The sequence below is a fragment of the Ovis aries genome, chromosome 4 (genome assembly GCF_016772045.2).
Source record: "Ovis aries strain OAR_USU_Benz2616 breed Rambouillet chromosome 4, ARS-UI_Ramb_v3.0, whole genome shotgun sequence".
Lineage (NCBI taxonomy): Eukaryota > Metazoa > Chordata > Mammalia > Artiodactyla > Bovidae > Ovis > Ovis aries.
In genome coordinates this window covers 40352544-40496722 of record NC_056057.1, presented here as the reverse complement: position 1 = coordinate 40496722, position 144179 = coordinate 40352544, and the positions used below count along the sequence as shown (strand labels likewise).

The window sequence follows — 144179 nt, the reverse complement described above, 5'->3', positions numbered from 1 at the left end:
TATTAAAAACTACAGTAATAAGGACACTGTGGTACTGGCATGAAGTAAATTCTCCATTTGGATAAGCAAAGAAATGAGTACTCAAGCAAAACAAAACAAACAAAAACCAAACAACAAAAACACAACAGTTTGCCTAAATGCAAAGTGTTATAAAGTTATATGGAATATGATCAAGGAATTTCATCAGCTTGATTTTGCTGGAGCATAAATTGTGCTATGGAAGTTGCAATCAATGAAGTCAGGAACAAAAACAAGGTCCAGATGATGAAGACCTCTGTATATTCCTAAATTGGGATTTGTCCTATAAAGAAGCATAAGGGTGGATGACGCTTAAGGCAAAGGGCTATAGGATCAGATTTTTATTTAGAAAGATAACTCAGGGGACAGTATGGAGATAGAAAAAAGTAGGGATAAGGCTAGGGTATAAAGACAGTCCAGGTAACATACTTTTCAAATATCAGTTATTCCCATAAAAGTCTTCAAGATTTTTTTGCATTTAAATGTATGGCCTATATGTCTTTTACTTAATCCTTACTTTTATATCAACCTGCTTTAAAATTCAAACCTATTGATTCAGAAATAAAATTTACATATCCTAAAATAAAATAAATAATGGCTCCTTTTAAAAATTTATTCCTATGAGTCGGACACAACTGAAGCGACTTAGCAGCAGCAGCAATCTAAACTAATCTGTACTGCTAGTGGCATGTGTACAATTTGGAAAATAATACTCTGTCATTCAGGGGTAATACAAAGGAGAAGATAGAGTTAAGAGATACCAAGAGAAAAGATTTGTCAAGACCTAGTAACTGATTGGATGATGGTGGGAATACTATCTAATCTTATATTAAACAATTAATATATGAAGAACTGTACAAAAAAGATCTTCATGACCCAGATAGTCACAATGGTGTGATCCCTCACCTAGAGCCAGACATCCTACAAACAAAGCTAGTGGAGGTGATGGAATTCCAGTTGAGCTCTTTCAAATCCTGAAGGATGATGCTGTGAAAGTGCTGCACTCAATATGCCAGCAAATTTGGAAAACTCAGCAGTGGCCACAGAACTGGAAAAGGTCAGTTTTCATTCTAATTCCAAAGAAAGACAATGCCAAAGAATGCCCAAACTACTGCACAATTGCACTCAAAATTCTCCAAGCCAGGCTTCAGCAACACGTGAACCATGAACTTCCAGATGTTCAAGCTGGTTTTAGAAAAGGCAGAGGAACCAGAGATCAAATTGCCAACATCTGCTGGATCATGGAAAAGGAAAGAGAGTTCCAGAAAAACATCTATTTCTGCTTTATTGACTATGCCAAAGCCTTTGACTGTGTGGATCACAATAAACTGTGGAAAATTCTGAAAGAGATGGGAATACAGACCACCTGACCTGCCTCTTGAGAAACCTATATGCAGGTCAGGAAGCAACAGTTAGAACTGGACATGGAACAACAGACTGGTTCTAAATAGGAAGAGGAGTACGTCAAGGCTGGATATTGTCACCTTGCTTATTTAACTTATATGCAGAATACATCATGAGAAATGCTGGGCTGGAAGAAGCACACAAGCTGGAATCAAGATTGCCGGGAGAAATATCAATAACCTCAGATATGCAGATGACATCACCCTTATGGCCGAAAGTGAAGAGGAACTAAGGAGCCTCTTGATGAAAGTGAGAGAGGAGAGTGAAAAAGTTGGCTTAAAGCTCAACATTCAGAAAACGAAGATCATAGCATCTGGTCCCATCACTTCATGGCAAATAGATGGGGAAACAGTGGAAACAGTGGCTGAGTTTGTTTTGGGGGGCTCCAAAATCAAGGCAGATGGTGATTGCAACCATGAAATTAAAAGACGCTTACTCCATGGAGAAAAAGTTATGACCAACCTAGATAGCATATTCGAAAGTAGAGACATTACTTTGCCAACTAAGGTCTGTGTAGTCAAGGCTATGGTTTTTCCAGTGGTCCTGTATGGATGTGAGAGTTGGACTGTGAAGAAAGCTGAGTGCCAAAGAACTGGTGGTTTTGAACTGTGGTGTTAGAGAAGACTCTTGAGAGTCCCTTGGACTGCAAGGAGATCCAACCAGTCCATTGTAAAGGAGATCAGTCCTGGGTGTACATTGGAAGGACTGATGCTGAAGCTGAAACTCCAGTACTTTGGCCACCTCATGTGAAGAGTTGACTCATTGCAAAAGACTCTGATGCTGGGAGGGATTGTGGGCAGGAAGAGAAGGGGACGTCAGAGGATGAGATGGCTGGATGGCATCGCCGACTCGATGGACATGAGTTTGAGTGAACTCTGGGAGTAGGTGATGGACAGGGAGGCCTAGCGTGCTGCAGTTCATGAGGTCGCATAGAGTTGGACTTGACTGAGCGACTGAACTGAACACAACTGTAAGCAGTTTACCCTATAAGAATGCCATTATCATTTCCATTTTATGGAGGGAAGGTCTCAGTGAGAGCTTTGCTCTTTGACAAAGATCTGAAGAAATTAAGTCATGATATAACCAAAGTAAAAATATTCTAGTCAGAGGTGGAGAATAGGAGCTGAAAGTATTAGCTGGAATTTACCCATTTCAGTTTAGTTCAGTTCAGTTGCTCAGTCGTGTCTGACTCTTTGCGACCCCATGAATTACAGCTCGCCAGGCCTCCCTCCCCATCACCAACTCCTGGAGTTCACTCAGACTCACGTCCATCGAGTCAGTGATGCCATCCAGCCATCTCATCCTCTATCGTCCCCTTCTCCTCCTGCCCCCAATCCCTCCCAGCATCAGAGTATTTTCCAATGAGTCAACTCTTCACATGAGGTGGCCAAAGTACTGGAGTTTCAGCTTTAGCATCATTCCTTCCAAAGAAATCCCAGGACTGGAAGATAAAAGAATTGAACAGTGGCAAAGTGAAAATGAAAGTCCCTCAATCATGTCCGACTCTTTGCGATGCCATGGACTCTATAGTCCATGGAATTCTCCAGGCCAGAATACTGGAGTGGGCACACCTCTTTCCCTTCTCCAGGGTATCTTCCTAACCGAGGGATCGAACCCAGGTCTCCCACATTGAGGGTGGATTCTTTACCAGATGAGCCACAAGGGAAGCCCAAACAATGGCAACAACATGTTAAGTTCCTTATGACTCTATTTGCTGGTTATTATGGATTATAATATACTTGAGCTCTGAGCAGAGACCAGCAACTATCTCTTCCTTGAGGAAACACTAAGAATGGGCTTAACAGAAGCAGGCATGACATGAGAAAAGGGTAAACATATTGTCCCCAATGCTAGTCTCCTGTTACTAATAGAATAGTAGGGGGTCTTTGCACAAATAACTTCGGTTTCTGCCAGATTGTGTTCAAAGCATTGTTTTTTCAAATTAACTTCCCTGTATTATCATCATGTATGCATCTACTTGGCTTAATTCATCATTGAAATAAAGTCAATACTATGCTTAAATACAGTAGCTGTTTTCTAGTACATTACGGAATAATCAAAGGTAGGAAGTTTAAACACTACAATAATGCAATTAATCACTATTTTGTTGGAATTCTCTCACTTAAGAGTTATCTTAGTTTTAGTAAAGTATTGAGTTTCAGTTTATAAAAATCAATACCTCTTTGGAAAAGAATTTTATGACAGTATAAATATGTGTTCAACCAGTAAATTTGCTCATATGAGGAAAACAACCTTCAAATATAGGATATTATTGAAATGAGTTTCCTATATTTACACTGTTTCTAAAATCATAAGAAGAAGGTGATTATAAAAATGAATCAAAAGCCACTGAAATATCAGTAAAATCTGATGAAAGAGACACTACCCTCAAGTTCCAATGTTGGCTTCACTAGAACTAGATAATTAGAAATGAAGAAGGTACAGCTATCATGAAACGCTTCTGGTATCTTTAAAAGGAGGCCAGGGGAGTCTTTCCTTAGTTCTTCCTGTGGTCAGCAAAACATTATACATGATTGGGACTTAAGATTGTAGTACACTCTGGCAATATCTTTTGGCTGCTTTGAGTTATCTTATAAAAGAGATGTCTGTACTGTGTTCTGACCTTTTTCATTATCAATTCTGGAGTAAAATAGGCTGCAAAAGTGATGTTTTACACCATGATTAGTATCATCTATGGTTTTTCCAGTAGTCGTGTATGGGTGGGAGAGTTGGACTATAAAGAAAGCTGAGCACCGAAGAATTGATGGTTTTCAACTGTGGTGTTGGAGAAGACTCTTGAGAGTCTCTTGGACTGCAAGGAGATCCAACCAGTCCATTCTAAAGGAAATAAGTCCTGAATATTCATTGGAAGGAAGGACTGATGTTGAATCTGAAACTCCAATACTTTGGCCACCTGGTGCGAAGAACTAACTCATTTGAAAAGACCCTGATGCTGGGAAAGATTGAAGGTGGGAGGAGAAGGGGACGACAGAGGATGAGATGGTTGGATGACATCACCAACTTGATAGATATGAGTTTGAGTAAGCTCTAGGAGTTGGTGATGGACAGGGAGGCCTGGCGTTTTGTAGTCCATGAAGTCGCAGAGAGTTGGACACAACTGAGTGACTGAACTGACTATCATCTACATGGTACAGACATACAGCCCCACAAAAGATGCAGATTTACCTTTAATCAATAGTCTTCTTATAGATTTAGTGATTTCTTAGTCTGTTGTCAGAATTGGTATATAACCTTAAAATAATTATTTCATGGGATTTATTTAGCTCTCATTTCTTGAGCACTAACTATTTTAACCAATGAACTAGACTGTTGGGAAGACAAAGAGTAGCCTCAAACAGTGATCCTACTTTCCAAAAGTTTGTGTTCTGGTGAAAATAAAAGCATAGTCGTACTATCTTACGATATGCACTATGGTAGACATATAAAAATTGTTTCAGAGGTTCATAGTAGGAAATGATTTTTTTTCATTTCCTGAAGAAGTCTGGGAAAACATCCCTGAGGTGGTGACAATTCAGTGGCATGTGAAATATGAATTTAAGTTCACCATTTGTAGGAATGAGATGAGATAACATGTGAGAAAACATATGCAAAGTTATAAAACAGTATGTCATGTTTAGTGAGTGGAAGTTAGTTCTGCTTGATTATGGTATAAGGATGGGAAGTAAGTGAAAGTTGTAAAACAGTATGTCATGTTTAGTGAGTGAAAATGAGTTCTGCGTGATTATGGTATAGGGAAGGGAAGTGAAGTGAAGTGAAAGTCACTCACTCATATCTGACTCTGTGACCCCATGGCCTATACAGTCCATGGAGTTCTCCAGTCCAGAATACTAGAGTGGGCAGCCTTTCCCATCTCCAGGGCAACTTCCCAACCAAGGGATCAAATCCAGGTCTCCCGCATTGTAGGTGGAATCTTTACCAGCTGAGCCACAAGGAAAGCCCAAGAATACTGGAGTGGGTAGCCTATCCCTTCTCCAGTGGATCTTCCTGAAGCAGGGGACAAAAAGAGTTTGAATGGCTTTTTAATATTGTTGTTAATTTAAGCCTAGATCCTTTAGAGAATTTGAAGCCATTGAAAGTTTTTAAGTATGATTATTAAACTTTATTTTCAAAGATAAAATGTGGAGCAGTGTAAAACAAATGTTATTTATTATGAACATTTAAATAAGTGACATTAAATGGCTTAATGGACAGATTAAAGGCTATGTATTTATACAGACATGTTCATATACTATCACAGTCATTTATCACCTTTACTTTTTAAAATGTATAACCAGTTTTCCCTCCCTTTTGTAAAATGATGACTATATATTTAACTTGCATGATAGCTGGAATTCACAGAGTATCAGGTACATGGTAGATGTTCAATAAATATTTTATCACCAATGGCTTTTATTTGCAGGGTTGCTATGAAGATAAAAAATAATTTATACAGTTAAAGTTCCTAGTATAAATGCTGGCATATGTAAAGCACAATGTTTTATTTCCCTTTTCTTTCTTTTTAAACTGAAATAGAGATTTTTCATGGTGTTATTCATGAGAAAAAGCAAAAATAATAATTCATTTTGAAGGTACCATAAGGAAATCTTGGGGACTGAGTAGTGTGATTAAAAAGAAAAAATGACCATGACAAAGTTATGTGATATCCATTCAACAAAAAAGTAATAGTTTTTAAGTGAAATGCTAACAACAATGTACAAGCTAAAATATAGAATGATTTCAGGTATGAGAGAAAGAAATTGTTTATAAATGTGATCACGGGAAGATGTACTACCCTATAGTCTTGAGCACACAAAAGTATATATATATATGTGTGTGTGTGTGTGTGTGTGTGTGTGTGTGTGTAATATAAATAGATATAATTTAAAACATACATGCCAAAATGTTAATATAATTTCTATGATGCTGTGTCACTTTCAGTTTTACCTTATATTTTCAGATTGTTCTGCATCTTTTGCTTTTGTTGCAGGCATGTATGATTATTTTATGAATACAAAACTTGGTAATACAAATGTGCACACACACACACACAAACACAAATTTACACTAGATAATACCCTTATGGCAGAAAGCAAAGAAGAACTAAAGAGCCTCTTGATGAAAGTGAAAGAGGAGAGTGAAAAAGTTGGCTTAAAACTCAACATTCAGAAAACTAAGATCATGACATCCAGTCCCATCATTTCATGGCAAATAGATGGGGAAACAATAAGAGACTTTATTTGGGGGGCTCCAAAATCACTGCAGATGGTGACTGCAGCCATGAAATTAAAAGATGCTTGCTTCTTGGAAAAAAAGCTATGACCAACCTAGACAGCATACTAAAAAGCAGACATATTACTTTGCCAACAAAGGTTCATCTAGTCAGTTCAGTTCAGTTCAGTTGCTCAGTCGTGTCCGACTCTTGCGACCCCATGAATCGCAGACGCCAGGCCTCCATGTCCATCACCATCTCCTGGAGTTCACTCAGACGTCTATTGTGTCAGTGATGCCATCCAGCCATCTCATCCTTGGTCGTCCCCTTCTCATCCTGCCCCCAGCATCAGAGTCTTTTCCAATGAGTCAACTCTTCGCATGAGGTGGCCAAAGTACTGGAGCTTCAGCTTTAGCATCATTCCTTCCAAAGAAATCCCAGGGCTGATCTCCTTTAGAATGGACTGGCTGGATCTCCTTGCAATCCAAGGGACTCTCAAGAGTCTTCTCAACACCACAATTCAAAAGCATCAATTCTTCGGTGCTCAGCCTTCTTCACAGTCCAACTCTCACATCCATACATGAACACAGGAAAAACCATAGTCTTGACTAGACGGACCTTAGTCGGCAGAGTAATGTCTCTGCTTTTGAATATACTATCTAGGTTGGTCATAACTTTTCTTCCAAGGAGTGAGCATCTTATAATTTCATGGCTTCAGTCACCATCTGCAGTGATTTGGAGCCCAGAAAAATAAAGTCTGACACTGTTTCTACTGTTTCCCATCTATTTCCCATGAATTGATAGGACCAGATGCCATGATCTTCGTTTTCTGAATGTTGAGCTTTAAGCCAACTTTTTTGCTCTCCTCTTTCACTTTCATCAAGAGGCTTTTAGCTCCTCTTCACTTTCTGCTCCTCTTCACTTTAGCTCCTCTTCACTTTCATCTGCATATCTGAGGTTATTGATATTTCTCCTGGCAATCTTGATTCCAGCTTGTGTTTCTTCCAGTCCAGCATTTCTCATGATGTACTCTGCATATAAGTTAAATAAACAGGGTGACAATATACAGCTTTAATGTATTCCTTTTCCTATTTGGAACCAGTCTGTTGTTCCATGTCCAGTTCTTACTGTTGCTTCCTGACCTGCATACAGATTTCTCAAGAGGCAGGTTAGGTGGTCTGGTATGCCCATCTCTTTCAGAATATTCCACAGTTTATTGTGATCCACACAGTCAAAGGCTTTGGCATAGTCAATAAAGCAGAAATAGATGTTTTTCTGGAACTCTCTTGCTTTTTCCATGATCCAGTGGATGTTGGCAATTTGATCTCTGGTTCCTCTGCCTTTTCTAAAACCAGCTTGAACATCAGGGATGTGGTCCACTGACAGGATGTGGTCCACTGGAGAAGGGAATGGCAAGCCACTTCAGTATTCTTGCCTTGAGAACCCCATGAACAGTATGAAAAGGCAAAATGATAGGATACCAAAAGAGGAACTGCCCAGGTCATTAGGTGCCCGATATGCTACTGGAGATCAGTGGAGAAATAACTCCAGAAACAATGAAGGGATGGAGCCAAAGCAAAAACTATATCCAGTTGTGAATGTGACTGGTGATAGAAGGAAGATCTGATGCTGTAAAGAGCAATATTGCATAGGAACCTGGAATGTCAGGTCCATGAATCAAGGCAAATTGGAAGTAGTCAAATGAGAGATGGCAAGGGTGAATGTCGACATTCTAGGAATCAGCAAACTAAAATGGATGGAATGGGTGAATTTAACTCAGATGACCATTATATCTACTACTGCGGGCAGGAATCCCTCAGCAGAAATGGAGTAGCCATCATGGTCAACAAAAGAGTCCAAAATGCAGTACTTGGATGCAATCTCAAAAACGACAGAATGATCTCTGTTCATCTCCAAGGCAAACCATTCAATATCACAGTTATCCAAGTCTATGCCCCAACCAGTAATGCTGAAGAAATTGAAGATGAACGGTTTTATGAAGATCTACAAGACCTTTTAGAACTAACACCCTAAAAAGATGTCCTTTTCATTATAGGGGACTGAAATGCAAAAGTAGGAAGTCAAGAAACACCTGGAATAACAGGCAAATTTGGCCTTGGAATGCAGAATGAAGCAGGGCAAAGACTAATAGAGTTTTGCCAAGAAAATGCACTGGTCATAGCAAACACCCTCTTCCAACAACACAAGAGAAGACTCTACACATGGACATCACCAGATGGTCAACACCGAAATCAGATTGATTATATTCTTTGCAGCCAAAGATGGAGAAGCTTTATACAGTCAACAAAAACAAGACCAGGAGCTGACTGTGGCTCAGATCATGAACTCCTTATTACCAAATTCAGAATCAAATTGAAGAAAGTAGGGAAAACCGCTAGACCATTCAGCTATGGCCTAAATCAAATCCCTTATGATTATACAGCGGAAGTGAGAAATAGATTTAAGGGCCTAGATCTGATAGATAGAGTGCCTGATGAACTATGGAATGAGGTTCATGACATTTTACAGGAGACAGGGATCAAGACCATCCCCATGGAAAAGAAATGCAAAAAAGCAAAATGGCTGTCTGAGGAGGCTTTACAAATAACTGTGAAAAGAAGAGGGGCGAAAAGCAAAGGAGAAAAAGAAAGATATAAGCATCTGAATGCAGAGTTCCACAGAATAGCAAGAAGAGATAAGAAAGCGTTCTTCAGCAATCAATGCAAAGAAATAGAGGAAAACAACAGAATGGGAAACACTAGAGATCTCTTCAAGAAAATCAGAGATACCAAAGGAACATTTCATGGACCTAACAGAAGCAGAAGATATTAAGAAGAGATGGCAAGAATACACAGAAGAACTGTACAAAAAGATCTTCACAACCCAGATAATCATGATGCTGTGATCACTAATCTAGAGCCAGACATCTTGGAATGTGAAGTCAAGTGAGCCTTAGAAAGCATCACTACGAACAAAGCTAGTGGAGGTGATGGAATTCCAGTTGAGCTATTTCAAATCCTGAAAGATGATGCTGTGAAAGTGCTGCACTCAATATGCCAGCAAATGTGGAAAACTCAGCAGTAGCCACAGGACTGGAAAAGGTCAGCTTTCATTCCAATTCCAAAGAAAGGCAATGCCGAAGAATGCTCAAACTACCGCACAATTGCACTCATCTCACATGCTAGCAAAGTAATGCTCAAAATTCTCCAAGCCAGGCTTCAGCAATATGTGAACCATGAACTCCCTGATGTTCAAGCTGGTTTTAGAAAAGGCAAAGGAACCAGAGATCAAATTGCCAACATCCGCTGGATCATCTAGTCAAATTCCAGTAGTCATGTATGGATGTGAGAGTTTGACTATAAAGAAAGCTGAGCACAGAAGAATTGATGCTTTTGAACCATGGTGTTGTAGAAGACTCGAAAGCCCCTTGGACTGCAAGGAGATCCAGCCAATCCATCCTAAAGGAAATAAGTCCTGAATTTTCATTGGAAGGACTAATGTTGAAGCTCAAACTCTATTTCTTTGGCCACCTGGTGCGAAGAACAGACTCATTTGTAAAGACCCTGATGCTGGGAAAGATTGAAGGCAGGAGGAGAAGGGGACGACAGAGGATGAGATGGTTGGATGGTATCACCGACTTGATAGATATGAGTTTGAGTAAGCTCTGAGAGTTGGTGATGGACAGGGAAGCCTTGTGTACTATAGTCTATAGGGTCGCAGATTAGGACAGGACTGAACTGAACTGAAGATAATACACCAAAGATAGCATTAAAGAACAAAACACCATTTCCTTTTACAAAGGGATCCAGCTCACAAAAATGCAAAGGGGAAGTGGTGGCTTTATCTCAGTGATAAGGCTGACATTGAGAAATTCCAGGGGAAAGTAATTGAAGAGACATGGGGAGCCTTGTCTCCACTCCTTTATGGTTGGTTACTAATTACTAACACTGCTGCCTCACAAGGACAGCAGAGGAAATCTGTGAGGCTTACAATTAGGTAAGTAAAGATAAATCTCCCCCTTTTTCTACACTAAATTAGAGGCAGAAAGGGTCAGGGACTGAGGTGATAAATAGCATGAAATTAAACTTTAGCAAATGGCACCTACAGTGACACAAGATATGTCTTCGGAGACTCAGCTAGAGTTAAAGTTTTCATTATTTTCAAATGATAAATTGATGGTATAAGATTATGAAGTGGATTAATATGGAGTCATGAAGAGTCTCATTATGAGTTGCACTAAAGAATGTTGGCAATGTTAAAGGGGAAAATGCTATTTTTCATGTAGATGAGAACTATGATTTTCTCTTTAAAACACTTACTTTATGAACATTTTGCATTTGTATATACTATGTTTTTCTGCTTAGAAAGCCCAAGGCTGAGAGGGAACATCTGGAAAAACACAAACTAAAGTTACCTGCTAATTCAGTATATAATATTTAATTTCTTTTCACCCTCAATTGAATCTTGTATTCCTAAGATATAACACTCAGCATAACACTCAGCTTTCCAAATCCTATAACCCCTCTTTCTTCCTTTTTAAAATGTGGATGCATGCATATACTATAAAGTAGTAAACGATGTACAAAGCAGCAGGACTAATTTGAAATCCCTTCTTTTTCCCTCATCCTTTGCCTATAGTTGTCACTATTTTGGTTTCTTGCCATCCCACAGTTTTCTCTTTCATTTTTTACTTTTACTATACTATATATAGACTTCACAAGCACAAGCATTTTACATGTAACCTCAGCAATGTAGTGCATTTTAATAGCAGCAAAATAGATCTATGAGTTTGTATTATACATTTCATCATTCTGAAGCTGGCCATTTAGGGTCCCTCAGAGTTGAATATTGTAAAATTGCTATGCTGTAAAATTGCTATGCTAAACATATTTACCTGCTTTCTCTCTCTCTCTGTCTATATATATATGTATATATATATACACACATATATACACACATATATGTATGTATATATATGCATGTATGTATATTTTATATATATATACACACACACAATAATAATTTCCTTAGACTAGGTGAGTTAGCCTTCTTGGCCATACTATCAAGAATCAATAATAATATGTATAAAAATGACTTCCTGACACCACTTACCCTGGTGCAAACCAGAATGGCCTATGAGAAACAGGTCACCTCTAAGTCAACACCTCTTTATTTAGAGTATCTGCCTAGATGAATTTTAATTTTGTCTTCATACATGAAAATCATCATTTGTTTTCCCATTCCATAGAATCTTTTCTTTTTCTTTTTTTCCAGTTTTATGGAGGTATAATTGACAAAATTATCCTGGAATTTTTTTTTTTTTTTTTTTTTTAAGGATAGGGCGAGTGGATAAGTGGAGAACAGGGGGTCTCTTTTTAAAATTTAATTATTATTTATATTTTTGGCTGTGCTTGGTCTTTGTTGGTGTGCAGGGGCTTTCTCTAGTTTCGGTGAGTGGGGCTACTCTTTGTTGCGGTAGACGAGCTGCTCATTGTGGTGGCCTCTCTATTGTGGAGCACAGGCTTTAGGCACATGGGCTTCAGTGGTTGCAGCACACAGGCTCAGTAATTGAAGCTCATGGGCTTTAGTTGCTTCACAGCATGTGAAATCTTCCTGGACCAGGGGTCAAACCCGTGTCCCCTGAATTGGCAGGTGGATTCTTATCCACTGTACCATCAGGGAAGGTTCTGTCATTGAATCTTAATGTTTATTGTATGCTATTGTTGATCGACCTCCAAGTAGGGGGTCTTAGTGTATCCTAGTTATAATCCTCAGATGCGTAATCCTATCAGTCAAGATAGGCTAGGTTATGTCATGGCAATAAACAAAATGAATATCTTAAGTGGTTTTCAAAACAAAGTTTGTTTGCTTGTTTGTTTCATCCCCCATATGCTAGTGGAAAGAGCATGAGAAGGGACATCTTAGGAAATAAAGAGACTTGCAGGGGCATTCAAACTCTGGCTCAGGAGTCCCCAGTCTCTGGGATCTAATGCCTGATGATCTGAGGTCGAGCTGATGCAATGGCAATAGAAATAAAGTGCACAATAAATGTAAGCACTTGAATCATCCCCAAACCATCACTTGTCACCCCTTCCCCCCACCTCCCATTTGTGGAAAAAATTGTCTTCCAGGAAACCGTTCCCTGATGCCAAAAGGTTGGTCTAGCTCCTTTCGGAAATCAGAGTAGAAGAAAGTGTTCCTACTGTGCTGTGTGAAGAAATGAAAACACATGAAGCTAGAAAACAAACTACTAATTATACTTGAGTGACACTTACGTTTTCATATGCTGTCGATGGAAGTTTAAATTCACCCTACCTAATTTGAAGACAACTTGATTATATGTGAAGAGCTTCTAAAATAATTATCTCAATAGTCCAGCAATTATCTTTCTAGAGTTTTAAACAAATAGAAACTTTGACCTGTGTGTTTGATGGATATGTTGTTTCTGAAATAGCTGGAACTTTGGTAGGTTTCTTTTTTCTTTCTTTTTTTTTTTTTTTTTTTTGCAAAATTTAGAAAATTTACTTAAAACAGTGTGATTTAAATTATATGCATATTTGAGATTTATTTGGTGGGGAGGGCAGAATACCCTCAAAGTGGCATCTATTGTGATGCATTACATTTTTATTCATAAACATTCATTCACACTCCGTGGGGAAGGATTACACCATCTGTCTCATAGACACGGGTTCAGCCACATGACATGCTATCATCAATGAACTGAATCCAGAAGTGAAATGTGTTGCCTGTAGGCAGCAGCTTAAAGTCCTTTCTACAGTGATGACTGGAAGGAGTCCAGACTGAGGCTTTTCCATCAAGCTGACTAGGTGGAGCTTCGTATTACATTTAGAATAAGCTCAACCCCCTCACCATGGCCTACAAAGCTATAGGTGATCTGTCTCCTTTCTGCATCCAAACCTCATCTTTCACTATTCTCCAAATCCTCTTCTAGACACTCAGGCTTTCTTGCTGCTCTCATTCTACAAGAATTTGATGTCTCATGTCTTTTATTTTCTCTTCTCTCCCTGTGGAGTACATTGTTTTCCTCCCTATATCCTCTTTCTCTATTCAGATATGATCTTCATGAAGAAAGAGGTCTTCCCTGATTATAGATCTAATACCACAGAGTGTTGTTCTTATCTTCCTACTCTTTTATTTAAAAGTTCTGAAAACATTTTTATATTTTAAAAATCTGTTTACTTGTTTATGCCTGGATCATTCATTGCTATGTTCCCAGTGCTTAGAAAAGTGCCCAACACATGACATCTGTTCAATAACTATATGCAAGTTAAATTAATTAACAAATGTTGTAACTTAGAGCAGGGCCTAGTTTCACATTCTTAAATAAAAGGCTTATTGTACTGCTTCAAGAAATTTTCATGAGTATCAACAAGCAAAAAATAATTGCCTTGACATATGTACTTAAAAACCAGGAAGACAGACCATAGAAATACAGCAACAACACTAGTATATCTGTCAAAATAGATGTTTTAGCTATTTCATCCTGGTATTCTGAAATAATGAGAATAAAGTGCATGTCATGGTAGAGGAAGATGAAAAAAATCTGTGGTTAAAAAGCACAAATTGGATGTGAACATTCAATAACTACCAACCATACCTACTTTCTAATATTCCATTAACTTTCAAGTAAAATGAAGATATACAGATATTTTAAAGTATTAAGTTAGAAATCTATATTCATTTCTTACTCTAGCATCTGTCATATAAGAAATAATAAATACTAGCTGTTTAATTTTTAATAAATATACTTTATATTTTAGGTATATAGCACATCACTTCTTTCAAGTAGATTACCAAATCATAAATATTTTTCAAATCAAATGTCTATTTGATAATGAAAAAGTAGGCACTGCATTGGATATACATATTAATGAGGAATTTGGCATTGTGGAATAAAACTTTCTTCCTCATAAGTACATAGACTCCACATAAGAAATTCCTGTAGAGTATCAGGCTTTGGTAATATTTTTAATCCATATGTTTTATCATGAGAATATAGTTATGTTTATTTAAATGGAGCATGCATAAAAAGTATTATTCCACTTTCTCTTCTGCATAAAATCCAACTCTTTCATAATTATTCAATATACAATGGAATCACATGAGTTTGCCTGAATACTCATGACAAGATGATAAAAACAGTTTTGTCTTTCTAATTTAAATAAGATATTGTTTATCAGGCACAGAGGGAACATACATTAACATAATACAGGTCATATATGACAAACCCACATTTAACATAATACTCAACAGTGAAAAGCTGAAAGCATTTCCTCTTAGATTAGGAACAGGACAAGGATGCCCACTCTCACCACTTTTATTCTACATAGTTTTAGGAGTCCTGGAAATAGCAAAGAAGAAAAATAACTAAAAGGAATCCAAGTTGGAAAGGAAGAAATAAAACTGTCACTGTTTGCAGATGACATGAACTACACATATAAAATTGTAAAGACACCACCAGAAAACTACCACAGCTCATTAAAGAGTTTGATAAAACTGAAGGATACAAAATCAATATATATAAATCTGTTTCATTTCTATACACTAACACCAGAAGATCAGAAAAAGAAATTAAAGAAGCAGTCCCATTTACCATCACATTAAATATCATAAACTACCTAGGAATAAACCTAACTAAGGAGGCAAAAGACCTGTACTCTGAAAACTATGACTCTGATGAAAGAAACTGAAGACAGCACAAGCAGATGAAAAGGTGTATGTATGCATGGATTGGAAGAATCCATACTGTTAAAATGACCATACCACTCAAGACAATCTACAGATTGAATGCAACCTCTATCAAAATACCAACAATTGTACACTATAGATTCTTCCCCACAAAATTGATTACAATAAAAGTATACATAGTGAAAATTAAACTGTTTTAAAAAGTGAAATTACAGGACTGTGATCAGATGAAAACAGTAAAAGAATGAATATAAAAGGAGAATGTGAGGGGATGTGAATTTTCCTCAGCATATATTCCCATTCTCAGTCTAAATAACATGGAGTACTAATCTGAACCCCTTACAAATACCTGATTGTCCCTTTATATAGCCTGATCCTGTCATTTAAAGAAAATGTTATTATTACTAGATGAGTTACATAATTATGTCACTACTTCCTCTAAGTATGTGCATACCTGCTAAGTTGCTTCAGTTGTGTCCAACTCTTTGCAACCCCATGGACTGTAGCCTGCCAAGCCCCTCTGTCCATGGGATTCTCCAGGCAAGAACAGTGGAGTGGGTAGCCATGTCCTCCTCCAGGGGATCTACCTGACACAGGGATTTAACCTGTGTTTCTTATGTCTCCTGCATTGACAGGAGGGTTCTTTACCACTAGTGTTACCTGTATAATAATATTGACTTGTTATCTTTCCACCCTTTTCCTCTAAGCCCCATTACACAAGGAAGAGAGAGCTATATGTTAAGTTCAGTTCACTAGCTCAGTCGTGTCCGACTCTTTGCGACCCCATGAATTGCAGCATGACAGGCCTCCCTGTTCATCACCAACTCCCGGAGTTCACTCAGACTCACATCCATTGAGTCAGTGATGCCATCCAGCCATCTCATCCTCTGATGTCCCCTTCTCCTCCTGCCCCCAATCCCTCCCAGCATCAGAGTCTTTTCCAATGAGTCAACTGTTCACATGAGGTGGCCAAAGCACTCATTCCTTCCAAATAACACCCAGGGCTGATCTTTAGAATGGACTGGTTGGATCTTCTTGCAGTCCAAGGGACTCTCAGGAGTTTTCTCCAACACCACAGTTTAAAAGCATAAATTCTTTGGCGCTCACCTTTCTTCACAGTCCAACTCTCACATCCATACATGACTACTGGAAAAACCATAGCCTTGACTAGACGGACCTTTGTTGACAAAGTAATGTCTCTGCTTTTGAATATGCTATCTAGGTTGGTCATAACTTTCCTTCCAAGGAGTAAGTGTCTTTTAATTTCATGGCTGCAATCACATCTCCAGTGATTTTGGAGCCCAAAACATAAAGTCTGACACTGTTTTCACTGTTTCCCCATCTATTTGCCATGAAGTGATGGGACCAGATGCCATGATCTTCATTTTCTGAATGTTGAGCTTTAAGCCAACTTTTCCAGTCTCCTCTTTCACTTTCATCAAGAGGCTCCTTAGTTCCTCTTCACTTTCTGCCATAAGAGTGGTGTTATCTGCATACCTGAGGTTATTGATATTTCTCCCGGCAATCTTGATTCCAGCCTGTGCTTCTTCCAGCCCAGCGTTTCTCATAATGTAGTCTGCATAGAAGTTAAATAAGCAGGGTGAGAATATACAGCCTTGACGTACTCCTTTTCCTATTCGGAACCAGTCTGTTGTTCCATGTCCAGTTCTAACTGTTGCTTCCTGAGCTTCATACAGGTTTCTCAAGAGACAGGTCAGGTGGTCTGGTATTCCCATCTCTTTCAGAATTTTCCAGTTTATTGTGATCCGGATAGTCAAAGGCTTTGGCATAGTCAATAAAGCAGAAATAGATGTTTTTCTGGAACTCTCTTGCTTTTTCCATGATCTAGCGGATGTTGGCAATTTGATCTCTGGTTCCTCTGCCTTTTCTAAAGCCAGCTTGAACATCTGGAAGTTCACGGTTCATATATTGCTGAAGCCTGGCTTTTTAAGTAGTCACGTAAAAAATTTAAATGTTTTCTTTAAATAAATAAATCTTCCCATCACATAGTTTGCTCTTAATAGCATTCCCCCAAATTCATTCTCCACTTCTTCCTTAAAAATAGCATCCACAATATTTACTTGGGCATATGGAGCCCAAGAGTCTACCAACTCTTTCAGCTAAAGTTTGTCCATGAGACTAAGTTATGGCCTGGTGACTCCTGGGAAGTGATCTCAAATGGAGGATGTCCTTCTAGCCTTCCTTTCTTTTTCCTGCTGTCTGGAAAACAGACAATGATAGAACTCTGAGCAACTACTTTGGACCTGAAAAAGCACTGAGTACTGAAAATAATGCAGCAATAAAATAGATTCCTTGATTTACCGTGCCAACCCTGGACTCCTACCTCCAGATTGTTTTTATATGAAACAGGAATAAAATTATTATTTTGAATTTTTGTCAATTATAGCCAAACCTAATTTTAACTGAAAAACCCACCACTGTGGGACTTTTGTTTATATTACTGTCAGAATAGTTAATATTACAAACTATAACAACAACAACAAAAACCTACAAAAGTATAGATGCAAAGTTAAGTACTGATAATTAACTGAAGACTTAAGGGGATCCAAACTACTACTGATTAACTTAAAATCTAAAATTAAAATAAACCCAAGGTCATAATTATTTTTTAAATCATTCATGTGTATAATTTTCTAAATTCCATTTCATAGAAGGGAAAGCAAAATATCAGAATCTGTGGTTCATTGATAAACACCCGCTCCCCCTGCAGTCCTGAACGTATTCGGTGACACTTGATGTGGAAGCAGAAGCTCCAAGGAAGAGGGATCAACTGTGAGAATAACATCACAGGAGTTTTACATGTGACTGTTGTTCAACTCCAAAGGATTAGTCCCAGATAACAACCACAGAACTGAGATTGTGTTGCCCCAGGGAAAGTAGCTTCTTTAAGGATATTCATCTAAAAACAGATGGAATTGATCTGGAGCAGTGTTTTGCTCCCAGACAACAGGTCTGGCAGAAACTGAACAAGAAAGTGGGATCCAGCCAGTCAGCTGGTCAGGATAAAGGACAAGAGAAGGTTACACCTAGGGTCAAAAACTTACGAAGTTAGCAATTAATAGAGATGGTAGGCAGAACTATGTCAGGAAGACAGAAGACCATGAAAACGTTATTGAGGGAAGAAACAGAAGAACAAATAAAAAGAAACAAATGGTAAAACAAATCACCATTTTTTCAAGCAGCTACCGTGATATCTGTTTGCATGAAGCAGAGTTAACAAGGAGGGAAGAGGTATGGAGTGAGCTCTGAGGTCACTGAGAAGGTTGGTGTCTGCATCCTGGCAGATGCAGAGTCATATTTATGATCTGCCCTTGTCATGTGTGCCTTTTAAAAGGATCACTCTAACAGTATGGAAGAGGATGGTTTAAGGGAGAACCAATTTGTATTTAGCCTTTTACGATACTGAGGCAGTGGAGGGAAATAATGAGGGCTTCAACTAGGGGAGGAGAGGTAAAACGGAAGAGGAATGAGCCTTTTCAAGACATAATTAGCTGTCAAAATCAGCACACCTGGAGATCTGAGCTGTAGGGAGCAGGGAGAAGAATGGTATGAACAGGGCTGTCACTGTAAGAAGCCAGTGCTCTTGTTTGGTGGGCTTGCAGATGGTACTGCCATGACTGAAATAGAAAATGTTGGCGGAAAGTCAGGTTCAGTGGGAAATAACAAATTCTGGGTTTGGTACAGTTTTGTCTTTTTGAGTAAACCTCAGAAGAGCATTTTGGACTCTAGATATATTAAACTCAAAGCATAGCATGGCAACCCACTCCAGTTCTTGCCTGGAAAATCCCATGAACAAAGGAGCCTGGCAGGCTATAGTCCATGGGGTTGCAAAGACACGACTGAGTGACCTCACTTTCTTTCACTTTACTTCATAACACTGTAAGAAAAAAGATTAGTTGACTAAAACGTATGCCACATTATTATGAGGTTAATAAAAATAACATTTATTTTTAGCTTACTGTTACTATTACCAAAAAACCCCACAAAATCAAGCTTATCCACTGGACGTCATTGACCATATACTTAAGTGATAAAACTTGGAATGATCCAGGGGCCACATTTGCCAACACTACTCCTTCCGCCTTCAGGACTATAATATCAAGGAATGAGACTGCACGGTTCCCAGACAGGATCACTAAAGTAGGCTTTGGGTATGTTTTCAGACAGATGAACATCCTGAGAATGCTCAGGAGGTAGAGACAGAGTTTGAAAAATCAAACTGGTGAATTAAGGTAGCTGAGCAATATATAAATCATGTGTATAATATTGAGAACTATAAGTACTATTTCAATAAGCCTTTAATCTCAATATATGACCTTGTATTTGGGAAATTTAAAGCTGGAATTTTAAACTCATCTCCTTACAGGTTGCACAACCACAGAACACCACTGACTCCACATGAGGAACTGAAAGTAATTCTAATCTGCAAGCAAAACCAAACTTTTAAAAACTGCTTTAAAAAATAAAATCTCTGGGTGAAGAACTCTTGCCAGTTTCTGAATTGGTTAACCCCAGGAAATTTATTTACCCAGGGGTCGGGAAGGACAGTCCTATGCACATCATTTCATTTTACGCTACTGCTTGTTAGCATATGTTTTTGCTTCTTCTGCATTTCAACTCTGTTTCTGCCAAAAAACTAACACATCCCCACTCCTCCTCCTGCCCCACCCCCGCTTGTCCTTAGAAGGCTTGTTCCCAGTCAGAGATGGGATCAGATCACAGACTGAGATAGGGAAGGAAGCCAGATGACACCCACCTTGGCTTATTCCTTAGCAGGAGTTTGCTGGATCTCTACCTGGGATTGGGCCTCTCTGCCAGGAATTAGGCCAGATTCCTTTAGGCTGTAAAATAAATTGAACTTCACTTTTGTCTGGGCAGCAATTTAAGTTTTTATTAACCCTTCTTTTTAAATTACTATTTTTTAAACTATAGTACTTTTGAGGTTTTGACTAAATTTCAGTATTACATATTTTATGATCTTGGTTCAAAATTAGTAAATAATAAAACCAAAGTTTTGAATTTTATAAAGGAGTAGATTTTGTTTCTGGAGCTGGCTCTGCCTCTAGCTATGTCGTAGCTAGTTATGTCTAGCTATGACATAACAGATAAGTCATTCTGTTTTTCTTGTTTTTTCCTCTGTAATTTGCAAATGTGACTTTTAGTATAGCTTTGCAACTGTGAAAGTCTTTGATTCCGCATGCATGCTGTCATTTCAGTCTTGTCTGACTCTTTTCAACCCTGTGAATGGTAGCCCGCCAGCCTCCTCTGTCCATTGGATTCTCCAGGTGAGAATACTGGAGTGGGCTGCCATGCACTTCTTCAGGGGATCTCCCACCCAGAGATTGAACCCATGTCTCCTGCATTGGCGGACAGGTTCTTTACCACTAGCACCACCTTGCAAGCCCTTGATTCCATGTAATATAGTGCAAAAAAAAAAAAAAGTGTAAATCAAGTTTTTCCAAGGACTGCAGTGACCATTTGTAAAAGATTATAATTTCCTTTGGAGCTTTTTCCCTCTTTCATATAGTACATTCTGGTATCTGCAATTACAGGGCAAGCACCATTACGCCTTTGCTTTAGAATAAATTCTGAGTTTTTTCCCCCCATTGGAGCCCTTTTGAATTCTTACCACCATATGTTTCTCCATGATTTTTATTACTTGTCTCACAAGGCTGTTGTATTTTTTTGTCAATCAGTTCAGTTCAGTCGCTCAGTTGTGTCCGACTCTTTGCTACCCCATGAATCGCAGCATGCCAGGCCTCCCTGTCCATCACCAACTCCAGGAGTTCACTCAGACTCATGTCCATCGAGTCTGTGATGCCATCCAGCCATCTCATCCTCTGTCGTCCCCTTCTCCTCCTGCCCCCAATCCCTCCCAGCATCAGAGTCTTTTCCAGTGAGTCAACTCTTCGCATGAGGTGGCCAAAGAACTGGAGTTTCAGCTTTAGCATCATTCCTTCCAAAGAAATCCCGGGGCTGATCTCCTTCAGAATGGGCTGGTTGGATCTCCTTGCTGTCCAAGGGACTCTCAAGAGTCTTCTCCCAAGAGCTATTACCTAACTCTCCCATCAAAGGTAAAGAAACTTCCTCTGTGGAACTAGCTCCTCACCCCTCTGGCCTTCAACTCCATCATAAGTAGGAATACAAGTAACTCATCTTTTAGTCATTTATATTTAAAGGTGAGAAGGTCATGCTCTTTTAGCCGATGATGACTCACAGAACTTTGGGGAAGGCCGGCTGAAAGCAGCTGTCCCTGGAATAGCTTTTTGCTCATATCCTATCCAGATGATGGCAGTGTTTTCTTGTTTAAATAAGTTTCCCCCTTTGCCCTACTTTGCTAGAAAATAATTAAATATACATTAGATAGGCTAGAAGGGAAGAATTAAGCAGAATTAATATTGAAAATCTGCTCCTATGTTCTTTTTACAAGTTATTTGAACATCTCTTTTTTTCTAAAATTAATATAGTTATGAAAGTAAAGTTGCTCAGTCACGTCCGACTCTTTGCGACCCCATGGACTATAGCCTACCAGGCTCCGCCATCCATGGAATTCTCCAGGCAAGAATACTGGAGTGGATTGCCATTTCCTTCTCCAGGGGATCTTCCTGACTGAGGGATCAAACCCAGATCTCCTGCATTGCAGGCAGACGCTTTACCCTCTGAGCCACCAGGGAAGGCCAATTATAGTTATAGAACCTGCCTATGTAACATTGCGATGCTGATTAAATGAGATAAAGCAGAGTCTGACAAATAAAAAGTGCTGAATAGATGTTATCTATTGTTATTAAATCATCTTCAAATATAATTTAAAAGTTATCATGATAAACTTATCAGTCTTGCACTAGCAAAGGAAACCTTTATACATTTTCTTTTCTTTCTTTCTTATTTTTTTTAAGGCAGAGTGGGGACTAGCCTAGGGGTGCAGTGGGTGTGGGCAGGCGCTCTCTGCCCAGAGGAAAAAATGTTTGTGGTTCTTTGAGTGACAGCCAGACATTCACTACAGGGAACAGGATCTGAAGAAACCTTTATAATTTCATCTCTAAAACTTGTCAGTGTTCTCTCCCTTTGAGACGTTACATTATTCCCTTGATAATAAATGCATAAACCTCTTTGAATCTACTAAAAACGTCAGAAGATTCTTGGAAATGTAAGGAAAAGGGTGCAGAATTTAAAAGATTGGTATCCTGGAAAACTGATTAATAAGGGAGAAGATGGAAAAAAAAAGAAACTCTATACTTAGTTTACTTAGTTAAATAATTAGTAATGCAATGAAGGAAATGTTCAAAAAATAGAGTAAAACTAGTATTCAAATTGTCAGGATTTTAGACTACAGCAGTACAGAAAGATTAAGAGAAGATGAACAAAAAGCTCAGTGAAATCTGATCATATCCTTCTGAAGTTACTCACACTTCTCAGTTAACACTTGCAGGTCTTTATCTTATGCTTGTCTCCCAGACTTGTCTGTATTTATAATTAAAGTAGAAGCCAAATTTTATTTATTCACTATCATATTTCCAGCACCTAGTTCCATCACAGTAGGTGATCAATAAATATGAGCTGACATGAAATAGAAGTATGTGACAGAGGCTGATAGAAACCTCCTCCTTAACACGACTACTGAAGAAATTTGGAAGTGTTATTATTTTAATAGCAAACAAAATTTAGAATTTATGAAACTGGAATTGATTGCAAAATAAAATATCCTGCAAGCAGATAATTACTGATACATTTATTTTGAAATATTATCATGTAATACTTAGTTGGTACTGAAGATAAATGTGTGAAGAATTTACTTTTAGCCCACATTCTCAGGGAGCTTACAATCTAGGAGGGGAGACTATGCAAATAACAATTCAATTAATGGAGATAAATGTTCTAAGATAAAAGTGCATCATACTTTGAGATGTGTAACTGGGTTGGGAGCACTGGTGCGGGGACAATTTGTGGCATTTAAGTTGAAGGATGAAGTAAGCATTAGTCAGGGAAAAACTGGTGGGTGGAAGGTAATTCCAGGCAGAAAGAATAGCTGATACAAAGACTTTGAGGAAGTAAAGAGTTTAACATACTCCCACATGGAAAGAGTCTGATGTAGCTGAAATATAGTGAGCAAAGAGAAAAGAGTGGATGGTGGATGAGTTAAATAGTCATGGACAGTTCATATAGACATAGGAGGCCAATAGGAATAAAGGAGTCTCTGGATTGTGATTTGGGCAAGCCAGATTGGCGTGCCTTTTGAAAAAAAGATTGAGGGGAAAGGAGGGAGTAGTCTTTAGTTTTGGAGTCATTCAGTTTAGATGATGAGGGTGCATCCAAGTAGTGATGTCAAGTGGGCAAGCTAACTTTTGCCTTTGTGCCTCCATTTGATACCCCAGTTCTTCACTGTTGTGCAGTCTCTCTGGAGTTCCAGCCATTTCATCTATTTGCTATGGCAGAGGAAAGATACTAACGCCCTTGAAGGTGAGAAGGGTGTTATAATATTCTACAGAGCAATATTAATATATTGAGAATTCTAATTTTTCCTTATTGGATCATGGGTATGATGTAATTGAGGGAGGCAGCAAGCAAAAAAGGAACGGAGAAGAGGAAAGAATAAAAATGGAACACTGACCGTGAATAGAGATCTATACTCATACTCTATATTTGCTAACTTTAGAGTCGCTCCTTATATTTAGTTTTTACAAGTGGATTTAGAAATACAGATGACTGTGACAAAGAAGGAAACAGACTAATAAAGAAAAATGATTTTGTTGACTTTACTTCCAGGGACATGTAAACAACCTCCAGAAAACTTTCCCAGCTCCCTTCCAGATTTTTTTTTTTCCTTTTTCTCTTTCTTTTCTTTTTATAATCTTTTCTTGTCTTTTTTCCCTCTTAGTTTCCTCACTTCCAAATAATTTCAGCAGATGAGAGGATACTGTGAGCACTAGTAAAATGGGGCAGGGGGGAATGGGCTATTTTCTTTTTTTCTATTTTTAGTTTTGGGTGCTAAAATGTTATCTTATAATTTTTGTGTTATCAGTTTTGCTTTCATATTAATGATATGAAAGATCAGGTAAGTGGTACACATACCAATAAGTATTTTCCTAAACTCCCCCTAAGTGTCTAAATTTTACTCAAATTAAGTACAAAAGGGAAAATCATGTAAAAAAAAAAAAGAGAGAGAGAGATTGATCTGGAAAAATATGCCAAATGGAAAGATTGCTGAGAGATGTTTTTTGGGAGACAGAAATTACTGTAGATTATTAAAGACAATAGAAAAGTCATGCTGTATAGTTACTACTTCCTCTAGTTCAGAAACTATGTAAATCTTTTCCTGTGCTTCATTTATCAGAACTTTAATGTAAGAGGTATAAATATCATCTTCATAATTGTAAGGAGGTTTTTGTAGTACAGTAAATTTGAAAAACATGCTATACCATACTCCTTTGTGTAGCTTCAAAACACATATGAACATCTGACGGCCCTTGACAACTGTGCAGCTAAGTGACCTATTTAAAGCATCTGAGCATCTCTAAAACTTATTCAAGCCCCAAACACTTTGTTCTCAGCACAGCTTTTAGTATCCTATAGAATGGTGGTCCATGACAGACTAGTCTGGGTGAACTTACCTAAGTCAATGAGGAAACATTTCCTATTTTAAGAAGTGTCCATAGTAAGAGGTTCTGAGATTTCTTATTCATTTTTTGTTTTTTATAGTCTTCAGAATTATGGAGCCCTACATGATACTTAAACTGGCATAAATATTAATCTTATTTTCCCAAAATTCTTACATTCTTAATCACAAATATCTAAGCATTTATTTCCTCTCGGAATGACACTTTGAACAACCAAAGAATATGTTAAATCATGTGTGTACCTTTTCTGATAGACAGAGTGCCTGAAGAACTATGGAAGGAGGTTTGTGACATTTGTACATTGTACAAAAATGAGGAGGCAGGGATCAAGACCATCCCCAAGAGAAAGAAATTCAACAAAACAAAATGGTTGTCTGAGGAGGCCTTACAAGTAGATGTGAAAAGAAGACAAGTGAAAAGCAAAGGAGAAAAGGAAAGATATATCTATTTAAATGCAGAGTTCCAAAAAATAGCAAGGAGATATAAAAAAGCCTTTCTCAGTGATCAATGCAAAGAAATAGAGGAAAATAATAGAATGAGAAAAACTAGAGATCTCTTCAAGAAAATTAGAGATACCAAGGGAACATTTCATGCAAAGATGGGCACAATAAAGGACAGAAATGGTATGGACCTAACAGAAGCAGAAGATATGAAGAAGAGGTGGCAAGAATACATGGAAGAACTATACAAAAAAAATCTTCTGCTTCTACTTTATTGACTGTGCCAAAGCCTTTGACTGTGTGGATCACAACAAACTGGAAAATTCTGAAAGAGATGGGAATACAGACCACCTGACCTGCCTCTTGAGAAATATGTATGCAGGTCAGGAAGCAACAATTAGAACTAGACATGGAACAACAGACTGGTTCCAAGCCAGGAAAATAGTACCTCGAGGCTGTATATTGTCACCCTGCTTATTTAACTTCTATGCAAATACATCATGAGAAATGCTGGACTGGATAAAACACAAGCTGGAATCAAGATTGCTGGGAGAAATATCAATAATCTCAGATATGCAGATGACACCACCCTTATGGCAGAAAGTGAAGAACTAAAGAGATTCTTGATGAAAGTGAAAGGAGGGGAATGAAAAAGTTGGCTTAAAACTCAACATTCAGAAAATGAAGATCATGGCATCTTGTCTCATCACTTCATGGCAAAGAGATGGGGAAATAGTGGAAACAGTGACAAACTTTTTTTTTTGCCGGGGGCGGGGGGGGGGGGCTCCAAAATCACTGCAGATGGTGATTGCAGCCATAAAATTAAAAGATGGTTACTCCTTGGAAGAAAATTTATGACCAACCTAGACAGCATATTAAAAAGCAGAGATATTATTCTGCCAACAAAGGTCCATCTAGTCAATATGGTTTTAAAGACAGCTGAGCACAGAAGAATTGATGCTTTTGAATTGTGTTGTTGGAGAAGACTCTTGAGAATCCCTTGGAGTGCTAGGAGATCCAATCAGTCCATCCTAAAGGAAATCAGTCCTGAATATTCATTGGAAGGACTGATGCTGAAGCTAGAACTCCAGTACTTTGACCACCTAATGCGAAGAAGTGACTCATTTGAAAAGACTCTGATGCTGGGAAAGATTAAAGACAGGAGGAGAAAGGGATGACAGAGGATGAGATGGTTGAATGGCATCAGCAGCTCAATGGACATGAATTTGAGTAAACTCCGGGAGTTGGTGATGGACAGGGAGGCCTGGCGTGCTGCAGTGTATGGGATCATCAAGAGTCGGACATGACCGAGCGACTGAACTGTACCTTCTCTATTTTGAAAAGACTTTATCAACTTTTAACACTCCATGGTGTCCAATTTCTACTTATTAAATATTTTATTATTATTATTTTATAGAAAATAAAGGTTTAGGGTATAGTCATATATTCCATACTTTCATTGAATTTTAGTTTAGCCACGTGAAAAATAAGATATATGAAAACTAGACAATATTTTGTAAAGCATTAAAATATATGGAAAAAAATCCCACTAAAATCCATATCTGCCTTTTCTGTTTAATTTTATTGCAACATTTTATCTGAGATTTCTATCAGTTAAGAAAATTCATCAAATAAGGATCTTTTGCTAATTGAGTAACAATATTGTGAAACTTTCAATGCACAGCAGATGGCATATTTTAACATAAGTCATAAGTGGACTATTCTTGACTCAGAATATTTTTGCAATAACTGACATAATCCCTTTCCCCTAAAAGATATGACATGAACATCCCCCCCAGCCCACACATACAAAATCAGACCAGAAAATGTTTACCAACCTAATCTAAATTATATTAGGTTGTATAAAGTAAATATCAGTGTCCATCAGTAAACTAAAATCTCTTTTCCATTTTCATTTTAATAACTACATTTATAAATTTAAATGTAAAACTCAAAGTGAATATTTCCTCTCTTTTCTAGTTGCATGTTCTAGTGTGTGAAATACAATAAACATTTTAAAATAGCCCCAATTACTAATTCAAATTAGTAATGCAATTAAATATAAAACCCCAAATTCTTAACCTTCAGTGTGAGTTGCACAATTTGTATAAACACTTTAAGTCTCTGGATGATACTGATAAGCCTTCAAAATGAGACTGGACTATAAAATATTAATAATTATATGACTGGGGCATTATCATGTGAAAACATATAAAGGATATACAAATATTAATGACAAGATATTGCCGATGCCGTCAAGGAGTTTAAACTGAGTGGAGGTAGGGTGCACAGTGAAAACAAAGCAGGAGGTGTCCAGCAACTTTCTAACAGAAATACTGCAGGCCAGGGGAGAGTGCCAAAACACATCAAACTGATGCAGGGACAAACCTAAAACCAAGAACACTCTTCTCAGCAAAGCTGTCATTCAGATTTGAAGAAGAAATAAGAGGATTACAAACAATCAAAAGTTAAAAGAATTCAGCAGCACTGACTTAACCACAGCATAAAAGGAATTTCCCTAAGGGGAAAAGTGAGGGGAGAAGAGGGTGAGATGTATGGGAAGAGTAATGGAAACTTATATTACCATATGTAAAATAGATAGCCCCTGGCTCAGGAACCTCAAACAGGGGCTCTGTGTCAACCTAGAGGGGTGGGATGGGAGGGAGATGGGAGGGAGGTTCAAAAGGGAGGGGATATATGTATACTTATGGCTGATTCATGTTGAGGTTTGACAGGAAACAGCAAAATTCTGTAAAGCAATTACCCTTCGGGAAAAAAATAAATTACTTGAAAACAACACAACAAGAAATAATAGAAAAGGTCAATGAAGCTAAGAGTTGGTTGTTTGAAAAGTTAAATAAAACTGATAAATCTTCAGCTAGCTTCATCACTTCACTTCATGGCAAATAGATGGGGGCAAAGTGGAAACAGTGACATTTTATTTCCTTGGGCTCCAAAATCACTGCAAATGGTGACTACAGCCACAAAATTAAAAGATGCTTGGGCTTTGGAAGAAAAGCTGTGTCAAACCTAGATAGCATATTAAAAGCAGAGACATCACTTTGCCAACAAAGGTCCATATAGTCAAAGCTATGGTTTTTCCAATAGTCATGTATGGATGTGAACGTTGGACTATAAAGAGGGCTGAGTGCCGGAGAATTGTTTTCAAACTGTGGTTCTGGAGAAGACTCTTAAGAGTCCCTTGGACAGCAAGGATATCAAACCAATCAATCCTAAAGGAAATAAACTCTGAATATTCTTTGGAAAGACTGATGCTGAAGCTCTAGTACTTTGGCCACCTGATGGGAAGAGCTGACTCATTTGAAGAAACCATGATCCTGGGAAAACTGAGGGCAGGAAGTGAAGGTGGTGACAGAGAATAAGATGGTTGGATGGCATCACTGACTCAGTGGGCATTAGTTTCAGCAAACTCCAGGAGACAGTGAAGGACAGGGAAGCCTGGAGTGCTGCAGTCCATGGGGTGGCAAACAGTCGGACCCAACTCAGCAACTGGACAATGAATAACAAGATTCGTGAAGAGAAACATAATGATGTTTCCAAATCAATAAAATCAGAAATAAAAAAGGAAAAGTTACCATACATACCACAGAAATACAAACAGTAAGAGATTACTATGAACAATTATATGTCCCCCAAAATGCACAACCTAAAAAAATGGATAAATTCTGAGAAACAGACAATCTCACAAGACTGAATCAGGAAGAAATAGAAAATATGTACAGATCAGTTACCAGTAATGACTATGAATCAGTAATAAAAATCAACATCTGAACAAAGAAAAGTCTAAGACAAGATGGCTTCGCAGGTGAAGTCTACCAAACATTCCAACAGTTAACACTTACCCTGCTTAAATTATTCCCAAAAATTGACAGGGAAGGAACACATCTGAAGTCATTCTGTGACCAGATAAAGATACCATGAGGAAAAAAAAAAACAAAAACTTGCTCTTCAGAGTGCATTTGTGCGTGCATGCTCAGTCGCTTCAGTCGTGTCCGACTCTGGGATCCTATGGATTGTAGCCTGCCACTGAACCCACATCTCCTGCGTCTCCTGCATTGTAGGCGGGTTCTTTACTCACTGAGCCACCTGGGAAGCCCGTTCTTCATAGTACTATAAAATGTTTCCCAATTACCTTAAATATAGTTTTATCTTAAAGTTATTAATACTTTTAAAAACAGCTTTCCCAAACAACACATGCAATTGAGATATTTGCAAATTCATGAGCCAAAAGAAAAATTTGTACTGGCTAAAATAAGACTTTTAATATAAGTTATACATGAAAGTGGTGTAACTTGGTGAATTGATATGGAAAGCACGTCTAGGGCTGTGTAGATTAAGGATGGTGCTTGTGCTTGGTAATAATGGAATGAAAGAAAGAAAGTGAAGTCGCTCAGTCATGTCCGACTCTTTGCACCCCTATAAACTGTAGCCAACCACACTCCTCCATCCATGGATTTTCCAGGCAAGAGTACTGGAGTGGGTTGCCAATACCTTCTCCAGAGCATCTTCCCAACTCAGGGATCGAACCTGTGTCTCCCGCATAGTAGGCAGATGCTTTACCGTCTGAGCCACCCGGGGAAGTTCTAATGGAATAGAATGGCAAAAAAACTCCTGTATTAAAACACTGAGGAATTGCAAACCAAGGTGATTCTATTCAGGACACTGACAAATGGTGACCAATTAAAGTATTATAATTTGTAAGAGTAAATAAATACATTATATTAAGAAGCCAGAAAAAATATTGTCCTCTCAGACTCCAGATATTATCACAACTTTCTCACTTGCTCTCTCACTTCACTGAGTATCCTATTATAATACCATCTCTCAAAGGAGCTGAGCTTTCCTGGACTATTCTACTTAAAATAACACAATATAGGTTTAGGATGAAATGGAATTTTAGAAAAGAGTGAGAAAAAATTAAAAATTAGAAATATTAACAATATATACAGTTGAAATGTTCTTATTGACACCAAAAATGAGTGAATACATATATTCTACTTGGATCATAACCATTAAAAAGATTAAATATTTTATAATGGGCTCTAGAATTAGATATATTAATCATCACTTGAGATGAGTATTTATGCCAGAAAAATTGGTAGAGCAATCTTTTTGAGGGAGAGATAGTATAATATAACTTGAAATAGTCAGTGGTGTTATAGCACTCTTTTTGGTTAGATCAATTGATAATTAGTTCTTCCAATTTTGCCTCCAATTTGAATGAAAAGAGTGAATTTGATTCATATTTATTCTGAATTAATGTGTACATTGAAGATAAATTCTAAAGTGATTAATTGACTTATAATACCCTTTGTAATATATAGTAACATGGTAAAGGAATTCAGACGATCATTCATGACAACTTGTATCATGGCATCACTCTAGCAAATATGAAGAATGAATAATTATATCTTGCAGTGGAAGAAATTGAAGTCCATAGAAATTTACAGTTTACTGAAGATCACTGATATTACCATAGATAGAAGTTGTAACAGAATAATAGCTTTTGTCTTAGTTCTATACACAAGTTATATGATCTTTCTTGCAATTAAGCATCTATAATTTCTGTCAATGAGATCATTGTCGTTTGTTTTCTGCATTAACCCCAGAGCAGATTCAAATATGTCCACTTATATAACTAAAATGAGGAGAGCATTTTGATAAAATATTTTATTAATAATAATAAGCATGGTTATAAAAATAACAACTTTATTAACTACAGAAAATTTATATACATGTCATAACCACAGTGTTCCCCTTTGGGTAAGCATCCAGCTATACCACTCAATAGGCAGCTTATCTATTTCCTATTTACATACAAGACAAACAGTAATAACATCCACAGTATTCCATTTTCAGTTTCCTAAAGACAGAAACTTTCTGTGCAAATGGAAGTGAACCTACTGAAAATCACACTGTCAATATTTATAGGGTCTAGAGAATTTTAACTTTTTTTATATTAGCAAATTCTTAGTTCAAAATTCAGTTGAATATTGAAAGATAAGTTCTTTAGGATTTTATTATGAAACAATTTATTCACATAAAGATTATATCTCATTCAAATTAACTTCATTTCTCAAATGAGTTTGTCTATAAATATGGGATATAATTGATTGAAAGTAGTTCTTTTTTGGACTTATGTCAATTTAAAATATTTTTAGTGTGAGTTTATTAAAATTCTTCACCGAATGATCCCTATATTACAAAGCCAGTATTTTTTTTTTTTTTAATGTTTAGAAAAAGCAAGAAAATTCCTGACAGCAATTTCTTATTTCTTGACAGTGTTTTTTTCAAGAGAATGTTGTGGCTATAACATTCACTTTCTATAGTACCATTGGTACCAACAAGAAATATTCACAGGAATAAGTGAAATATAATTTTGTTATCACATGTCATTATTGTTATTTTTCTTGCCCTACAGTGTCTCACATTTCCCATAGTTTGAAACACTTAGATAGCAAGCAAGAGCCTGTTAATACTAGAGATTCACTCAATATAAACCATTTTACTGAGGACCTGCCCACAGCAGATAGGTAACAGTCATTACACATTTTACAATAAAATTAAAGAAGTACACAAAAGGATTATCATTCCTTCTGCACGGCAGAGGCATTATGACAAATATTTTAATTTTACATTACTATTCCTGGTAGACATAAGAAAATGTCCACAATTATAACAGCACATAACCATTATTCAAACAGCCAAAATAACAATATCATTGAAAACTTCTAATTTAAAGATTCTTTTTTCCATGACTCAAATGAAATGGATTTTTCCATAAATTGGATTTTTTATTTTTTATTAAGAAAAAAGAATGCCCAGGAAATAGTATTTTTCACCAGAGAAAAATGACACGGTTATTCCCCATTGCACCACCTAAAATAACATGGGTCTTGTTCATCTTGCTTTTATATCTATTCCATCAATCTCCTATAAAAAGGAAACTCCCAAAGAAAAGACTGCTTTTTTACACATGTCTGATAGTTATTGGTGGTCTTGTTTTATCCTTTAATAAAATGGAAAACGCTGAGTTCAAAATGTCTATAAAGTTAGCTTCATTTTGTTATCTATGTCATCTCTATCCCTCAGTGGAAATTTAGAGGAAAAGACATAAAAGAAATATTTTTAAATGTGAGTATTTAAAAGAATTGCAATTTAGTAAGTGTTTTACAAATATCATTAATATGTGACAATAAAATTTTGTCATTTAGCAAGAAGAAACTGAAAAATACTTTAATATCTAGACAATTTACCTTGGAAATTTCTGTTTGATTATAATGGTATATTATGTAAGGGACAGAAAAATACAATCAGATACACTGATATGTACTAGCAACTTGTTGGATTTCTCTTCACTTTCGCTGTTTCTTGATACCAGCACATATATTATTACAAAAAATAAAGAAAATGGCACAATTTCAAAAATAATTTTGGATTTGCCGCCCATAATCTGAACTAAGTTCTTGAGTAAAATTAAAACCGTTTTATTCAAGACTGAACAGTGTCTTCTGGAATTTTTAGAGTGTCATTTGGATCCCTGGCCTTAATTGAGATCATCCAAAAGTTAGAGAAATGGACATACTAGATTCAAACTAATCAAATAATTATTTTTTAAAGAATTTTTATACAGGAATATTTTGTGAAACTTCAGAACATATAATAATTACTCTTTGTTATCTCATTTCTTGACAAATACATGATCTTTAGCTAATCATGACTAATATAGTAATAAATATGGTCTGGTTATTATCATACAGTATACAAAATCTGAAATTTCCCATGCATTAGGAAAGATCTATGTAAAATTAACTAAGATAAAACAAAGGTATTTTGATAAAATACCTCATTCAGCAGATTTAACTGTACTTTAAAAAATAATCGAATATAGAGTTTAGAGAAACTAGTTCCTTTCCTGTTACATTTTTTCCTTTACTGTAAAGTTTTATTAGACTAAAAGACCTCCAGATAGACAAAGTTATTTTTATTTCTTTCTTCATTATATATTTTAATGCATAATTTGGTGAAAGGCTATTTACAAATTTTAGAGACATGGGAATTTTCCTCTTAAATATTTGTTTTTAAGTTAAAGAAGATGAGAAAGAAGCCAATCACAGCAGCAAGTCTTAGACTTAACATCCTTAAATACATCTTAAGGACCAAAACACTTAAATTTCAATTAGTTATCTCTCACTTTTTTAACTACTTTAGGAAAAAAGATCTAAAAATGCCTTGCATAAATAAGTGTCCCTAAATTTGAAAGAAAGAATACTAATAAACAAATAGCCTATTCCCTTTAAGAATTAGGAACTATCTAAAATAACTTGGAAAATAAATATATGTAAGCACCTAGGTTAGGTGTTATTTAGCTTTGTGTGTCATGACCACACCTCAATTGCCAAGGAGTAGAGGTCATCTGCAGATTATATGGAGGAGGATCTAGTCACTTCTATCTTGCACTTTTCCTTAATATTCCTACTAGTCTTTAGAAAATTTTCCTATATTTTTCTTAAGGAAAAACTATAAAATACAATTTAGGAATCTTTAGGGATTACATTAGATACACCACCGTTTGAACTGTAGTGTATGCACATGTGTACCCATGTATTTGCATATAGGTATATGTTTTTGTAAAAAAGTATATGTACCAGTATTACAGGATACACGACGAGGAGGAATGACTGAACTATAATGTATAGCATATTAAAGGTAATATAATTTAATATAGAGTTACAGTTTAAGGACACAAGATGTAAATTGTTTTTGTGAGGTTGAAATAATGTTTAACTTATGGTTTATTTATTATTATGAAACTAACCTTGGAAAGCAGCTGAGAGAAATTAATTGATTTTTTCCATTATATCTTTAGCATCCAGCAATTATACCTTTGCATTTTTTAGTTCATTCAAGTATCTTCAGGAGATATGTTACTACACTTGCATGTACCTTAATTCATTTCAACATTTACAAAATAACACTGACAAAACGACAGCAAACGCCCATAAATATTAATGAGTATCTTAACAAACATGACACTCAAGTAGTTGTCTCAAGATTTTTAAGTTACATTTTAATTCCATGTACTCCAAAATCTTCATGTAAAAGAGACCTGTGTTATTGGAAGCTTCAGACAGTTATACCAGCTACGATTGTGGTGCCTTATACGTTAATATAATTTTGTGTATCCATTTTGCATAATATGCCACTCGGACAAAAATACCAGGACGATTTGGAATGGCACAGCCACGACCAGGAACAATGACACCAAGAACCATTCTCATTTTATGTTGTTCACAAACAAGTGGGCCACCATAATCTCCCTAGGAAGAAGACACGCAATAATAACAAGAAAGTATTATTTTAGAAATAAAAATTAACGAATCATTTACATTTCATATATCAATTTATATCTCAAATATATATATGTAAAAAAGAGAATAACTTCAACTAAAATATGAAGACATTCAATTGATGTACTAAACCATTGGTTGTCTTTCTATTAGACAACTGAAGACTGAGATAAGTACAAAGGTTCAAAGGTGTTCTATCATGTGTAGTAATCATTTAAGAATGATTTGTCTTTTCTAAAATAGTCACTCATGTTTTAAAGTGGTCTTTGCTTTTGTTCCATGCAGACTAATTAATACATAACCACTGATAGCTTTTTAAGAAAGTAAATTTTATATTCATTCTGGTTTTCTTCTGGTGTTCCGAGTATGTTCAATATAGAAAAAATGGAAAATATAGACAAATACAGTATCAAAAAAAACCTCACCTGTAATCATACAGTTTAAATGATTAAGCCACATTAACTTTTATCTAATTTCTTCCCTTCCCTCAACCCTGCCACCAAAATGATTTTAACAAGTTAAACAAAAACTTGTAGGTAGTAAAATAGTTCTATTTACTGTTTAGAAATTGCTTTTCTGGGCCTAAAGAAGGAATGTTCCTGAACTTACTGTTAGTATTAGTAGGTAACAGAGTTATATTTATATTCTTCTTAGTCTTTGTGGAAAGCTGTATGGTAACTCTTGTATAATCATATCTTCATAAGTGATAGATGAAAGATGAGTAGATTGATAAAAGGATTTGCATGTATATTTTTTTAAATATAGACCTTATGTTTATACACATTGTTATATGTCATCATTAAAATGTGCTACATCACTTTTTTGTGCCATGTAGCCTCCTGGGATTGCAGTGACTGACTTTTGGCATCTTTGTATCTAGAAGAATGCTTGGGACTATCTTCATTTTCTCCCAACAGTGATGAGATAAACTAAACTACTGCAGAATTTAATTCTGTAATCCAAGTGGAAACATTCTATGATAGATAAAATCAAGGTGGAGTGACATAGAAGATAAACTACTAAGGAAAATAGTTTATTCAAAGAGACTTGATGCCGATGTCCAGAAGGGACTTGTGGACACAGCAGGGGAAAGAGAGGATGGGACAAACTGAAAGAGCAGAGTTGACATACACACACTGCATGTGTAAGATAGATAGCTAGTGGGAAGCTGCTGTAGAACACAGGGAACTTAGCTTGGCGCTCTGTGATTACCTAGAGGAGTGGGATGGGGAGGGGTGGGTAGGGATATATGTATACTTATAGCAGATTCATGTTGTTGTACAGTAGAAACCACAGCATTGTAAGGCAATTATCCTTCAATTAAAAATAAATGAATAAATAACACACAAAAAAGTGCAATGAAATGAAAGTCTTCTGAATGCCAAAATTCATCATAAACAATGTTCAAATATAGCCACAGGTTGAAAGAACATTTGAAACTCCTACAAATCAATCTGAAAAGGACAAATGACTTAACAGATAAATTTGAAAATGAATGAAAAAGTAATTAGAAAGTATGATGAAAACAGGAACAGATGCTTAAATGTGTGAGCAATAAAATCTGATTAAACAAAAATGAGATAAATTTTGAACTGGCTTCCCTGGAGCTCAGACAGTAAGGAATCTGCCTGCAAAGCAGGAGTTCTGGATTCGATCCCTGGATCAGGAAGATGCCCTGGAGAGGAAATGGCTACCCACTCCAGTATTCGTGCCTGGAGAATTCCATAGACAGAGGGCTACAGTCCATGGGGTCATAAAGAGTCAGACATAACTGAGTGACTAACACTTTCACTTTTTCATTTGTACCAAAATACTGAAAATTGACGATACTGAGTCTTAGCAATGGGAAAAGGGGATTTCTTTTTCATATAGTGTTTCCAGAAGAATAATTGATATAAACCTTTGAGAGCAATTTGACCGAATGTGTAAATTATCTAAATTTGTTTTAATGTTGTCATTCCATGTTAAGAAGCTATCCTAAAGAACTTATGATTCAGACACATGCAAAAAGATTTCTCTATAGGAATATCAGTTATGCTGTGTGCTTAGTCTCTTAGCCATGTCCAACTCTTTGCAACCCCAAGGAGTGTAGCCCACCAGGCTCCTCTGTCCATGGGGACTCTCCAGGCAAGAATACTGGAGTGGGTTGCCATGCCCTCCTCCAGGGGATCTTCCCAATGCAGGGATCGAACCCAGGTCTCCTTAAACACAGGTGGATTCTTTACCATCTGAGCCAAGAGGGATAGCTCTGCTAATAGTAGCAAACGATTAGAAACTAAACTAAGTATTCAATAAAGAGTAGCGGTTAATTTTTTAATTAAAAATAAAAGGAGATATACACATACATATAACTGGTTGACACTGCTGTACAGCAGAGATTAACACAACATTATAAAGCAACTATATTCCAGTGATTTTTTAAAAAAAGACTTAATTAAACTCTGCCACATGAATTTATCTGGTTTTTAAATTAATGCACCAGTGTTCACTGATACAAACTGTTCAAGTTAATTACATTTTTAGAGACTTTCACTATATGTGATGCTATTGCTATCCTACAAATGTTTAAGAGATATCTTTTTCAAGTGTTTAGATTTCAGTGGTTTGGTGATTAAATTATCATTTCAAATAACAATGATGTAAAAAAATTAAGCATTTTTAAGAAGTGGCTGAATCAATTTGAAGTAAATAGATAAAAATTAGCAAATATGTGATAATATGATAAATTTGTCAGTGCTAAAGTTAGGAATCTAAGAGTAAATAGATGATAAACCAGATCACAGGCTATCCAGAAGAGCAGTTGTCAAAGTAATATTGGCAGTAGGACTTGAATAAGTATAAACTTCCTAACTATCTCAAAGACTTGATTTAGCTCAACATTTTTGTATTTATAGAGCTCTTTGGGGAATAAATAAACAAATAGATAAAAAATATTCCTAGTAAATTTTCATTTGTTATAATAGGCTTAGTGATGTTAGATTTACTGGAACAAAAAACACCAAATTCCAAAGTGGTTATAAACACATAATCAGTTTCTAATCATATTATTTTCAAGCAATTTAAACTTTTTTTTTAACTTAAAAATGTTTTATTTTATTTTCAAATCTCAAAACAATATATACATAACATATGTACTTCAATACAAATTTATGCTCCATAAATAGGGCATTTTCCTAAAACTCAAAAGATATTTCACTATTACTGAACTTATTCCATATTTTACTACACATAGTATTTTATAATTCCAGAGTTCTCAGGGTTGGAGAACTTGTCTCTTGAATTGAAAATACATCTAAAATAGCAGTTTAACAGCTTGTTTATGTTAAATAGGGATAGGAACACTGCCAAGTAGAAAGAACAGTTGCCTAAGAAATGAAAATGTCCAAACTCTTAAAGTCACAAACTTTGACCTTCTGGTTTTTTAAAATAGAAGCGTACACGCACGCACACACGCACACACACACACACACACACACACACACACACACACACACACACTGACTTAACCAAAAACACATTTAAAGGTTTAAACGGACTTTTGGACTCTGAGGGAGAGGGAGAGGGTGGGATGATTTGGGAGAATGACATTCTAACATGTATACTATCATGTGAATTGAATCGCCAGTCTATGTCTGACGCAGGATGCAGCATGCTTGGGGCTGGTGCATGGGGATGACCCAGAAAGATGTTATGGGGAGGGAGGTGGGAGGGGGGTTCATGTTTGGGAATGCATGTAAGAATTAAAGCTTTTAAAATTTAAAAAATAAAAAACTAAAAAAAAAAAAAAAAAAAAAAACCAAGCATGGATCTCTGACTAAAATTAATAGAGTTAAGTTAGAATTTGGGAAGATCAGATAAATTTAGAAAAACATTTTAAAAAATGCAAGCTATGGTATCAAACTGCACGTTGGACACTTCTAATTTGAACAGCTTTCTCTTAGAGTTTTGGCTGTATTAATTTCTTGCTATTTGAGAGATGAATGGCATCTTACTTTGCTGCTAATGAAACATAGATTGTTCACTGTTTAGCTAAAAGAGATATACAAGAATAATAAAGGTTATATTTTCCAATTCCTCTCTCTTACAATAGGCAGATGTACAATGATTCTTATTTGAGAAAAATAGAAAAAAATTATTAACAGGAAAAAATATGCTATCTACCACGCTACTTATTTTTAAATCCCCTTTTTTTACCTCACATGGTCCTGATACAATATTTTCAGCTCCAGCACATATTTCAGACTCATTCAGAGTCACCTTCCCTTGATGATATTGGCTGCATTTCTCATTCCCCATTATATAGAGATGTGCTACTCGTAGTAGGCCATCGGAGTTGATCACTGGAATGGTGCAAAATATGTATGGTTAATGAGCATAGGGTAAAATGAAAAAATAAACAATTAGAAATATTTTTGTAAAATAAATATGATATTGCTTTATATTTTTAAAAATAGCTTACATCCAGTGTAGCCCCAGCCATAAACACTGCAAGTGGTTTTTTCAGGAATTGTGCACCCATAATTAGGTAAATCAATTGTACTAACAAAATCATCCAAAATAGCAGGCCTGAAAAAAGAAAATATAGTGGTAAGTACCTTTGATTGGATTCGGCACAAAATAAACATATTAAAATGTAGTGTGAAAGTTTAAATACTTCATTTAGAAAGAATAAACAATTTTGCTTCAAGTAGGTAGTAGAGAAATGAATATTTATTTGAAAATATTTAAGAGTAAATGATCATTGCTATTTTTACATCATTATTTTACCTGTTAAAAGTTACCATATAATTGCTCACTAAGCTTGGTTTTAGACCAGGATAACCATATTGTTGGCCCAGTTTCATTTATTCACATATGAACAATTTGAAATGCCACTCTCTTTGCCTCTGCATGCATATACACACATATATGACATGTGACATATGCTTTATGATATGTTTACATGAGAGAGAAAGAATAACCACAGAGTTGAAGAAAAGGTTTCAACCATTCAAGTGTATGTTAAAAATACGAAACTGTCTAAAGGAACTAACCTAGCAAGCTTCAGTAATACCAGATCTGATCCTTCAGGCCCATATACCAGTTGGGTAACATTTAGAACCTGTTTGCGTTTCTCGTCTCCTCTCCCATGGACATCATGAATTCCAAGCCAAGCTTCATAATCTTTCAAGTCTTTGTTTCTAAGTAAAAAATTAAAATATAACTTTAAATTATGCAATATTATTTATATGTATTGTTATATTAGCTTACAGGGGCAGATAAATAACCTAAATTTAAAGTTTAAAGTATAATAAAGAGCAACACATTTTTTTTTTTATTGGAAGATTCTGAATACTACAGGAACATATAAGCAAGAAGAGCCTTTAAATTGCTGAAATTCTAAATGGCTATTTTTTCAACTTGCTTATTCTTGCTAGAGAGTAAATCATTTATGAAAAATTCTCAGGTAAAGCATATTACAAGAATTATAATTTATTGCAAGTTTTCCTTTTTATCTCAAAGGTATATATGTTTGGCTTATGAGTCAGACACGACTGCGTGACTGAACTGAACTGAACTGAAGATTTATAGTAACAAAATCAGTATAATCTTGATGAGAATCAAGAAGTAAGCTAACAAATGCTATCTCCTTATCTTTTCCTTAGGCTAATTTACTCTGAAAATCATTCTCAGTATTATTCTGAGGCTGGCTCTACATAAGAAAGAAGTGAGGACTGAAAGAAGTTGCTAATTCAGAAAAAGAATTTCTATCTAGAAATATAGAGTTCAAGAAGGAGGTTAGGGTAAAAATTATTAACATAATTCTAGCAAAATTTTCTCCCAAATGAGAGTAGTGCTAATCGTGGAAAGAGGTAGACAGAAGTAGTATTCATAAATAAGTATTAAGTCAGTTTCATAAGCTAAATCTAAAATAAAAATAAATTAATTTGTTCACCCTATGCTGGTGAATGTCTGTTAAATGAATATACGTTCTAGGGGGAACCTAGGGGGAAGCCATACATATTTTTAAATGCTTAAAACAAATATTGGTTTCACTTTACCGAGAAGGGAAACACTGTCTTGCAGTAAGAATCCAACTTTCCTTTATCAATGATCCTCCGCAGATATGTTTATTTCTAAAAGAAAGAGGAAAGAAAAACAAGTAACATCTGTACAGAAAGAGTGCTTGCCAATTAATGCAAAACCTATGGCTCCATTTGTTAAGCATAAACACATTGAGAGGAAACTGTAGATATTAACCCAAATAGAATAAAATGAGTATTTTTTATCAGAAGGATGATACTTGATGATGTAGCATTAGAACTGGTTTTTCATAATGTGATTATAATTTTATATAATCAGCTTTAGTGATCCATTACCAAACACATGTTCACATGTGTGTAGTCTATCCTTATAAGAGAAAGTATGTGCTATAAATATAAGATATTTAGACCTAATTTAAATTCAGTGTTTGATTATGAAAATGACAAATTGGAGTTTTTATTTAAATTCTGAAAACCATCTTGTGGTAACCATATTTAATATTTATGTACTATTTGCTCCTTTCATTACCATTATTTAGTTCTGATATGTTAACTTAGGATATAACTGAGTAAATTTGTTTGTCCAGATTAATATCAACAATATAACATTTTACTTATCAAATTAAAACAGTTTTTCAAGATATATCATCTAGGAAATTATAATATATTTGTAAAGAATAATAAATACTAGAATATTTATTTGATGATATCCAAAATCTGTAAATGTGTTCTTTTTTGGCAAACACATGGGAAAAAGTGCAACTACTCACAATTTACATTTCCAAAGAGTACAGATGTTCAGTGCTTGAGAGAGTAATAGAATAATATTCCCAGACTAAGACATTTATTTACGGCCTATACCACACAGGAGGATAAGAATATATAGAGAGTTTTAGTTTCTATTCCTCTGTATGAGTTTTGGAAGAATAGATAAACAGCTGTTGTTACTAAGAACTTAGATTTAAAAGGAAAAGAGTACTTTTAAAAAAATGTTTATACTACACTGATCTGGTGAAAAACAGTTTCACCTACTTCTCCAAAGATGGCGACTTCAAAAGGAAGTCTCCTATGAGTAAGAATAAATTCAAAAGTATTTAATGAGATTTGCAGAGATCCTCTAATTAGCTCAAAGATGTCGATTATTGGGAATTTTTCTACAGTAAAGAAAATACCACCCTCAAATTTTACAGCCTTCATTATGTCTTCACATTGCATGATTAACTTTAATATTCTGGTGAGTTTCATAATTCTATTTTAGTTACTACCCTACAATTATCAGCATAAAGCTTTATAAAAATTGATGAGTTACTCCTTGAAAGAAAGACACACTAAGGGAACTCTAGGTCATTTTCTACTTGGTGTCTAAAGAATATAACCCTCATGCTTATTAAGAACTGACTTATTCACTGAAAGAAAAATAGCCAGTTTCAAGTTGTCTCTATTCTACTTTAATGTCACTGTGATTTACTTATAGTAAAAATGAATTTTATTCCTAAATTCTAGGAGGCTAGAGTTAAAGAAACAGGGAAGGTTTAGGGGAAAAAAAAAAAAAGGAGATATTCCAGTTTGTATTTAAAGAATAAAAATTTTGTAGGCAAAAAATATGGAGGAAGAAAGCGCCAACAAACAGCACAAAGGCCAGAGGGAGAAATATGGAGTGTCTTGAAAACAAGGCAAAAACAAGGCAAAAACAAGGCAAAATGCGGCTAGAATTCGGGTGCACTTTGGGGTATGTTGCATGATGACATTCCAAAGAGATAGATATAGAAAGAATAAATTTTAACATTCTGATAACCATATGGTATAATATGTGTTGTATATAGAAAGTTCTAAGGTCAGGTTTTAAAACTAGCTCCTATTTTCAGTATTTACTTCTTAAATAACCTTAATTTTGTATAATAATATATTTTGAAAGCCTATTTTACATAGAACATGGCATTGATTTTTACACTAAGCAATAGACATGTCTTATCATATCAAATATTATAATCTCAAGACTGTTCAACTATCAGTATAATTTATATTTTTCTTAATGAAAGAATACTCCAGTATTTTAAATTATTGCCATCTTTAATTAGAATGACAATGAAAAAGTCAGAAATTAAAATCAAATATAAATGTTTTACTATGATTGTGCATAAACATGTTAGAAAATAATCTCATAATATCCTTAATTGGAAAATTAACATGAGTGTTACAACTACCATGGTTATATCAAGGTATAAGCAGGTTTCCTGTATAGTTGTCTTTTGCTTAACAAGAACTAAAATGTCACATCAGGGACAATGCCAACACATATGGGACTTTTGTAAACATTTAAAACAGCACTATTTCTGGAGGCACAAACTGCAAAATCCAGGGATGTTTGGCAAGCAGAATGTGATTAGTCCTTCTTGTGTCCCCCTCGCATGGGTGCCTTGTGCAGCGCACAACCTCATGGCTGCATATGGCCATACTGCTGGGAATATAACTATTTGCAAATAATCCAAATATGTATGATTTGTGTCTATTAATAATTACCTGTATTTCAAACTAACCATCCATCCTACATTTGTTCGTGTTGGAATTCCATTTACAACTCGCAATTGTTTTGTTTTGGCGCAAGATATTACAGGATCTAAAAAGAGGACCAAACAACATTTTGACAAAACATTTTGAAACAACCTGTGCCTCTCAGCTCTCTTAAGCGTTGACGGTAACTACACAAATGTAACCACTGTAATTGTGTCAGAAGAACATTTTGGAAAAAATCAAAGGTAAATAGTGTGACTACAGTGCCAAATTGGACCCAAAATGTTTGCTCGCCTCATCTAAGTAGATAGATAACAAAGAAAAAGTAATCAACTCAAGGTCAGCAGAACTGACATCATAGTGACAATGACTTTGCTCTCTATGTACAAGTTCTTCAGGTCTAACAGCAATTGTATTTTCCTTACCAACCTCAACACAACAGAATGATGCTATTTACAGTGCCTTTTTTCCTAAATATCAATGGAAAGCCTCAGTGGGGGAAAATATATATATATTTGATTTATTACTTCTGAATTTGTATAGTAAGAATGTAGAACTGTTTTGCAACGTGTTAACCAAAGTGATCTTAATTGAAATTTTATCCAAATGACATACTTATGTTTAAGTCATTATATCCAAATGATATAACACAGACTCTTTGAAGTAAACTTTTTCCTGACCCTCGCCAGTGTTCTTTGCTTTATCCTATCCACTCTTGTCCATGGTCTAAAATAGATTTCCATTTGCTTCTTCAGCCTGGGACATAGCAGGTGGTCTCTCAAACCAAAACATTTGAGTAACTTCCTTCAGCCCAAGAAATGTGTGATACAAGCAGCTCCTAAACGCAGTTTAGATTTTCCTAAACTGAGGATTAACTAAACCTTTCACATTGTGTCATCTTTTGCCTCACAGAAAATGCAAAGAGCTTTAAAGATAGAGCAGGATAAAGACAGTGCATAACTTTCCAACCTTCTGGTTTCATTCTTTCCAACTTTAGCATCCTGATTTAATTTAAAGGATGGTGAAGGTCCGCTGGATATATTCTGTCCCAAGTTAAAAGCACTATACATACTTTTTCAAAGTTTAATATAACATTTTCTAACAGAGCAATGAGTTTTGATATTTAGCATGCAGTTGTCTTTGTAATACCTTTATAGATTCCCACAGGAAAAAGTGTTCAAATAAAGCATTTTATTTTTATGATGGAAGTTTATATAATGATATTTTTAGGAAGTAAATAATGACATCATTTATGACACATAGGTACTAAGATATAATCAATTCTTTTGAAGGATTACTTACGGTCTAAATTGACTATTGTAGGTGTGGTATCCCCCTCACCTGTAAAAGCAAATATATACATGTATACATAATTCATGCATACATATTTCTGTTATATAAAAATAAAATGTACTATTCAATAGTACATCATTTTGTATTGAAACCCAAATATCCATGACTTGATAATTTAAGACAATTATTTACATTTATTCAAAAAATAATGTAATAGTACCTTTTTGAATAATTCTGTATCACTTTTACTAGACAAAGTTGAAAGTATGGTAGTGGGTGATGTGAGGAAAGCCCTGTTTTATGATTTTTGAAGACTCTCAGGAATGCGGTTTGATGATGTTGGCAGTTTGAATTACACTGCTGGCACCGAGGAGCTGTCTCATTTTCCCAACATGCCAAACATTGTACACAATGAACATTTCACTGCTTATTATTGTTTCTTTGGGCCATTCATACAAACTATATAGCTTTACTGTAATTTTGGCCCATTTACATTTTTGCTGAAAATTTTATCTTTTATATGATTAAGGATAACTGAATCTTTCCCTATGTTTCAGAAAACATTTTTTTTAATAATTTGATAATATAGAAATCAACCTCACTCATGGAAAAAGAGGAATAACAAAATATAATTATGTTTTGTCAGAATATTTCAAAGATTGGTTTTTCTCAGTTGTAAAGGGAAAAGTATAAAAAAAAAAAGAGTACTGAAAACACTTCATACTTATTTCTTTTTTATAACCTCTCTACTGAGTGGGGTTTAACTGCTGCAAAGAGATTGGCTTGGAAGATTCTAGAATTTAAAAATACTTAAGTAGTAATGAATGAGACCCAAGACATTTCCTGGATTTTAATGTGTGACTGTTTAGAATTGATGACATAGAGTTTAGTCAGGCATTGTTTAGACCCAGCTGGTTGTTAGTCCCTAGAAGTGCCCTGAGCTCAAATAAACCAGCAACAAAACAAAAATGGCATATAGATTCCTTTGTAATAGATGCAAACTTGATTTTCATTTATGGGGAATTTTGAGAAAATTAACACATGCTAAACCGTTTTTGTTTATGCTCATTTTCCAGATCTAGATATTTTAAGTGAATGAGCATAAAGGTGAACTATAAATTTCATCATTTCCTTTTCCTTTTAGTTTATCCCAAGGGAGAGTTTTGTCCGAGAGTCAGCTGAAGTAATTGTTTTAGTTCATAGTATAAATGTGGTCATTAAAACATCAAGGATATTGGTTTTTCCACCTAATTTCTAAAAATTCCAAACTGAAAAGCTATTTATTTCTTATATTGTTGTGGTGAGAAAAGACTAGACTATTCATTGTATTCTTTTTTTAAATAAATGTTTAATAAGATAACATTTGGGATAGAGCCTAAAGGGCACTTAATAAAACAAAACATAAAACTATAGATCTTAAAACAAAAGTTTAATCTCCGAAATTAAAAACTTTCGAGGCACTGTGATTCACCGCATATTCACTGTATTGTTAATTGCATATCAAGTTTCCTATTTCTAAGCATCAAGTTAATAGTCCTGCAAAGTATTCAGTTTGTTATTGTGCCTCACTAAAATATTTAAAATTTTTTAAATGTTTAGATATTATAATTTAGAGGCTTTAATAATTATATATATCTATATATATCTATATGTATATATTTTTTCTGGAAGCCAATATGTAGAAAAGCTGTAAAACCACTTAAACTTAGATTTCTAAATATTATGGGTAGTTTGTTAGATTTCAAATTTTTAAAAAGCATTGCTAGTTTCTTCAGCTTTCAAGGCCTTTTCCCTTTTACTTTCCCTTTTCCCTTTTAAAATACTCTTTTCACATCTCCTCTTTTACTTTTCCTTCATATCTCTACCATAGTACTCAAATATGAACTATATGTGATACAAATCTTGTTTATATTGACTCAATTTAACTTTGAAGAAGGAAAACTTGTCAATGATAAAGGTTTTTCCTGTGGAACAGTAGAGATATATATGTCTATGTGTTGATATATGGCCTCAGCAATGGCACCCCACTCTCGTACTCTTGCCTGGAAATTCCCATGGATGGAGGAGCCTGGTGGGCTGCAGTCCATGGGGTTGCTGAGAGTTGGACACGACTGAGTGACTTCACTTTCACTTTTCACTCTCATGCATTGGAAAAGGAAATGGCAACCCACTCCAGTGTTCTTCCCTGGAGAATCCCAGGGATGGCGGAGCCTGGTGGGCTGCCGTCTATGGGGTCGCACAGAGTCGGACACAACTGAAGCAACTTAGCAGCAGCAGCAGCAGCAGCAGTGAAAGCATAAAGAAAACTTTCTTTTAATAGATCCTTAAAGTTTCAACTTAAATTCAAAACTTTATGAACAATGCATATTTTCCAGGCTGACATTTGCATTCCCATTTCATTATATATTTTAATATTAATATGTATGTGTTTAAATGACTGTATTTGTTATTAGGTATGTAGCTGTCTCTTCTCTACATTGAAAATGATTTAAGTACAGGAGACACTGTTTATATTTTCTATAACTAGAATGTTATATAGGGCTTTGCAAACAGTAGCAGCTCAATTTAAAATTATTAATAAATGAATAAGTAAATGCAAACTGAAGTGGAAGGAATTTACCCAAGGCACTTCAAGTGTTAGAACTACAATTTTCACCTGGGAAGTCAGAGTTGCAACTCTAAACCACTGTATTCTCTTAATACTTAGATACTTAAATATATATCTAATTAATACTTAGATACTATATAAGTAGATATATCTCTGTTTAATACTAAGATATAGTGTGTGTTCATTTATAGACAAATATAAACATTTCTACAGTTTTACTTTTGCCTCTTGATAATCTTAAAATATATAACATATCGTTTTGTAAATATTTTTTTAAAGGAATACAAAAAAAAAGAAATACAAACCTTTGCATGTTTTGTAATTAATGCAAATGTATAGTGTAAAAATGATATATACAATCTCTGAAGTTAAATAGATAAGAACTCAAATTTTCTGAAGATAAAATATTTTTAGCCTTTCACTAGTGATAAATGTAAATAAATCCTGGTTATAAATATAGGTAGAACAATGACAGGAAAATATTTGCTGAAATTAATGTTCAGAATGCATTGAAATAAATGTTATCTGAAATAGCATTTAATCAAATGCTACTAACGCCCCCGAGTCTTTCAATACCACATTACTAATTTTTAGTTTAAAAATGTTAGTTGAACATATGTTCTAAAATTTTTTAAATTAGGACTTCCCTGGTAGCTCAGTAGTAAAGAACCTGTCTGCCAGTGCAGGAAACACAGGTTCAATCCCTAATCTGGGGAGATCCCATGTGGCAAGGAGCAACTAGGCCTGTGTGCCACAACTATTGCGCTTGTGCTCTAGAGCCTGTGTGTGTGTTAGTTGCTTAGTCGTGTCTGACTCTTTGTGAACCCATGGGGTGTAACCATGCGGTGTAGCCAGGGGCCTCCGTCCATGGGATTTTCCAGACAAGAATACTGGAGTGGGTTGCCATTTCCTTCTTCAGGGGATCTTCCTGACCCAGGGATTGAACCAGGGTCTCCTTCATTGCAGGCAGAAAATCTTTACCATCTGGGCTAGTAGGAAAACCCTAAAAGTGAAAGTCGCTCAGTCCTGTCTGACTCTTTGTGACCCAGGCCAGAATACTGGAGTGCCTTTTCCCTTCTGCAGCAGATCTTTCCCACCCAGGAATTGACCTGGGGCCTCCTGCATTGCAGGCAGATGCTTTACCAACTGAGCTATCAGGAAAGCCCCAAGAAGACTGGAAAGGGTAGCCCGTCCCTTCTCGAGTGGATCTTCCTGACCCAGGAATTGAACCGGGGTGTCTCCTGCATTGTAGGCCGAGTCTTAACCAACTGAGCTCTGAGGGAAGCCCTCCTGAATCAATATATATTGCTGATATCAAGTTTATTGATGGTGGAGCAAGGCAGTCTTTCTAGCCCAGTCAGAACCATGGGCATGTATTGCTTCTGGATTCCAAATAGGAATCTTTTGAGGGAAGAAAAATCTCTTTTAAAAGGTCAGCAAAATGTCTCTTTGTCTAGAGGAGAGATGAAATTGTGTGTATATGTATTGCTGTCTGGAGTGCATCCTTATTTTGGGATCAACTCTAGCCCTCTTGTATTACTTCCACCTCTCATTGAATTATCATTTTAGGGCATGCAGTATATTTAAAATAATTCATCTGAAAAAGATCACAAAATGTACTTACAACGAGAAATAGGGCAATAATCCCAAGGAATGAGAGGATTCCCTGTGTAACACCAGGGACCATGGGCATCGTCATCAGGATTCCGACAGTAATTCTTATTCAGCTTAGTAGCATCTGGTTCCCAGAAGATATGCCTGCATAAACAGCAAACTGGGAACATCACAAGAAGCACACATCTTGTCCAAGAGAAACAAAACAAGAAGATACAACCCCAGCACATAATTTTCATTACAGGCACAACATAAACTACCTGCTGTGAATTTTTCTTTTTTATTTTTTGAGACTTTGTTGTTGTTCTTGCAGTTTGGAAGCATGTTCTTTAACTGAGGAATAAGGCTGAATCATTAGCATAGATAAAATGATTAAAAAATTATTACATTGTTTCTATTAAATAATTATACTGGGAAGGTAACAATGCACCATGCAAGAAAGAAGCAGATGATAAAGATCTAAGTTATAAAATGTATAAAAATATAAGCTATTGCAAAAATATTTATTTTTTCATGTTTCAGAAACATGCAAACAAGCTTCACTGGCAATACTGCTATGACAGCATACAGGAAGATACACTGAAAACAGTGTGCTAATAAACTTATTAAATTTGAAAATTTCACTTGTCATATAAGATATAGTTTTTGGAAAGATAACTGAGTAACATTTCAGGCTATCCCATTTTACATCTTAACTAAATTTAGTACAAAAGAAAAGCAAAAAATGCTGTATATTATTTTATTAGACCATGCCCACTCATATGTGTTCTGTGCTTAGTCTCTCAGTCATGCCAGACTCTTTGTGACTCCATAGACTGCAGCCCACCAGGCTCCCCTGTCCATGGGGATTCTCCAGGCAAGAATACTGAAGTGGGTTGCCATTCCCTCCTCCAGGGGATCTTCCCAACCTAGGGATTCAACCAAGGTCTCCCGCATTACAGGTGGATTCTTTACCATTTGAGCCACCAGGGAAGCCTGCCCACTCATATCACATCAACATTAATTATCATCATGCTTGAATTTAATTAATGTGTCATTTTTAAAATTTGGGAAGAACTTCAACATAGAGACTTGGACTGTCTTTCCAAACTCAGGTTCACTTTTTGGACCAATAAAACAAGAAAGACCTGCATGTAACAGATTCTACTATGCAGACTTGCATACTTACTTAGGCCAACCTGATGAGACAGGCTCTAAGATTATGCAACTTTGTATTTGAGGAAATTGAAATCCACAGAGAACAATTAATTTGTCTAGGGTCACATATTTTTTCAGCTGTAGATCAGGTGTTTGAACATGTAGCATTTTCCAGAGTATTCGTTCAAAATCATCACATCGCATTACCTCTTCACGCAGTCACAGATTTGTTCTTAAACCAAAATGGTACCATGCAACTTACTCATTGATCAATAGCCTACAAGTTCTTTCCAAATGATTTTTAACTATTCCCAAAGGCAAATCAAAACACAGTGAATTTAAAATTATAATCATTGTAGTTCCTGAATAAATATGTCATAAATTTCCAGTGATATGTTGGTAAATATTTAGCAACTGGCACTTTGAACTGTGTATGGAAGGACATACACAGTTGTGTATGTCTTTATTTGCTGTCCTTGCAGATTTCTGTAGCATAACTACTTTCACCATAAAACTGTCAAGCATCTAAAGCTGGAATTACTGAAGGCAGAGTTGGTTACAGTTATTTCTTACAAGCATGTGAAATGCCAGGCTGAATGGAGCACAAGCTGGAATCAAGATTGCTGGGAGAAATATCAATCACCTCAGATATGCAGATGACACCACCATTATGGCAGAAAGTGAAGAGGAACTAAAGAGCCTCTTGATGAAAGTGAAAGAGGAGAGTGAAAAAGCTGGCTTAAAACTCACACACAAAAAACTAAGATCATGGCAACCAGTCCCATCACTTCATGGCAAATAGAAGGGTAAACAATGGAAACAGTGACAGACTTCATTTTCTTGGGCTCCAAAATAACTGCAGATGGTGACTGCAGCCATGAAATTAAAAGATGCTTGCTTGTTGGGAGAAAAGCCATGACAAACCTAGATAGCATATTCAAAGGCAGAGACATCAGTTTTCTAACAAAGGTCCATCTAGTCAAAGCTGTGGTTTTTCCAGTGGTCATGTATGGATGTGAGAGTTGGATGATAAAAAAGCTGAGCACAGAAGAATTGATGCTTTTGAACTGTGGTGTTGGAGAAGACTCTTGAGAGTCCCTTGGACTGCAAGGAGATCAAACTAGACAATCCTAAAGGAAATCAGTCCTGAATATTCATTGGAACGAGTGATGCTGAAGCCACCTGATATGAAGAACTGACTCATTGGTAAAGACCCTGATGCTGGGAAAGACTGAAGGCAGGAGGAGAAGGGGACAACAGAGGATGAAATGGTTGGATGGCATCACTGACTTGATGGACATGAGTCTGAGCATGCTTCAGGAGGTGGTGATAGACAGGGAAGCCTAGCATGCTGCAGTCCATGTGGTCGCAAGGAGTCGGACACAACTGAGTGAATAACAACAATGGATTTTTTAAAATATGGCATTGGCGTTGCTGTTTTCAGCCATTCCATACTAGAGAGTAAGACCCATGATGGCAGAATTCTACTTAATTTTGAATTCCTAGAACTGCAATTTCCAATAGAGTAACTACTAGCCAAATGTGGCAACAAAGTAGTACGTGACCTCTCCAAAATGAAAGCTGCTGTAATTATAAATACACACCAAATTTTGAAGCTTTAATATAAAATGTAAAATATCTCATTAGTAATTTTATATTGAATACATATATGAAATGAAAAGCTTTAGAAATGCTGGATAATATAAACCTATTATTTAAAATCAGATTGATTACATCCTTTGCAGCCAAAGATGGAGAAGCTCTATACAGTCAGTAAAAACAAGACTGGGAGCTGACTGTGGCTCAGATCCTGAACTCCTTATTGCAAAATTCAGACTTGAATTGAAGAAAGTAGGGAAAATCACTAGGCCATTCGGATATCACAAGTCCAATTCCTTATGATTGATTATACAGTGGAAGTGACAAATAAAAAGATTGGATCTATGGATAGAGGTTTGTAACAGGAGATGGTGACCAAATCCATCGCCAAGAAAAAGATGCAACAAAACGAAATGGTTGTCTGAGGAGACCTTAACAAATAGCTGAGAAAAGAAGAGAAATGGAAGGCAAAGGAGAAAAGGAAAGATATACCCATCTGAATGCGGAGTTCCAAAGAATAGCAAGGAGAGACAAGAAACCCTTCTTAAGTGAACAATGCAAATAAACAGCGAAAAAACAATAGAATGGGAAAGACTAGAAATGTCTTTGAGAAAATTAAAGATACCAAGGGAATATTTCATGCAAAAGAGACACAATAAAGGACAAAAATGGTATGAACCTAATAGAAGCAGAAGATATTAAGAAGAGGTGGCAAGAATACACAGAAGAACTGTACAAAAAAAGATCTTAGTCACCTGGATAACCACAATGGTATGATCTCTCACCTAGAGCCAGAATGTGAAGTCAAGCAGATCACAGGAAGCATAAGGACAAACAAAGCTAGTGGAGGTGATGGAATTCTAGCTGAGCTATTTCAAATCCTAAAAGATGATGCTGTGAAAGTGCTGCACTCAACGTGCCAGCAAATTTGGAAAACTCAGCAGTGGCCACAGGACTGGAAAGGTCAGTTTTCATTCCAATCCTTAAGAAGGTCAATGCCAAAGAATGTTGAAACTACCCCACAACTGCTCCCATTTCACATGATAGTAAGATAATGCTCAAAATCCTTCAAACTAGGCTGCTGTAATAAGTGAATCGAGAACTTCCAGATGTAGGAGCTGGGTTTAGAAAAGACAGAGGAACCAGAAATCAAATTGCCAACATATGTCGAATCATAGAAAAAGCAAGGGAGGTCCAGAAAAACATCTACTTCTGCATCATTGACTGCACTAAAACCTGTGACTGTGTGGATCACAACAAGCTGCGGAAAATTCTTAAAGACATGGGAATACCAGACCACCTTACTTGCCTCCAGAGAAAACTTGTATGCAGGTCAGAAAGCAACAGTTAGAACCAGGCATGGAACAACAGACTGGTTCAAAAGGGAAAGGAGGACATCAAGGCAGTATATTGTCACCCTGCTTACTTAACTCACACCCAGAGTACCTCATGCATAATGCCAGGCTGGATGAAGCACAAGCTGGGATCAGGATGGCCAGAAGAAATATCAGTAACCTCAGGTATACAGATGACACCACCCTAATGGCAGAAAATGAACAGGAGCTAAAGAGCCTCTTATTGAAGGTGAAAGAGGAGAGTGAAATCACTGGCTTAAAACTCAACATACAAAAAACTAAGATCATGGCATCTGGTCTCATCAGTTCATGTCAAACAGAGGGGGAAACAATGGAAACAGTGACAGGCTACTATAAAACTTAAAAGTGCAAGTGCGGCTTACATATTTGAATTGCATATTTGTGTTAGAGAACACTGCTTTAGAACTATCACTGTTCGTGACAGTAAGTCAATCGAAACTGAATAATCCACTAGTGAGTAAATTTTGAAACAGAATAAGAACATTAAAGTGGAACCGGGAGCAAAATAACTCACCTTCTCTAGATCCTTCAATTCTTATACACACACATAGAGCTACCTTCAGTATATAATTATGATGGTCAAATGTGATAACAACTCATACAAAGCAACCATGTTGTAGATACTTTATTAAATGACACTACCTTTCTTCCTCTTAATCCTTTTGCATATATTCTGGGATATTTAATAAAAATCTCTTCTATGTGATAAATATGTCTTATATTTCTTTTATTATTTCAAACACACTAGTGATTTGCTGGGGAAAGATAAGTGGAAGGTAACTGCTTTTTTGTGAATATGTTCAATGTCAAAATCTCATTGTCTGAAATATGGGTTTTCAATTCCATATCTATTCCATCAATTATAGAAAAACAGTGTGTCAAAATAAAGGTATACAAGGAAGCATATCTCAATAGGTTTTTAGTAAAGTGGAATTTTAAGGTGTCTAAGTACATGAAGATGATAACATCAATTTTATAAACTACTATTAATAAATAATTATGAAAATATAATCATGTAATGTACTATATGAAACACTAGATTTGACATTTATTCATGTCTTATCAAGTTATAGAATTGTTTTCTCAATATGAACATATCCTGCTTAAAGGTGAAGCCAAAACATATGTCTACTTTTTGTTAATGTCCCCAAGGCACCTTTTATAGGCCAGAACACACAGTAAATGCTCAATAAATATCTGCTGGTTTGAATTGTTCGCCACATGGGGAGAAAATGTTATATTGAGTTACACTGAATAATCAATCTAATGTTTCTATTAGGTTACTAAGATATATAAATGAAGAGTAAGAAATACCAATGTATCTCCATACATCTATCTGCTGCTATCACCACATACTGTATATTTAAAGAAACAAATTTACATACCGGTGTAAGTCTTCCATGTTCTTATCCCACATCGAACATGTTAGTCCAGATCGTGTTTTGGATAAACTGCCCATATAATTTTTGCCATTCCCACGATAACAATCTAAACATAAAATATATGAAAACTAATGAATACTAGGGAGTATAGAAAAAAAGACAGTTTTACAAACATATGAATTCATGAAATTCAACATAAAAATGAAAGCAACACACTGAAATATGTGCAAAGCAAAGGGACTTAACTATCTCTAATAAAATATTTTTTTAGCCAGATTCCTTCTTCATTAAAATGAAAGTTTGTACATCAAATTACAAATTAAAAAAAAAATCCAAAGAAAAATTAAATAAGTGCCTCTTAGGAATATCAAAGAGAGAAAAACTTGGTCCTGTTTATTTGCTCAGTCGTGACCAACTTTTTGCAACCCCATGAACTACAGCATACTGGGGTTCCCTGTCCTTCACTATCTCCCAGAGTTTGCTCAAACTCATGTCCATTGAGTCAGTGATGCCATCCAACCATCTCATCCTCTGTTGCCCCATTCTCCTCCTGCTCTTAATCTTTTCCAGCATCAGGCTCTTTTCCAATGAGTAGGTTCTTTGCATCATGTGGCCAAAGTGTTGGGAGTTTCAGCTTCTGTATCAGTCCATCCAATGAATATTCAGGGTTGATTTCCTTTAGAATTGACTGGTTTGATCTCCTTGCAGTCCAAGGGACTCTCAAGAGTCTTATCCAACACCACAGTTCAAAAGCATCAATTCTTGCCCACTTAGCCTTCTTTCTCACATCCATACATGACTGCTGGAATAACCATAGCTTTGACTAGAGGGACCTTTGTCAGCAAAGTGATGTCTCTGCTTCTTAATATGCTGTCTAGGTTTGTCATAGCTTTTCTTCCAAGGAGCAAGCAAGCATCTTTTAATTTCATGGTTGCAGTCACCATCTGCAGTGATTTTGGAGCCCAAGAAAATAAAATCTGTCACTGTTTCCACTTTCTTTGCATCTATTTACCATGAAGTGATGGGACCAGATGCTATGATCTTAGTTTTTTGCATGTGAGTTTTAAGCCAGCTTTTTCACTCTCCTCTTTCAGCCACATCAAGAGGCTCTTTAGTTCCTCTTCCCTTTCTGCCATTAGAGTGGTATGATCTGTATATCTGAGGTTGTTGATATTTCTCCTGACAATCTTGATTCCAACTTGTAAGTCATCCAGCCTAGCATCCACATGTTATACTCTACACATAAGTCAAATAAGCAGGGTGACAACATATAGCCTCGATGTACTCCTTTCCCAATTTCAAACCAGTCCATTGTTCTATCTCCAGTTCTAACTGTTGCTTCTTGACCTGTTTACAGGTTTCTCTGGAGGCAGGAAAGGTGGTTTGGTTTTCCCATCTCTTTAAGGATTTTCCGTGTTTGTTGTGATCCACACGGTCAAAGGCTCTAGTACAGTCAATGAAGCAGATTTTTTTTTTTGAATTCTATTATTCTCTCTGAGATCCAACAGATATTTGCAATCTGATCTCTAGTTCCTCTGATTTTTCTACGCCCAGCTCCTACATCTGGAATTTCTTGGTTCACATACTGTTGAAGTCTAGCTTAAAGGACTTTGAGCATTACCTTTCTAGCATGTGAAATGAGTGCGATTGTACAGTAGTTTGAACATTCTTTTGCATTGCCTTTCTTTAATATATATTTTCCAATGGAAAAATTTCACTCCACAAAAGAGTCACAAGAGATAAAATGACTACTCATGTACCAGTCACATTTGTTGAATTGTGATTTTTGTCTTACATGAGGTTGACATTCTGGGTCATCCAAGCCAGCTGTCTCACAAACACTCTTTAATTTAACTTTGTCTGATTATCCTCATGAATGAAATCAAGTTAAATACAGAAGTATTATATAAGGTGATATTTTGTTGCATTTATAGCATTATTTCATGTGACACATGATGTCAGTTTTTTCAATTATTGGTGATGAGTTTGATAACCTGGTTATAAAAAGGAAAAACTTTGCTTCATATATAACAAAAACAAGCATATAAAAAGTTTTGAGAACTTTGAGACTGTCAACATCCTATTCCCAAACAAATTTTTTAAAAATGGCTTAGGAATACTTTGATTAATACTGCATGAATCAGTTATTACTATGTTGGTTTTAAAATATTATCTTTCTTTCTTATGTTTCTTTCTTTCTTGGTGTTCTTCTCTAACTCAGAGTTTTACTTTTTCTGCCAACTCCCTTCATTTAAGTATTACTAAATACTTCTAGTAGTAGTACTAGCAACGGTATTGGCAGAACTACTAGTAGAAGTAGTAATGTAAAGAGGGACTCATGGATTCTCTTTTTATTCAACATGATGTATAATCTACTCCTGTTGTTCATTTTAATGCTCAAGTTGTTACAAATTTAACCAATGGAAGCCATGTTAAAATGATTCCTGTGCCTTTTATCATGCCCCATGTGATTTTTTCACTTCTTTTCAACTGAGCAATTTGCATTCTGTTAAACATTGATAGGAGTGACCATATTCTTAACTTTAAAATTAAGAAAAAGAAGTTAAGTTCTTTCTAATATATATGTAGCAATTTCTATGTTTGAAAAAAAGCACTACATATTCTTAAATAATCTTGCATATTTTAAAAGTAACTAAAAGTCCTGATTTTTATGTGAATAAATATGATAAAAGACTATAAAATGTTACCTAGAAATGTACATCAACATTAAGATTATTTTCTTTTAAATTTGGTAAGCCAAAGAATATTATCATTGGTTTTAAATATGCTATGTGATTAGAATAAATAATAGGTGTTCTGTGCTTAGTGGTTCAGTCATGTCCGACTTTTTGTGACCCCCCATGGACTGCAGCCCACTAGGAGCCTCTGTCCATATGGATTCTCCAGGCAAGAATACTGGAGTGGGTTGTCATGCCCTCCTGCAGGGGCCCTTTCCAACCCAGGGATCCAACCCAGGTCTCCCACATTGCAGGCAGATTATTTACTATCTGAGCCACCAGGGAAGCCCAAGAATACTGAAGTGGGTACCCATCTTTTCTCCAGGGGATCTTCCTGACCCAGGAATCGAACCAGAGTCTCCTGCATGGCAGGCAAAATATTTACTAGCTGAGCTATCAGGGAAACCCTAAAATAATAGGTAGAAAGCTTAATAAAAATTTTAAATAAATTGTCCAGGAATTAATTTAGTAAAGTATATATTTATATTTACTAAAGTAAATATAATTTGTGAGTGAGTGAAGTCAGTCAGTCATGTCCGACTCTTTGCGACCCCATGGACTGTAGCCTACCAGGCTCCTCCGTCCTTGGGATTCTCCAGGCAAGAGTACTGGAGTGGGTTGCCATTTCCTTCTCCAGGGGATCTTCCTGACCCAGGGATCGAACCCGGGTCTCCCGCATTCCAGAAACATATTTTAGTAAAGTATATTAATTTAGTAAACTATATAAATTAATTTACTAAAGTATATATATATATACTTTAGTAAAGTATATATAAAATATACAGTAAGTATATTCAATAGCTGTGTTTGGTATTCATGATTTAAACTTAAATATACAAATTCAAATGAGACAGGATTTGATACAAATAATATAGCAATCATTACAATGCACAATAAAATTGTTTTCAGAAAGCATAATTTTGTAAAATCTAATTCTTGTATATATGCAGAATGTATCAGTTAAAATACTTTCCTCTGACAATTCTATTTTTTCCTTTATTATGAAATCTTAAACCTTTGGCTGTTAAATAGTAAATTATTTAAGTAAGCTCTCACTGAAGAAAACAATTGTGCAATGCAGTATATGGTACTTCTCTTTAATACATTTTTCATTTTACACCTATCTTTTCTGTATTAGAGAAAGAGGATGAGCTATAAGCTAGTTTTTTTTTTCTTAGTAAACTATATTCTAGAATAGCTTTTAATTTCCAAAAAAACGTGTAAGTTTGTACAAAGTTCTAACACACCACATAGTTTCCCCTACTATCTTATATTGGTATGATGGATTTAACACCACTATTCAACATTACTACTAACTGAAGACTATTTTGTTCCAATTTATTCATAGTTTTCACCTAGAGTACTTTTTGTGTTCTAGGATGATACCACATTACATTTAACTGTCTTGCTTTTTAGGCTCTTCTAGATGTAACAGTTTTTTCAGACTTTCTTTTTTGATGATCCTAACAGTTTTAATGAGAACTGGCATGTTATAAAATGTCCATCAGTTGGGTTTGTCTGATATTTTCTTCATGATTAGATCTAGGTTATAAGTTTTTGAGAGGGAGACATGAATTTTTGAGCACTTGCTCAAAAGTGCTGGCAAAAGATACTCCAGCCTTACTTTGTGCTTTTCTTGCCCTAGGCGTGGATTCTTCAATTTCACCAGACAGTCAATGTTAATGATGAAAAGTAAAAAGACAAGAAACAAGTGTGCTCATTGTTATTTGGTACCATCTTTTTAGTCCCTTTCATTTGACAGAGCCAAGCTCTGCGTGTGTGTGTTCATGAGTAACTGGTCACTTCTAACTCCAGTCTAGTACAAGAACTTTTCTTCTCTATTTTAATGGTGTATTTCCTTTCTCCCGTAGTAAGAACACTGACTGTAGGTACATGTATGTGTTTTTCCTCTTTCTCAGTTCTCCAGTGCACACAAAATAATGTCAAATCTGCTACATCCTAACAACAAATTTATACTTTAAAGTTCAAAACAAATTTATAGTTATCTACTTTTAAATGTACTTCAGTGAGGCTATATATAAAAAAAAGTGTTTAAAAATAATTTCAAAATTTATTTTCCAAATTCTGTAGTAATGGTATCTCTTTGATGCACAGATAGGCATACTTCTGTGCTTTCCCCCGCATCTTCTTGAGATTACTTTCCGAACATTTAAAACACTGTTAAAACATTAGTATTGGTATATGAGAGTATGTATTCAGACTGTTCTCATTTTCCCTCTTGCTCCTGTGTCATATTTGTACTCACTACTACCCACCATTAGAGTAACCAACTTCATTAGTCTCTTGTTTATGGTGCTTATGTTTCTTTGTTTTTACCCTCCTGGCCAAAGATACATACCAAACATACATACATATATACATATGTAATATGAATATATAAATTATATGTATATGTTCTATATATATATTATATCCCATTTTTATTACTAGAAGTAAATACCTTTTATTAATAGAATACCAAATATATATTTTAGTGCCTTTTTTCATTACTAATATACTTGAAAATCACTTCATATTAATTCAAAAAAACTTTATCATTCTTTTTGCAAATCCACAGTGTTCCATTGTGTGATTTTGCCAGAGTAGATTTGTGTTGTTTTGCTAACATAGAAAATGCTGAAATCAAAAACTCGTGCATATGAGTTTCCATATTATTGGAGCTATATATTCAGATAGTGTATTGTTAGGTGAAAAGATGGATGCATATGTAATATAATTATTGTAATATTTCATTCCATAAGGATTTTACCATTTTTCATTCCCAAGAACAAAGTATGAGCGTTCATATTCCCATACAGTTTTGCCAAAAGATAGTGTTGACTAGATTTTGAATTTTTGTGAATTTATATGTGAAAAATAGAAGTCCCATATTATGAAAAATCTCTACTTATATTTTAATTTTTTCTTGTTACATGTGACTTTAAGCATACTTTTCATGTTCTCTAAAGAAGTCTTTATGTTCATATGTTTTGTCCATTATTTAATTTTTTGGTCCTATATTTTTCACTTTCATAGCTTTTATATATTAAAAATATTTCTCTTTATCTGTGATATACATTTTAAAACTTGTTTCCAAATTTGTCATTTGTCTTTTGAAATTAAATATATAGGTTTGATTATGTTTTTGTCATGAGACCTTTTGTAGCTTATTTTTTTTCTTTTATTGCCTTTAGAATTTGAGTGTTAATTAGAAACCATTTTGCTACATCTAAGAAATAAAGGTATTTTTCCAAGTTTACTCCTAGTATCTATATGGTTTCCATTTTTATGCTCATATCTGTTATCCATTTGAAGTTTATTTTCAGGTATGGTGCAAAGCATAGGTTAATTTTATTATTTTTCCAAATAGAACTTTATTGATCCACGATTATTTTTAAATTTTTACCCAGTGACATATTGTACCACATTTTAAATATAATCTCAGTAAGGAGTCTATTTTTAGATCCTGTGTTCTGTTCTAATTGTCAATTTATTCTTGTGGTAGAACTACATTTTTTAAATTATAAACTTTTAAAAAATATTTTAGTATCTGATAAAGTTTTTTACCCCTATCACTTCTTTTTCACATTTTCCTTACTATAGTTACATGTTTATTCTTCTAGGAAAGATTTAGAATGCATTTGTTTGATATGAAAAAATTGGTAATCTGTGTATTAATATCACATTAAATTTACAAATTAGCTTAGGTGAAACTGATGTATTTGTGATGCTGAGATCTTATATCAAGAGCAAGTGATTTTTTTCTGCATGTTAAAATATAATTTGGGACTTTCAGTAGTAATCTGAAATTTAATTACATAGATTTGCACATCTTTACTAAGTTTACTCCTAAGTTTTCATCAGTTTTGTTTCCTATTACAGATGTAGTTTTCTCTCTAATTGTATCTTCAAACCCATATGTGAATGCTATTAATATTTGTATATTAATCATATATCATGCTACCTTAGTGATTTTGTTTTTACTATTTGAATTCAGATTTCCAAGAATATTACAATTATATAATTTGTACAAAGATCTTTTGCCTTTTTACTCAATCAGTAAATATGCCGTCTTATCTAATTGTATAAAATGTCAACATAGCAATGTCAAAGAAAATATAATGTTAAAATATTTATAATATTAAATAGTAAGGAAGATAGTGGCCTTCCCTGGAGTCTCAGTAGTAAAGAATCCACCTGCCAATGCAGGAGATATGGGTTCCATCCCTGGTTTGAGAATATATCCTGGAAAGAGAAATAGCAACTAATTCCAGTATTCTTGCCTGGGAAATCCAATGAACAGAGAAGCCTGGCAAGCTATAGTCCATGGGATTGCAAAGAAGTGGACATGATTGAGGATGCTATATATATATAGATAGAGATATATATCTAGATACAGATATCTATACAGATATATCTATATAGATACATGCTATATAATAATATAGATATAGATATATATCTAGATACAGATATATATAAAGATCTATCTATCTATCTATCTATAGATAGATAAATATATAGATACAGATATATGGGTGTATAAGTTTGTATGTATACTGAATATTCTTGAGTATTTTTATGAAGAATGCATGAATTTTGTCACATAATTACAGAATCTGTTGAGATTTGTTATATGGTTGCTTTTCTTACAACTAAGGTGAATTATATTAATGGGTTTCTAAAATTGAACCATTTTTGTACTCAGACTATATTCAATCATTATGTATTATTTCCTTAATTTCTTTATTAAATTGTTCATTCAAATTTAAGATTTTACATTAATATTTACAAATGATATGAATGTATTGTTTTCTTCTCTGATACCTTTATCATATTTCAGATTCAATATTATAATTTCATCCAGAAATAATTTGAAATTTTTATTACATTTGTTAAGCTATAGGACAATTAATGTAGCATTATGATCACTTCATTTGTGATTCATCAAGGCATGATGTGGTTTTGGTGGAACAATTTATTATAAATTTCCATGTTTCTTCTATAGGAATGAGTCTAAATTTTCTTTCTCTAACATGAACAGTATGAAAAGGCAAAATGATAGGATACCAAAAGAGGAACTTCCCAGGTCATTAGGTGCCCAATATGCTACTGGAGATCAGTGAAGAAATAACTCCAGAAAGAATGAAGGGATAGAGCCAAAGCAAAAACAATACCCAGTTGTGGATGTAACCGGTGATAGAAACAAGATCCGATGCTGTAAAGAGCATATTGCATAGGAACCTGGAATATCAGGTCCATGAATCAAGGCAAATTGGAAGTGGTCAAACAAGAGATGGCAAGGGTGAACGTCGACATTCTAGGAATAAGCAAACTAAAATGGACTGGAATGGGTGAATTTAACTCAGATGATCATTATACTTACTACTACGGGCAGGAATCTCTCAGAAGAAATGGAGTAGCCATCATGGTCAACAAAAGAGTCCGAAATGCAGCACTTGGATGCAATCTCAAAAACGACAGAATGATCTCTGTTCGTTTCCAAGGCAAACCATTCAATATCACAGTAATCCAACTCTATGCCCCAACCAGTAACGCTGAAGAAGCTGAAGTTGAACGGTTTTATGAAGACCTACAAGACCTTTTAGAACTAACACCCAAAAAAGATGTCCTTTTCATTTTAGGGGACTGGAATGCTAAAGTAGGAATTCAAGAAACACCTGGAGTAACAGGCAAATTTGGCCTTGGAATGCAGAATGAAGCAGGGCAAAGACTAATAGAGTTTTGCCAAGAAAATACACTGGTCATAGCAAACTCCCTCTTCCAACAACACAAGAGAAGACTTTACACATGGACATCACCAGATGGTCAACACCGAAATCAGATTGATTATATTCTTTGCAGCCAAAGATGGAGAAGCTCTATACAGTCAACAAAAACAAGACCAGGAGCTGACTGTGGCTCAGATCATGAACTCCTTATTGCCAAATTCAGACTCAAATTGAAGAAAGTAGGGAAAACCGCTAGACCATTCAGATATGAGCTAAATCAAATCCCCTATGATTATACAGTGGAAGTGAGAAATAGATTTAAGGGCCTAGATCTGATAGATAGAGTGCCTGATGAACTATGGAATGAGGTTCATGACATTGTACAGGAGACAGGGATCAAGACCATCCCCATGGAAAAGAAATGCAAAAAAGCAAAATGGCTGTCTGGGGAGGCCTTAGAAATAGCTGTGAAAAGAAGAGAGGTGAAAAGCAAAGGAGAAAAGGAAAGATATAAGCATCTGAATGCAGAGTTCCACAGAATAGCAAGATGAGATAAGAAAGCCTTCTTCAGCGATCAATGCAAAGAAATAGAGGAAAACAACAGAATGGGAAAGACTAGAGATCTCTTCAACAAAAATAGAGATACCAAGGGAACATTTCATGCAAAGATGGGCTGGATAAAGGACAGAAATGGTCTGGACCTAACAGAAGCAGAAGATATTAAGAAGAGGTGGCAAGAATACACAGAAGAACTGTACAAAAAAGATCTTCACAACCCAGATAATCATGATGATGTGATACTAATCTAGAGCCAGACATCCTGGAATGTGAAGTCAAATGGGCCTTAGGAAGCATCACTACAAACAAAGCTAATGGAGGTGATGGAATTCCAGTTGAGCTGTTTCAAATCCTGAAAGATGATGCTGTGGAAGGGCTGTACTCAATATGCCAGCAAACTGGGAAAACTCAGCAGTGGCCACAGGACTGGAAAAGGTCAGTTTTCATTCCAGTTCCAAAGAAGGCAATGCCAAAGAATGCTCAGACTACTGCACAGTTGCACTCATCTCACATGCTAGTAAAATAATGCTCAAAATTCTCCAAGCCAGGCTTCAGCAATACATGAACCGTGAACTCCCTGATGTTCAAGCTGGTTTTATAAAAGGCAGAGGAACCAGGGATCAAATTGCCAACATCCGCTGGATCATGAAAAAAGCAAGAGAGTTCCAGAAAAACATCTATTTCTGCTTTACTGACTATGCCTAAGCCTTTGACTGTGTGGATCACAATAAACTGTGGAAAATTCTGAGAGAGATGGGAATACCAGACCACCTAACCTGCCTCTTAAGAAATCTGTATGCAGGTCAGGAAGCAACAGTTAGAACTAGACATGGAACAACAGACTGGTTCCAAATAGGAAAAGGAGTCCGTCAAAGCTGTATATTGTCACCCTGTTTATTTAACTTCTATGCAGAGTACATCATGAGAAACACTGGGCTGGAAGAAACACAAGCTGGAATCAAGATTGCTGGGAGAAATATCAATAACCTCAGATATGCAGATGACACCACCCTTATGGCAGAAACTGAAGAGGAACTAAAAAGCCTCTTGATGAAAGTGAAAGAGGAGAGCGAAAAAGTTGGCTTAAAGCTCAACATTCAGAAACGAAGATCATGGCATCCGGTTTCATCACCCCATGGGAAATAGAAGGGGAAACAGTGGAAACAGTGTCAGACTTTATTTCTTTGGGCTCCAAAATCACTGCAGATGGTGACTGCAGCCATGAAATTAGAAGACGCTTACTCCTTGGAAGAAAAGTTATGACCAACCTAGATAGCATATTCAAAAGCAGAGACATTACTTTGCTGACTAAGGTCCGTCTAGTCAAGGCTATGGTTTTTCCAGTGGTCATGTATGGATGTGAGAGTTGGACTGTGAAGAAGGCTGAGCGCCGAAGAATTGATGCTTTTGAACTGTGGCATTGGAGAAGACTCTTGAGAGTCCCTTGGACTGCCAGGAGATTCAACCAGTCCATTCTGAAGGAGATCAGCCCTGGGATTTCTTTGGAAGGAATGATGCTACAGCTGAAACTCCAGTACTTTGGCCACCTCATGTGAAGAGTTGACTCATTGGAAAAGACTCTGATGCTGGGAGGGATTGGGGGCAGGAGGAAAAGGGGACAACAGAGGATGAGATGGCCGGATGGCATCACTGACTCGATGAACGTGAGTCTGAGTGGACCCCTGGAGTTGGTGTTGGACAGGGAGGCCTGGAGTGCTGCGATTCATGGGTCGCAAATATTCAGACACGACAGAGCGACTGAACTGAACTGAACAGGGTCAATTCAACTAACTTGAATTTTCCTAGTGTATTATCCATTTTATTTTCATTTTCAGTTTTCATATGAGGTTGTATAAAATAATCTCATGTTTTCTAATTTTCCAGTTCATTGGTTATCTTTACCTAATTATTATTTTATATATTTATCATCTCTCTTGAGTCAGTTGGCTAATGGTTGTCCATTTTGTTAATTTTTTCAAAGAAGCATCATTTAGCTTTGTTCATTAGTTATACTGTTTTTTCTTTACTTTTATAATGTCACCTTTCTCCTAGTTGTTTCCCCTCTTCTGCTGCTTTTGGTTTATTTATTTATTTTTTATACCTCTTTGAGTGGGAAATTTCATTTCCCTGTCTTTATCATATGTTTGGAGAAGGAAAAGGCAACCCACTCCAGTACTCTTGCCTGGAGAATCCCATGGACGGAGGAGCCTGGTACACTGCAGTCCATGGGGTCACAAAGAGTCAGACACGAATGAGCGACTTCCTCCTCCTATCATGTATTATTGATATAAATATTTAAAGCTGTGAATTGTTTTCTACTTTAAATGTACCAGATATAATCTAATACAGTGTTTCATCAGTATTTTTAAAGAAATTCTACAATTTTAACTTTTTAAGTTATTTAATATCCAAATGGAAAAGCTTTTATATATATGCTAATTCAGATGCTGCAAGATTTGAGCAAAAGTTTTTAACCCATCAACCTGTATGTAAAATTTGTGTTTCCTGTTATACACAGAGGGATAAGGGCACCATCCTTCATGTGTGTGGGTGGGGGAGGGTTGGATAGGTATGTTTATGTGTGTGTCTCTCCATGCATACATATCATATATGTAACAATGCATACTATTAGCTTGGCAGTATTATACAATGATATAACTGTCTGATAAAATTTCACAACTCTGTAGGCTAACTGTCTCACTACAAATTGCTCCACAGGACCCTGCAGATTGTTGTATATCAGGTATATTGCTAAATAAAAAGATTATAATATATTGTTAAAATATTAATGAAAAGCAGAAAGCATGGGGGTAATAGAAAGGTCATTTTAAGGAGAATTCATGTAAATCCTAGTTGTGTTACTTTGAAAATTTAGGCAAGTTACTTGAATTCCACAAAACTAATTTCTTCATCTATTAATGTGTAGGTTTACTATATAAGCAATAACATCAACGTTGCTTTCAAAACCAAAAATCTATATTCTATTATATTCTATTACCTGATCCTTTGATAAGTGATATATCTGTACATAAAAGCATCTTGATACACACCAGAAGCTTATAAAACAATTATTCTCATTTGCCTCTATCACTCAGAAATTAGCAGTAATTGTTTAAATGAATAAAGCAGGGACAAAATAGATCCAGCTGGTACCAAACCTTCTTTAATCATTGTTTTCAACTTTATTTCCAACTGACCTTTAAAGTCTGCCCAGGAAGAGTGAAACTGATTGAAAAGGGACTCACCCCTTCTTTCCTCTACCACTGTTTTCGGAGTTGTTCACGAAAAATGGCACTGAGAGAAAGTCAGGGGATGGAAGAAGTATGTATAGGGCAATAAATCCATGAAACAAAGCTTTAAATTTGGTTTGGACTTTTTAGAATGATTTAGAACTGACCATGGCCATGACCATCAAAAGTAAATTTATGTGAAAGAATATGATTATTAAAAATCATAACTCCCAATTCATTCTATACCAATAAATGCCCAGAGGCCAACATTATTATTATTGTTTGACAAATGATTTTTTAAACCTGTTTCAATGTGACTTTTCTTAACCACTGCTCCCTGAAACAATTATTTGCAATGGTTGTCTGTGTTTCCAAGTACAATGGTGATTTATCTCAAAGCCCACTGTTGCATATCATCTCTACTGCTAACACTCCTGTCCACATCACTCTCGTTTCTTGCCTAGATTACCAAAACAATCATTCAACTGATCCCCTTGTTTTGGCCCTTGTCAGGAGCTCTGGCTATTTTTCATAATGCAGCCAGAGTCATCCAGTTAGAATTGAAATCAAACAGACCATTTAATTTCCCTTCTCAGAATCCTACAGCAGTCTCTTCTCTTTCAGAATAGAAGTATAAATCCTTCCAGTTTGTACAAGACCTATGCAGGTTTAGCTCAGCTGCTCTCTAACCTCATCTTCTGCTACTCTCTACCTTGCTCATTCTGTAACAGCCACAATGATGTGCTGTTTCTTTCTTTTAACTTTTCAAGCACTTTCCCATCTCATCTCATTTTCATCTGCAATTTCCTCTCCCCAGAATGCTCTTTACAATTATGCACATGGTACATGCTGCTCTCCCACTGTTTCAGGTCCTGCTTAAATGTTACCTTATATGTAAGATATTCTCAGACCATTAAAATGTGAAATAGCAACCTCCTCCTCTCTCTAACTCTGGGACATTTATCTCTCTAGCACTTACACAAATTAGCTTACTATCCCCACCTCCATTTTAATTTTGCTTGTTTTTTGTTTGCTGGACATTAGTTCCATGGGGCCAGAGAATTTTCTTTACTGGTATATCCACAGTGCCTAAAACTGTCCCTGGCACTAGTACACAGTCACATAAATAAATGGATATTGAGCAAATTAATTTAAAAAAGAAATCAAACTTTGGACTTTTGTGATTTTGTTTGCTAACATGCAATAAGAAATAGCTCATCTCCTATAAAATATATACTCCCTTTAGGCATTTCCACTGAGTTTAATCATGCCCACACTGCAAAATGTCAGCTATTACCTTGTCCACTTGACACGTCACATTTTGGAATTTGGGAGCAGTAGCCAACTCGGATGTTTGGATCAGTGGTAAAACACCACGGTGACTCAGCCCCATCTGGATTTCGGCAATAATTTTCTCTTAGGTCCCTATTGAGAATAAGCATGTTAATGTGAATTGCCAGGGTTTCTTACATTGGTGAAGTCAGTGTTATTACATTTCTAGAATCCCAGAATGTATGCATTCTATAAATAGAACTCTACATTTTAGATTTGGGATAGTTTTAACAATTCAGAATTCAGTATACACAGCTGCCATTGCCCACCTTACTGAAATAAACGCTGTCAGATGTCAGAATTCTTTTACTTCCACAGACCTGGAGTTTCACACAAATACTACTGCTTCATGAAAAAGAAAAATAGTACCACTTCATTATTCTCACTCATTTTTAAGACTTGGACTCTCAACTGTTATAATTTTTAAAGTCTGGTCTGTTACTCACTGTATTTTCATGGATCATAGATAATGTAGAAACAACATTCTCTTTGCAGAAGAAAGACTATTATAATTAACAGTCTTTAATTACTCTTGTTTAAAAATGAAGTTCTACCTATTCAAACATTTGCCAGGAAAAACATATTTATTCTTTAAATTCTGTATTTCTTTTATTTATTTAATTCACCACATAGATTTCTTTTAATTACAAAGTAGTTCTTTCTTGATTTAGAGATATTACCTGAAATTTTATATTTCTGTAAAATTAAGGCTTAATTACAATATAGAAAACCTACTTATTGAAAAAGTTGTCAACATAGCACATGTACTTCCTTTCCTCAGTGATATAGTTAGACATTTGTAGCTTGTGATAAGGAAAAAGTCTAAATTAATATTATCTGTATGTAGAAGGACTTTACCTTAATACAAAGGTCACGTTAAATAAAATGGGGAGTTCATGATTTGTTCCCCTGATAGTGCTCTCTAATTTGAAGAAAGTGTGTACTTTCTTTCCATAGATCTCTCTAATAATTTAACAAAATTAACATTCATTCTATAGGAAGGTATGCTATTTCACTTAGGCCCAATTAAAAATACTACACATTTAATACTAATCAGTTGACCATTAGAAACTGAAAACCATTTTTTAAAAAAGCTTGAGTTTGGTTATAAAATCAACAAGTAATAGTTTATCAAGTCAAAATAGGTCCTGACATAAACTATGTTATTTAAGGTTGTAAGAACAGTGAGTGCCAATAGATTTGACCATTCTATAGCAAATGTTCTTATTTATAACCCACATTTAAACCTTTACTCTTCCTATAAAATCATAAAATTAACTGGAGAGATAAAGAAAATCTTTTCTTCTAACTAGTTTACACTCACATTTTAAAAGATTATGTCAGTACAGTATATGTGCACTGAATTTTATATAAAATGTACAGAAATTTGCAATTTTAAATGAATAATTGCTTAGTTAACTTTTGAGTTGTAATTTAAGGCAAGATAGTGGTAAAACATATATCTAAGGCTATCAAAAAACTTAAAGTTCCCCTTTTATAATCTATATCTAGAAGCACCTCATTAATCTAGATTAAACCAGAAAGTCAAGGTTTGCTCAAATATTTTTTCTAAGTATTCACCTCACTTGAAGAATCAGTTACAATGATTAAAACAAATTAATGATTGTATGATTCATGTACATCATCACAGGCAGTATTTTTTTAGTTATAGTGCTTTAAAAATTGTCATTTGTAAGGAATCTCAGTACTGGGGCTAACAGTGTTTGGTACAACCAGAGACACCTGCCCTGTACTCCATTCTCTGCTAGCCCACAAACAGTAAATGCATTGATACTCTGAGCAAAATCATACATCAGATTTTATTTGTTTAATAACACAACTCATTTTTTGTTTTTTCATATTTATGTTTATCTTGACCAAATAACCAATTAAGAAAGAATAGGTTGGTGGTTGTGGTGGTTTAGTCACTAAGTTGTGTTTGACTCTTGCAACCCCATGGACTGTAGCCCGTGATTCTCCAGGCAAGAGTAATGAAGTGGGTTGCCATTTCCTTCTTCAGGGGATCCTCCCAACCCAGGGATCCTCCCAACCCAGGGATCGAACCCGGGTCTCCTGCAATGCAGGCAGTCTTTACCCACTGAGCTACAAGGGAAGCCTTCCTCCCAAAAAGAGTAGCTTAAATTCCAATAATATATAGCAACTAAACTTTTGATCATTTTTTATTGTGAAACGTGTGGATTCAATTTCTATAATGATTTTCTTTTTCTTACAGATGAGTTTAATTTGGTTCACATATACAATCTTGAGTATTACCAGTCATTAGAAGTTAACCAGAAGTGTGCATGGCACTGATACTGTCTTCTTTGTCTCTCTTAACTATTCTTTTCTCATTTTCTTTGTTCTCTCTACTTTTATGTTTATTTCTGAGGTGTGAAACACATGGGTCAAAAATAGAGTGAATTGCTGTGAAGAAAATGAGGGAAATAAACAGAGTGGCAACAATACATTTATTATAAAATAATTTAAAAAATACAACAGGTGAATATTTAGTATCTAAGCAAAGAACTCTGAATTGGTTAAAAAATTTTAAATCATATAAAAAACCATAAACTATATCCTCTCTCCAGTGAATGGGCCAACTAATGTTCATAGTTCTCCATCTTGAAATGTTAAGCCCTCTTATTAAAAGTCAGTTACATAAAGCCAATATATGTTATTTATAGGTGCTATTTCAGCAAAGCCACTATGAATGACACGTGTGTTATAAATTTTGAAAGCAATCATTTTATGTTCCTAATAACAAGGTGGACAATTTAAAAACACATGGCATTGTGGCTGTCCAACAAAATTCAAGTGGTGAAGAAAAGCAGCCATGGGGAAGAACATAACAAGTATATAACTGATATTCAAGGGCAGTTTCTTCAGCTTGATTCATTTATACAATTGTTTTACTTCTCTACTTGTTAAATAAAATTTTGAAACAATAAAAAAATTTCATATAAAACTATAAATTTTTTTTTCAAGGCTGAAAACTCATCAGTTTACAATGTTGACTTAAATCAAGGTATGCCTTGTAATCTCCCCTAAAGTTAATATGAAAATTTAAGGAAGCACTAGTTTGAAAGTTTCCTGGTTATCGTTACCACTAATTTGTTCATTAAATAGACCTGCAAGAACAAAGCTGTGATCAGAAACCTAAAGATGTGTTTCCCAAAGCATGGATGGTACATCAACCAACCATCTGATTCAGAATCAGCAAGAGTAGTTGCTAAAATGTATTATTTGCGGTCCAAATTTCAGACCTGAAGAATCAAAAATTTGGGGTGGATGTATCTGCCTTTTAATTGCTAAATTTTCCCTAGGCACACTAAAGATTAAGGATCACTAACATAGAAATTAGTAAAAATCACTAATTACTAATTAAAATTAGTAATTAATTAATAAATTAAAATCACTAATTACTAATAAAAAATTAGTAATCATTCTGCCTACTGAAATTTATAATATTTCCCTAATTTACTCACTTGCACTTGAAATTGTCAGGAGTAATGTCATGCTGGTGAGGATACTGGGAATCCCAACGCTGACAGGGAATTCCATTCCAAATGGTATTGATGGTGCCCCGGTAACCTTCTCCTTGACCTTGAATGCATTCAGTTGTTTGCATAGGGACATCTGTGTCATTCATAGTACTGTGGGCTATTGGTAAAAAGAAACATAAATTTAAATAAAATAATTTAATTTGTCATCTAACTCTTAGAGTTCACTTGCATTTTATTTGTAGGATTTTCTATCACATAAGTTTTTACAATAATTGAATGAAATAAAAAATTCAGTTAATCATTATTACTCTCTAATTCAACCAAAAGGAGGAATTAAAATGGTGGACTTAACTTGTTGACATTTTAAAAATATTACTTGCCCCTAAGCAGATTTATTTCTTGCCTTTTTGTTTGTCCAATTTCAGTGCTTACCATACCTGATAAAGATCCTGAAAATCTCAGTAAGAAAATATTTAAAGTACAAAATTAAACTTATAAAACTTGAGGTCTCTCTTTGTCTTAAAATACACTCACTTGTACAAAATATAACTCAAAGCATTCTGAAGCAACTAAAATTCATATATCTTCTCAAAACATGCATGAAAATGTTTATGTTTCCATGTAAACTCACCAGTTACCTTTAACCTAAATGATTATTCAAGATGCCTCTGGATAAAACTCAAGTTGACACCCTCTAGGGTAGTTTAAAAAGTGAATAAATGTCTTTTATTCATCTATTCTGGAATTTGATGTATCATTTCTCCAAAGGAGAGGTCAGAATTAGACATGTCTTCAGAGGCTCGAGATGTGTATAAAAATGTACCATATTTAACAGTGTAAATACTTTTAAAGTGACTCTTTAGCTTCATTTTGAATTTCTTTCTTTCTTGCAAATAATTATTACCTTATGTGGCTGAATGCTTTATTTCATCGAGTTCCTTGCAAAGGTAGTAGAGCCTAAGTTTGGAGTTGTTCTATGAAGCTTTGTGAAAAATAAGGATTAATTAATGACCATCTCAACCACTGGAATATTTTAAACACAGATTTTCACAAACTGCTTATTTAGTAATTTTTCTTTTAAAAAACTTCTTCAGCTCATCTTAAAATGTATTATTTCTTAAGTATGTGCTTTAGGGAATAGAAATGCAGCTTAGAAACAGCCTAAATTACAAAGAAGTCCAAATGGACATGAGAAAATGTCCACAGATTGACCCATAAAATGGACATTGAGAGTGGATGACTTAGAAATTAGTATCTGTTGATATTGGCAATGTATATTGATTCAGAGGGCTTCCCTCATAGCTCAGTTGGTAAAGAATCTGGCTGCAATGCAGGAGACCCCAGTTTGATGCTTGGGTTGGGAAGAGCTCCTGGAGAAGGGAAAGGCTACCCACTCCAGTATTCTGGCCTGGAGAATTCCATGGACTGTATAGTCCATGGTTGCAAAGAGTTAGACACAACTGAGCAACTTTCACTTCACTTCATTGGTTCAGGAAGAACAAAAATTTGGAACTGAGAAATTATCTGTGTAGAAGTTCGTACTATTCAAGTTCATTATGATTTTAATACTACCTGAAGTTCTTTGAGGAAATAGAAAATAAATTAAATTTCATGGATTCTGAGGGTTAGAACTATATTTCATTAAAACAAATGCTGCTAAGCTATTTTTTCTGATAATTTGAGTGGATTGTTAAATGACTTGAGGAGATTGGGTATGTGCGGGGTCTTTAAAGGGTGACAACTCTAAGACAGGTACTGACATATACATCTAATTATAAAATTATGATGCGAAAAAAGACAAAAGGAATGTCCCCAGGAATCTGTCACTTCATTAGCTTAACATTTTAAGAAGAAAACTTTTCATCCCCCACTTCTTGGACACAAGCTCCTGGGCAGTAAACTTGTGACCTCAGTCAGGTCTCAGATTACTGACAATGGCAAGAAGGTCAGAGTTGGGGCAGGCAGAGCAAAAACACTTCCGCTACTCTTATGGACTTTGTTGCCTGACTTGGGTACTACAGCTCTCTTGCTTTCCTAGTTATGTGTGTGTGTTTTGTTTTGAGTGTTAGTGATCCATCCTTCTCAGTATCATTTTGGCACTATGAACTTGCAACTGAAGAATCCAGTCAGCCAGAGCCACCTTTGGCTAGATAATGGCCCTTGCACACCCATCAGAGGTGAACACACTCTACTCCTTGTACCCCACTATAATTGTCTAGACATCAACCTAAACAATGTAAAAAGAGGAATGATAAAATTTTAAAGCTAGTAACAGATAAATATTTTTCTAATTTGAGGTTAAGTTTTCAAATTTTTGGAGTCCTGGTGAAAAGAAATATCTACATTACAAAAACTCTAAGTCAAAGAAAAGACTACCTGTATAAGAATATTGAGGAAAATACTTCTTTGCTGATTAAGGCATTAAAAGTTCAGTGTCGAGTTCAGAGAAATGAATTGTTTTACTGACCTTGCACCTCAACTGCAGAGGTTCCCAGAAAGTTTTAAAGAATTTGTTTTCACTTTAAAAGTAACTATCATAAAATCCTCATTTGAACAATTATGCTAAATATTTTTTCTGAACTTTTATTATTATATTTTAAAAATGACATAAACTTATTTTAAGGAGTCACTATTATTCACTAAAAGAGTGTAAATTAAAATGGTTAGATAAAAACTAAATTTTTGGATTTGGATTCAATAATTGGATTTTTGAACAGATTCTAATTTGGAGGATTATTGAACACTTTCCAATTTTGAAATTATAAAAATTTATAGAAGACAAAGAATTTTTGCACATTAGTAAAAATACAATATTGTACAGAATAAATATAATCTCATTAGGTCTTGTTATAAACTGAATATTTGTGTCTTCCTCAAATTCATATGTCCATATCCTAATCCCCATATTATGGTATTAGACAGTGGGGCCTTTGGCAAATGTTTAGGTTGTAACAGCAGAGCTCTCATAAATGGGGTTATAAAAGAGGACCCTACAGAGCTCCCTTGCTTCTTCTACCATATGAAGACACAGGGAAGAGTTAGCCATCTATGAACCAGGAATCAGCCCCTCTATATACCAAACCTGCTGGCACCTTGACCTTGGACTTTCAGCATCCAGATCTATGGGAAATATATTTCTGTTGTTTAGAATCTACAAGTCTATGGTATTCTCTTATAGCAGCCTGAAATAAGTCTGGCCCTATCAAGATGTAAAGAATCTAAATAATATTATTGTTTTTGACTCTTTTAATAAGCACCTGTAACTTGCATTCTAAAGATCAGTCCTGTTCATTGGAAGGACTGATGCTAAAGCTGAAACTCCAACACTTTGGCCACCTCATGGGAAGAGTTGACTCATTGGAAAAGACTCTGATGCTGGGAGGGATTGGGAGCAGGAGGAGAAGGGGACGACAGAGGATGAGATGGCTGGATGACATCACCGACTCGATGGACATGAGTTTGAGTGAACTCCAGGAGTTGTTGATGGATAGGGAGGCCTGACGTGCTGCAGTTCATGGGGTTGCAAAGAGTCGGACACAACTGAGCAACTGAACTGAACTGAACTGAACTTTGAAGTATGTAACCTGAAACAACTTGATTATTTTACTTATTGTGGTGTTTTAATTCAGTAGAAATATTACTTATGATTTAACTACAAATTATCAATATTTATATAGTATTTTTATTTACTTAAAAAGTACCCTCTGAAGTCAGTATTTATCCATTTCAGCTGCTAGAAGAGGCCCCATAAACAAAGCTACGTAATTTGATGGTGATGTATAGAATAAATAGTATAAGCAAAAAAAGATATATTAGTACAACAAGGTAACTACATAGTTTTTGTTAATTAGTAACAGTTATTGTAAGACTTTATGCAGCTATTTAATAAATATTATCTGAGGTGGACAATGAATGATTTGTCCATAGACCATTTAACTGATATAAATGTTTGATCTCTGCCGCCTACATGAATACTTATGATTCAAACAAAAGGAATTATTCCTGGTCTGCAATAAAATAGACTCCCTCAGCTGTCCTACTATATAAACATCAAAACTTGGAGCAAAAACAAAACAAATGTTTCATGCTATTTGATTTGAAAGGGCTGTTAAATGTTGGGAAATCTATTCTTTTGGACTTAATACTTAAACATTAGACCTGAATAAGGGAAGGCTTTGAAGAGTCTCCAGTGGCCTAACAAAGTGTTAAAGAAGCACAGAAACATCCCCAGTATCAGCTGAAGATTATCAAGTTTAGCCAAAGCAACATGTTTTTAAAATATTCCATCTCAACATCCACAAATTTTTCTGCAAGTATGTCTACCAGGCTTACACCGAAAATACCAGGAACTCTTCTGAGAGTTTCTAACAAATAAAATTTTGCCAGGGTTGTAAGTAGTGGTCACCCTTTGGAAGCAGATGCAAAGATATCTCTATGATCCTCAGTGGCCTATGAGTGAAGGAATGTTTTTCTTTGATGACTGACACAAAGTTTTCTATTTGGAAATGCTTTAAGAAAAAAAAAAGTGCTATTGAAAAATGTCACTGTCTTGTTAGAACGTGATCAAATACAATGGGTGTCTCTTGGAACATTAATTTCACTTTGCTGGTATGGATGTGCTATGATCTTATTATTATACTATTTGGTAGAGAATTTTAAGGTCTGAATAGATTTTTTGAGAGAATTAACATTAATTGTTATGTAATTGCTAGGAAAACCCTCTTGCCTCCAAGACAATGTATAATAAATTGACCCTTTTTCTCTGTTAAAGGCTAGCCGAGTCCTTGCGGAGAGGCCACGAGGCCCTGACAGAGGTCTGTGAAAGGCAATGGAGAATGTGAGTTACACACGTACATGACAGAAAGCCACATCCAGGGCTCCATAACTTTTACATGGACAATTAGTAAATCTACATTTACAGTCCCCTTAGCCCTCCAAAAAATTTGGATTTGTTAGTGGTGACAAGCTATTGCTGTTCTTTTGCCTATAGCTAAGAACAAGTTGCTTCATAAGCCATTGGCTAAATACCTGATTATTCTTAGAATAATTCAACCCAACCTACTTCTTATTCCCAGCTACTGAAGAGCAATTGAAATGTAGGATTTACTTTATGATGGTCCCTGGATATTTAGAACAATGTGTAAAGCTACTCTCCCATCATCAGACTTCTGCTCTTTGGGCCACAAAGGGCAGGATAAGGCTCAATGTAAATTTAAAGAGCTCCTTGTTTTAAACTGTCATGAGAGAATAGTATAAAGACCTCCAAAACACAAACCTCAAATTGCTTCCATGTTTTCTTTCCATGTGAACCTGGAATTCATGTCTGAAACTTTTCCCTGGACTTTTTCCAATTTTTTTGGTTGTAAAATGCTCAGGAGACAAGACTTTCATGAAAGGTCTTCAATTTTATTCTCTTATTCCTTAGAAGATGACTTGGAAAAGACCTCCATTACAAGATCTTTCCCTTGAGAAAGGATATTGATAGCAATTTTTTCCTGACACTGAATACAATGAGAGGACTATATTTCTATGAATCTCTGTTCTGGCCTTGAATTAACTAATAAAATTTAGACAAATAATTAGCTTTCTTTAAGGAAGAAAATGATTTACTAAAGTCAGTTTCCCAACACACAAAGACATTGAATTTTAAAAGGTTATATATTCCTTCCTTTAAGGTGATGCCAATGTACATTGGTTACTAGGAGAAAGGATTCTTCTAATTTAGTACCAATGGCAACATATCTTCTCAAGTCACCATAACAAAATAAAACTGGATAGCTTAATCAACAGTAATATATTTTCTTATAATTCTGGCAGCTATAAAGTCCAAGATTAAGGTGGTAACCAGTGATTCCTGGTGAGAGTTCTATTCCTGGCTTGTAGATGTAGGTATAGACATACCCTTTTGGTATGTCCCCATATTGTAGAGAGAGAGATTATGCCCATCCTCTACTTTTAAGGCCACAAATCCTATTGTTTTAGGATGCCATCATCATACTTCATCATCCTTAATTGTCTCCTAAGAACCCAACTCCAAATACAATAAGGGTTTAGACTTCAGTGTATGAATTTTGAGTAGAAGAACACAAGTCAACCCATAATGATAATTTTGATGGAAATCTTAGCTATCAGAGATCTGCCTAGGCCACACTTCTGCAGTGGGGAGTTGTTCAACAAGGATGAAGTTTCAGTTATGCAAGATGAGTACGTTTTAGAGATCTAAGGTATGACAGAGTAACTATACTTGGCAATACTGTTATATACTAAACAACTGTTAAGAGAATACACCTCAAGTTGTGTTCTTACCAAATACACACACAAAAAGGCAAGGGAAGTCAGGAGGAAACTTCTGAAGGTAATTAATATGGTTATTATCTTGATTGTAGAGATAGATTCATAGGCATATGTTCAAAGCTATCAAACTGTGTTCATTAAATATGTGATATTTTTAAACATCCAGTTATAGCTCAGTAAAGCTCTTAAAAATATAAAATGGCTCTGGACACATATATCAGAAGTTTGAAAAATAAGAGGGAAAAGAAAAAGGAGGTGAAAAAATAGGGAGGACGTCACAAGCTTTGTTTATTTTATTGAAGGAAAACCCATCAAGACAAGCAGCAAAGGAGCAAAACTAGCTCAGGGAAGCATGAAATCTGACAGTGAGTTGAAATGATAGGAAGAAGGTAAGAAGCAAATCTTCCTAATTGGAAATGTTTGGGGAAAGCCGGCTTTTTACATGAAAATCAAAATGCATAGAATAAATTCCAAGAGACATTAAAAGAAAATGAAAAACTACCACTGATTAGGAAAGGAACAGTCATTCACTCAACAAAGACGTGAACTCCTGTCACGTGCAAGGCAATGTGGTAAGTCTCTGGGATACAAAAAAAGACACGGTCCTTACTCTTTTGGAGCTTAAAAATTTTGATAGAGAGAGCTATTAACCAAATAGCTTCAAAAATAAATGTGGAAACCAAACTCTGAGAAGTACATAGAAGGAGAGATTTATGTTGCTATAAATATACAGTAAGGAATTTGACCCAGTCTGGGAAGTCAAATGAAGAAATGATAACTGACTTGAAATTTGTACAATGGGTAGCTGTCAATTAGGTTAGGAAGGAAGAGAACATGTTTTAAGGCAGAGGAGATGGCAGGGGTTGAAGGAACTATAATGAGAATATGGAAGATATGAGGTATAGGAAGGAACATGTCTGGCTGGAACAGAGAGCATGGAGAGACGTGTATATGAGGCTGGAGAGTCGGGTGGAGAAGTAAAAGACGGTTTTGTTTTGTCTGTGTCCGAAGATCAAAGGCAGTGACTGCAGAGTTTTAAACTGGTGTGTGTGTGTGATGTGCTAGGCATAGGGAATGATATATTCAGATTTTTTTTAATAGTCTATTTGCCAAGTGGAGAAGGAGTTGGAGGGGAAAAGCTTGTGAGCATGGATATAGCTCTACTCAGAAGTCCATCTGAATATTCAAGAAAGTTCAAAAATAATTCTGTCTTAGATAAAAGTGATGAAGTGAAATGGAGATTTGAGAGCTACATAGAAAATACAATTTACAGGCCTTAATGATGTAGCAAATGTGAGACATGAAAGAAAGAACATGTTTAGGATTATTTTAAGCTTTTGGATTTTAAACTGTGTAAATGGTGGTATCAGTCATGCAAAAGAGAGCATACAAAGCAGATTAGATCACCCTACAGGATAAATGAAGAAAACCTGAGAAAAAGAAAATAAATGATGGAAGTCTCCAAGAAGGCCAGTTGCTGGTGATGAAGGGTGGGAACAGATATACAACAAGTATATCCTAATTAGAGTATTTTTATGGAACATCAACCTTACATATCTGACATGGAGCAAAAAAAGTTCTCAGAGGGATACCTGGCATTCTGGAGATCTTTGCAAGAATCTAGGAAGTCAAAACTGTTTTCATAACAATGCTAAAATGCCACTTGTCCTTTTTACAGTGGTATATCCAGGTGCACTTTGATGTATGATATCCCGAAAGACTGAATGCAGAAGACACTCAGCTATCTTCTTACAATTAAGGTAACATTAAAGAAATTTACCAAAAAAAAAAAAAAAATCTAAACCATTATCACTGTTCTATTTTTCTGAAAAAAAAAAAAAAAAGTTATTTTTCCTTTAAAATGTTATATTTATTAACACTGAATGAGCTTATTATGTCTAATCAATTAATAAAGGTTTTTAATTTATGTTTTAATTTCTAATACATTAGATATTGACTCATGTAACTCAAACAGACCATTTGGTGTTCTCAATAATGTGTAAAGATCTCCTCAGTTTAATTGATTTAAATAATCAATGGGATACCCAAGGGACATCGGCCACAACACCAGGGACATAAACCACAAGTTAGTTTTCCAGTTGCCAAAGAGCTACTAAAGTTCACTTCAGAAAAGCACAATTAGTCCTACCAAATAGTTTATTTCTCTCTGAAAAGCATGCTGCTGCTGCTGCTGCTAAGTCGCTTCAGTCGTGTCCGACTCTGCGACCCCATAGATGGCATGAACTAATACATAAAACAAACTCTTACTCAGAATACAGAGTTATTGTTATAGGGAAAAACCATTAAAAAATAAGTACTTCATTTAAGCACTACATGGGACCTCCAGTCTTACTACATGTTTGTAGTCTTTTAAAATTCTGTATTCTTGGAGGTCTGTTAAAGTTATATAGCAGAGTATGTGTAAGCTCTGTCATCTGGGGAGACATCACCTTTTGAAGAATATGGTGTGAAGGAGGGCTTGAAAAGGCCTGTCCCAGAACAGCCTGGTACACATTTGTCAGGTGAGAAACTTTCAGTGATGCACTGATTTCAAGATGAGAAACTCAGAAGCAAAGTGAGAATTATAAACTCATAGTTCATTCAGCTTTTTCACAAATAAAAGGAACTGAGAGCAGTATTCAGAACTTTGGCTCTGGTGTAAAAACCCCATTGTCAAGGCATGTCATCTTTTACTTTAGTAGTTTATGATACAATTATGAAATTGCAATTTTATCATAGATTTTGCTCTGTTTTGTTCACTTCTCTATCCCCAGAATCTAAAAAAATGACATATAAGAGCTACTCAGTAAATATTTGTTTCATGTATTCTATAGAAAAGAGGCAAATACCTCTCTTTATGCTCTCTCTACAGTGGCAACCCACTCTAGTACTCTTGCCTGGAAAATCCCATGGATGGAGGAGTCTGGTGGGCTGCAGTCCATGGGGTCACTAAGAGTCGGACACGACTGAATGACTTCACTTTCACTTTTCACTTTCATGCATTGGAGAAGGAAATGCAACCCACTCCAGTGTTCTTGCCTGGAGAATCCCAGGGACAGGGGAGCCTGGTGGGCTGCCGTCTCTGGGGTCGCACAGAGTCGGACACAACTGAAGCGACTTAGCAGCAGCAGCAGCAGCAAGTTCTTTTTATGCTTCCTGGGAGTGCTGCTATGTCCAAGGCTTTTGCTTTCACTATTCACTTCTGATTTTGCATGACATTCATGGAAGACTGAACTTAAATATGCTTTGAGCACTGACATGAAGCACCTGCATCTCAGTATAAACAGAACCAAACTTAATATCTTTCTCCTCAAATTTATTCCTCTTAAATATGCATCATTAAATCAACTTAGGGAAAAAAAAAACTTTAGACTTTACCTTTTCCCTACCTCATTTCCAAGTTCATCTAACTTGTCATTATAAATGGGACACTTTATATCATCATTATATATTTGAACTCTTTAATATTGTTCACATCCTTCTTCACCTTGTTATTGTCACTGTTTACTGCCTTAGTTCAAATTCTCTTTCTTACTTTACTGTTAAAATAAGCTCTTATGAGATGCACCTGCCTCCTTATTCAACACTATGCTGCTGCTGCTGCTATTGCTAAGTCACTTCAGTCGTGTCCGACTCTGTGTGACCCCAGAGACGGCAGCCCACCAGGCTCCCCCATCCCTGGGATTCTCCAGGCAAGAACACTGAAATGGGTTGCCATTTCCTTCTCTGATGCATGAAAGTGAAAAGTGAAAGTGAAGTCACTCAATCATGTCTGTCTCTACAGCGACCCCATGGACTGCAGCCTACCAGGCTCTTCCTTCCATGGCATTTGCCAGGCAAGAGTACTGGAGTGGGTTGCCAGTGCCTTCTCTGCAACAGTATGCTAACCACCCAGAATATATACTAATTCTTATGGATCAATTCAGTTCAGTTGCTCAGTTGTGTCCAACTCTTTGCAACCCCATGAATTGCAGCACACCAGGCCTCCCTGTCCATCACCAGCTCCCGGAATTCACCCAAACTTATGTCCCCCGAGTCAGTGATGCCATCCAGCCATCTCATTCTCTGTCGTCCCCTTCTCCCAGCATCAGAGTCTTTTCCAATGAGTCAACTCTTCGCATGAGGTGGCCAAAGTATTGGAGTTTCAGCTTTAGCATCATTCCTTCCAAAGAACACCCAGGACTGATCTCCTTTAGAATGGACCAGTAGTCTTCAAATGTTGGGGTTTTTTGTTTTTTTGTTTTTGCTCTTGTTACTAAAATTATTATGAAAAATTACTTCTATTCCCTCTCATGTTTTTAAGTTGCCATCTACATTTTTATGCTGTTTAAATAGCTACAAAAGATGTGATTTCTAACATGTTTTAACTATTGACAATTTTAAAACAAAAAATTTTATATCACTCTTTTGAATGGATTTAAGGTTCTCTAAATACCACGGAGATTTATATCTACCTTTTTCTCGATAAAATGTACATTATCAAGTTCTTTTTCTCCTCGAATCATTTTCCATTCCACTTTAACCACAGGATGTTACTTTAGTGTAATGTATTTTATTTTATGTTGGAGAGTCTTTTATTGCTCATTTCTCATACTTTGCTGAAAGATTTTTATATATTTAAATCATTTAAAAATCTCTTGTGACTACAAAATTCTGACACAAATACACACTAAACACATGCACAGGCACAAATGTACAAATACTACACACATATATATGTGTGCATATTATGAATTGTCCTTGCTGTTTAAATGCTAAGTCATGTCCAACACTTTTGTAACAGCATGAACTGTAGCCCACCAGATACCTGTGTCCATGGGATTCTCTAGGCAAAAATACTGGAGTGGGTTGCAGTTTACTTCTCCAGGGGATCTTCTCGACCCAGGGATAGAACCCACATCTCCTGCATTGCAGGCCTATTATGTGCATTATGGATTGTTGTACAGTTGATGAGCTCTGTCTGACTCTGCAACTCCATGGACTGCAGCACGCCAGGCTTCCTTGTCCTTCACTATCTCTCGGAGTTGGCTCAAATTCAAGTCCACTGAGTCAATGATGTTATCTAACCATCTCATCCTATGCTGCTGCCTTCTCCTACTGCCCTCAGTCTTTCCCAGCATCAGGGTATTTCCCAGTGAGTTGGCTTTTCACATCAGGTGGCCAAAGTATTGGAGCTCCAGCTTCAGCATCAACCATTCCAATGAATAATCAGTGTTGTTTTCCTTTAGGATTGACTGGTTTGATCACCCAGCTGTCCAAGCAACTCTCAAGAGTCTTCTCCAGCACCACAATTTAAAAGCATTGATTTTTTAGCACTCAGCCTTCATGGTGGTCCAACTCTCACATCCATGACTGACTACTGAAAAAAACCATAGCTTTGACTATACGGACCTATGTCAGCAGAGTGATGTCTCTGCTTTTTAATACACTGTCTAGGTTTGTCATGGCTTTTCTTCCAAGGAACAAGCATCTTTTAATTTCATGTCTGCAGTCACTGTCTGCAGTGATTTTAAAACCCCAAAACATAAAATCTCTCAGTGCCATGAAGTCATTGAACTGGATGCCATGATCTTAGTTTTTTGAACATTTAAATGTAAGCCATTTTTTTCACTGTTCTTTTTCACCCTCATCAAGAGGTTCTTTAGTTCCCCTTTGTTCTCTGCCATTAGTGGTATCGTCTGCATATCCCCTGACAGTTTTGATTACGGCGTGTGATTCATCCAGCCCAGCATTTCCCATTATGTACTCTACATAGAAGTTAAATAAGCAAGGTGACAATATATAGCATTGACCTACTCCTTTCCCAGTTTCGAACCAGTCCATTGTTCAGTGTGTCTGGTTCTAACTGCTGCTTCTTGACCTGCACACAGGTTTCTCAGGAGGTAGATAAGGTGGTCTGGTATTCTCATCTCTTTAAGAATTTTCCACAGTTTGTTGTTATCCACATAAAGATTTTAGCATAGTCAATGAAGCAGATGAAGATTTTTTTTTGGAATCTCTTTGATCTTTTTATGATCCAGCAGATGCTGGCAATTTGATCTCTGGTTACTATGCCTTTTCTAAATCCAGCTTGAACATGTGGAAATTTTTGGTTCATGTACTGTTGAAGCATAGCTTGAAGGATTTTGAGCATTACTTTGCTAGTATGTGAAACGAGTACAATTGTACAGTAGTTGAAACATACTTTAGCATTGCTTTTCTTTGGGATTGGAATGAAACTGACATTTTCTAGTCCAGTGGCCACTGCTGAGTTTTCCAAATTTGCTGGCATAGTGGGTGAACTTTAACAGCTGCATCTTTCAGGATTTGAAATAGCTCAGCAGGAATTCCATCACCTCCACTAGTTTTGTTCATAGTAATGCTTCCTAAGACCCACTTGACTTCACACTCCAGGATATCTCGCTCTAGGTGAGTGACCAAATCATCCTGGTTATCTGGGTCATTAAGACCTTCTTTGTATAGTTCTTCTGTGTATTTTTGCCACCTCTTCTTAATGTCTTCTGCTTCTGTTAGGTCCTTACTGTTTCTGTCCTTTATTGTGCTCATCTTTGCATGAAATGCTCCCTTGGTATCCCTAATTTTCTTGAAGAGATCTCTAGTCTTTCCCATTCTGTTTTCACACACACACACACACACACACACACACCGCCTCTATTTCTTTGTATTGTTCACTTAAGGCTTTCTTATCTCTCCTTGCTATTCTCTGGAACTCTGCATTCAGTTGGTATATCTTTCCCTTTCTCCTTTTACTTTCACTTCTCTTCTTTTCTCAGCTATTTGTAAGCCCCCCTCAGACAAAAACCTTACCTTCTTGCATTTATTTTTCTGGGGGATGGTTTTAGTCATCACTTCCTGTACGATGTTTTAAACCTCTGTACATAGTTCTCAGGGACTCTGTCTACCAAATCTAATCCCTTGAATCTACTTGTCACCTTCACTGTATAATCATAAGTGATTTGATTTAGGTCATATCTGAAAGTGGTTTTCCCTACGTTATTCATTTTAAGCCTGCTGTTTGCAATAAAGAGTTCATGATCTGAGCCATAGTCAGCTCCAGGTCTTGCTTTTGCTAACTGTATAGAGTTTCTCTCCATCTTTGGCTTCAAAGAACATAATCTGTATGATTTCAGTACTGACCATCTGGTGATGTCTACTGGTGATGTCTGGTGGTGACGACTCTGTAGAGTCGTCTCTTGTGTTGTTGTTTGCTATGACCAGCATATTCTCTTGGCAAAACTCTGTTATCCTTTGCCTTTCTTCATTGTGTACTCCAAAGTCAAACTTGCCTATTATTCCAGGTATCTCTTGACTTCCTACTTTTGCTTTCCAATCCCCTATGATGAAAAGGACATTTGTTCTCCCTGGTGTTAGTTCTAGGAAGTGTTGTAGGCCTTCACAGAACTGGTCATCTTCCACTTCCTTGGCATCAGTGGTGGGGCATAGACTCGAATTACTGTGACTTGAAAATTTTGCCTTGGAAACAAACCAAGATCATTTTTTTGTTTTTGAGATTGCACCCAAGTACTGCATTTCAGGCTCTTGTTGACTATGAGGGCTACTCCATTTCTTCTAACAGATTCTTGCCTGCTGTAGTAGATATAATGTCATCTGAATTAAATTTGCCCATTCTTGTCCATTTTAGTCCACTGATTCCTAAAATGTTGATGCTCACTCTTGCCATCTCCTGCTTGACCACTTCCAATTTACCTAGATCCATGGACCTAATATTCCACGTTCCTATGAAATATTGTTCTATGAATATGTGTCCCATACATTCCTATGAAATAGTACAGCATCAGACTTTACTTTCACCATCAGGCACATCCACAGCTGAGTGTTGTTTCTGCTTTGGTCCAGCCTCTTCATTCTTTCTGGAGGAATTTCTCCACTCTTCCCCATTAACATATTGGACACCTACTGACTTAGGGGGATCATCTTCTGGTGTCATATCTTTTTTGCCTTTTCATACTGTCCATGGGATTCTTGAGGCAAGAATACTGAAATGGTTTGCCATTCCCTGCTCCAGTGAACCACATTTTGTCAGAACTCTCCACCATAGCCCATCCATCTTGGGTGGCCTTGTACGCCATGGCTCATAGCTTTACTGAGTTACACAAGCCTGTGATCTGTATGATCATTTTGATTAGCTTTCTGTGATTGTGGTTTTTGTTCTGGAGGCTGTGAAATTAAAGTTCTTACTTCTTCCGTCTGCCTTCTGATGGATGAGAATAAGCTGCTAAGTCACTTCAGTCGTGTCCGACTCTGTGCGACCCCAGAGACGGCAGCCCACCAGGCTCCCCTGTCCCTGGGATTCTCTAGGCAAGAACACTGGAGTGGGTTGCCATTTCCTTCTCCAATGAATGAAAGTGAAAAGTGAAAGTGAAGTCGCTCAGCCGTGTCCGACTCTTCGGAACCCCATGGACTGCAGCCTACCAGGCTCCTCTACCCATGGGATTTTCCAGGCAAGAGTACTGGAGTGGGGTGCCATTGCCTTCTCTGAGAATTAGAGGCTTATGTAAACTTCTTGATGGGAGGGACTAGCTGTGGGAAAAACACAGTCTTGTTCTGGTGGGCAAGGCCATGCTCAGTAAATCTTTAGTCAAACTGTCTTTTGATGGGAGGGCTGTGCTCCCACCTTGTTAGTTGTTTGGCCTAAGGTGAGTCCTAGAGTGTATGGCTCTATGGCAGGGCTACTGGCAACCTCCTAAAAGGACTTATACCCAACACATGCCTCCCAGAACTGTTGCTTCCTGTGCCCCTGTCCCCGCAGCAGGCCACTTCCAACCCACACCTCTCCAAGAGACCCTCCAACACACACAAGCAGGTTTGGCTCAGTCTCTAGTGGGGTCACTGCTCTTTTCCCCTGTGTCCTGGTGTGCGCAAGATTTTGTGCCCTCCTAGAGTCTCTGTTTCCCCCAGTCTTGTGGGAGTTCTGGAATCAAACCCACTGTCTTTCAAAGTCAGATTCCCTGGGGAGTCCCTTTGCCAGATCCCCTGGTTGGCAAGTCTGATGTGGGGCCTAGAACTTTCACAACAGTGTGAGCAGTTCTTTAGTATTATTGTGATATTCTTTGGTATTATCTGTTATGGATATAGTTATATAATTATTAGCGGTATGTAAATGATAAACAGCATGAATACACAGTATTTTCAAAGGTCTCTATGTTTAGTGTCCCCAAGACTTTTACACCCAGGACAATATACCCTATTAATATTCAGGTAGGATTGACAGTTTACCTTTTTTTCAGTACAGTAGCAGGAGGCAGTTGTCAGTGGACAGGTAGGATATTGAATTTGATTGACTCCTTTGCAACCCATGCACCTCGACCAAAAGATTTTGAGAAAGAATTCATATGGAAAAAGAGGAGCTGAAATTTGAGGCTTTTAACCTATTCATGCCCTTAAATCCCTAGGACAGGCTTTTTGTTCCCCCAGGTTTCATGCACACTGATTTGGAAGCTACTGTTTCTAGATGATGAATGAGATAAGATCATTCTCCCTGCTTAATTTTTCAGTGTTTCTCATGGCAACTAGCTGGGATACTCTTAGATTCTACTTAATCTGCCTCACATTAATCTAATTTTCTCATCTCCTTCCATTTCTCTGTCTTTATCACATCCTTATCTATATCAACCTAATTACCATGTCATGAATATTGCAGTCTGCACCACTGATCATGTCTTTGCACACCTTTCATCACTGGCCTACCTAATCACAGCCATTTTGAGAGATGGAAAGCACCTTTCAGTAGATGTTAAATAAATAATAGCAGTTGTAATTTTCTTATACAGTTGTTATATAATAAAACAAGAGTTTCAAAATCTGCCTTCAACTTTAGAGAAGACAAATGACACAATCATAAACTCTATTCTTTTCTTCAAACATATTGAAAGCTCAGAATGAATTCAAGCAGTTGAGACTGAGAGATAACCAGAGATAGCCAGAGAGATAACCCAAGAATCAAATGATATAAGTAATACATAATAAACCAATATTCTTTTACAGCCAGTGCATATAAACGTGTGTGGTATACAGGATTCTAATACAGCCCTTAAGATTTCTGCCCATTGATATATGTTCTGTAATCCCCTCCCCTTTAGTATGGGTATAACTTGTGAACAGCCACTTGGGAAAGCCACTCCTGTAATTAGTCTATGTTGTACAACAAAAGTGAGGAGACTTTTTTAGATGTAATTAAAGTTCCCAATCAATTGACTTTAATTAAAGGAAGACTTCCTTGGGTGGGCTGACCTAATCAGGTGAGCTCTTTAAAAGGGTGCAGAGCTTTCTGTATCAAATCATACACAGAGTGAAGGCAAAAACTGGCCAGTTATTTTTCAGTCATTGTCCCTAATAAAGATATACCATTTTCCCAGGAAAAATAAAACACCGTTATTTTTGCCTTTCACAACTCTGTGTTAAGATGAAAGAAATTATCTAGAAGCACTAAAAGATATAATTTCCTAACAGGTCCTTTTGAAATTCATCCCTAGTGCAGAATCTTGGAGAAAGCTGGCTTATAAAATTTTAATAACTTTGAAAAAAAAACTTAGTAAATAAATGAAAGAGGGTGCAGACATCAGAGGTTCAAAGTAACAGAAAGCTATGCTATTGGTCTTGAAGAAGTAAACCTCCGTATTATGAAGAGGGCCATGTGGGAGGAAACATCAGGCAGTTTCTAAGAGCTGAGCACCTTAGCACTACAACCACAAGAAACTGAACTGGAATGGGAACACTCAATCTTAGATGAGACAGTATGTCTGGTGGGCACCAGGATTGTGGCCTTGTGAGATCCTAAGCAGAGAACACACCTGATTTATGCCTTAACTCCTGTCCCACAGAAAACCTGAGATAATACATAGGTGTTATTTTAAGCTACCAAGTTTCTGATAATTTGATAGTTTCTGATAATTTGTTATATAGAAATAGAAAATTAGTACACAATTGAAACCATTACCAAATTTCTTAATTTTTCATCATAGGCTTTACTATATGTATAAGACAAAATATCTGGAAGAAAGTAATCTGTTACATTTTCCAAAATTCCTAAATGCCACTTTATTTCACTAATTTTGATAAAAGTATAGTCTCTCTATATAAGTTTACAAACTAAAACTTAAAATATTTTAAAAATATTCCCAAACCTTAAAATAATTTTATCTTAACTACAATTGATCCTTGAACAGCATGGATTTGAACTGCATAGGTCCATTTATATGCTGTTATGGTAGATGCTATTACCTATTAGTACTACAAGATCCCACGGTTGGTTGAATTCACAGATACAAGGGGAGCCAGGAGAGTCAGTGCCACCTAATCATCATGTTGTTCAAGGCCCAAATGTACAGAGGGTTGGTTCACAAATTCTACCACCATTTTCTTAGAATTAGTATCCTATAAACACCACCCTCTGTTTAACAAATCCATCAGAATTGTTGCATGTTGTATAAATAGTCAACTCTAGACAGAAAAGAAAAACAAAAAATCTACCTAACAGAAGTGTAATATTCATTGTATTTTTTTTCCTCTCCCAATGTCTTTTAAAAATAGCCAATCTTGTGCATGCCAGTTGAAAGGTGAATGTGCCAGTCAATATGCATGTGTGTGTGTGTGTGTTTGTGTGTGTGTTACTACTGGTCTTATTCCAGAGACAATTTATGAGTGCCTAAAACACACACACACACAAAAGGAAGGGAAACTATTGGTTTATTGTACCTGCTTGGTCTAGATAATGAACAGATCCATTACATTTAAAAAGTCAATGAGTTGCACTAACCCAGTCTATACAGAGAAACACTGTCACAAAAATCATCCTTTATTTTAAAGGACCAAACAGATGGTTCAGTTTCCTTGGAACACTGAGAGCCTTCCAGATTCTGCAGTTATTTCACATATGCCAGACCTGTCTCTTTTCTATGGGTTTTATTTGAGTTGTCCAAAACATTTCTTTTTATTAGCAGCTTTAAGTGGAGCGATATCTACCTTGGGCAGTATCACAGTGTAGATAATACTGAATAAGTTTTGTTCAAAGAAAGTCTCATCATGCCAATCTAAGGAAATATGCAAATCCCTATGCATAGCCTAGTAATTGTATATTTATCATTTGGTGTGCTGACACCTGATTATCTGTCTTTATATTATTCTCTCCTAATATACACATTTTTATATTAGCAAGACAATTTATAACATGATTACACTTACTAAATTTTTGCAATTCTACTAATTTGAAAGCATTTTAGGATCTTGTTGAAAAAAATAAGACTTCTTACACACAGAAGTAAAAGCATTATCTACATCTAATTATTATCCATGATAACTTTAGAGAACAATAAAAATGTGTGAGTTAACCATGAAGGAGAGGACCAAGTGTACATATTTAAAGAGATATCACAAAGCAAGTAAGAAAAGAAGCCTTTATCATAAACTCAGGAGAGTAGGGTAAAGGCCAGGATGTAGAAGGGCTATAGGACTGCTAAAATACAAGGTGAAAAAGAATGCAGGCTGTGTACAAGGACAGCCAAAGTGGTGAAAATTAGCTACTAAAGATTAAAGATGTCTGTAAGAATCTTCTATTAGACTGTTTTCTGCGTTGCCGCCTCTGTCATTCACCAGAAGAGGTCCGTAGTCAGTTGACTGCTCATGTTATGTCTGGGAGGATAGGTTAGGGAAAGGATACAGGATTGGTGGGTAAGAGTCTAAGGTCCTCACTCTTACAGCCCTAATGACATTATGATACTGCACATAATCCCTGATCTTTTTCTCATTCTGCTTTTTTCTTTTCTTCCTTTCCCTTGATAACATGAGAATGTGTAGGCCTTTACCATGAGTTTGTTTTGTGTGTATTTGACACTTGCATGTGTATCTCAAAATAATGGCTCTCTGAAAATGCAAAAGATTGGATAAGTTTATGTAACACATTCTTATATCGTTAAAACCTATACGCATTAAAGTATCAAATAGTTGTTAACCTGTCTCACTAATAATCGCCTGCTTAGATCCAGTCTGTGAGAGGAAAAGGAAGCAATAAATTAGACCCTAACTTACCGCACATTTTAATTGCACAGTACTCCCAGGGGGTGTCAGGGTCAAGAGTATAGCACCATGGCCTCGGCTTGCCATCAGGATTGCGGCAATAATTATCATCAAAGCCCTTGTCGGGATATCTGCAAACCACACCAAGAAAAGTGTCATGTAAATCTTCCTGGAACATTACCCAGCCCTCAGCTCACAAAATAACTTTTGACTTAGCTCGGATACTATTAACTGGTGAAAGAAGAGATTTTTCTATGTTTTGCCTTATAAGGACTGCTAATCATTGACTGCTGAGTCTATGAATCTGCATATAGTATTAAGGCTAGAGTACCATCTCCTTCAATAATAAGTTAGGTCCATTTGGCACCTGTCCACCAGTTGAGGTCTCAAACTGAATCCCCTCTCACAAGCCCAATTAAGGAGAGAATTACATACATGTTGACCTTGTGTAGATTCTTTATTAAGAAAACAGGTCCTCTTCTAGAGCAGGCTTAAAGTTCAAATTGAAAGTTAGGTTTCAATAGCTATGTTACTAATGATAGCTCAATTTTGGAGCTAGAGCTTTCTAGGTCATGCCCTCACCTCCACCAGAGTAAAAGACAAACTCTATCACACCACTTTCTCTATACCCACCTCCCTTTAAATTAACAGGGTCCTGAATTGGTGGTTTGCTTTTAATTACTACCATATCCCTTCTGATCTCACTTGAAAGATGAGAGATGCGCTTTAAAATAAAGCAGTTTTAATTTCATCTAAAGAGCAACAAGCAAAAAAGAGAAAAAAGAAAGAAAAAAACACCATTTGGCAATTTCCAGAGAAAGGGGGAGAAAGACCTTCTTTTGTATTTATTTTTATTTTTATTCTTTATAATAAAAAAGGGGGAAATTTTCAACTAAAACATTGCCTGTTAAATTTATAGACCAAAATACATATAATTTTTTAACTCAACACGTTCTCCTGAGGAGAAAAGTAAACTTGGTTGCCTGACTTCCAGATAGGCAATTTAAAAATCTACCATAAGAAAGCAGCCAAGGAGTTGTTTATTCCACCTTTAGCCTGTGACATGGTGTCATACAGTGACCCCACTTTACCTGAGTCACAGGAAGGTACAGCACAAGGAGGAGATTGGCTTTTGGTTAACAACAATGCCATCCTCCCCAGCTTGGACATGTCAAAGTGGTTATTATTGGATGCACTTTTATCTTTTTTGCTTCCATGGAAGAGAAAGAGGAAGCATCTGTTAGTGTTTTCCTTTTGTACCCACTGATGCGCCTGTGTTCAGGAGCATCCTGATTTCAGGGACTCTCAACCTAATCAGCCAAGACCAGTTGACGCTGTAGTCAGCACTCTCATGTACCTCATCATAAATCCCTTTGTCCCAAGACTATCAGGAAAACATTATAGAGAGTTTCCATGTAATTTGTCATGGGACAAATTACAGTTTGTAAAGAGGATCACTTGGAAATGTGATTTGGTGGTATTTTACCTTTCTGGCAAGAATTTGTGCCGGTGTGGTGTCTGATGATCCCAGCGCTGACAAATCTTGCCTGTTTCTGTGTGATCCATGGGACCTCGGTAACTTTCCCCATTGCAGGTCATGCATTCAACTAATAAAATCAAAGCATGGCATATTAATTGCTTCTGACAGCAAAATCAAGAGCACCACTGTTCCATTTAAAGAACAGTAAATCACCTATACAGCAAGGGTATTTTTAGGAAAACTTATATACTATTTTAACTTTAAATTAGGGCTTAATGTCCATTAACAGTGGCATAAAATACTCCCTACAGAACTTTTCACACAGTTTAAATGGATTTTTTGTAGTTAGTGTCATACAAAATTACCATAGGGTCAAGATACTACCTTCCTAATTTTTGACAACTATCTGAAAGGTTCCTAGAAACTGAAAAGTCCTTGGGAATTTTCCCTTTGTTGGTCTATAATGCCCGGGATCTCAATATCTGTACTGTCAACATAATAGTGCTCCTCTTTCAACTCACCCTCCAATACACACACAGAAAATGCACCATTTAGAATGAGTACACATCATACTGCTACAGTTAATGCAAAGATCAGGACCACACAGATTTGAGAGACCAGCTTCAAACAGTAATCTAGTACTATTTAAAGAATACAAATATTTTAAAAGAAAATTCACAGTCCCTTTCTATTAGTGAGCATCCACATCGAATAACTGAGCAGACTTACATTCGTATCTAAAGCTTAGGATATGACCTACTATTCAACTTCTTGTACTCACTGTTTTTAAAAATCTATAAACTGATCTAACTATGCTAAATATCACTGTTGATTCTGTGAGGTTAATTAATAGTCGTCTGGCTGGCACCTTAAGCCACACTGAAAAGTCTGAATTATATCAACTAGCTGAAAATGAGACTTCTCAAATGGACAGCTTGATTTGATGTAGCACAGCAGGCATCCTGTGGAATAAATCATTGCTTGGCTTTCCTACGAATCCGGCAAACTTCCCCAAACACATCATTTGTATCTTGTGATTACTGATCATCTAACATTAGCTAAGTGGGAAAAGATATCAGGGTTTCATTTTATCCACTGGGATCTAGGCTAGTGAGTATTTATAGTAATTTGGGATATACTATTAGAATCATCACTTTTGAAACTTTGATTTTTATAATCTAATAAGACATTAACAATTAAATCTCTAAAACATGAAACCATTTGGCCTGATCTATATACTTCTTTTCATGTAGGTTAATCTATGAAGTAAGACAAGAGACAGATTCAGCTTCCTCTCATTTGATACTGAGCTCCCCCAGACAACAGTTGGTAAACCCCTAAGGGGGTCCAAGAGCATGTAGATAAAAGTGCTCTGGTTGGCAAAGATCAAATCCACATAGGTTACGTATCATCACATTTCAGCTTTCCATCTGAATAGGATTACAAGCTTACTTAGTCTCCATTTTGAAAAGAATGTAAGGTTTGATAGGTTCACGTATCATCGATCATTGTTGTTTGCTCCTTTGTATTGAATGGAAGCATGTAATAAAATCCTACAATCACAGATAAGGAATAAGTATACACATGTACAATTTCTAATCTTTAATAGTACTTAAGAATCAGAATACACCTATTTGTGTCCATCAGAAAATGCAGTTTATGAGAATATATCCTTTTCAAATTAGAGTGAATAAAATTATTTTGGGGGAAATTGTTGTGGGGCATTATTAAAAGAATGTTTCTCCTGAAACTTTAGAATTTTTAAATTTCTAAAGGAAAAATAGCTACACAGATGAAACAGGTCATTCTATAAGATGACCACTTTCCAGCATGAGTGGTAGATCAGAGCTTCTCCAGACTTTAATACGCATAAACGTCACTTTGAGATCTTGTCCAATAAAGGACAAGTTCTGACTCAGTGAATCAGGGTTGGGGCATTACTAGCAAGCTCCCAGTGGATGCTGATGCTTCTGGTTCTTGGATCTCACATTAAGTGGCAAGTTTGTAGTTAATCGGTTCAATTCTGAAAGTTCTTTGTGTTTGGCAGTAAGACTTTTAGGAGAGAATGGATTTTCCTTAGACCTTGAAGAATGGATGATATGTGGATAAACTATAAAGGGAGCAAAATAACCTAAATGGTACCCCCAAAATGAACTAGTGTGCTATGTTTCTAGTATAGTGAAAGGAGAGTTATGCATGCAGGTGCAAACCTAATGAAGTTGAAAAAATAATAAAACAACATGAATAATGCTCAGTTTTGGAAGGCAATGAAAGTTGTTGTTGGGGTGGGAATTTAAATATATCCTGTGAGGACTGAGATGCTAAAAATATAGTTACATGTTTTTTGATCATTCAGTATTTTGAACATGTAAGAAATCATTTGATCCTTGCAGTGAGGAAAGCAAAGCTCACAAAAGTTTTAAGGGACTTACCTAAAACAGAAAATGCCAGATCTGTAACTAGAGCACAGGTCAGACCCAGAGTCCAGTGCTCTTTCCATTCCCCTAATTGCCTAACCATCCTATATATTTAATTTGTTTCCTACACATTCTAACTGGCCATACTTTAAGATAGACTAAAAGCAAAACTTTTAGGTCAGTCTCCCTGTCTTTTTTTAATATTGTCCTCATTACCCTCTTCCCTCTTTTTACAGTAGCCAGTTGTTCTGTTGGTTTCTCACCTATTGGAGGTTACAAGAAATGAGATTGGCTCTCTTATCCAAGGATGAAAAATATGTGGTTCTTCCTTTGCATCCAACCATCAGGTTAGTCATAAAAATTACTTTGAGAAAGGCAAATTTTGATCCATATTTACTTCTCAATCTTCGAGAATTCTAAGACTCTTCTAAGTTTTCCCAGGTCATAGTCAAGCCATCCAGGTGTAAACCAAGTCCATCTAAAGACTCAGGTGAAAGCATTAGCTAGATAATAGTTCAAGAAGGTAAGCATTGCATCTCCTGTTCTATGTTCTTTTGACTCTCTCTGTTACGGCTAATGCATTACTTAACCATTCCTGAAAGCTCTCCTCTTAAAATTAAAAAAAAAAAATTATGTCCCAGTTCTCATAAATTCAAACAAAATCTCTATTCATAAGTAGAATATCTTTTTTTAATTATAGTTCTGCCCTAATTGATAATAGAAAAGTACACATGCTACACATTAATCATAAGTAAGATTAATTTAACACCTTTCTGGTATACTAACCAACTAAACTCAAAAATTGCTCTGTTCCATTTTTCTCAGTCATAAAGTCACAAGTGACCTGAGTTTACAGACTGAAACAACTGTTTTGAAAGTATCTCTCAGATAAATCCAAGCTGGTGATTACTTCAGCAAAACAGAATGTTTAAAATATGAATAGTCTCACGAACCCCCATTTATAAATAATAGTTTTATTTAAATCTTTGTTTTTATAAGTCTTTTGCCACACAGGAATTATGCATTTAAAGTTATGGCAGAATTATTTGGTATTTTATGTGTAAGTATTTAAAAATATAATTATATAATTTTAAAATAATAAAATGCATTTACTTGAATATTTATCATTTTAAAAACCTGTTTCAATGACAAATGATTGCTTTTATTTTAAATCCCAAGCAAATGTTAAAGCAAAAAGTCAGATTTCATATACCTCAATTTTCCATAATCTTTGAATTAAACATTAATGGTAGTATTTTCTTTACATAGTTATGTAAGGTTTTAAATGTGATAAATGAGTATTCATTTTCTTTTGGAATGCTTAATATACTTCAAAGGTTTAACTTATAAGAAAATAACTTCAATCTTTAAATATAAGATATATTTTTATGAACCAAAATTTCAAAATTTCAGATAATTATTTAAAGCAAATATTTTAATATAGTTAGAAAGATTTCAAAAAATATATAGAAAGATTTCAAAAAATATATACTGTTTTACTTGTCCTTTTCCAAATAGTCCAAAGTTGATTACAGGTACTTTAATTTTAAAATATACAAAATGATGGCATCTTCAATGTTTCATTCCTATAAATAACCTTTGGAACTTGACATTTGCAATATCCATATATTAAAATGTCTCACCCATACTATTTAAACATTGTGAATTTTGTGGCTTTTTCCCTTATATATATATTTTAATAGAAATTTACATCATATATACATTATTTTGCATATTTTGTATTGTCCATTTTGTAAATAACTCTTTCTCTATTAATGTTTGACTATGCTTCTTCTTATTTTAGATCTTCTTTATTAAAATCCTTCTAAAACATTGCTCATTTTAGTATGAGCTTAAATATCAAAGCTCAGTTCACAGTCCCTGATATATATTTAGCCCCCAGGACAGGTGTTGGTTTACTTCTCTCACAGGAGAGTTTTGCAAGTACTGTCAGACTACTGAGTAGTTTCCAGAAAAAGTATATCTGCAATCTTTGATGCCACGGTGACCAACAGCATCAAGTGCCATTTGTGCTACTGAACAATGTCCTTTTCTAAGGGAGGTGTGATAATCTCATATCATTAAAAAAAAAACATTCGAGATGTATACCCTAATAAGAATGACCAGAAATTTTCCCAGTCATTTATTTTTTTAGCACACTTATTTTTTGCTATGTGAATATATTTCAATGAAGGTTCTTCTTATAAACCAAGGGTTGAAAAATCACATTCCCACAGACTAGGCACACAGAAAAAATGCTAAACTGTTTAAAGTTTGACCAGTTTGCCTTTCCTTGAAAACACTGTCCCAGGTCAAACAAAACCAATAAATAAAACTCTTTGCCAATAATTTCCAACCTTAAGAAACTGTGATAGCGGAGAAATCCCCAAAAGTAGGGTTTTCTTCCATGTGCAAACGTAAGACAGATATTAAATACAGACTTATTCATACAAAACAGACTTATTCATAACGTTATCACAGATCAGTTTATTATTTTTAAAAGAAAAGAAAACAATGAAGAAGTTATAGTGAACAGAATATGATATGGAATGGAAAGTAAGAATTTACAAACAGAGTTGGGACTGGCTCTGGCACATTAATTCAAGAATTTTAAACTAACTAACAACAAAAAACAAATTCGACTTCTCTGTGACAATTAGCTGACAACGGCCTTGTAACGTGATAAATATCAACCTAATATTTAATTAATATTATGGAAGAAATAGTTCAATGATATTTGGTTAATAACAAACAAGCAAGATATCTTACTATAAAAATTGGACAGCATTCCAGCAGTAACCCCCACCCCAAGTACTTCAAAACCCTACCAAATTTTTATCAGAATTTAATCCATGTTTCATTTTGATTTTTAGAATTTTAGTTTCTGGCACAACTAAAAAGCCAGCTATTATGTAGCCAGAAACTAATAAAACCACGTACAATGCTGAAATGGTTACTTTTCCTTCTCTTCAGTCATTCATTTTCCACTGGAAAAGTAAGGATAGTGCCCTTTCATGCTGTGAGAGGAGATGAATACGCAGATGTGAAGTGGCTGCCTTCAAGACAGCTGGAATCTATAGATACTTAGTTCCAGACTACGTGTCAAATTTGACTACGTGTCAAATTTGGTTCTAGACACATATTCACCAAAACACATACAGGGCATTCGAAATTTCAGTTACCCCCTTCTTTATTCTCTTCTGGTTCTATATACCCTTGCCACACCACTTCAATATAGACTTGACAAAACATCTGCAGAAGCAGGTTCTGAATGTATAGAATTAGTGTTACAAACAAAGGGCTAAGTGTCATTTGGCTCCTTTGCAGTGAGTAGATTGAGGGAGTCGATTGAGGTATATGAGCTCAAAACAGTTGATGAGGAAGCCCAAATTTTACTCTACCCAGTGAGATACCTCAGGCTCCTTTGAAATTCAAACTAACTCCCTCCATTACTTTGCATTAATTTGATGATAATCAGTTTTTAACTTTTAAAACATCCTATAAAAATGCTCAAATAATGATCTACAGTTGCATTTGAATGGACAGCATATTCACTGTGATTTAATTCAATTCTGTTAACCTTTAATGTGAGCTGCAGTTTTACACAAAGGGGGAACAGAGTGCCCCACATGGCATTCAGGTCATTTACCTTCTGAACACTGAGGAATGTCACAGACTTCGTAGCGTACCTCTGGATTGCTTGTGAAACACCAAGGTCCCCCTTCTTCCCCTCGAGGATTTCGACAGTAGTTTTCCTGTAGGTCTTTACCCCGATAGCTCGAAGGCAAAAAGCTAGTTTTAAAATGATAATCATTACAGTATAAGAGCATGCAACTTTGGGGGGCCTATTAATTTTACTAACTAGTGGATATATTTTCCTGAAAGTGGAGAAATTCTTTACTCTATCTCAGACAGCCATATATATTAACTTTAATTCTATCACTTCCATCCATTCTAAAAATACTGTAAATTTTATAGGCATTTACCTAACTGAATTCTCGTATTCTGCACCAATAAAGAATCATTCACCTCTGAATTTGCTAATCATTCTAGAACCTAACTGAACCATAGTTTCAAAGTTCCACTTAAAGGTAGCAAATGATAGCGGAGAGCCCCTGAGGAGAGAACTGTAGAAACACTGCACTAGGCATTGATCTCTCACTATTACATTGTTTATCTGAGATAATTACTTGGTTTTTTTTTTTAATATATTTTCTTATGAATAATACCCCTCCCCTTTTCTTCACAAGTGATAAACAAATTGATGAAGTAACAGAAACAAAGATTTTAGACTCAAACTAAACCCGGACTCAAATTTCAGCTCTATCTTACTAACTGGAGACCCCAGTGGGCAATGTAGCCTCTTTCAGCCTGTTAGCTTACCTGTACACTGAGTATAACTATAACTTGTAACATCTTACACCTCATGCGGTTGTTTTGAGAAGTTCAAAGAGACAAGAGTAACTGAGACTTAATAAATGCTACCTATTATTAAGCACACTCCACTTAGTTATTAGATGTCATAGTAAAAGACAGAAATGCTATTCTCTTTAAAAATTTTTAAAGTTTTCACTGTGACTGGAGCACGGTGCTTTCAGGCTTAGTTCATAGTATTTGGCCATAGACTGAAATACAGTACCTTTGTTTAAAATTTCTAATGCCCTAGTTATAATTTTGTTATCAGCATAAAGTATTTCAACATAAGAGCAGAAAACTCCAAAGCTCTCTTTATTCTTTTGTACTGCTTGTGACCTTGGCCTCAGTGATACTGCATGTGTCTCCTAGACTGCACATATAAATAGCATAAGTAAAAATATCTGCAGGTAACATTAGTAAGCACTTTTTTGGAAAATCCAACTGTATTTTCAATATTCAGTACAATGTTTTCCATAAAGCTTAATTTCTACTTTTACTGATCTCTGAGTTCTAAATGGTACTTAAACTACAGTCAAATCCAAAGCTTTTAGTCTGTCAGTAAATGCTATTCAAATATGTTTCCTATGCACTTAAACTTTTAGTTAAGAAATAATGATTTTTCATTATGCTGTAGCACATAATAAATAGGAACATGCCTTGGGTACCAAGCAACATTTTGCAAAGAAATCATTTAATTTGGACATGGACATGAAATACAATAAAGTCCTCAGAAAATATAAATTATTGGTCAAAAATAGTCTAAGAGACTTACTACTAACTAAACAATTTCAAGATATGAATTAAGTATCATTAACATTATGAAATGTCAAAATAGTTTAATTCTTATTTCACTAGCATTTTAAATACTGGAAAATAATAATTAAACATTTGGTCTTATGATTGATACAAATTATGATTAAAGTTTATCATGACTTTACAGTTCTTAACAGTATTTAATTTTCAAGGAAAACAATGGCATCTTTTGTCTTAGTTTTAGCTCTATTATTCCAGAATAAATTAAGATAATCTTTGTGCCATTGCATGAAATGTATTTTCCTTTCATTTTTGCCAGTTATCCAATTTTCCATAGTAAATTTATAATGAAATACTCATTTTTCTGATAGAATCAAAACTGAATTTTACTTTATATTTTTTTCATAAAGCATTGCTTTAACCAAATCTACCTTAAAAAACCCCCCTATAACTCTTTCGTAAAAGTTTGGCTTACTATAGTAATAAGAATAGGTTATTGTTAATCATGAAAATCTACATAGTTGCCCTATACATTTCACTTGACTGGTATACAACACTAGTCCTTAGGCAATTTACTTGCTTTTTGGGTTTTCAACTTGACTTACAAAATGAATGGAGTGAATTAGATTGTTATAAGTTCCTTTATTTTCATCATTTCATGTATGAAGTTTAAAAACCTAGACGATTTAATGCACACATATAAAATACCTGAAGTTTTAGAGATCTTTTGTTACACACACACACACAAAACACATATACAAATACACTACACATACACAAACATATACCTTTCCAGTAGATTTGTAAAGTGAAAAAGAAGCTGTGAAGAAGTAATGAATGCATAAGTCAACAGTTTAGTAGGAAAGATGCAAGTAGGAAGGGAGAGAGATAGAGTGAAAATCTAGAATAGGTATGGGTAAAAGAATAAAGTTTTCCCAACAGAGTTAATAGAAATGAAGAAGAGAAAAATATGTGCTACTTTCCACAATTCTGTATCAGTGCATATCAAACTCCTCCTTAGGACACGCAGGGTAAAGAGCAGTCTGCGTCATCTCTTCTCTTCATCCTTTGGTATATATAACTTTCACCCAAATTAACTGGCATTCTTTAGTGTTCTGTGCTTTTCTTTAACATATCATACTTGACCAAGTGATGAAGCCTAACCCTGTTCTTTGTTCTTATGTGTTCATTCAGCACATATTTATGAAAATCTATTACACCCATGCCCTGTGCCAGGCAATAAGCTCTGTAATAAAATTTTACTCACATGCATACTATTTTTGGTTCTTTGTCCTTGTGAACAAAGCTTATTTTTAGAGAGATAAGTGAAAGAATATGTCAAATTGATTTATATCCAAATATACTTGGAAATATAAATTAGATCTTCTGGGTGGTAGCCACATTTTCTTTTCTTTTAATCTGAACTCTGTTTATAAGCAGCTTGATCCATTCCATCATCTGCTTCTTTAATGAATGCTGGGTGGCCAGTGAAGGATACAGACGCAGATATCAGGTCACCTGATTTTCTAGTTAAGCTTCTATACTAATTTCATCATCTATCATCATCTTCCCATTAAGCCACTTGTAAAATATTTCAATTTAGGGAGTCCACAATAAATCACCCTTCTAGACAGAGACATATATAGATATATATTTATTTTTCCACTTTCCATACAATTAATCTTAAGTTATCACTTTAAAAGTGTTAACCTATCATTTAGATATTCCAAATAGCCACTAATTGATGAAAATGTGTTGCTCCCATTAAATACAAAAAAATTGATTAACCTATGAAGTCTTTCTCTTCCTTAAAGCTCTATATCATAAGGAAATGTTTGTTGATAAAATAGCTGATTGGACTGGGAAGCTAGTTCCCAGGGAGATCTATTTCACATGTACTCCTTCCTGTAGCAGAGAATCACAATCATAGAGAATTTGGGTTGAAATAAGACCTTTGCTGGGTCAGTCCAGTGCACTCTCCTTGACTACAGTAGGATCGATTTCAAACACTATTCCTTTGTTCATGAAATTCTTAGATCCATCTATTTAAGCAAAATGTTTTCCTCACTATGCAGGGACTGGCACCATGCAAATCCTATAAGAGGACAAAACCAATTATATTGTTTGCTTTGTACTATAATGATAAAACTATTTTTGGAGGTATTCATGCATAATTATAAGTAATGAATTTGACAAAAATAATTAGCTGCTTTCTGTTATACAAACACTGTAAAGCTGATTCACTGGGACGCTTGCTGGTTGGCTTTAACTAGACCAGCATCAACGATTTCATCCCAGTGTAGACCAACCAACCAACCCTTTTTCTTTACATGTGGACCGATGAACTCTGTCTCTGTTTACTGAAGTAAATCATCTTGCATGATTATTCCCCACCAAATGAATGAAAATGAACAAAGTGGGTTCATCAAGGCAAGTAAATCACCACTATTGCAAAAAGAAGTCACAGTATGTATCCTCCTGATTTGCTGAGTATTTAAGGCCCTAAAGTTGTTAAAAGCACAGGTTTTAGAGTGGCACTGGCAGGCCTCAGATTCTGGATATACCACTTGCTAGCTGTGTGTAACTTTGAAAACTTACTAAGATCTTTGCCATTCAGTTTCACCATATAAAAAATAAAACTAATAAAATCACCTACTTGGTGGTTCTTGGGGGCTTCCTAGGTGGTGCTAGTGATGTCAATGCAGGAGACACAAGAGACATGGGTTCGGTCCCTGGGTTGGGAAGATCCCCTGGAGTAGGAAATGGTAACCCACTCCAGTATTATTGCCTAGAAAATTCCATGGGCTGAGGAGTGTGGCAGGCTACAGTCTATAGGGCCACAAAGAGTCAGACACGACTTAGTGACTGAGCACACAGGTGGTTCTTGAGAGGATTAAATGAGATAACCTAGGTATACTGTTTAAACAGGTACTAGGCACATGGTAATCTATATCTTCCAGTGCATCTAATAACCAGCTAGAGCTATTTTAAACTAGTTCCTGTTAAAATTATTTCCAAAATAAGTCTTGAGAAACTTTGGCTATATATTAGCTCTCTAATGAGTAGATATCTGTTTCTCCTCCATGATGTTTAAAACTCTCAGACTAATGAGCCTATGGATATTTATTCAACTTTAAATAGTATTCATCTGTTATAATGAACACAATCCTTCTCTTAACTATAGACATTTAATTTCTAAGAAATAAGAAGTTTTCTCCAGTCATTAGGTGCTAGGTGAAAAGGGAAAGTTGGTCATCTGAGACACTAATTTTTAGCAAAGCACTATAGAAAAAACTGGTGCCTGGGTTATTTCTCCCAAAAGATTCTGATTTAATCAGTCTGTATTGAAACCCAAGTGGTAGGATTCATTAAGGGCTTTTAGCGATTTTAATGTGCAGCCAAGTTTGAGAACTACCATGGTTAAACAACATTTGGCTCCTGGGGAAGATGAGAATTTCTCCATCTCCAACTTAGCCCAGGCAACCTCTCCACTCCAGCTGCAGAGTGCTGTGCCTTCTCACAGGCAAAAAGAAGGAAAAAAGTTTGTATTACTTTTTTATTATTTCTTCCCAAACACCAAGATCTATAAATTGAGGTTTTGTGGTGAAATAATGTTAAGCTACATCTTTATGATATATATTTTTTATTCTTTGGCTAAATATCAGTTATTAATTCGGATAAGCCTTAGACTAAGACACTTCAGCAAAGTTGGCTAAACTACTACAGAGCTGTAGGATTAATCTGAAGGACTAACCCGGGCCTGCTGACAGACCCGTCCAAGAAAGGCTCTATCCTCTTTTCTTCGTGCTAGACTTACCTGTGTTCGTGTGGTATCATGGAATTCCAGGGCTGGCATTTGATGCCACTTTTAGTGATAGATACCGTTCCCTTGTAGCTACCACCTTTACCAATGATACAGTTTCTAATGTAGTCTATTAAAAGAAAGCAAAGAAAAATGTTATAACCATGTGTAATATATGCTGTATATATTACATATAAAAATATAAAATTCCATTTGAATCTTTAAGTAACTAATGCTTATAAACCACCACAAATACTGAAATTTCTTGCCTAAAACTTCAATTAATATTTTCAAAATAATGCATTTAGAGTAATCCAAAACAAACAAACAACAGACCATTGAGAAGTTTTAATTTTCTGAGGATATACCTGGGAAACTCTAGAGATTAGTCTACCTGTTTAATGCAGATTATTCTACATACTCAATTGATGAGGCAAATTTAATTTGGCACAATTATTTGCTTAAGTGCAGAGCCCATTTTAAGAAAATATTAAAAATAAAAATTTGTAAACCTATTTGAATTCAAGCAGTTACTTTGAGGTAATGGAAATAACTGATCATTTTGTTATAAATGATCTGATTCTTTTTTTTTAATTAGAAGATAATTGTTTTACAAAGTTGTGTTGGTTTCTGCCATGCAACAATGCAAATGAGCCATAAGTGTATATAGGTCGTCACAGAGCACCAGGTTGGACTCCCTGTACTATACAGCAGCTTCCAACTAGCTATCTAGCTTACACATGGTAGTGTATATATGCCAATGCTATTGATTGTCTTTATATCAGTAAAATTGTGTGGGTTTTCGTGTATGTGTATGTATGTGACAATTACATTATGCTGATTATTATTTTCCATATTTTTTCTAACAGATTGGCTACCAAATTATAGGACAATCAAATAGAAACAAGCTGTATATTCCTATCAAATAACAGTATATTCAATTAGCAACCCAGAAGACTGAAGATGGTTTTACACAAGATTATGAATCATGTTTAGGATTTATAGAATTATTGAGGTGTATAGAGATCATCTTATTTTCTAACATGAATTAATTTTAATGTAATCTAAGCATTTTCCCTATTAACAAAGAAATGTCTGTGTATTACTAAATAACTAAATTTATGAAAATATGATATAACAAAACATTAAAATTGAGACACAGTATTATCAAAAACATAATTCATGATTATTATTTTATGTGATGAGAGATTATTTTATTGATATAAATCTGCTTTTGAGCAAAGTAAATACCTTGAGAATACAGTATCAAATTACCAGCATAGACAAATTAACAAATAATATGGTCTCAATTCTTTTAAAGATTTTTTTAAGTATATAACTAGCAATAGATCAAATTAAGTTGTCAAAACCTCCACATTTTATTATTATCAGCCATCATAAGTATAACTTAGATTAATTATCCATAGATTAAAATTTAGTTATTAGAGAAAAGTTGTTAAAATTTAGAATACTGTATAAATATACATTTATACATTTATATATATATAATGTCTTAAACTAATATAGATATATAAAACATCTTAAACTAATAACTTAAAGTGGCATATTCTAAAATGAATGTGGAGAATATCAGTCCCAGGAGATGTTACTAGAAATAAACAAAGAGAGAGGGGGTAATCTAATTATGGAAAATTTGGGAAAAGCTCTTTTTAAAGGGCCACACTGAAAACAGTCAAGACGTTAGTGTCATCTGGCTTAATGGATGAATCGACTGCATAACAGATCAGGATATGATGGAAAAATCAGTTAGAAAGAGCACTGTGGCAGGTAATTACATATACTTTATACTTCATTTCATTATGAAATATTTAGAGAAAAGCCAGTTACCTTTGTTTTCATAGAGGTCAAATTCATGGCCAAACTCTTTTTTTACTCCACTTGACATGCTATTGAAAGGGAACCAGAGGCATCGTTTTCTTGCTTTATCAAAAACAAAGGCCCTGAAAAAAATAGCTGAATGAAAAGAAGGAATACTACTATTTATACAGCTTTTAAAGAATAGGTACATGGTTTAACCAAGGAAGATAATGTAAAAACAGATGAATTATTACGTATACAGAAACGAGGATATTTGAACCTACAATTTTGATAGCGAAATGAGACAAAACAAAATTAAATTTTTATAGCTGTAGATTTAAATACAAGATAGAGTAAAATTTGAAATGGTGTCATGTTATTCTACATGAAATGTAGAAAAATGAGGGCTTCAACAAGCACAATCAATATACAACACAATTACTTGGCTTATTTATGAAGATTTTATTATTTTTGTAAGTACACAGAATGTTGGAAGGGTTTTTTTTGTGGTTATATATGATTATACTTGAAATATCATTTTTAATTTCCAAAGTTTATAATTATAAAAAGCGTATTCTAAACTGACATGTCCTAAAATGCAATAGACAAATCACAACCCCAAGAGATCCTGCTAGCAAAGAAGGATCTGAAATCAAATGTTTGGGAAATTTTACATATATATCCTTTCTTGTTGAGTTATAAAGCATTGAAACTTATTAAAGCCTATGAAAATCCCACTATTAGTTAGCTTTATATAAGTCAATGTTTCCTAAATAGATTTGCTTGCATAAGCATTTTTAATTTTTAAGAAACTATTAATATAATAGAGAATATGCTTCTGATATATCATCTTGACAAAAATAACTAAAATGTGTTAACTCTTAAAATCATCATTCCTACAGCTAAGTATTATATTGGATTTTTGTTGCGCACTAAAAAATGTGTTTCTAAAAAAAAAGTGTTTCTAAAGAAGAATGATAAATACAAAAATCTTTTAACTGAGAATAAAGTACTTAAAATTTTCAACACATTAAGTGTTACCATGTTTTACAATACAAAAAATAAAGTTAGAACTCTGAACTATTTTATTTCCATTAAGAAATAATATTAAAACTCCTTCTTACCATGTTCATGCTAACTATAATGCCCCATGTATAAGCATCAAATAAAGAGAAATACACAGATTTTCTAAGAATAAATAAAGATTTTTCACTCCCAGGCCATATATTTTGAAACCTCAATTTTCTTGCAGTTTTAGATAGTTCAAGTTAGTCACTTATTTCTTAACATTTCAACAGCTTTTAAATAATTTTAAATGAGGGGAAATAACTTTTATAAAACAAATTTTTAAAAGATGCTATAAAATTATTTAAAATAATTTATCTGTTATTATATTTTTACATAGTACATTTTAGTCTATAGCTAAATAACTTCAAAAATTATATATATAAAATCTGTGCTTTGGTTTGCATGTAGACGTTTTCAAATATCCACCTACAAGAACATTTTATACCTGTAATAGCATTAGAAAACAAACATAAAAATATATTGTTGCAACTGACAAGAAATCATAAGAGAAAAACTGACTAATGATAGATTTTCATTTTGATCTGGAATACAGTGAACTTATGCAATACATGTTACATTTCCCTATGGTAGGGTGTTAGGGAAAGAATGTTAAATGACTTTGAAAGTGTAATAATTAGATAAAGAATACACATGAAGATAAAAAACTAAACAAATACCTAAAAGGAAATCTTAAAATTATAGAATCAAATACCTGCCACTTAACTTCACCTTAAAATGAAAATATACCACACATACATATGTCTTTTCTGTCAATAACATGGCAGGTGACTCACTGAACCCCATCAAGAACATGTAAGATTGCTTATTTCATTCACCATTTTCTCACAATCCATGGTAATTCATATACTCTTAGAAAACTGTTTTTGCTCATATCATCTTACACCTCTATATGGACTGGATCCAAGCTAACAAATTCCATGAATTGCAATCTTCTTTTAAGTTTGATTTTTGGAGTCTTTATCTTAGTCATATTTTTAACTACCATCTTCCTTTCAAGAATTCATTTTGTTGAGTTGTTTATGGCAGGAGTGCACTTTCAATACCATTTACCCAGTCATAGTTAGAAATTTTCATCTCTTAAGTCAGTTCTTGAACGTAAATTTTCTGAAAAGCTTAGAATCAGGCGTTCTGGTCATCTTTCTCGTACAGCAAAAAAATTTTCAGTCTCTATAAAATCAGTATTGTTGACACTTCCTCAAGAGGAAACAGTGTTTGAGACTTCCACCTCATGCCCACTGAATCACAGATGCTTTCACACAGCATTGTTGGCATTTTCCAAACGTTTTTGTGTAATTGCCATTGTTTTTTAATGATTCTAGTTCATGTTACAAGCTGCAGAAAGATCTTCAATTCATGAAGAACTTACTTTTAGAGTATTACAGTATGTCCATTCAATTCTGAATGGAATCACTAAATATATTACTTAAATAGGTGTGTGTATGTGCACGTGTGTGTACACATGTGTGTGTGTGTGTGTGTGTGTATATGTGTATATCAGTTCAGTTCAATTGCTTAGTCGTGTCCGACTCTTTGAGACCCCATGGACTGCAGCATGCCAGGCCTCCCTGTCTATCACCAACTCCCAGAGTTTACCCAAACTCACGTCCGTTGAGTTGGTGATTCCATCCAACCATCTCATCTTCTGTCGTCCCCTTCTCCTCCCGCCTTCAATCTTTCCCAGCATCAGGGTCTTTTCAAATGAGTCAGTTCTTCGCACCAAGTGGCCAAAGTTTTGGAATGTCAGCTTCAACATCAGTCCTTACAATAAACACTCAGGACTGATTTCCTTTAGGATGGACTGGTTGGATCTCCTTGCAGTCCAAGGGACTCTCAAGAGTCTTCAACACCACAGTTCAAAAGCATCAATTCTTCTGCGCTCAGCTTTCTTTATAGTCCAACACTCCCATCCATGCATGACTACTGGAAAAACCATAGCCTTGACTAGACAGACCTTTGTTGGAAAAGTGATGTCTCTGCTTTTTAATATGCTGTCTAGGTTGGTCATAACTTTCCTTCCAAGGAGTAAGCGTCTTTTAATTTCATGGCTGCAGTCATTACCTGCAGTGATTTTGGAGCCCAGAAAACCAAAGTCAGCCACTGTTTCTATTGTTTCCCCATCTATTTCCCATGAACTGATGGGACCAGATGCCATGATTTTAGTTTTCTGAATGTTGAGCTTTAAGCCAACTTTTTCACTCTCCTCTTTCACTTTCATCAAGAGGCTCTTTAGTTCTTCACTTTCTGCCACAGGGTGGTGTCATCTTCATATCTGAGGTTATTGATGTTTCTCCCGGAAATCTTGATTCCAGCTTGTGCTTCTTCCAGCCCAGCATTTCTCATGATGTACTCTGCATATAAGTTAAATAAGCAGGGTGACAATATCCAGCCTTGATGTACTCCTCTTCCTATTTGGAACCAGTCTGTTGTTCCATGTCCAGTTCTAACTGTTGCTTCCTGACCCGCATACAGATTTCTCAGGAGGCAGGTCAGGTGGTCTGGTATGCCCACCTCTTTCAGAATTTTCCACAGTTTGTTCTGATCTACACAGTCAAAGGCTTTGGCATAGTCAATAAAGCAGAAATAGTTGTTTGCATTTTTTATGATTCAGCAGATGTTGGCAATTTGAACTCTGGTTTCTCTGCCTTTTCTAAAACCAGCTTGAACATCTGGAAGTTCACAGTTCACATATTGTTGAAGTGCATACTAAGTCACTTGTGTCCAACTCTTTGTGACCTAATGGACTGTAACCTGCCAAGCTTCTATGCCCATGGCATTCTTCAGGCAAGAACACTGGAGCAGGTTGTCTTGCCCTCTTCCAGGGGATCTTTCCAAACTAGGGATCAAACCCATGTCTCTTACTTCTCCTGCACTGGCAGCTAGGTTTTTTTCCACTAGTGCTACCTGGGAAGCCTATATATATTTAGGATAGACAAGTGTGAAGGATGACACCATTTCTGAGCAGAGAACTTTGGCTGCACATTGGTGTTACCAAAAGTGGTTTTCTGCACAGGTTGGCTTAAATTTGGTGACTTAATATAACTCAACCAGAATATGGTAGAAAAGTGTGAAACCTCATATACTTGGGATATGTAGAGATTTATTAATCAGGTCACATGTCTTCCCCAACACAACAAAATCATTTTCACTTCTCCTAAATAAAACAAAGGGAAGTCTGTTTTGTTTTTTCTAGCCGAGGGCTGACTAGTGTAAAAACTGAGGCTTAGCAATACTTTCCTTACTTGTGGACCCAGGAGAGTGCATTTTCAGATTCAAAGTTAAAAATCAACAGTGAGATGTGGTTCTTCCCCCAATCCTTCTGCCCTGCCCTTCTAACCCTGAGAGGGAAAAACACAATAAATCCAACCTCCTCAATCACCAGAAGAACATCTCCATAAATCTACACAGCTGAGATGCTGATTGAAAGTAATTTTCTCTATTTTTTTTTTTAATCTCAAGACTTTTCTAGGAAAGTCAGAGAAAGATGAAATTATCATAGGAATTACTTGCAAAGTTAATTCCCCACTCCCCGTGCCAGGAAATATCTCCCTGTAAGTGGCAATTTGGCTATAAGAATACTTCTAGAGGAGCTATAAATGAAAAGAAAACAGATAGTCTGTCTTCCCACTAAATCTATGGAAGACTTCCTCTGACCATGTCCTTTCTCCTCAGACTCATAACACTTATTTCTCTGAGAAAGGCAATTTGAATATAGGAATTCTGGCCATGACATTCCCAAAATCTGTGTTCACTTCATGTGTCACAACCCAAATGTAATAGAGTAGACTTCAAAAGTGACAGGCAGCCCTGTGCAATGCTACTGAAATGGAATGAAATAGGGAATAAAACAGTGCAAAGTGAGAGGAGGGAATTTTTTTCAAGAACTAGCACATGAATTTTCTTTGGGCAATTTGGAAGACTATTCAGATGAAATTGTCACCTTCATGGCCCCAAACTCCAAGTTTTATGCTCTGAGAGTACTGACAAAGTGGTAAGGAATTTTCCTGGGAGGTGCAGAAGAATTTTCAAAAAATAAGAAAAGTCCCCATTTGAGTCCCCTCATGCCTCTTTGAATTGCTCCATCACTTTTCATCTAAAACTTCGTTACACTACCTCCTAACTATTTTAAGAAGCTGTTTAAGCTTTTGCTGCTAACACCAATACCCCTAGGTTTTTATCTAATTATATCAACACTTTTTATTTCTAGCCCTAAAGACAATAAGTTGCAGTAAGTTTTGACTGTTGCCCAATTTATATTCTGAAAATTCCTCCACTCCTCTTGTGAGAAAAAAAAGAAAAAGTGTACTCTGAACAGAATATTTTAAAATATTAGCAATAAAAAGTTAATCTAATTGAATTTTAGTTCCTAAAGTTCAATTGTTCATAAAATGAGAAAATACACATTCCATAACTAAAACCACTGTGAATTCTAAACAATCTTGTGGTTCATGTGTCCTCCCTTACACATATTCCCATCAAGTGAGAGCTAAGCCTTCTGTTATAACGAGTGAAAACTAAAATCAAGCTTATAATTTTAAGAGCACATCCCATTGAATACAAAACTGATGATGATAATGAGCACATTCTATATTGGGAAAATTATTCTAAGAACAAAATGAAGCAACTTACTTGCAAGTGAATGGAAGTCCTTTATTCCTAATACATCTATTGGCACATTGGTCTGCAGTGTTCATTTTTTTTGTTTTTATCTTCAGTAATGGGTCCTCTTTAATTAGAGTAGTCTTTGCTGACTTTTTGAATTCATGAAGTGTGTTTCTTCTTTTCTTCTGTCCTTCTATTAATAATAATAATTTTTTTAAACATAGGGGAAAATATTTTAAGGGTCATATAGTAAAATATCCTTTAAGAATCATCTACAAGATAGTGATTTGACAACATACCAGACCTCCAGGGCTTGGAGGTAGAATGATGTGGGGAATGATACTCTCAGATAATTAAGAGCAAGAAAGGAGTACTTAATTGTGAAGAAAAAATAACTTCTCATACAGAGTCACTTATCTACATTCTTTCAAATGAAGGATGCTTTTAAAAATTAGGACACAGTTCACTCTTAAGAAGTAAGTAACATGATATTCTCCAAACAGTATGAAAGCAAGCGCCAGGCATATCATATCATATTATGTTCTATAATTTAATTTGTCATTTCCTTCTACAATTGATCTTATGTAACTTATAGTATTAATACTAATTAGATAAGCCAATTCAATGACAGGTGAGAAACTTCTCCTTAAAAATGGTGCACTGGATAAATACTTGACTTGCTCTTTAAAATATTTCATTCTATTCATATTTTAATCTTTCTCATTTCTTACATAAGTGTTTTCTGTGTTTGGGGGCACTATTTCTTAGTATCGCTGAACTGCTTGTTTTGAAATCAAGCCAAATGCTATAAATCAAATGAATGTAAAACTTCATCCTTTAATGAAACAATATCATTTTTCTTCATCATAGTATTCTACCAGGCCCCTAGATACAGGAAGCCTCCTACTAAAAACCTAAAGAGCAGAGCTAAAACATCCCAAAAGACTTAATCTTTGAATAATTTTGGAATATGAAGAATTTACTTCTTCATTCTTAATTTATCCAAAGTTACCTGATCTCTAATGATGATCTCTTTCACAATGAGGATCAAATTGTCTAAGAGACTTGTCGCCATTTTATAAAGGATGGACATAACTGTGCCCTTTCCCTGCCTGTCCAACTTTTGAATACCCTTATAGCAAAGGTAGCAATAAATTTTTAAGATAAAGAAACCAAGATACAGGGGAAAACTGACAACTTAGAAGATCTGATTCAAAATCCAGCTGCCTGGATTCAGAACCCCAGAACTCTTAAATACTTACAATGCCATCTTCCGCTAAGATTTGCTAAGAGAGTATACAAAAATATGGCTTGTAAATAGTTTCTGAGGATTTGGTTAAAGCTATCAATAGAGAAATAACTTGCATGTCAGAACAAGAAATTATTTCCGGTCTTTAAACATGGTGAAATGTGTCGAGAAAAGAGGATGAAAATTTTTGTGCAGAAAATTGGGAAATATGGCTTAACAGAGTGAGATAACAAGAATAGCATCATACTCTGAAGCTTGCCAGCAACTAGCTCCAGTTGTTTTATTAAACATGCAAATGCTGCTCACTAATATCCATCCTAACATGAAGTCCACAATAAATAGGAGAAAACATGAATTCCTCTGAATTTCTGGTTCTCTGTAAAACCCCAAAATACAATCCCCAAAAGACTGGAACTAATTTCTATAATAATGCTTACATTTTATTTTCTTTTCTTCAACTTTTCTTTGCCCTACAAGATGAAATGGCTATGGTAGAAGAGATATAATTTAGAAGACATTTTAACATAGAAACTCAGTCAACCAAATAATCTATCAACATGTTATTCATTGAGTGTGGACCAAATGCCTTGCATAATGTTGGCAGACTGATGATAATTCTGGCATTCTTATTGACTTGCCAAGTGACTTTGTTTTATTACCTTAAATGCTAATATCCCATTATTCAATCTATTGATGCAAAATAAAAGTTATAGTTGAATTAAAAGGGGTGATTTAAACTATAATCATTTGGAAATCAATTTGGATTATGAAACATTATGAATATGCAAAATTTTACTTTTGTTTTTGAAATTTCATCCTTTAATTTCTGGCATAAGAGAAGAAACTGTTATTCTCCCAAGCTAAGAAGTGGTATTATTCTTTTCAAATTTTGATTTCTGCCACATGACCATGTTAATGGGAGCTAAGTTTCACCACTAAGAGTTTTTCCTTCTTTTGACCTTAGTGCACTATTTCATAGGTGCACTATTTCTTCAGATGATTTCATAAAAATCATCTGAATTTCTGTATAAATTGGAATATTTCTTAGAGACAAATGGTAATAAATGCAAAAAATAAATTCAAAAAACTATTACCAAAATGGAAAAAATATGTAATATATATACATATATATAATCTTAAATTAACTAAAAGTACAGAACTTAAATTGGCCTAATGTATATTGCATTTAAAACATATGTTTAAGTGTGAGAGAAGAATGTAAAACTAAATTTAAAAAGTCTAAGACAAACACTGAGTTCAGATCTACATTTTACTAATTACAAAAAAATAGCACCCCGGTCGGTGCTCTGTTTTGTTTTCTCAGAACCAGACAACAGAAGGAAGGCATTGAGGATGACTGTAGAGAAAAGGGGTTTCTGTGGGATCGTTGGTTGTGTTTAATTCTGCAGATCCTCAGTTGACCTATAGAAATGTGTTAATGTGTGGCTGTACCTCATAAAAATAGTCTACTCTTGCTGACAAACTTTCGATCACTACCTTTCATCTAAAGATCAAAAAGTATCCTGAAAAACAAATAAATCTATAATTTCCCTTTACTAGATAATAAATAGGAGAGAAAAGCTTGTCTGGGGTTACAAAGCTAATCAGAGCCAATCAGAACCAGACACTAGGATTCCCTTTTTACTCTTTATTTCTAATGACTTAGAAACTTTCCCTTATAATTCAGTCATCTCTACTAGGTCAGTAAATGATTACTCAAAACTGCAAAGTTCAAGCTAGTTGTACATCATGTAATCCACACACCTATAAAATTAATTCCTTCTTCAATAAAAGAAAAATTCAAAACAGGAGTCATTCAAAAACAGCATCTGAAAATAAAATTCCTTTACTAAAAATACTTTCAACTTTCTCTTCCATATGGCTTAACAACTGATGCTTGTTTTGATAAAAACAGTTAAAACACAAACTTAATTTTGGAGGAAACTCAAAAATATCTTTGGATCAGATTTTCCCTACTATTTTTTTCTGCATGACTGTTAGTTGAAGTTTATAAACAAAATACTGAGATGAAATCAAAGGGTAAGAGATCACTGCAACTTTGTCATGCTTTCCTGTATTTTAAACTGCAACTCCTTTTCCCTCTTCCCTCAGTATGGGAAAACATTCTCAAAGCTATATTTCCTAAAGAAACTTAAGTCCCAGTTTTAGAACTGAAATCATTAGGATCTTAGTGAAAACCTACAAACAGAAAGTAGGGTCAAATGTACCAAGGTGCTTGAAGAAAGACACATTTCTCCCTCTGGTCCCCAGGCCTCACACTCATTTCTCTCAGTACCTCATATATTTCTTCTCTGTATGGACTAACCATTGACTTCAAAGGAAAATCATGCAAAGGAAAGGATTTGCAGGGTGTGGAAAGAAGCAGGAATCTGGCTCCACATATTCTGAGAAACCTACCCACGTGATTAGTGATTAACAGCTTGAAGTGGCAAGATGTTAAGATGAAAGTACACAAATAATTAATGGAAGGGAATGGTGGTGACTGGAAACTTACTTCCCAGAGGCAAAAATCATAAAAACAAGTCCAACTCTTCATTGCTGTTATCTAGGACTTGCATTCATAAGCAGACAATTTTCTCCCCTTCTTTAGAGAAGTGAACAATATCACAAGTAAAGATGTCAAAAAAGGATCAAATCAGATTTCAATCAAATGTTAGTATTTGAGAAGCAGCATACTTATCTCTTCCAAAAATATTTACAAATGAAATGATGTTCAGTATGAGTTTAGGACCTCCCTAGGCATCTCCCTCCTACTTCATTCCACTTCCTCCTTCAGCCTCTTCCTGGTCTCTTGCTTCATTGTCTGTTTCTTTCTACAGCTCTCCTCCACACCCCAACCAAAGCAACCACACTTCATCCATGTATCTTGTGAACTCAAAACCATCTGGCTGTGATCCATAATGTCTAAAATAATGTAATTTAGTGTGATGTTCAAGCACACGTATGCACCACGCTCAGTCGTGTCTGACTTTGTGGCCCCATGGGCTCGAGTCCACCAGGTTCCTCTGTTCATGGGATGTTCAAGGTAGGGATACTGGAGTGGGTTGCCATTTCCTTCTCCTCCAGGGGACCTTCCCAACCCAGGGACCGAATCTGCATCTTTTTTGTCCCTTGCATTGGCAGGAGGATGCTTTACCACTGTGCCACCTGGGAAGCTCATATACATGCTAGTCTATCTTATTTTTCCAAGCCCAGGTCATACTCTTCCTCCTCAGGCACTCAGTACACCACCCCTACATGATTACTTGTCCTTTGTTATACTTACTCATTTCAGTACCTTCAGCCACTTTATGTTTCCCTGACTTAAATACTGAGCATACTACTACCTATATTTTCATACTCCACTTGGGTACTACATACCCCCTAAATCTTATTTGATCTTCTAAGCTAGACAGGAACTCTCAACCATAACATAATACTACTTCTAACACAGAATCATCCTTGTATTACTAACTAAAATAGATTTTTTAAGTAAGTTTTGATTGATTTCACTGCTGCTGTTTTCAATATAAATAAAAGAAAAAATGCACATTGCATATTTCATTCACATAGATTTAAGTAAGAATCTCAGTTCTATCCATTATCTAAGATAATAAGACAAAATAGGGACGATTTTAACTTCAGTTTCCTTATGTAAAATGAGTCAATCCAACAATGCCAATCTTATTAGAATTAAACAAGCTTTGTTTTAGAACCAGGTCCATAACAGTTGCTCAGCAAATGTAAGTCTTCGTGTCATTTGTGTATCTGTAAATCTTGCACAGACACCTTGACAACAGGGGCTCCTTTAATGTTCCTTTGTTGTTGTTAGAGGGAATTGGATATTTGTATCCAGCACAGGTGGGATGATAGAGGATAATCCTATGTGGACTAATTTCTTATTAAGATGGCTTGGGTCTATAACAATCAATATTTCTTCAAGTTTTTTTAAACTGTTCTAAAAATATCTCCATAATACATTCTGCTCATAACTGGTTATCACCTCATTATAATACCCACTTTGTTTTAAATATTGTGTTATCTCACAGTATGTAAAATTGCAGACTCATCAGATAAATCAAAAAAGTATAACCTAAGCAAGTAACAGCAATAACAAAGTTCTCAATGTTCCATGTTAGATGTTATAAAAAAGAACAGACTTTCTTTGTATGTTCTAAGAGGGCTAGCCATGTTTTCTACTTTGAAGAATGTTATGTTTTTCTAAAAACTATCAAAATAAACTTGACAAAGGCAAATCCTCTTTTTGATAACAATTTTAACATTATCCACTCTAGGAATTATTCTATTATCTGTAATTCCCAAGTGACTTCTTCTTGCTTGCAGCATTCTCTTGGGTTCCATTCTCCCTATATTCAGGAAATGCAGTCATTTCAACACTAGCCAAAGTGAAATATAATTACAAATGTAGATCTCCTGCCAAAGTTTCAAAATGCATGCCAAAAGCAAATAGACATTGTCTATGGTTGATCTACTGTTTGGGTTTTCCACACCGCAATCCCCATGTATTAGCACAGATGACTCCAGGTAACCATATTCTACTTCAGCCCATCAACACTTTAATCTTAGAAACAAAAATCCTCAAAATGTTAGCCATCATTTCAATTTAGGCTAAAATCCCCCAACCAGCAATGTCATATAAGAATTAATTTTAACACGACACATCTCAAGGGTGGTAACCTGCTAGATTGATACTTTTTTCCATCTCTTTAGAAATCTAACATAAATATTTTCAAACTGACCCTTTCCACACAGTGTTGTTTTCCAAAAAGAATACGTCACAAAATCAAAGAAAGCCAGGTGGGACTGACTGACTTTTCTTGTCATTTGCAAATTCTTGGTGTTTTCACCCTTTGGATTACATTGAAAACTAGATCAGAGGGCTGATAACTTTCATATTTAACTTATCTCAAAAAATATAGCCAGTTCTCTGTCTTGTATTATTTTTTAAAAAACCATGTCTACCGTCTGGGCATTTGTTCTGTTCCTTTATTCCCCTGTGCCCACCTCTGATGCTCACTACCCTCTCCTGTTGGCATCCCAGCCACGACAGTGATAATACAACCAAATACAGATGTTTCCTCTTGCCCTGATAACAACAGAAAACTTCCCAAAGCAGCAAATGAAAGTCTAAACTTCCAGGCAATATGAGCTCCCAAGCAACTCCTTCCCAACCTGTAAATCCTGGGGAGAAAGCAGGACACCAAAAGGAGCAGTTCTGCAGCTGTAATCAAGTCACACAATTTTGGCCTCCCTTGCACTGCACTGTCCAAAGGGCAGGCTTCCATACTCAGAAAGAATAAGACCTTAGAAGAGAGGCTTTCTCTTGCATTTTTATAACATGCATATACTCAGAGTTTAATCTGCCTTCTCCAAATGAAAACCTGTATTAAGTCATAATTTGGCCCTGAATGTTGACTGAGTGAGGTGAGATAGCGGACTGTCGTGGAAGATTGTCTCTTAAAAAAGAAATTGTGTCCCTGCTGTACTGACCATCACTGTCCCCGTTCAGATCAGACCCTCTGTTCAGCTTTAAACTTCTCCAAGCCGGTGTTAGCACTCCTTTCCCATTCCACCATCCAGGACTCTCAGGCTAAGTGAGATGGGGCTGGATCAATGGGGAGATGGGTGGAAACAACAGGGGGGATGCTAATTATCATTTTAAATGCTTTTCAAACAGCAAAAGAATGTCAAAAGAAAGCTAAAGGAGAGGTTCTGAAAAATCCTTTCCACAAGCTGAGTTAAGGAAGGATGCTGGGAGCAAGGCAAAGGGAGTTAGGGAAAGCAAAGGTTGGCAAGAGAGAGTTGAATAATACTATTAAAGGAGAAAACGAACCTGCATAGGGGATGGCGATGGGAAGCAAGAGGTGGAGGAGGACGTGCTGCAGCAGCAGCACTGGCAGAAGTCTGATCACCCACATGGTCCTGCTGGGTGTGCTGGCGGATCCCACTGGAGCAGATGCCTGGGTGAGAGAATCCTGTTCCGACTCAGAGCCTAAAAGAGCCCGTCGGCTCTGAGCTGCTTTTTATTGCGATGAGCTAAGTTTGTTGTGTGATTAACTGGAAAGATCTAGGTCTGAACTCCCTCTTACGGTAAGAAACTGTTTAACAACAGCCCTTTACTCTCTCCCACCCCCCCTCCTTTCCTCACTAACCCCCCCACCCACCCCCCTTCGCCCACCACACCACCAAACAGATCCCAGCTCCCCACCCCCCACCCCCACTCTGCTTAGGAAAGAAACTTACAAAGAAAAGGTCACCTGGCCTGAGGCCAGCTGCAATTTGGAAGTTGGAGCTCCAGATCCCAGTGGCTCCTATCCGAGTAAGGAAGGGAGGAGCAAGGCTCAGTCCAATAGCTAAATCAAGGCACAGGCAGAGGACCAATTCGCTAAGTTTAAACAGGAAAATACATGTGTTTACATATCTATTTGGGAAAAGAGGAAGGGGAAGCAGCATAAGAAGAAAGCAAAGCGCTGCCTTTCTGTTAAATGTGCTTCAACTCCTAATCTGTCTAGTTGCACTGCTAGAGCAATCTAAGGATTCCAAACACTGACGCAGTTTCCCTAGGGTGTTAGAGCCCGGGAAGGAGCTGGGAGGCAGTCTGGGAGGCAGACGGCAGCAGGTCCAAGCCCAGGTAGAAAGAAGTGCCATGAGAATGGAGTATGATACTGTGGGGTAAAAATAAATGAACCAACAAAACAAAAACACCCACGATTGTCAGGCAGAAAAATTGCCCCTCTTCAGTGGGCTCACAGCAGGTAACTTTGTTCAGAAGCTCAGCTAAGCTCCCCAGTTACAGCAAAGGTACCAAAAGCACATAAACTTGTCTGATTTGGGGACTGTGATAAAATTTGGTCATGCCCTCTTCTTAAAGTGTCTAAAACATTGAGATTATCCACTGCCTCTCCCTGGCAGATAAATGTGGCATGGATTCCATGTTCTGCCTCTCCTCCCTTCCTCTTTTCTAGCTCCATCCCATATGCATGCGCTTCCCAGCCTCCCTCAAAGTGGAGGGGATGAAGGGCTTGCACTGGGGAGGAGGGGAGAAGATAAGGGGCGGACACTTGTGATATAGAGGTTTGTCTTTGCACCTTGAGGTAGTGCTTTGATTATTTTAGGTAATAGCTTGTGTTATTTTTAATGAATTTGGGGGTACAGTTGCCCCATGTGTTTCTGAAATGGATACAAATAAGAACAATGTCTCTGTCTACAGAGGAAGGGGAAATGGGCATAATGTGGTCTGTCTCTGGAGCTGTCCAGAGATGGTAGTGGGCAAAATTAAAGCCATCTTCAAAACAGTCTTTCCTCCACAGCTCTCATTCCTCATCCTTCAGTTCAGCCCACCCCCACCTCCTGAAAGGACTTGAACCTGAGGAAGAGCTAGAAAGTGAAAGTGAAGTTACTCAGTCATGTCTGACTCTTTGACCCCTTGGACTGTAGCCCACCAGGCTCCTCTGTTCATGGGATTCTCCAGGCAAGAATACTGGAGTGGGTTGCCATTTCCTTCTCCAGGGGATCTTCCCGACCCAGCTATTGAGCCCAGGGATTGAACCTGGGTCTCCTGCATTGGAGGCAGACGCTTTAACCTCTGAGCCACCAGGGAAGTGCTAGCTATTAAGAGAACTAGTCTTGTGGAACCCACTTCATCTTACCTTTTCCTATTTTTAATCTTTTTCTTTTCTCATTTTCTCCATATAAAAACAAAACCAAGCAAACACACAAATAATTTGTCAACATTTCCTAATGTCCTAAGTACTCATTTTACTTTACTTTTTAGTCCGACTCTTAGCAACCCCATGACTGTAGCCCACCAGGCTCCTCTGTCCATGGGATTTTCCAGGCAAGAATACTTGAGTGGGTTGCCATTTCTTTCTCCAAGGGGTCTTCCCAACCCAGGGATCAAACCAGGGTGTCCTCCATTGAAGGCAGATTGTTTATGGTCTGAGCCACCAGGGAAGCCCACACGCTTACTATTACACTTCTTGCAAATTCTCAATTTCAGTATGTTACTGTGTGACCATGATCCTGATTTGCCCCACGGTAACTCCTGTGCTTGGCTAGGGATTCAGGCTCCTTTTAAAGAAGCTAGATTTTTTGATAAGTAAATTCTGTAGGTAAACAATGAAGGACCAATCTTCATATTTGTTTTCTCTCTCTCAGAGAAAGCAGAATCAGGGCTATAAGCATAATTTCAATTATCATTATAGCTTGGGGCAAAATCTATCCTGGATAAGAAACTTAGGGCACCAAAAAGAAATTGAACAATCTTATTTAACAGGTTACACATTTTCACAGTTTTTCTTGCCACATTAAATATAATTTATTTAGAATTATTATTTATATTTCTATTTTGACAGGTTATTTGGCTTATCTATATTGAAATGACAACTAATATGCATTGAATTTTTGGTGTATGCTAAACATTGAAGGAGATCAGCCCTGGGATTTCTTTTGGAAGGAATGATGCTAAAGCTGAAACTCCAGTACTTTGGCCACCTCATGCGAAGAGTTGACTCATTGGAAAAGACTTTGATGCTGGGAGGGATTAGGGGCAGGAGGAAAAGGGGATGACAGAGGATGAGATGGCTGGATGGCATCACTGACTCGATGGACGTGAATCTGAGTGAACTCCGGGAGTTGGTGATGGGCAGGGAGGCCTAGCATGTTGCGATTCATGGGGTAGCAAATAGTCGGACACGACTGAGCGACTGAACTGAACTGAAGCATTGTACCAAATACTCTTAAACAGATTCTTACTAATCCTTACAATAAACCTACATTTAAAAAAATTTCCCATATATAGTTGAAACAGCTTAAGTAAATTATTTTTATTCTTAAATAACTTGCTCTAGATCCCAAAGGAATAAGATTCAGGTGAGAGAGCTGAACATTGTTGATCACAACACATAGGATGGGATAAATTTCTGTAAACCTTATAAGAACAAGATGTTAATCACTAAAATTATCCTGATACCAAACATATAGGAGGCGCTTAACAATAATTTACAAAATAAATGAAAGTATAAATAATTTTAAATCTCCCAAAAGTATGATGAAATACACAAAGTAATGAAACATGCTATTATTTTACTTTGTCTTGATAAAGATTCTCATTATTTTTTCAAGTCATAATCATATTTTTCCCATGCTCTGCTCTTCCTTTATACTCCTTAGTTGTTAAATTGTATAAACCCCCAAAAGTGTGAAAAATTGTTTGATAAGACAGAAAATTTTATGAAGACAATATTTTAAATGCTATAACTTGTATAATTCCTTCAATACAAGCTGGATCCTCATTGCCTACATAATATCATTTTAAATCTTTCATAAGTTTAAGTTTAATTCTAGTATTCCACACAAACTAGATTGATTGGGGAAAAAAAAGTACAAGTACACCCCTAATGTTTTCCAAAAGCCTGTACTTGATCACCTCCACACCGTTCAAAAAAAAATCCCTGTCTTCAAAAGCCTCATGTTTCTCAATCACAAGTGATGTTTGAGTCCATTTACATTAGAGCAAAACTGATAGGACTTTGTGCTCTACATTCGTGGACAACCCATCTCATTTATTAAGTAATGGGCACATATATTGTGACATTCTATTTGCTACTACTACTTTGTAGACTCAGTTTAGTCCTACACCTGGTTTCAAATCCCAGTTACTATCTTGCCAAAAGTTTTACTTTCATTTCAGTTTCCAAGGATTAATTTTAAAAAAAACAACACTCATTACACACAAATAAACAATTTCAATATTTAGTAGAGGATTATTTAATTTCAATATATGACCATTAAAAGAAAAATGAAATAGACACAATGGAGTGTAACAACATGTGCATCACCAAATTGGGTCAGTCAACATCCAGACTTGAACAGCGTATGCTGGGAATTCCCAAGGAACAGCAGTCTGGAGTCCCAGTTGGGAAAAGGTCTAATGCAGTGCATCCGCTCCATGGGTGAGACTTCAAATTGCAGTTTTGGGGGTTCCCACATATAATCCTAGGCCTCAAACGGATATCATCATCACTGTGCATGCAAAAATGCAGCTCTGCTTTTACTGTAACATTTTTACAGTGTTGTTTGTTTTATCTTGTGAGTCACAGGATTTCGTTAAACTCCAGGCATGGTTGGCCAGACTTCCAGGGGCTCAAGAATTCCAAGACCCACTCCCTTTCTTATCTAAAGTGCCACCTGACTAGCTGTGCTTGTGGGCAGGCATGGAATCTGGGCAGTGTCCAAGCAGATCAGAAGCAAGATCAGTAGACGGGCTCTTCTGCTTCTGAAACCTGAACAAGACTTCCTCCATTTTAATTTTCCTTACAGTCAGCCACAGGATTGTTGAGGTTGAAGAACATAGGAATAAGGCAATATAACACGAGCAATCTTGTTAATTCTGTAGGTCAAATAACAATTCCAAACAGCCTAAAAGAAACAAGATAATTAAAGAAACAAGCAAGGGGTTAAACAGTATAGAAAACCATTTCTGAGTGGTAGGGGATGTTGTAAAGAAAAATTTCCACCATGAATTAGAAGTAAGATTTTGTACATTAACTCCTATTTCAATTAACTTATTGGCTGTAATAGCAGTAACAACAGAATGTTCTATCAAGGAACGATTCCTTTTTTCTATGAAATTTTGTAATACTTTAGTTCTTTGCAAAATCTTACATAGGGTGCTAAGGAAAAGCTAATATTAGCAACAGACAAAGTAGGAAATAGCATTTGAGTCAGTTCAGTTCAGTTCATTCGCTCAGTTGTGTCTGACTCTTTGTGACCCCATGGACTGCAGCATGCCAAACTCCCAGAGCTTGCTCAAACTCATGTCCATTGAGTTGGTGACATGGACATTTGAGTCAATAACACCTGAATTTTCATGGAGAGAAAGTAATAGATGGTCCCCTTCCAATATAAATGATCAACACATGTTAGACATCTGGAAAGGGCTTCCTAACAGATATATAGACGTAGTATTTACATCATCAGTTACAATACATACTAATTCAGGGGCTATTTAAAAAAACATATCATAGGTTTTAGGGAAAACAATTCATTCACAATAGTTGATGGGTTCTCCAATAAGTGGAGTTGCCCAAGTGCAAGAAGTTGGTCCACTTAGTGGTCCCTCATTACCCTTGTCACAGTCTATCAGTAAGTTGTTGCGACGATTACAGTGACACAGGAAACTGTCACATAATACTTGTGTTCAAGGCTTGAGCTGTATCTTTACCAGAGCTGTGAAATCTAGCTGCTGCTGCTGCTAAGTCACTTCAGTCGTGTCTAACTCTGTGCGACCCCAGAGACGGCAGCCCACCAGGCTCCCGCATCCCTGGGATTCTCCAGGCAAGAACCCCGGAGTGGGTTGCCATTGCCTTCTCCAATGCATGAAAGTAAAAAGTAAAAGTGAAGTCGCTCAGTCATGTCCGACCCTCAGTGACCCCATGGACTGCAGCCCACCATGCTCCTCCGTCCATGGGATTTTCCAGGCAAGAGTACTGGGGTGGGGTACCATTGCCTTCTCTGGTGTAATCCAGCAGACAGATACATTTTGTCTATGGAAAGGTAAAGTTAAGAAAAGACTGGCTTTAAAGTCTTTTGGGCAGATGAAGTTATCCTGAGTTCTGGTCTGGCTCAGCTTTCTCCAGCTGAAGATTCACCACTAGCTTTCTTCATATTTTTCCTTTAATTGTAGCATATCCTTGAAGGTTGAAGCATGAAGGACAAGCTGCATTATAGCCAGGATTCCAAGAATAATCTATTCACGAGAATAAAAACTCATGGGCTAATTTTCCAATACTCAATTCTTTCAGGATGGAAGTCTATTTTATGAGTTGGTAAGTTTGAAATGCCGGGAGAAATATCAATAACCTCAGATATGCAGATGACACCACCCTTACGGCAGAAAGTGAAGAGGAACTAAAAAGCCTCTTGATGAAAGTGAAAGAGGAGAGTGAAAAAGTTGGCTTAAAGCTCAACATTCAGAAAACTAAGATCATGGCATCTGGTCCCATCAGTTCATGGGAAATAGATGGGAAACAGTAGAAACAGTGTCAGACTTTATTTTTTTTTGGCTCCAAAATCACTGCAGATGGTGATTGCAGCCATGAAATTAAAAGATGCTTACTCCTTGGAAGAAAAGTTATGACCAACCTAGATAGCATATTCAAAAGCAGAGACATTACTTTGCCGGCTAAGGTTTGTCTAGTCAAGGCTATGGTTTTTCCTGTGGTCATGTATGGATGTGAGAGTTGGACTGTGAAGAAGGCTGAGCGCCAAAGAATTGATGCGTTTGAACTGTGGTGTTGGAGAAGACTCTTGAGAGTCCCTTGGACTGCAAGGAGATCCAACCAGTCCATTCTGAAGGAGATCAGCCCTGGGATTTCTTTGGAAGGAATGATGCTAAAGCTGAAACTCCAGTACTTTGGCCACCTCATGTGAAGAGTTAACTCACTGGAAAAGACTCTGATGCTGGGAGGGATTGGGGGCAGGAGGAGAGGGGGACGACAGAGGATGAGATGGCTGGATGGCATCACTCACTCGATGGACATGAATCTGAGTGAACTCTGGGAGTTGGTGATGGACAGGGAGGCCTGGCGTGCTGCAATTCATGGGGCTGCAAAGAGTCAGACATGACTGAGTGACTGAAGTGAACTGAAGTTTGAAATACTCATTCTCATCAAAGATGTTTCTGATTCTCCTATAGGTTTATTATTTAAGATATTGAGAGCATTATTTAAGTTGTGTGTTTGTGCATGCTAAGTCACTTCAGTTGTATCCGACTCTTTGCAACCCTCATGATCATAGCCCACCAGGCTCCTCTGTTCATGGGATTCTCCAGGCAAGAATACTGGATTGGGTTGCCTTGCCCTTCTCCAGGGGATCTTTCTGACCCAGGGATTGAACCCACGTCTCTTGCATCGTCTGCATTGGCAAGTGGGTTCTTTATCACCAGCGCCACCTGGGAAGCCCCATATTTAAGTTAGTCCTCCAGTTCTTATAAGAGCCATCTCCAAATTTCATTAATTGCTGTTTAAGCATACCATTCATTCTATCAGTCAAACTGCAGCTTGAGAATGATAAAGAATATGAAAGACCCATTGTATATTATGTTCCTGGGCAAATTTTTATATTAATTTACCATTAAAATGTCACCCATTGTCACTCTGAATTTGAAGTGCAACACCATAATATAGATATTATCTCCAATGTTTTAATAGTTATAGTCTGATTGGCTTTCCCAAGAAGAATAGTCACTAAATATTGAGAATAGGTGTCCACAGGAGTACACACTTATTGGCATCCTTTATCTCAGAATTAATGGACCAATATAGTCAGTTTACCATATTTGCCCAGGCAGCTTGCCACATGCCAATTTTCCTTTGACTAATTGTAGAAAACTTCCAAGCTTGCTATGTTGACAAATTAGACATTGTAAAGAAACAGATTTAATGAGATCCATAGTTAAGGAAATCTTGATCCTGAGCCTACCTGTATGTTGCTTTTTCTCTCAGATGGCCACATTATTGGTGTGCCCACAAAATCAAAGTGTTTAACTCTCTGGAGTCTGAATAGACTTCTACTGCTTGGATTTGGGTTTGTTCATCTATAATAGAGATATACCATTGTTCCATAAAATTTGGAACACTGTGAGCATCAACATGAAAGACTGAAGCATTAGTAGTTTAAACAGTTTCCCAAACATCAGACCATAATTCCTTTTTCCATACTCTTCAGAGGTATTTGCCACTTAATTTTTACCCATAGGGGAAGCAAGGTGGCTGATCCACTGGCTACTGATAAAAAATCTGTGTGTATACAGCATTCAGTTAAATTATCTTGTACTGCCTGATAAACAGCATATAACTAGGCAAATTGGCTACTTTTACCCTCCTCAGCATATGTCAGCAATTTAGTAGTGACCGAGTTATATGCTACCGCTTTCTTATATATTTAGCTGAGCCATCAGTGAATCGTGTGTGCTGATTTTCTTGTGCAGTTAAAGAGTCAAAGGGCTTTCCCACTTTACAGACAGCTCAGTTCACATGTGTAACTATAGCCTCTTGCTCATGGCCTTCAATAGGAATTTCAGAAATCTCTTCATTCAAGGCGGTGACCCCATATGGCACAGATATGGCTTGCTCAGGAATATACCATTTCCATTTTATTATGCTGGACTCCTGAACTTACCCAGCTCTGTGAGTTTGGGGTAAACTTTGTACCCATTGCATGATTGGCACTTGATATCTTAATATTACAGTATGATCTATAGTCAATTGTTTCATATCAATCAAAGCCCAATAATAAACCAATAGCTGTTTTTCAAAGGTAATGTAATTTCTCACAGCCTCTGGAAATTTCCTACTCCAGAAGCCCAAAGGCACTCGTTTGCCATGCTGTTTATGCCATAAGCTTCAATTAGCATATAGTTCAATTGATAAATACATGTAATTTTATGTCCCCTGGCTATAGTTCTTGGGGCATCTGATCTCCCTCCAAAGATAGATTGCTGAGATAAGCTTTAGAATAATTCAATTAAACTTTTTAGCAATAAAACATAACAGTCAGTAACTATTTGAGAAGTGAGTCTTGGTCAACATAAATTTCAGTTAGTAAAGCTAGAATTTAATATTTAGTAAAATACATAATTGTGGGGGGGGGGGCATTAACCCTGCAGTCAGGGAAGGTTTTATTAAATAAAAAAATGAAGGTTTTGAAGGAGCCAGGAAAACACAAGTGACTGCCTTGGATTTCCCATAGCACCTACTGTTTTGTCTTCTATTATTTGATTATGTATTTTTACGTCTGGTTGTGCTGGCTCTGTGTTGCTGCCCTGGATTTTTTCCAGTTGCAGTGAGTGGGGACTGCCCTCCAGTTGCAGTGCTCAGCAGGCTTCTCATCGCGGTGGCTTCTCTTGTCACGGAGCATGGGCTCTAGGTGCACCGGCTTTAGTGGTCGTGGCTTGTGGGCTCAGTAATTGTGGCTCCTGGGCTGTCCAGCACAAGCTCAGTTGTGGTGCACAGGCTTAGTTGCTCCATGGCGCGTGGGATCTTCCTGAACCAGGGATCAAGCCCGTGTCTCCTCCACTGACAGGAAGATTCTCTACCACTGAACTACCAGATAAGGCTCCAACTGTTTGATTTACAGCTATTGTTTATCCATGTTAAACTCCTTGATTTAGGAGTAGACTGTTACCATATTCGAAGGACATCAGGATAGCAAACGTCTGACAATGAGTGGTTAATTTTTGTAGAAGGAGCATGAGCTTTATCTATGTCACAGTCTTCATAGATCATTGTGAAATAATATTTACTTTACCAAAGTAACAACAGATTTGAAAAACAAATATAAATAACTTAAAGGCAAAGAAATTCACGTTGTCTATTATCAATAGCCACGTTGCAAGAACACTGTGTTCTCTCTCTCTCTCTCTCTCTTTTTTTTTAACGTGGAGGATAATTGCTTTACAATGCTGTGTTGGTTTCTGCCGAACAATATGTGAAACAGCCATAAGTATACATATGTCCCCTCCCCCTTGAACTTCCCTCTCATGCCTCCCACCCCATCCACACACACAGAGCACCAGGCTGAGCTCCCTGTTTTACACAGCAACTTCTCACTAGCTGGCTATTTTACATATGTACATGTATATGTTTTAATACTACTCTCTCAATTCTTCCCACCCTCTCCTTTCCCTACTGTGTCCACAAGTCTGTTCTCTCTGTCTGTGTCTCTTTCCCTGCCCTGCAAATAAGTTCATCAGTACCATTTTTCTGCATTCCAAATACATGTGTCTATATATGATATTTGTTTTTCTCTTCTGACTTATTTCACTCTGTAAAACAGACTCTAGGTCCGTCTTCCTCACTAGAACTGACTCAAATTTGTTCCTTTTTATACTGAGTAATATTCCATTGTATGTATATACCACAACTTCTTTATCCATTCATCTGTCGAGGGGCATCTACGTTGCTTCCATGTACTGGCTATTGTAAATAGTGCTGCAATGAACATTGGGATATAGATGTCTATTTAATTATGTTTTTTTCAAGCCATATGTCCAGTAGTGACATTGATGGGTCATATGGTACAAAAAAGATCTTCACGACCCAGATAATCATGATGGTGTGATCACTCATCTAGAGCCAGACATCCTGAAATGTGAAGTCAAGTGGGCCTTAGAAAGCATCACTATGAACAAAGCTAGTGGAGGTGATGGAATTCCAGTGGAGCTCTTTCAAATCCTGAAAGATGATGCTGTGAAAGTGCTGTACTCAATATGCCAGCAAGTTTGGAAAACTCAGCAGCGGCCACAAGTCTAAGGTCAGTTTTCATTCCAATCCTAAAGAAAGGCAATGACAAAGAATGCTCAGACTACCTCACAATTGCACTCATCTCACATGCTAGTAAAGTAATGCTCAAAATTCTCCAAGCCAGGCTTCAGCAATGCATGAACTGTGAACTTCCTGATGTTCAAGCTGGTTTTAGAAAAGGCAGAGGAACCAGAGATCAAATTGCCAACATCCGCTGGATCATGGAAAAAGCAAGAGAGTTCCAGAAAACATCTATTTCTGCTTTATTGACTATGCCAAAGCCTTTGACTGTGTGGATCACTATAAACTGCGGAAAATTCTGAAAGAGGTGGGGATACCAGACCACCTGACCTGTCTCTTGAGAAATCTGTATGCAGGTCAGGAAGCAACAGTTAGGACTGGACATGGAACAACAGATTGGTTTCAAATAGGAAAAAGAGTATGTCAAGGCTATATATTGTCACCCTGCTTATTTAACTTCTGTGCAGAGGACATCATGAGAAACGCTGGACTGGAAGAAGCACAAGCTGGAATCAAGACTGCTGGGAGAAATATCAATAACCTCAGATATGCAGATGACACCATCCTTATGGCAGAAAGTGAAGAGGAACTCAAAAACCTCTTGATGAAAGTGAAAGAAGAGAGTGAAAAAGTTGGCTTAAAGCTCAACATTCAGAAAACGAAGATCATGGCATCTGGTCCCACCACTTCATGGCAAATAGATGGGGAAACAGTGGAAACAGTGTCAGACTTTATTTTGCGGGGCTCCAAAATCACTGCAGATGGTGACTACAGCCATGAAATTAAAAGACGCTTACTCCTTGGAAGAAAAGTTATGACCAACCTAGATAGCATATTCAAAAGCAGAGACATTACTTTGCTGACTAAGGTCCGTCTAGTCAAGGCTATGGTTTTTCCTGTGGTCATGTATGGATGTGAGAGTTGGACTGTGAAGAAGGCTGAGTGCCGAAGAATTGATGCTTTTGAACTGTGGCGTTGGAGAAGACTCTTTAGAGTCCCTTGGACTGCGAGGAGATCCAACCAGTCCATTCTGAAGGAGATCAGCCCTGGGATTTCTTGGGAAATTACGATGCTAACGCTGAAACTCCAGTACTTTGGCCACCTCATGTGAAGAGTTGACTCATTGGAAAAACTCTGATGCTGGGAGGGATTGGGGGCAGGAGGAGAAGGGGACGACAGAGGATGAGATGGCTGGATGGCATCACTGACTCGATGGATGTGAGTCTGAGTGAACTCTGGGAGTTGGTGATGGACAGGGAGGCCTGGCATGCTGCGGTTCATGAGGTTGCAAAGACACAACTGAGCGACTGAACTGAACTGACGGTAGCTTTAGACTTACCTGATGGCTCAGATGTTAAAGAATCTGTCTGCAATACAAGAGAGACCCAGATTGGATCCCTAGGTCGGGAAGATCCCTTGGAGAAGGGAATGGCTACCCACTGTAGTATTCCTACTTGGGAAACCCCATGGACAGAGGAGCCTGGCAGAATATAGTCCAGGGGTTCACAAGGAGTCAGACATGACTGGGTGACTAACACTTCACTTCACTTCATCATGGTAACTTGATTCTTAGTTTGTAAAGAAATCTCCACACTGTTCTCCACAGTGGCTGTGTCAGTTTACACTCCCACCAACTGTGGGAGATGGTTCCTTTTTCTCCACATCCTCTCCAGCATTTATTGCTTGTAGATTTTTTGATGATGGCCAGTCTGACTGGTGTGAGGTGAGACCTCATTGTTATTTTTATTTGCATTTCTCTGATAGTGATGTTGGGCATCTTTTCATTATTGGCCGTCTGTATGTCTTCTTTGGGGAAAGGTCTGTTTCCGTCTACCTGTTTTATTAATTTGGTCGTTTATTTTTCTGATATTGAGCTGCATGAGCTGCTTGTATATTTTGGAGATTAATCCTTTGTCAGTTCCTTCATTTTGAAGTATCGTATCCCGTTCTGGGGGTTGTCTTTTCATCCTGCTTATGGTTTCCTTTGCTGTGCAAAATCTTTTAAGTTTAACTAGGTCCCTTTTGTTTATTTTTGCTTTTATTTCCATTATTCTAGGAGGTAGGTCATACAAGATCTTGCTTCAACTTTTGGCAAAGAGTATCAAGAAAACTGTTCTCTTAACCCAGAGAGAAAAGCTAATTCCAGTCAGATACCAGCTTATTGTTGATAACAAAATTTGTTTTATCTAGGTAATCTTAATTATCTTAGATTTAGAAAGTCCTTTCTGTAAATTTTGAAGAGGTGATAGTAATTTTTTCTTTTTTTGCAAAGGCATCAGAGTGAAACTATAGCTGCTGATGACAAAAGGCTTAAGAAGGTACATTTAAAGCCTGATTATATCCACATGACAAAGTAACTTGGTCACTGAGGTGACATGTAACAGTTTAATGTAATAACTAGAATTATGACTGACAACATTTTACCAGGACCTATCAGAACTTTATGAATTCTATATAATTTCTAGAATATCTGTATTAGTACCATTTACCATACAATATAACCTTATTGAGAAGATTTATGACTTATTTGACAGTATTTCCCATGTAACTTTAGCATACCAAATGAACATAATTAGTTTAATATCTTTCTTTGGGATGGTTCAAGGGCCCTCTGAGGCACCACAAAGTTAACTAGAGGTCAAAAGAAGTTCATTGAAATTTGATTTTAGAAAATTCTGTCAAAATGAGTGAAAGGTTTAGAACACTGTCAGATGAGATCATAGGTCACTATGAAACGATGCTATTCACTTAGACAAAGTAACAATAAAGATTTAAGAAGCTAATACAGAACATATCATTTAAGATGTAAAGAAAGTTAATATCTGTTGTCAAAGGCAGTTCAACATCCCCAGAAAACTTGAACCATGCACAGAACTCTTCTCTCAGGATCCACTTTTCACAAACCTCTCTAATCACTCTATATTCATCACTTTATTTTCCCATTCAGAAACAGACACGTGTAAGTCAGACCTGCTTTCTTGTTCCTTAATAAAATGCAATTCCATTCCTCCTGACTTCTGAAAACATACATCTACTTTCCTTAAGCAACTGTAAACTGTCCTTTATATTAGCATTCTTCTGATTGGTGAACATAAATACCAGTGATAATTTCTAAAACTTTTTTGCTTTATTATAAAGAATATCTCAGGATGATACCAAACATATCCAATAATAGTTCTAAGTGTTTTGTTTCTCTGTTTAAAAAAAAAAAAAAGCCAATGTTTAGTAATTATTGTTTCAGCATCTTATTTTATTTGAAAATGGCCTAATTATTTAAACTTCCATCATTTAACTTAATTTAGTACAACTCTAGAAATGCAGATCATCAAAACCTGGAGAAACTATTTTAGGTAGAAATTCATAAAGCATAATTATTCCTACACCTCTTCTCTCATTTACATTTTCTTTCCTTAAAAGTTTCTTCACAGCAAGTTACTTTGTAAAGTGGGTTCACTATCTGGCCCAAATATGGAATATGCTATTGCCAGAAACCAATTGCCCTTTACATTTCTATGTTCTTTAGCCCATTATATTTCCCAAAACTTTATAGTCTGGGTGGATCCCTGAATTTTGGAAGGATTAATCTCCCATCCCAAGTATCAGGGTACCAGTCTACCCCTGCTTTAGGTATTACCAGATGAACTTTCTTTTATGTTAACCTCATTGTGCCAGTTTTGATATTTAGCTTACATAAATTTTATGGCAGCTTTTTCAGCTGCCAACTGAAATCTGGAGACTAGGTCAGCTAAAATATAATTTTGACATGGACAGTTGTCTTAGCAAATCACATAATTATTTCTGCAATTGTGACTTCTCTTCAAACAATTTTAATTTTTGGTTTCATGTACCTTACAGTAGACTAAGAGATACATTCTTGTCCTTTCTAAATTGATACACACCCCAAGCATACAATAACTTCAAAATGTTCTGCTGCTGCTGCTGCTAAGTCCCTTCAGTCATGTCCGACTCTGTGTGACCCCATAGATGGCAGCCCATTAGGCTCCCCGTCCCTGGGATTCTCCAGGCAAGAACACTGGAGTGGGTTGCCGTTTCCTTCCCCAGTGTGTGAAAGTAAAAAGTGAAAGTGAAGTCGCTCAGTCGTGTCTGACCCTCAGCGACCCCATGGACTGCAGCCTTCCAGGCTCCTCCGTCCATGGGATTTTCCAGGCAAGAGTACTGGAGTGGGGTGCCATGTTCAGCCTGCTTTAATTCAGAGCCCCAATTTTCACACAATCCAGTGGGGGGGCCCTATTCAGTAGCTAATGAGCACTAAGGGAAATCTTCCCGTTCGGGAATGAAAACTTCATTAATTTTAGCCTCTTTCCTATTAGAGTGGCATTTTGTTTCACAAATCCTGCTCACAGTGATAATTTATGTTTTGCCAAAAGTTTTGCTTTTGTTTCAGATTCAAAGGATTCATGAACATAAGAAATCACTTGTTACATGCAATTTCAATATTTAATAGAGGATTATTTAACTTAATTTCAATATACAGTCTTTAAAAGAAAAGAGAAACAGAAACGATAGAGAAGAGTAACAGCACATACATCACCAAGCTGGACCAGTCCGCATCCAGCCTTGAACAGCATGCTGGGAAGTCTCAAGTAACAGCAATCTGGAGTCTCAGTGGGGAAAAGGTCCCATGCAGTGCATCCGCTCCACTGGCGAAACTTCAGATTGCAGTTTGGGGGTGGTTCTAGCTTATAATCCTAAACTGCAAACTGATATCATCAGTGTGCATGCAAAAATGCAGCTCTGCTTTTCCTTTAACATTTGTACAGTGCTCTTTGTTTTTTCTTGTGAGTCATGGGATTTTGTTAAACTCCAGGCAAGGTTGGCCAGACCTCCAGGGCTCAAGAATTCTAAGACATTCCTTTTCTTATCTAAAGTGCCACCTGACTAGCTGCACTTATGGGCAGGCATGGAATCAGGGCAGTGTCCAAGCAGGTCAGAAGCAAGGTCAGAGGCCTGCTCTCCTGCTTCTGAAGCCTGAACAAGATTTCATCCATTTTAATTTCCCTAGAGTTACTAATTAAGAAAGTTAATTAATCTCCCTAAAACTCAGCTTCCTTACCACTAAAATGGGACACTATGTAGCAGTACTTTGCTCAACATTTCAAATGTATTGTCTCACCCACCCACCCCTGTACAGAAGCTATGTAAGAGGTATTTGTTATTACTGTCTTTCTGATTTACATATTAAAAAACTGAGATTTAGAGATGATGAGTAACTTGCATTTGTTAAACTGCTAATTACATGTAATTCTAAGCCATAGCTGCCTAGATATCAAGTCACTGCTATCAAATAGTATACCACAGGGACAGAGATCCAGACTGAAAGATTAGCAATCTTCTTCCTAGTTTTAAAATTTGACTATTCTACTTAATGCTCATTATACTTTTATACAATTCTGATCTTTCCACGTAAGAAAAAAGTTCCTATGTAATCTTTGAGATGGCTTATCTTTCCCATACAACCATATCTTCTCATTCTTTCCCCCTCTTATATGTTCCACCTTCTAAGTGGTAATTTTTCAAATGTAGGCCTCACCACTGATAATCATGTTGACTACCTGTAATATAGGAAATATTATAAACTTCATTATGAGTTGTATTGATTTCCTTTCGATAACACAGAACATGTACATAAAATATTGATCAATATATCAATTTGCCTTCACTTATATTCAAAGTGCTACTATCTGAATGTTTTTGCTCCCCCCCTCAAATTTGAATATGGAAATTATAACCCCCAAAATGATAGTATTAGGAGGCAAAGTCTTTGGGAGGTGCTTTGGGAATGGGATTAGTGTCTTTATCAAAGTACAAAAGAGCTCCCTTTCCCCTTCCACCATGTGAGGACACACAATAAGAGGCACCATCTATGGACCAGAAAGCAGGCCTTCACTAGACACCAATCTGCTGGTGCCCTGATCTTGAAATTCCAGCCTCCAGCACTGTGGGAAATAAATTTCTGCTCTATCAACCACCCAGTCTTTATATAGCAACTCAAACAGGCTAAGACACAGATATCTTTACCAATAGTTCCTAATGAAAAAGGAGTATATGTTCTAAGGGATAGAAAATGATTATTGGGTAATTGCTTTTCAGAAAACAAGTTTAAAGGTATGTCTAATGTACTAAAGTCTCAGTACTTAGTCTGAGTACTGAGTCTCATGTCTAATGTACTAAAGTCTCAGTATTCCGACTCAATACTAATGTCTAAAGTACTCAGTCTAACACTGAGTACTAGTGCAACTAAAACTTTGGACCAGATTTAAAACATTTATAAATAAGGGAAGCAGAATCAGAAAACAACATGATAAAAGTAGGCATGATGGCATATTTATTTGAAAATTTCTCCAAGACAGGATACAATGACCACATAAAAACCTTACCTTACCCTGTGCTCTCAGCATTGGGGGCAAAGCCGTATGTTGCTATGTAAAAACTTATATTAAGTAAAATTAATACTAAACTTTCAAAGTTGCATTAGCTATGTTTCAAATGCTTAGCAGTCAAATTTTTGTGGCTCCCATCACGAACAATGCAGATATAGAATATTTCCATCAATGCAGAAAGTTCTATTAGATAATGTTGATCTAGTCTAAGATGTCATTTAAATGTGATTATAGGCTCAAATAGCAGGGTAGAGTAAACAACGACTGTTAAAGATGGAAGAAAAATAGAATACTAAAAAATAATCTGTATGTTGGTGACATTTATTGATACTCTGAAAGCCTCCCACTTTCTATTAGTATTTTATATTGTTGGAACAAGTATAACAGGACTCCAGTTACTTTATCTTTTGAACAGAAAATAGCTATGACAGAAGACAGCTCTCTAGCTCATTGTTTGGAGAATATGTCAGGCACGCAGGACAGACACACACACAGAACAATTTGTCATGAGAAAAACTTTTAAAATTAGGTATATTTTTAATAAGACACCTGTCTACTATGGAATGTGATACAATCCACACATACTGAGAAAGTGGCAAGTTTTTGTCTATTACATTTTTTTTATTGACCTAATTGAAAATGACTGGCAGGACTTAATGATACATTATAGATGTAATGTAAAGTGCTTTAAATTGATTCAACATTGCTTAACCACTAAAATGATTAATGATTATTCAATCAAATCATACACTCAACCCTCACCCCGATTTTTGCCTCCCTCCCAGGAAATCTGTTGCCAAATTTGTGGTAAGACCAACCACAAGGCAACATCCAGAAAAATGACAATAACATCGTCACAGGTAGGAATTGTCAAGTGTGTAAAAAAGCAGTGTTATTTTTTTCCTCTAAAAATGTGTCATACATCACTTTTCTTTGTGAAGTTCATTAATGTCTATAAAGCAATAGCACAGTGGATTAAAAAAATTCTAAAATCAAAGGATAGTCATATGATTAGAGCTGTTCCTTGTCTTTGGGGAGTGAAGAGAAGATAGACATTGAGAACACCAGGAAATCTGAGCTAAAACTAAACTCTATGATGTTGCATTTTCAGTTTTGTTTTCTGAGCCACAAGGGGCCATTCTTTGAATCTAGGGGGCCTAGTTAACTAACACTCATCACCTTGTGCTTAGAGGCCAGCTTTTATGTATTCCCAGCTGTTGGCTGCTTTGTTAAATCTGGGAGTGCCCCCAAACTTATAAACCCTAAGCATTCCACACCTGGGATGTTGGACACTAGTATATTAGTAAAATGTATGAATTTAGGGAATCCGTGTCTTTTCTCTGAATTTAGAACCCAACAATGATTAAATCGTGGTGTAAGAAAACTGAAATATTCGCAATGAGGTGTTTTCCAAAGCAACTGTTTAATCCATTTATTTTACATCTTAAAAGCCACGTAATAAAACTGAGGTTTCCTTTTTTATTATATGTACACGTTGCATGTTTATTGTGGTCTTGGGGATAACTGAGGGCAATTCCATTTACCAGATGGCACTCCATACAAGGAATTACATTTCAAACTAGAGAGAAAAAGTCTTCACCCAGCTGAGTACTGCTTTTGTGTGAATGTGTATGTGGGCAGATGGGTGGGGTGCTTGTTTGCTTATACTGTACATAGCTCATCTGATCTATTGACTCTACTTATGAATTACTTAAAGAGATATCTAACTAATGCTATAGTAGCATAGTCCCATATAACATACTACCGGTAATTTTTTTTAATGACTGAATTTCTATCTAATTTAGTTCTAAGGCAATACAGTTTAGGTTGTTAAATAAGCTTACCCTTAAATTCCTAATCTGTGAACCTGGGACTTCTTTCTCTACATGGTAGGGTCCTTGGCTGATTTGCCTCTCTCGAGTTTGGCAGTATTTGGACCCCTACAGACTTTATAGAGCCAAGGGACTACCAAATCCATCAGAATGTTGAATGAATATGTGGAGGCAATTCAATTTATGGTTCCTAAAACTATCTTTACTTGTTTAATCTTGCTAAAACTTACATGCTTTTTCAATTCACAGCAATGTTTGGGGGAAATAGCAAACTTATGTAAAATGCCAGGCTTAAAGAACAGATGAAGAATGTTACTGGGTGTTTTAATCTAATACTGAATGAAGGGAGAAAAACTAATTCTAGAGTGAACCAAATGTCACCCTGAAACTCTAAAACAGAATTCTACCTCAAATATTGAATAGGTGATGACATTTAGCAGAACACCCATAATGGAGAACACTAGATTGTAGTTATTTTAAACTTTTATTTTTTATGAGTAACCTTTTAAAAATAAATAAAATATTTTCTTTATTCCATCTACCCTCCCCAAACAATATATTTATTTTAACATTTCTTATATTTAAATATTTTATTTTTCATGTTTTAGGTTTTGGATTTTTGTTATTTTTGTTCGTTTTTTTTTTTCTTCTTTTTTTTTCTTTTTTTTCCTGTGTTTTTCCTCAGAAACAACTTCCTGACTCTTTAAAGTACTCTTTCACATTATGGTTATTCTGCATCATCTGATAACTTAAAAAAAAAAACAAAAACAAAAAAACTGTGTCTTGCTTAATTTTTAATTCAGGATTTCTAAACAATATATAACTTTAATGCCCTACAATTTACCACTTCTTGTTACAGATTTATTTAATTCTTTCTTAATGTGTGTCAACAGTACAAAGTCAAGACCAGCTAATTCAAGTCCTAATTATCTAACTTACTGAACAAACCTGGGAAAAATTAATTCATTTTATTCATTGGCAAAGTGATTATAGGGGTTGTAATAATTTTTTTTTAAGTGAAAACAAATTTATTCAGGAAGATGCACACTTCATAGACAGTGTATGGGCCATCACAGAGGGTGAGAGGCCTGAGACATAGGATGATTAGTTTTTACAGGCTGAGTAATTTCATAGGCTAATGAGTGGGAGGATTGTTCCAGCTATTTGGGGGAAGGGGAGGAGACTTCCAGGAATTGAATCACTGCTCACTTTTTGGCCTTTTATGGTCAGCCTTAGAACTGTCCTGCTGCCTGTGGGTGTGTCATTTAGCATACTTATATATTAGAATGAGGCTGAAGTTCTACTGGAAGTCAGCTCTACCACCATCTTGGGCCTGATTGATTCTAATCAGTTTTTGTCATATCCTAAATGGCTAATAGTTGTGCCATGCTGACTTCCCTCCTGTCTCATTCCTCGCTCGAAGATTTTACTCCAATAATTTTATGGGAAGCAGAAGGACAATGGTTTTTGAGAGCCCACAACAATGTCTGAAATATCCTAGTGAGTGACTAACAAAAGCTATTTAGATTCTGAATAAGCTTTATGAATTTTTACCTAACATATCAAAAAATTTTTGAAATTTTTCTTCAAACAGCATGACAAATAGTAGTAAATTCACCATTTAATTTTATGCACTTAGGCACACAAATACACATGACTACATTAAAAAAAAAAATTATATTGGCCAAAACTACCATAAGCTCCTTTAAGGAAAGTCAGGTTACCATTTGGTAAACCACTAGATTTTTAAGTAAACCAAAGTCTGTCATTTTACAGAAAAGAAATTTAACCTGAAAGCAAAGTTCTGCTTTTGTAGAATACTGAAAGATCCCCTATTATCTGACATACATCTTTAGACATTGACTGATGACAAAAACATAAGATTTATATCCATTGATACTCTATTGAGATTGATTTCAGCTCGAATAAATGCTATCTTAATAGTACATGATCTGTAATAGCAAAACTCAGAAACTATTACATGCATCAACATTATTTTTGATAATTGAACAAAATTAAAATTAAATCCAATGGTATATTTATAGGTCTACAGTTACTCTCACTTTTTCACTCTCCTCTTTCACTTTCATCAAGAGGTTTTTTAGTTCCCCTTCACTTTCTGCCATAAAGGTGGTGTCATCTGCATATCTGAGGTTATTGATATTTCTCCCGGCAATCTTGATTCCAGCTTGTGCTTCTTCCAGCCCAGCGTTTCTCATGATGTACTCTGCATATAAGTTAAATAAGCAGGGTGACAATATGCAGCTTTGACGTACTCCTTTTCCTATTTGAAACCAGTCTGTTGTTCCATGTCCAGTTCTAACTATTGCTTCCTGACCTGCATATAGGTTTCTCAAGAGGTGGGTCAAGTGGTTGGGTATTCCCATATTTTTCAGAACTTTCCACAGTTTATTGTGATCCACACAATCAAAGGCTTTGGCATAGTCAATAAAGCAGAAATAGATGTTTTTCTGGCACTCTCTTGCTTTTCTATGATCCAGCGGATGTTGGCAATTTGATCTCTGGTTCCTCTGCCTTTTCTAAAACCAGCTTGAACATCTGGAAGTTCAGTTCATGTACAGCTGAAGCCTGGCTTAGAGAATTTTGATATATACAGAGTATATCATGAGAAATGCTGGGCTGGATGAAGCACAAGCCTGAATCGAGATTGCCGGGAGAAATGTCAGTAACCTCAGATATGCAGATGACACCACCCTTATGGCAGAAAGCGAAGAAGAACTGAAGAGCCTCTTGATGAAAGTGAAGGAGAGAGTTAAAAAGTTGGTTTAAAGCTCAGCATTCAGAAAACTAAGATCATGGCATCTGGTCCCATTACTTATGGCAAATAGGTGGGGAAACCGTGGAAACAGTGACAGACTTTATTTTGGGGGGCTCCAAAATCATTGCAGATGGTGACTGCAACCATGAAATTAAAAGACGCTTGCTCTTTGGAAGAAAACTTATGACAAACCTAGACAGCTTATTAAAAAGCAGACATTACCTTGCCAACAAAGGTCTGTCTAGTCAAACTATGGTTTTTCCAGTAGTCATGTATGGATGTGAGAGTTGGACTATAAAGAAAGCTGAGTGCCGAAGAAGAATTGATGCTTTTGAACTGTGGTGCTGGAGAAGACTCTTGAGAGTCCCTTGGACTGCAAGGAGATCCAACCAGTCCATTCTGAAGGAGATCAGCCCTGGGATTTCTTTGGAAGGAATGATGCTAAAGCTGAACCTCCAGTACTTTGGCCACCTCATGCGAAAAGTTGACTCACTGGAAAAGACTTTGGTGCTGGGAGGAATTGGGTCAGGAGGAGAAGGGGACGACAGAGGATGAGATGGCTGGATGGCATCACTGACTCGATGGACATGAATCTGAGTGACCTCCGGGAGTTGGTGATGGACAGGGAGGCCTGGTGTGCTGCGATTCATGGGGTCGCAAAGAGTCAGACACGACTGAGCGACTGAACTGAAATGAACTGAACTGAACCTCCCTGAGTAGTTTGTAAAGTCCTTAAAGGTAGGAGTTGAGCTTTACATTTCCTTATTATTTTTCCAAATTACCTTTGGAAAGGTAATTTGAAGAGATGCTTTGATTTAGTATTTTCACTTGGTAAGTATTCAAAATGTTTTGATTAAATGATATAATAAGGAAGTTTAAAAAAAAAAGTTTGTACTAACCAGTTTGTGATGGCAATCTTAACCTCATTGTGGTTTCTGCCTTGCCCTTTGCAATGATGCACTACTTGCTCTCAGAGAGAAATATTTTGCAACGTGCTGTTTACTCAAGTAATCAGGAGAAAGGAAAAAAAAGACAGAAAAAGTCACACTTGACATTGCAGGAAGATTAGCAAACAATAGTGCTGTTTTGAAAGACAGAGATCTGTATCTTTGAAAGGGGAAGTTGCAAAACTGTCTTTTCCTTTATCTATTCAGATTCCTAAGGAAGGAGGATTTTATGACTAGTCTTATCCTTGTTGTAGATTCTTGAATATGTCTGGCACTCCTCCAGTCCAAGTTTATCTGATACCCTAAGACTTCCCAGAGCCTCCTCTGGGATGTAAATCCAAAGTTCTTGTGCAAAAAGTAACGAAAAATTGATGTAGCAGTGCAAAGAAAAAGTCAAATAATTTATTTCAAAGGAGCAGAAAAACAGTTATAGGAATTACACGAAGTCTGTCAAACACAGGTGGGTTTTGCTAAAAGTTCTGGCCACATAATCTAAGCCCTGTGGGTGTAAAGTGGGTAATTGAAAGTACTTTTATCCCCCAACCTCACTGGCCCATTTACTTTTCTTGGATGACTGTTGTATTTACACATCTTATTACTAACATAAATCATTCATTAAAACCTACTCCAATTCTTGCACCTGCTGGGAAATGACAGTAATAGTCATTGAGTGCCCAATGTACTAATAAATGTGAGATCATACAAAGGAATAGGAGACATGATCCCTTCCAAAGGATGAATTATCTACCAATAAGCCTAACAAGGATAACCTGAGAGAGCCACTAGAGATATACTGAATTATTTCATGTATTTTTATATTTAATATTGTGTTTCCATTCTTTGAATTACATTTCTTGTAATTTTTAAACTGTTGAGTAAGCAAGTAGAACTAGGTTTATTTTCTTTGTTTCTTTCTCACTTATAGATTTTGGCGATGATGATCATTCATTACCAGCCTTATTATTGTTACTGTATTTTCTAATTTAAAAATAACTAGAAATACTGTTTTCACTAATTTAAGAAATATGCCTGGGAAATCATTAGGTTATCTCCCTTATTGATTTTACAGCAAATAATTTAAATGCATTAACCCCAGATCATAAATAATAGTAAACATTTATGGCAGCACTATTTAATACACAATCTATATATTATACTTTTAAAATATCTTTTAAAAAAATCATCACAACAGAGATAGGGATAGGTACTATTCTTATCTCCACTTTACAGATGAGATTCTGAGTTTTACTATATACTAGTAGTATATGGCAAATATACAATGGTACCAAAGCATTCTGCTTCTGAAGTCTATATTGCTAGCCTGTCCCCCCGCTCCCCGCCCCCCCCCCCCAAAAAAATAGAGTAAAATACTGCACAGTAGCCTAAGACCAGAGGATTAAGAGTTTCCTCTCATTTGAATTTGAATTAAGGCTGGAAACTAAGGAGAAACCTGTCTAATAATATAACTGATATCCCCGTCTGGTAGGTGACAGTATGGATTAGTCACTTCTCTTAATCATTAGTCAGGACCGCCTCAGTCCTGTATACATCTATATAACTTTCCTTTTTTTTTCTCTTTCTGAACTCTTTTAGTGGTTAGTTTTCACAGCTTTTGAAATAAAATATTGATTCTAAAATCCTAGGTGCCCATTCTTGCAAATGACATGTGAACTAGTAGTCATTAGTCATACACTCTCTCTTACTTCTTTGAAGACTAGAAATCTGCCATCATTTTAAGTAGCTCTTTCTGTTGTTTAGCATTTGTGCTGTTAGATAATTGTCTTTCATCTTGATCTGAAGTCTACCAAGGCAGAAGATATTAAGAAGAGGTGGCAAGAATATACAGAAGAACTGTACAAGAAAGATCTTCACAACCAGATAATCAGGATGGTGTGATCACTCACCTAGAGCCAGACATCCTGAATGTGAAGTCAAGCGGGCCTTAGAAAGCATCACTACGAACAAAGCTAGTGGAGGTGATGGAATTTCAGTGGAGCTATTTCAAATCCTAAAAGATGATGCTGTGAAAGTGCTGCACTCAATATGCCAGCAAATTGGGAAAACTCAGCAGTGGTCACAGGACTGGAAAAGCTCAGTTTTCATTCCAATCCCAAAGAAAGGCAATGCCAAAGAATGCTCCAACTACCGCACAATTGCACTCATCTCACACTCTAGTTAAGTAATGCTCAAAATTCTCCAAGCCAGGCTTCAGCAATACGTGAACCGTGAACTTCCTGATGTTCAAGCTGGTTTTAGAAAAGGCAGAGGAACCAGAGTTCAAATTGCCAACATCTGCTGGATCATGGAAAAAGCAAGAGAGTTCCAGAAAAACATCTATTTCTGCTTTATTGACTATGCCAAAGCCTTTGACTGTGTGGATCACAATAAACTGTGGAAAAGTCTTAAAGAGATGGGAATACCAGACCATCTGACCTGTCTCTTGAGAAACCTGCATGCAGGTCAGGAAGCAACAGTTAGAATTGGACATGGAATAACAGACTGGTTCCAAATAGGAAAAGGAGTACATCAAGGCTGTATATTGTCACTCTGCTTATTTAACTTCTATGCAGAGTACATCATGAGAAATGCTGGGCTGGAGGAAGCACAAGCTAGAATCAAGATTGCCGGAGAAACATCAATAACCTCAGATATGCAGATGACACCACCCTTATGACAGAAAGTGAAGAGAAACTAAAAGCCTCTTGATGAAAGTGAAAGAAGAGAGTGAAAAAGTTGGCCTAAAGCTCAACATTCAGAAAACAAAGATCATGGCATCCGGTCCTATCACTTCATGGGAAATAGATGGGGAAACAGTAGAAATAGTGTCAGACTTTATTTTGGGGGCTCCAAAATCACTGCAGATGGTGACTGCAGCCATGAAATTAAAAGATGCTTACTCCTTGGAAGAAAAGTTATGACCAACCTAGATAGCATATTCAAAAGCAGAGACATTGCTTTGCCAACAAATGTCCATCTAGTCAAGGCTATGGTTTTTCCAGTAGTCATGTATGGATGTGAGAGTTGGACTGTGAAGAAAGCTGAGCCCCAAAGAATTGATGCTTTTGAACTGTGGTGTTGGAGAAGACTCTTGAGAGTCCCTTGGACTCTCAAGGAGATCCAACCTGTCCATCCTAAAGGAGATAAGTCCTGGGTATTCATTGGAAGGACTGATGTTGAAGCTGAAACGCCAATACTTTGGCCACCTCATGCCAAGAGTTGACTCATTTGAAAAGACCCTAATGCTGGGAAGTATTGGGGGCAGGAGGAGCAGAGGACAACAGAGGATGAGATGGCTGGATGGCATCACTGGCTCGATGGACATGGGTTTGGGTGGACTCCGGGAGTTGGTGATGGACAGGGAGGCCTGGTGTGCTGCGATTCATGGGGTTGCAAAGAGTCAGTCATGACTGAGCGACTGAACTGAACTGAAGTGAACTGCCTCCCAGAGTCAAAACATTAAGACCACTCCCTTTCAAACACACAAAGATGTGTACTGCTTAAGT

General features: G+C 36.2%; 1 protein-coding gene across 2 annotated transcripts; it reads right to left on the bottom strand.

Moving 5' to 3' along the window:
• Positions 1 to 31091: 31091 nt before the first annotated feature.
• On the bottom strand, positions 31092 to 118673 carry HGF (hepatocyte growth factor). 2 transcript variants are annotated; one of them, XM_004007806.5, is made up of 19 exons: positions 118636 to 118673; positions 118226 to 118352; positions 111150 to 111315; positions 105465 to 105577; positions 103632 to 103746; positions 98295 to 98437; positions 92235 to 92355; positions 90761 to 90879; positions 71405 to 71579; positions 67885 to 68012; positions 54333 to 54435; positions 48846 to 48979; positions 44623 to 44661; positions 43330 to 43426; positions 40828 to 40902; positions 39820 to 39966; positions 39246 to 39352; positions 38981 to 39126; positions 31092 to 34756 (listed from the first exon to the last, which is right to left on the bottom strand). In XM_004007806.5, exons 2-19 carry the CDS (start codon positions 118308 to 118310, stop codon positions 34580 to 34582), a joined length of 2190 nt encoding a protein of 729 aa, XP_004007855.3. In that variant the 5' UTR covers positions 118311 to 118352; positions 118636 to 118673; the 3' UTR covers positions 31092 to 34579. The 2 variants fall into 2 exon arrangements, with proteins under 2 accessions (XP_004007855.3, XP_027824357.1); XM_027968556.3 differs by having other exon boundaries at positions 98295 to 98422.
• Between the last annotated feature and the right edge of the window lie 25506 nt (positions 118674 to 144179).

Coding starts and splice junctions, on each gene's coding strand:
- HGF (XM_004007806.5), bottom strand. CDS start 118,310: ATGTGGGTGATCAGACTTCTGCCAGTGCTGCTGCTGCAGCACGTCCTC. Junction 111,316..118,225: donor CATCGCCATCCCCTATGCAG/GTTCGTTTTCTC, acceptor TATTATTAATAG/AAGGACAGAAGAAAAGAAGA. Junction 71,580..90,760: donor CTGTGCAATTAAAATGTGCG/GTAAGTTAGGGT, acceptor TTTTACCAATAG/CCCACAGTACTATGAATGAC.